A 130653-nucleotide genomic window follows, 5' to 3' on the forward strand; every position below is an offset into this window, starting at 1 on the left:
AATCACATTCTTCTAAATCATTTAGAAGGGAATAAAATAATTTGGGCTTGATTAGCATTTAACTAACCAAGGACAGATTCCAGCCACCTCATGGATTTTGATCTAACTTGTTTACATTCATCAAGGGTGATGGGCAGTTCCAGCCCACAGGAAGCACAATCTTTGCAGACAAAAGGTGGCCCTTCTCATATTTGTCAGGCAATATTTGTCCAACCTGGCCACTCCCAGTTGGCTCCAATGAACTCTTGTTAGCTCACTCCTCGGTCTCTTGTGGACCCAGACTATATCTTACAATAGACCTCAAAGAGGGAGGCAGCTGCGTGCATTCGGTAGAAAATAGAAAAAGGCATGGCCAGGTTGACCACAATTATCCAGGGTTCAAAGCCAAAGACAATCTCCTCCAATCCGTTGTCATACTCAGGTCGACAGCCAAAGGCGGGAGGTATCCAAAGCTGCAAGAGAAGAGAAAATGGCCTGTGATGGGGAGCGGCTTCCAAGCCACCACGGAGGGCCCACTCAAGTCCCAGGCCTCATGGGAGCTGACCATGATGCACAGGGACTGAGTCACCCCTGACAGAACAATAAGGAGACCTCGCAGCATTTCCCATCTCCACAGAAACCACCAAATCCTGGTCTGCCATGATCCTGCTCACTTCCTCACCCACCCTTGCCTGCAATCCATCCCGAATGAGTGCTTTTTCAACCCATCCAACTCTCTCCATCCCTACAGCCCTCACCCACCCTCAGTTTCCTCATGTGAAAGATGGGAATTCTAACACGTGTCTGAGAGGGCTTAGATGAGAATTAAGTTTGCAAAACTGAAAGCAGTGACTTTGTTTGTGTTGCTCACGGAACCTACACACTGTTCCCTGCTTCTCAGGCTCTTTTCTGTCCCAGTTCTCTCCCGCTCTGCCACCCCTTGAGTTGTCAGGCTCCTCACTCCCGCTTCAGGCTGCACACTTCTTCAGCTTCCTCCACTCCCTGGCTGTGGCAGGCAGCCTCTAAGATGACCCTCGATGATCCCCAGCTCCTGCAGTCACCCCCTTGTGGAGTCTCCACCCCTTGAGTGTGAGATGCACCCAACGACTCACTTCCAACTCACAAAATATGGCAAAATACACAGGAAGTCACTTCTGAAATTAGGCTGCAAAAGGACCCGCTGTCCCTCTTGCTCGTCTTCTCCTATAAGACAGGTGGCAGAGCTGCCATGCTGCGAAGCACCCTATGCAGCAAGGGGCCCAGGGAGTACTCCCGTCAACAGCCAGCAAGGAACTCAGACCCTCAGTCCAACAAGCCACAGCTGAATCCTGCCAAGAGTCACATGAGTAGATTTGGAAACAAATCCTCTGCCACCTCTCGCAAAGTCAAGCCTTGAAATGAATGCAGCTCCAGCCAACAGTTTCAGCCTGGGAATGGCCCTGTGCAGAGACACTAAGCTAAAACTGTAGTTGGATTCATGTCAGAGAAACTATGAAATCATAAATGTACACTGCTTTAAGTTGCTGAGCATTGGGGTGGTCTCTTCCATAGCAATAGGTAACTGAGACACATAGCCTTCATTCGCATCCCATACAGAACACTCCCTGGTATATACAGCCGACCTCTGTATCCAGGGACCTGTGTCTGTGGATTGAACCAACCACAGATCAAAAATATTCAAAAAGTAGGCTGGGCACAGTGGCTCACACCTATAATCCCAGAACTTTGGGAGGCCGAGGCAGGTGGATCACCTGAGGTCAGGAGTTCAAGACCAGCCTGGCCAACATGGTGAAACCCCATTTCTACTAAAAATACAAAAAATTAGCCAGGTGTGGCGGCATGTGCCTGTAATCCCAGCTACTCAGGGGGCTGAGGCAGGAGAATCCCTTGAACCCGGGAGGTGAAGCTTGCAGTAAGCCAAGATCATGCCACTGCACTCCAGCCTGGGCAAATAGTGAAGCTCTGTCTCAAAAAATAAAAATAAATAAATTAAAAAAATAAAATGGTTGGTTATGTCTGTACTGAATATGTACAAACTTTCTTCTTGTCATTATTCTCTAAACAATACAGTGTAACAACTATTTACATAGCATTTAAATTGTATTAGGTATTCTAAGTAATGTAGAGATGTCTTAAAGGGTACGGGAGGATGGGTAGGTTACATGCAAATATTACCCCATTTTATATACAGGACTTGGGCATCGGTGCATTTGGTATCCACCACGGGGGCCCTGGAACCAAGACCCCTCTCTTCTACTTTGCTTACTGGCTGCTGTGACTCTTAGGAGCTCTCCTATCTGTTCAGCGGGTCCCTCCCAGTCTCCTTTGCTGTTTCACCCTTTGCTCTGCCTCTTAATGTTAGCCAGCGTCCAGGGCTCACTCCTGGGTCCCTTTCTATTCTCTCTACACATGAGCCCTGGGGCTCTCTCCCAGTCCCTGGTTGTAAATACCAGCTATAGGCCTATGACTTCCCAGTCTCAATCTCCAGCCTGGACCACTTCCAAGAACCCCAGACTCATAGTTTCCAGTGGCAACTTGAGTGTCTAAAACACATCTCAAACTCAACCCACCTTCCCCATTTCTCCATCTGCTCAGCTACATCGTCCTCCCAGGTGGTCCGTCGAGGCTCCAGGTGTCATCCTTATTTCCCTCCTACTCTCACAACCATGCTGCCTCCCATCCAGTCCATCAGCGCATCTCCACTGTGCGCCTCCAAAGCAGTATCTTCAGCCCGCCTGTGGCTCTCTCTCTCCACCTGTCCAGCCAGACTCTCACCTGGGCCACGGCGGTGGCCCCCTGCCTGGTCTCCCAGCTCGAACTAGGGCTCCACTTGGCCACCAGATTTACATTTTATGGAAATCAGATCCTGTCCCTACCTTAATGAAACCCCTAAAGTCTTCCCAAAATATTTAAAATAAAATCTACACTCCCGCATGGGGTGATAAAGCGCTCTGTTGGCTGATTTCTAACCACCCACGCTTCTCCCCACTCACCTCATCCACGTGGCACGCAGCCCTTTTTCCTGTTTCTCAAACCAGACCCACTCACTCCCACCGGGGGTTTTATACCAGCCATTGTTCCCTCTGCCCTGAACACGCGTGGCCAGCCCCTCCTTGTCTCACCTCACCCTTCAGCGAGGCCTTCCCGCTAAGCTGGTCCATCTGATCTACAATGGCCGCCCAGGAGCTATTTCCCACATCCTCCTTTTCCACTTCTCTGCTTAAAACGGGTACACTATAAGGTGTCTTTCTTGCTCAGCTGATGGTTTTGCCTGCTGTTGCCTGGTTTGTAAGCCCCATAAGAGGAAGACCAGAGATCTTGGTCATTGCTGTACCCTCACCATTCATAGCAGTCCCTGGACCTCTGTAGGTACTTAAGGGACACCTTTTAAAGGAAGGGTGAGAGGAAGGGAAAGGGAGACAGGGAGGAAAATGGAGAAGAAAGGAAGGCAGGAAAATGGGACCCTCTTTTCTGAAATCCACATCTTTATATGTGCTGTTTAGTTGGCTGCAAATTCTTGTTACTTATCCTATCGAGAAGTGGCCTATGACCTCTTTCCTTGAATCTAGATGGACTCTGTGACTACATGACTAATAAAATATGGCAGAAATGACATCATGCAGTTTCCAAGCCCAGGCCTTAGGAGACAGGCAGCTTCCAGTTCAATCTTTTGGAGGGTTGGCTCTGGGGCCCTGAGCCACCACATACGGAGTCCAACCACGCTGAGACGTCATGCTGGAGACCCACCTGTGGATGCTCCAGTCAAGAGTCCCGGCTGAGCCCAGCCTCCCAGCCACCCTCACCCAAGGCACCAGACCACGGAGCTTCTGGCCAAGGCTTCACCAACTTCACTTGATGCTGTGAGGAACAGAACTGCCCATCCAAGCCCTGCCAGAATTTCTAACCCACAAAGCCATGAGTCACAATAAATGCCATGAGGCAAAAACAGTCATGCATGTTGCTTTTGTCATACATTGGGGTAGTTCATTGCATGGCAACAGAAAACCAAAATATCTGCCTACTGGGTTCGTCCATGTGGATGCCACGGAGGCACCTGAAACAGAACACGTCCATTACTTAACTCTGGTCCTTCCTTCCACACTGACCTCCACCCACCGGTCCCAAGGTTGCCCCTCTTCCAGAGTCCTCCATCTCCAACCTAGTATCACCATCTCCCCAGGAACTCAAGTGCGAAGGCAGGGGTCATGTTTGGCATCTGTCACCCTTTGCGAGTTGCAACCTGGAGACCCTGGAGGGTGTTATGATGAGTGAAATAACCCAGTCACAAAAGGACTAATACTCCACAAATTCACTTATATGAGGAGTCTAGGAGTCAAATTCCTAGAGACTGAAAGAACGGTGGTTGTCAGGGGCTGGGGAGAATGGGGAGTTCATATTTAATGGGGGCAGAGTTTCAGTTTTGCCAGATGAGAATAACCTGGAAATGGATGGTGTGATGGTTGCACAATGTGAACGTACTTCACTATACACTTGAAAGTGGGTGCAATGGGAAAGTTTATGTGGTGTGTTTTTTACCGCAATTAAAAATATAATAAAATAAGCATGAGTCAGATTCCATCACTCTCAGTGTAGACCCTTCCATGGTTTTCTGTTGTGTTTAGGATCGAGTCTTGGCTCACAGGCCCTGTGCTCCCAGATGCTCCCAGCATGACCCGTGCTCCCAGGTCATGTCCAGTGAGCCCTGCCTTGCCTTGCATCCGTCCCTTCCCCACACCTGCAGCTCTGCCCTGATAGTCTCTCACCCCAGCCCCATCCACACCCTTCCTTAGAAGAGGCCTTCCCTGACCCATCTCCCACAGCACCCTGCCCTTCCCTGTCACCACACCAACCCTCTGTTGTCTCCAGTGCCTTGGCTCCTGGAAATTCAACTAACATTTCCATGTTGTCTCTGGAGTGGAGCCCACTCCACCTGGACATGCACATCAGCACCTGCAGCTGGGGCCTCTGGACTGGCTCCCGATGCTGGAGAAGACAGCTCTTGCTCTCTGCCAGATGCCTTTGGCACCACCTGGGGTCAACCACAAGGTTTCAAAGTGCCACCCCATGAGCCAGCACGGGTATCCTAAGACTCCACCCTGCGATGATTTCCATACTCTTGTTCAATCCCCCAGAACCCAACCAGTGCCTGGGGGCATCATAGGCCAAGCACAGGGAGAGAGACCAAGCCCACCCTTCTCCTTGGACTGCGCCCTGGGTCTGGCTTTTGGGTCCTGACAGACCATCGATTGCCACTTGATTCTGATATTTCAGACAGTGCTATCTTTCTTCAAGTGGGTCCAAAAATGCAAGCCAAGTATTTCACCCAGTGGTCAACCAAAAAGGCAACCAGGGAAAAATAACTTTTCAGAACTTAGTTTTAAAAAGATATATTAGGCCAGGAGCAGTGGCTCACACCTGTAATCCCAGCACTTTGGGAGGCCTAGGCAGGCAGCTCACCTGAGGTCAGGAGTTCGAGACCACCCTGACCAACCTAGTGAAACCCTGTCTCTACTAAAAATAGAAAAATTAGCTGGGCATAGTGGTTGCATGCCTGTAGTCCCACCTCCTCAGGACGCTGAGGCAGGAGAATCACTTGAACCTGGGAGGCGGAGGTTGCAGTGAGCCAAGATTGCGCCATTGCACTACAGCCTGGGCAACAGAGCAAGACTCCATCTCAAAATGTATGTATATTAATATTAATCACAGGATATGTACAAAAAGCATATACTTGAGGAATATTCTAGAACTAGCTCTGACTTTATAAGAATTTGCATTTTAGAATATGCACCTCAAAAAAATGCAGCCGACCAGTATCTATGTCTCTTGTTAACTCTTTCAATTCTTGAGTCACTGCTGTGCCCCTGACATAGTCTCTGGCATACAGCATGTGCTTGGCAAATGTCTGTTAGATGGAGAAGAGGGCCTGCCTGCAGCCAAACTCTTCTGGGCCTTCCCCCTTCAGAGCCCCTCCTCACTGCCTAGCAAACTGAAGGAACCCGGGTGATCCAAGGCTAGGGCGGATCAGGTTTCCTTGGCAGACACACAGCCATTCTGACTTCTGAAGGCACTTTCCCAACTTTGCGTTCTCAGGGCGATATCAAAAGCTGCAGGCCCTGTATGCACCATCTGAAATTCAGGGGAGGAAGCTCAAAAGCCTCTGAGCTGCTGGGGCAACAGGGAGCTGGCTTGATAACGGAGGCTGGTAGCAGAGAGCTGACTTCACCCAGAGTGATGGGCAGGCACCTCTGTGGACTGGGGCACTCCCCTCCAGCCACCAGTCACCATCACTGCAGAGACTCATGTGGTGGCAAAGGCTGCTTCCCCCTCCTTCTCACCAACCCCCACCATCCTTCCTTTATGTATCTTTAAAAAAATCCCAACAGCATACAATGCTTCTTATTCCTTTTTCTTCTCTCCATCTCTCCATCACTGCCCTGGTTCAAGCTCCTCCCCTTCCGCCCTGGGCTGTTGCAGGGCTTTCTCTCCCAGTCTTTCTGCTTCTGGCCCTATCTGTCTCCATCCTTGCTACACACAGCTACTGGGAGGATCATTCCAAAACACAAATCTGAGAGAGTCCTCCCTTGCCCTCAGCATAAAGACCAGACTCCAACCAGGCCTAGGAAGCCCTGCTCAAGCCAGAGTCCACCTAGCTGGGTCCTCTCTCCTATTTCCCATTCTGCTACTCTGCTTAACACACATGGAATTTATGCCAAACTACTTAGTGCTCCCAAAACATGCCATGGTGTCTTTTGCCTCTGTGTGTTCATATATTGTGTGCCTCTGCCTGAAATGCTTTTCCCTGCCTTGATAACCTGGTGAACTTCCAGTCATTCCTTGCTGATGCAGACAGATGGGTGAGTGACTGTACACCTTCCTCTCCCTTGCTACCTTCCATCAGAGAGGATGGAAAGCAAACCATCCACTTCCCCAGCCTCCCTTGCAGCAAGGGGTGCCCACATGAGAGACACTGCCTGGCACCAGCCCTTCCCCGCTGCTTTCTGTCTTGAACCCAGATGTGATGCCTGGTGCAGCTGCAGCCATCTCATGACCATGTGGCAACAAGCACCACACCACCGAAGTGACAAGATGAACAGTGCCGGGATGCCTGATGACATGGTTCAGCTGCCAGGCCAACCCCAAGCAGCCAACCTCTGGAATTCTCATGAGATAATTAAACACTGTTAAGACTGAAGACACTGCGAATCAAATCGCCTATGACTTGCAACCAAAAGCACTCCTGATTGACACTGGGCCTTACCTCAAGCACCCACTACTCACTGAAGTCCTTCTGGATCCCTGCTGCTAGCACACCTTGCACAAGTCCATCTCAGCACTTGTCCTGCTCACTGTATTAGATTTTCTCATTCTCTCCCTCCCCCATTACACTGAGACCTTTTAGAGGAAAGAGACTGAGTCTTTCCACTTTAATCTTTAGTACCCTGCCCAGCCCCTAGCACACAGCAAGTCTTCAGTAGGTAGATTTGTAGAATATAGCTCTGTTTTCTAGCCTTATATTGTAATTTTGTACTTACAGTATTTTTATTACAAGCTGCCTCCATTCCTTATTTTAAAAAGGCAAGAGAAACCTAGATGTCCATCAGTAATGGACTGGATAAAGAAAATGTATTATGGCCGGGTACAGTGGTTCACATCTGTAATCCCAGCACTTTTGGAGGCTGAGGCAGGAGGATTGTTTGAGCCCAGGAGTTCAAGACAAGCCTGGGCAGCACAGTGAGAACCTATCTCTACAAAAAAAAAAAAAAAAAAAAAAAGTTTTGGCCAGGCATGGTGGCTCACACCTGCAATCCTAGCACTTTGGGAGGCCTAGGTAGGTGGATCACTAGAGGTCAGAAGTTCGAAACCAGCCTGGCCAACATGGTGAAACCCCATCTCTACTAAAAATATTTTCAAAAATTAGCCAGGTGTGGTGGCAGGTGCCTGTAATCCCAGCTACTCTGGAGGCTGAGGCAGGAGAATCACTTCAACTCAGGAGGCAGAGGTTGCAGTGAGCCAAGATTGCACCATTGCACTGTAGCCTGGGCAACAAGAGTGAAACTCCATCTCAAAAAAAAAAAAAAAGTTTTTTAAATTAGCCAGGTGTGGTGGCACATGCCTGTGGTCCCAGCAACTCAGGAGGCTGAGATGGGAGGATTGCTTGAGCACAGGAGGTCAAAGCTGCAGTGAGCTGTGATCATGCCACTGCACTCCAGCCTGGGCAACAGGGCACGACCCTGTCTCAAAAAAATAAATAAATAGAAAATGTGGTAGCTCTACACCATGGGATATTATGCAGCCTTAAAAAAGAATGAAATCACATTATTTGCAGCAACCTGGACAGAACTGGAGTCCTTATCCTAAGTGAATTAACACAGGAACAGAAAACCAAATACCACATGTCCTGTCTTATAAGTGGGAGCTAAACATTGGGTACTCATGAACACAAAGATATGAACAATAGACACTACTAGGGACTACTAGGGGGAGAGGTCGGAAGTGGGGTGCAGGGTGAAAAACTACCTATCGGGTACTATGCTCATTACCTGGGTGACGGGATCATTTGTGCACCAAACCTCAGTGACACACAATTTACCCATGTAACAAATCTGCATGTGTACCCCTTGAACCTAAAATGAAAGTTTAAAGCAAAATTAAAAGAATAAGAATAACTTGGTGCAGATTACCGAAATATTGCAGAGGAATAAGAAGGCTGCAATATTCCTCAGGACTTTTCTCTTGGCATTGCCCTGTAAGAAACGAGGAAGGTGGACTGGGCTTGGGCTCCCTCCCCAGCTGTTCTCCTCCTGCTTCTCCTCCTCTTTGTCACAGCTTTCTCTCATGCACACATTTACATTGGCTGCTGGTGGCATGTCCTTGCCCCGGGGAGCCACATCTCCAGCCACACCTCCACTCTTGAGGCAGGAAGAAGCAAGGGGCATGGTGTTGCCATTGCAGACTGTGACCACCCGAAGGGTTTGGATGTCCTCAGAGAGTTCTTCAGGCTCTCGGTGAATCGATTCGAAGATGAAGAGGTTCTGGATGTACTTCTCCACGATCACCAGGATGGAGTAGGGCAGGTTGTACCAGGTGTAGTGGGGGTGGTCCTCAGCACAGAGGATGGCCAAGATTGAGCCCCAGGAGATAAGCCAGGAGCCCGAGGCAGTGCCCACCAAGAGGTCCGAGTCCAGTTTGCGGGCCGGATTTTTGGACTCATCCAGTGATTTCTCATCTATCCTGTAAATCCGGATTCCAGCCAGCGCCGCAGCCCCCATAAGCATCATCAGGGTGATGGCATACAGGTAGAACATGATGAGTGCCGACTCGCTCTTGGTCTTGGAGCGCCCAATATGAATCAGATACACCACCACCACGGCAATGGTGGCAGCCAGAGCGGTCAGGCCCAGGACTGCGCCCATCATGACCCCATCAGACTTGAACTGCATCTTCTGGTGCTGATGGCTGTCAACTTTGCGCCCGATGTTCTTCCATAGGACGTAGAGCATTGTGGAGGCCAGGATCTGATACTCTATGTTGAAGGGGTAGAGGTAGTAGATCCCATGGGAGATGGCAGTGCAGAGAGTTGGGGGCGTGCAGTTACACTGTGGTGTGTGGTCATCTAAAACTAGGGGAGACAGGTAGATCACACAGGAGGGCGATTAGCAGGTGCAAGGGAGAGCAGAAAAGCACAGAAAACCATTTCCACTGTGGATTCAGGCTTGGGTCTTCCCACTGGATTACAAGCTTTATCATGTCATGGCTTATTATCATGTTTAATATCATGGCTAAGTTGATAGCCCTGAGTATCCCCAAAGCATATTCATTACCTAAATCACATTTATTTGGTGGGTTGCCAAAGAGGATAGAGAAGATGACTCTGTTGTTGTAAACAATAGATATGTAGATGATAGATAGGTAGACGGATACACAAACACACAGACAGATGGAAAAAATCCGGAAGGACACAAACTAAAATGTCAACAATGGTTATCTCTGGGTGGAAAAATGACAGATGATTTTTAATCTCTTCTAGATTTTGCTTCCCTGTATTGTCTAAATTTTCTCTGTGAAGATGATTTACATGTGTGATTTTTTAACATTATTTTAAAAAAATACTTTCTGGAGAAAATGCCCCTTTTAATTAGCAAAAGATATGCCTCTTAAGACTCCAGTGCTAGCAAGCATGCAGGAGACAGGCGCTCTCCGATATCAGTGTGGGGAAAGTAAATGGGCACCACCTTCCGGAAGAGAAGCTGGCTGCGGTATGAAGGGACCTTTCATCACAGGAGGGCAGATGCTGCAAGTAAATGATGAAACAGGTCGCCAAAGCCCTAAAGGCAATGCAGTCTCTGACCCATAATTCCATTCTGTTCATTCTACCATTCTACTCAAAGGGACAAATAAAAAAATGTAATCAAAGAGTCAGGTAAGGCCAGGAGTGGTGACTCAGCCCTGTAATCCCAGCACTTTGGGAGGCCAAGGCAGGCGGATCACTTGAGGTCGCGAGTTCAAGACCAGCCTGGCCAACATGGCGAAACCTCATCTCTATTAAAACTACAAAAATTAGCCAGGTGTGATCACAAGCCTGTAATACCTACTCAGGAGGCTGAGGCAGGAGAATCGCTTGAACCTGGGAGGCAGAGGTTGCAGTGAGCTGAGATCGTGCCACTGCACTCCAGCCTAGGTGACAGAGCGAGATTCAGTCTCAAACAAAATTAAAAAAAAAAAAAGTCAGGTAAAATTGTGTGTGTGTGTGTGTGTGTGTGTGTGTGAGAGAGAAGAGAGAGAGAGAGAGAGGAACAGCTCAATGTCCAACAATTTAGAAATTGTTAAGTAAATTTTAGTATATCCCAACAATGAGATAGTAGACAGCCACTGCACATTATAATTAAGATGTGCTTTATGGTTGTGGGTATTTGGCGGGCTTTTTGGTTTTGTTTTTTGTTTGTTTGTTTTGAGACAGAGCCTCCTTCGGTTGCCCAGGCTAGAGTGCTGTGGCACAATCTTGGCTCACTGCAACCTCAGCCTTCTGTGCTCAAGCATCCTCCTACTTCAGCCTGCTGAGTAGCTGGGACCACAGGCCCGTGCCACCACGCCCAGCTAATTTTTATATTTTTTGTAGAGATAGGGTTCTGCCATGTTGGCCAGGTTGGTCTGGAACTCCTGGGCTCACACGATCTGCCCCCCTCAGCCTCCCAAAGTTCTGGGATTAAAGGCATGAGCCACCGCACCCAGCCAGGATGTATTTTAATATTAAGAAAGTAATCTCGTTTCAAGGAAAATGGAAAAAAGTAAGAACAAACTGTATATCTATTTTTTTAATGCAAGTCACAACCCAGTACCAGGCTGTAAAATCAGGTAGCAACCAACTTTTTTGTAGCAGAAATAATTTTCAATGGACTAGAATAGGATAGAATGGAGTGGAATCAACGACGAGAAAATTTAGAAGCGTCTCTGATATAGTAAAATTAAGTGTTGCTTCATCAAGCATACACACATAGGTATGTGCATGTTTGGGTTACAATGTAAAATCTCTCTCTTATTGAAGTTTGCAATAAAAAAAGATCAAATTTATAGTATAAAATCAACTATAAATAAATGGCACACTACAAAAACATAACCAAACGTTCACAGCATTTACTACATTTCTGGGTAAGTGTTGTGAATTTTTTTGCTTCACGCTTTGTCATTGTTTTAGTTTATGATATGTATACATTACTTATAAAATCTGAGAAAAGCAGCTGGGCATGGTGGCTCACGCCTGTAATCCCGGCACTTTGGAAGGCCGAGGGGGGCGGATCACAAGGTCAGGAGATTGAGACCATCCTGGCTAACATGGTGAAACCCTGTCTCTACTAAAAATACAAAAAATTAGCCAGGCATGGTGGCGGGCACCTGTAGTCCCAGCTACTCGGGAGGCTGAGGCAGGAGAATAGTGTGACCCCGGGAGGCAGAGCTTGCAGGAGCCGAGACCATGCCACTGCACTCCAGCCTGGGCGACGAGCGAGACTCTGTCTAAAAAAAAAAAAAAAAAAATCTGAGAAAAACTATATTGTAGCATTAATTTTACTTTCACAGAACACTATGAAATTTTCTTTTTCTTTTTTTTTCTTTTTTATATAGTGTCTCCCTCTGTTGCCCAGGCTGGAGTGCAGTGGCACAAACAGCTCACTGCAGCCTTGACTTCTTGGGCTCAATTGATCCTCCTGCATCAGCCTCCCATGTAGCTATAGCTGGGACCACGAGCCCATGCCACCATGCCTGGATTTTTTTTTTTTTTTTTCAGAGCTGAGGTCTTCCTTTGTTGCCCAGGCTGGTCTCAAATTCCTAGGCTAAAGCAATGCTCCTGTCTTGGGGTTACAAAGTGCTCGGATTACAGGCGTGAGTCACTGCCCCCAGTAATAATCTTCGATTCATATAGGGGTTCCCTAGCACTTAAAATTCAATATGGTGTTATGCAGAAGACGAGGGAAGAAATCAGGAGGAAAAGTTCAGAATAACAGAATGTTAGAGCTGACAGAGTCCTTTTTTAGAAAATTAATCCAACCTCTTCTTTCGCAGAAGGCCTTGAAGCCAGATTGTTGGGATTCAAATCATGGCTTGATCATGTGTTCACTGTGTTACCCTGGGCTAACTTCTCCATGGCTTGGTGGCTTCATCCATATAATGAGGTTAATATTGTCTACCTGAGGCCAGGCACAGTGGCTCACGCCTGTAATCCCAACACTTTGGGAGGCAAAGGCAGGTGGATCACAAGGCCAGGAGTTCAAGACCAGCCTGGCCAACATAGTGAAACCCCGTCTCTACTAAAAATACAAAAATTAGCCAGGCGTGGTGGCACGTGCCTGTAGTCCCAGCTACTCAGGAAGCTGAGGCAGGAGAATCACTTGAACCTGGGAGGCAGAGGTTGCAGTGAGCTGAGGTCGTGCCACTGTACTCCAGCTTAGGCAATAGAGTGAGACTCTGTCTCAAAAAAATAAATAAAATAAAATAAATATATATATATATACACACACATATATAGCCTACCAGAGAGTGTGGGGGTACAAATTAAATGACATGTGTAAATTTCCAAGAACAGTGGCAGGCACTCAGCAAATGCTTAATAAAAATTTACTTGTGTTATTGTTGTCATTGCTGCTACTGATATTGATACCAAGGAGGACATGAGGTCCAAACACCAAGAGTGGCTGCTGGTTGGGGGTGGTGACTTCGTTGTCTCCACCCCACTGATGACGAAACAGGTTCAAAGTGGCTCTCCAGGACAGCCTGGGTTTACACAGCTGGCACAGACTTGCTGCATGTTAAGGCCGGAGGGGATCTTTGCAAGTGCATGATTTGGATATCTTCACTTTACAAATGAGAAAAGGGAGGCTCAGAGAGATTGAATGTCTTCTAAAGGTCACACAGCTTGTACATGATGGGAACTAACCTGAGACACCCAGTTCCCTGCCCCACATTCCCCTCAGCCTGAATGTTCTCATATAGAAGTGACATATTGTAAATGCTAAAGGATTTTAGATGAAAATATAAAGATTAACCCAACAGGCTCTCAAATAGAACAAGGTGGAACAGACATGAGCTAGAATTATAAGCCAACTACAGTTAAATTAAAACTTTAAATGAACTACAGCCTATTAACCACAACCTACCATTAGACTTCTATGAATTTTTAAAAGCCATACTTTTACTAGAAAGAACTGGTAATAGAGGTTTAATTAAAAACACAAGCAGAGGCAACCATCAATCTTCTGTAGTTGAAAACAAAGACATTTATTTCTGCAGCAAACTGGACCGTGAGAAATGGCCATCAGAATTGATCACCGTGGGTCTTACAAGTCCCTGAGTCATGGAAGAAACCTTTAATTATGCTCAGTACACATCACTTATGAGAGATTCAGGTTTTGGAAGATTTTCAACAACAGGGGGCTGTCTGGCTGATGCTGAGTTGGGTGGCCCTGCAGTTCTTTGGAACCTGCACTCCATCTCTGAACACTGTAGACTCTGCAGGTTTCCAAGACATTCCAACATGGCAGAAGGGCCACTCACCTCTCTCACCACTCACCTGTTGTTATGTTCCCAAAGCCCAGGGTGATGAGCCGTTCCTTGTGCTCATTGAGTTGGTGCTTTGACTCATTGAGGACGCTGTTGGCCCACAGAAGCAGGTTGGTGAACACCGAGTGGATCACCCCAAACCTGAAAAACACAAGGACTCAGTTCTCAAGCAGCCCTGGGAGAGCCTCAGGCACCATGGGGTGAGACAGACATGTGCACACAAATACATGGCTCCTTCTTAGCCATGATTCTGGTTTCACCTGGCAGTTCAGGCTCTGGGTGGGCCCCCTGCCTGGCTGGGTGGGGCAGATCCGTGGAACCTTCCAAAACCACAGAACCTTGGCATTCAGCCTTAGTCTTGAACTTGCCAGTACTCAACTCAATGCCTATAGGAGATCAAAGAAGCTGGGTCTTGGAAGCAGAGCTAGAGGGATGAAAATTTACTAAAAGCAGACAACCCACCCCACCACACCCCAAATCTTTTTCCCAGAAAGGAAGAGGAGAGGAGAGGAGAGGAGAAAACAATGAGGGAAAGATGAAAGAGTACCACTGGAAATCTGGAGAGCAGGTCCACCCTTACTGCTGATTGGCCAACCCCAACCATCATCCACCCCCTCTGCCATGCCACCTACTTCTAAGGACACTGAAACAAGCCAGAGACTCCTTGGCAGCTAGAAATGGCCATTCTGGCCAGTGAGATGTGAGCTTTAGTCTACTGGGCACTACAGAAAAGCTTTTGCTTTCCTGACAAAAGAAACAAGAATAAGAAAAGTCTGCTATGGTCCCTTTCTCCTTTTTATCTAGCCTTGAATGTGGACTTGAAGGCTGGAGTTGTGGCGGCCATCTTAAGACCATAAGACTGGCCAGGCGCGGTGGCTCACGCTTGTAATCCCAGCACTTTGGGAGGCCGAGGCGGGCGGATCACGAGGTCAGGAGATCGAGACCATGGTGAAACCCCGTCTCGACTAAAAATACAAAAAAATTAGCCGGGCGTGGTGGCGGGCACCTGTAGTCCCAGCTACTCGGAGAGGCTGAGGCAGGAGAATGGCGTGAACCTTGCACAGCTTGCGGTGAGCCGAGATCGCGCCACTGCACTCCAGCCTGGGCGACAGAGCGAGACTCCGTCTCAAAAAAAAAAAAAAAAAAACCATAAGACAGCCGGCTTGGGCTAAAGCTACAGCCCATTGAGGATGGCAGAGTGGAAATCTAGAAAAAGCCTGCTTGGTAATGACATTGCTGAGCTGTGGGAGATCCAGATAGGCTCAAGAATGAGCCCATGGTCATACAGGGAGTAAGCAGCCACATGGGGGGTTGTGGAGTTGGTAAGCAGCAGAGCTCTTCCCAGTCTGACTCCAGAGCCCTGCCCTTGGCTCTGTGCCATGCTGCCTCCTAAGGCAGAAGATAGAAAAGAGAACTAAGTGGAAGGTAGACCCTGGACTCTGGGTAGCAGGCGAGATATCCATGGGGAATGCGGTCCCCATAGGGTCACTGATTTCTTCAAATACTCCAAAGTCTTCCTACACCTGCAGGCTTAAGATGTATTCACATTGGTAGCTTTCAGGGTACTTAGCAATGTGCCTCGCAGGTAGCAGGTGCAGCAAACACTGGTGATTTGAGAGAGGTATTCTTTAAAAATTTCTGTGGAATTGATCACTCCTAAATTGGAGAGCAGAGGCCCACAGGAAGCATGATTCTGGTTTCACCTGGCAGTTCAGGCTCTGGGTGGGTCCCCTGCCTGGCTGGGAGGAGCAGATCCATGGAACCTTCCAAAACCACAGAATCTTGGCATTCAGCCTTAGTCTTGAACTTGCCAGTACTCAACTCAATGCCTATAGGACATCAAAGAAGCTGGGTCTTGGAAGCAGAGCTAGAGGGATGAAAATCTACTAAAAGCAGACAACCAAAGAGAACCCTCGTCCATTATCTGCCCACGGGAAAAATGGTGCAACCTCATCCTCAACTTTGACCCTGCCTCTCCTCTCAGTTTTAACCTCAGCTGATCTCTCTGGGGCTCTCTCGGGAAACTGCAGGCAAAACCTTGCCTCATTTGAATCCTGGCTTCCTTTGGCATAATGTCCAAGCACAATTGGAGAAGGAAACAGAATCCCAGGGTGTCTGAGTCAGGTGTTTGCCCATCTGTTTGCCCCTTGCGCTTGCGCAGTTGCTGTAGATCATGGCCAGCCTTCCCCGAGGCGTCTGGGAAGCATTATACAGAGACTTTGACAAACACAGACAATGCTGTTTGCCTCATACTGGCTGGCTTTTCTTTTACTCATAATGCACACAGCTCCCCTTTCTTCTCTCATTTTTCCTGGTCCAAATGGCACTGTCCAGTCCCAGGCCCACGGAACTCAAGGAGGTAGCACTGTTGCCACGCATGACTGTAAACTGTTCTGCCACGCAAGCTCCCTGCAAGCTGGCAGCCCCCTGTTGGCTTAATCTGGAAATGATCCACAAACAAAGGGCAGACGTCATTTTCTCATGCCAGGCTGCCTTTCTCATCACTGGATTTGACAATCCCAGACTACAGTAAAGGGAAGGCTCTCATGAGCCATTTCTAATCTCAGTGTATGTTTCCTTCATCTGTGTGTGTGTGTGTGCATGGTGCCTTCTTTCTTTTTTTTTCTTTTTGAGACGGAATCTCACTCTGTTGCCCAGGCTGGAGTGCAGTGGCGCGATCTCAGCTCACTGCAACCTCTGCCTCCTGGGTTCAAGGATTCTTCTGCCTGAGCCTCCGGAGTAGCTGGGACTACAGGCGTGCACCACCACACCCAGCTAATTTTTTTTGTATTTTTAGTAGAGATGGGGTTTCACCATATTGGCCAGGCTGGTCTCAAACTCCTGACCTCGTGATCCGCCCGCCTGGGCCTCCCAAAGTGCTGGGATTACAGGCGTGAGCCACCGCGCCTGGTCCTACATGGTGCTTTCTTACGTGGTAACAACACCTTGCAGTTAGGAGATTCACTCCATTACCCTGTTGATTCTTTCCTTGCATCCTCACCAGCCCCTGGGACAGTGGTGGGTGGACCTAGTAACAGATCCTACACTTGCTGAGTGCCTGTTACAGGGTGCTTTACATCAATTCCTTCATTCAGTCCTTGAGGCAGGCTATGTTATTTCCTCTGAAAGAAACCAATAGATTCTTCTCTACAATACTGAAGATTATCAAGCGGCAGAAGGTTAAAAATGCAGGGGACATTGCCTCTCCCTGTGCCTGCCTGAAGGCAGGATGGCAATTCACAAAAACAAAAGATCTTGCTACCTCCCCTTCCTTTCCTGCATACAGAAAGAGATGTGAGTTTTGTTCTTACTGGGGACAGCTCTGGGCTCTTATCAGCTCAGAAAGGAGGCCAGCAGAGATAAGAGAATCCGGGAGCAAACTTAGCTTTGTTTTGTCCTTATAGGATTTATGGCTCTTTGTTAAAATACTGTCTAAGCAAGGCCCGTAAACCACTGCCTTAAGAGAAATACGTTAGAACTGAGGTCCCTCCCACATGATGGGCACACAGCAAGTGTCAATAAACTCCTGCTAGTTTTTCTCTTGTTAATCTGATCTTTGTTTTCAGGACAGCATCTCAACTGAGAATTTATGAGGGTTAAAAAAAGAAATTACGTTTTCTTCCCTTCATCTCCTCATCTTTATAGATGAGGAAACTGAGGGTCATAAGGGAAAAGTCTCTAAGATGCAGATTCAGATTCAAAGTTCAAGCCCATCCCATGCTACTTCTGGACCTGTCCCATGGAGAAGCCAAAAGCAGCAACCCTCTTCTCTCGGCCAGAAGTGAGAGCTTAGCTTTCAGGACCGAGTGGAGAGTTGGTCTGTTTTTATAACCAAAGCAAGATGGCAGTGATGAGTTTTGATAATTCTAAATGAATGCCAAATTCAACATATAAAGCAATTACCCACAATTTTTACCTTTCCAATGTTTTGAAAGACTGGATAATATCCTTTGCATGCCCCCAGAGAAAATATACCTAGATGGAAATAAAGAAAGAAAAGAAAAATCGGTGAGACACTCATCTTTACACTTGCAAACTTGAGAAGCTATAAAACTCAAAGAAAAGGTATGAGAAAATGCTGGGACATCAGTGACCTCCTACTCCATCTTAGGTGGCAGTGCCACTCCTCATTGGGGACAATGATCCAGGAGTACTGTGCAGAAAAATAAAGTGAGGCCTCTTGGTTCAGGAAGAAATGGTGCTGCAATCGATTAAGGATGTCTTCTGTGATATGGGGTGATGGAGGATGTCTGCTGTGGGACAGGGTATGGAAGTAGTAGCCTGCTTGACGTTAATCCTATAACTAGTTTATATCACATGTTAGTTTTCATCCAAGAAATATTCACTGTACAGTTACTCTGTGCTAGTGGCCAGAAAGGAAATGTTGAGAGCTTTAAATAAATAATGAAATTGATTTGGGCTGGTCTTTTATTTCACTCTGACATATGCTAGGCAGTCCCCTGGCTATGCAGTCACTAGCAGCATACAGGGAAGGGATTGAAATCATGGATGCTATATAGTATCAGACCCGTGAAAATCCTGACTTCCTCACCGAATAGCCCATGGCCTTGGGCAAGTCAGGGAACCTTGCTGAATCTGTTTTCCCATCGGAACTTACCCTAGAGGGTGTTGTGAGCAATTAAATGAAATGATCCATGTCAATCACTTAGACTAGCACCTGAAGAAGCCTGTGTGTTTTCAATAAATATTCTCCACTGTTAACTCACTAATTCACTGAAATTGTCTGAGCTCCTCCTATATAACAGGCATTATTTGGGCTTCTAAAATGTTTTGGGCTTCATTTTAGAGATAAACACATATTGAGCACCTACTGCAAGCCAAACACTGCTAGGCATTTTATAAATTTGTCTTATTTAATCTTTATTCTCTAGTTAAGAGTTATAAAAATAAAATCAGACAGTACAAAATAAAATACACTTACACATATCACCTCTTTCACATTCTTTTACCTAAGATTTACTGTCTTACTCAGGAATACACATTCAGGGCATTAACTGTCTTGAAACATCCAATAATAAAAACAGACAGCAGTGACTCCTTGTTAAAGCATTCAGCCCAATAATAGGGAAACAGTTAAGTAAATTAGCAATTATCAATGATTTGAAACTAGGCAGCCATTTAATTGATGCTTTTTATAAAAACTACCTACCAACATTGAAAACTTTTTTTAGTGAAAAACTTGTAATGGAAAATTCTATACCCACAAACTTTGAGAAGACTGTACACTTTAAGTACAAGGAATGGAGGAAATACATAAAAACAATAGCAAATGCTGGTTTCAGTTGATTTCCTTACAGGTGCATTTTTATTATCTTTCCCATTTTTTCTCAGTAATGTTACATTATATTTTTTAAAGAAATGCTTTTTGCTTTTTTTTTTTTTTAGAATTACCATACGGTCCAGCAATACCACTTCTGTGTATATATATATATATATATATATACACACACACACACATATATATATATATATATCCAAAAGAAGTGAAAGCAAGTTCTCACAAAGATATTTGTCCACCCATGTTCATAGCAGCATTATTCTCAATAGCCAAGCGGTGGAAGCAACTGAAGTGCCCACTGATGGATGAGTGGATGATCAAAATGCAATATAAACCAAAAAGTACCTGAGACAGGTCTCAATCAATTTAGAAGTTTATTTTGCCAAGATTAAGGACACACATCTGGGAGACAGGTCTGTGCCTTTCCTTACAGATGATTTTGAGGGCTTCAGTATTTTAAAAAGAAAGGGCAAATACTGGGAAACAAGGAAGAAATTTTTTTATAAAGGTGTGGGTAGATAAGAGGTAAATGGTTGCATTCTTTTGAGTCTTTGATCAGCCGTTCACATGTGAGAGAGGGTAGAGGAACAGTTGCTTATGCATCCGTCTAGCTCAGTGAACCTGCATTTCTACTAAGATAAAACAAATGTCGGGCACAGGAAGCCATCAGGTATGCATTTGTCTCAGGTGAGCAGAGGGATGACTTTGAGCTCTGTCCTTTATCCTGTGCCTATGAAGAGCGGCTATCCATTTACGTTGTGAGGGTGAAATTTAACACAGCTGTTTTAGGGTAAAGATCTTGGAGCCCACGAGGAATTTCCTAGTGGACAAATTGTGAGGGAGGTTTGTAGCTTTTTAAAATCTTTAAAATCTTTGTAGCAATCTTTTTTAGGAATAGTATGGGAGGCAGGTTTGCCTGACGCAGTTCCCAGCTTGACTTTTCCCTTCGGCTTAGTGATTTTGGGGCCCCAAGATTTATTTTCCTTTCACAGTGGTATAGACATACAATGGAATTTTACTCAACCTTAAAAAGGAAGAAAATTCTGATACATGCTACATCATGGATGACCCTTGAGAACATTATGCTGTGAGAAATAAGCCAGACACAAGAAGACCAATACTGTATGATTCAATTTGTATGAGGCATCTAGAATATTCAAACTCATAAAGACAGAAAGTAGAACAGAGTTTGCCAAAAGCCGGAGGAGGAGGAAATAGAGAGTTGTTTAGTGGGCTCAGAGTTTTTTTGCAAGATGAAAAAGGTCTGCAGATTGGTTGTACAACAAGTGAATGTACTTAACATTAACGAACCATACGCTTAAGATGACTAAGATGGTAAATGTTATGTGATTGTCAACCTGAAAAAAAAAAGACACTAGAGAAAATTATCACTAAATATGTTGGATTTACTTGGAAATAGAAATAGGAATTACGATCCAGAATGCATGGAATGGCAAGCCATCAGCGCATTTGGTGAGGGAAGGGTAAGGAGGAGCTGTTATTAGCAAACAGAGATTTACATAATCCACTGAGAAAAAGAGTTCATCGTTTCTAGAGGCTCAAAGCCAGAGTTGTCACCAGTTCATTGGTGGAGATGCCAGTGCTGGGAAGCGTTCTTTCAAGAGCATCTTATCTGCTTTACTGCAGTCCTAAAGGATGTCTAGTGATGTCCAGCCTCTTCAAAGCAGGAGATGCATAAAGGGTTTTTAGAAAGTCCTTGGAAACACTTTGTATCTCAGACACGTAGGCAGGAGTCCCCCTCTCCTTGGTGCTTTCCCAGGCCTATTTTGCCTGGGTCTGACAAAAGCGATTTCATCCTGATATCTACAGGTTTTTCAGTATTTGCCACAATTTTAAAATAAATACTCTGTTTTTTAGAACAGCGCCTAATTGTTATATATGTATATATATGTGTGTGTGTATATATGCATATATATGTGTATATATCTGTATATATATGTGTGTGTATATATATATATACTTTTTTCCATTCTCCAGTCATCTAATGTAGCAAAAGCACGTGGTTAAGTGTCCAACAGGTATAGAATGATTAATTCATTGACTTGCCTGGCCAATAAAATGCCTTAAATTAGAAAGCTAGGATCTCCAACCCACCAACTAAGAGGGATATTTTGAAAATTCACATCTATCCCGGTCATTCTTCTGCCTAAAGCCTTCAGTGGCTCCCCACTGCCCTCAAGGTGAAGCCCAAGCCCCTAGGTGGTGGTCAGCCTTGACCAAGAATTTGCTGCACACCTAGCCCTGTGCCAAGTGCTTTTCATACATCTGTGCTTTTAATCTCTACAACGAGCCCATGAAATAGGTACTGTGATTGTCCCCACCTTGCAAGTAAGACCCATGAGGCCCAGAGAAGTTAAGAAATTTGCGTGAAGTCACACAGCTGTGGTCAGAGCCAGAGTCATGCAATCTGACCAGAGTGCAAGCTTACAAGCCCTACACCAAACAGGGATCCAGCCTGTGCCCACACATCACCCCCCTACCCTACCCCACTGTGAGGAAAGACTGCACATCCCAAAGACACCCTCTTCCAGTGGCCTCTGACCCACTACCTCTGTGCTCCTCCCTCTCTCACAAACGGTTCTGGGACCTTCCCTGGCAGAAATCGACCCTCACCCCAAGCTGCCGAAATGCCCTCCTTTGTGCTCCCTCATTGCTCTGAGACACTCTGGTCAAAGCACTGAGCCCAGTGTTGTCAGTGTTTTGGGGACTGTCTCTCACCTAACTGACACCCCTATGGTGTGTGCCACAGACCACGGCTTTGCACCCTTGTATTCCCCATGCTGAGAACAATGTTCATCCAGTACTTAAAGATGAACTGCATGAAAAATGAATGAATGAACGAACGCAGTTCGTTCTGGCCTCATTAAAGCTTTCCACATTGTCACTGTATCACTATAGGGCTCTGTCTTCATGGGATTTGGCTCCCCTGGAATGAGCAGCCAATTATCTTTGATCAGCTTGGGCTGCCATAACAAAGGACCACAGACAATCAGCTTCAACAACAGGAATTTCTCTTCTCAGCGTCCTGGGGCTAGAAATCCAAGATCAAGGTGTTGCTTCCTTTTGAGGCCTCTCTCTTTGGCTTGCAGATGGTCAATTTCCTCCAGTGTCTTTACATAGCTGTCTCTTTATGTGTGTCTGTGTCCTTCTCTCCTCTTCTTATAAAGACACCAGGCCAGGCGCGGTCCCTCACGCCTGTAATCCCAATACTTTGGGAGGCCAAGGCAGGTGGATTGCCTGAGGTCAGGAGTTCGAGACCAGCCTGGCCAACATGGTGAAACCTCATCTCTACTAAAAATACAAAAATTAGCTGGGCCTGGTGGCAGGTGACTGTCATCGGAGCTACTTGGGAGACTGAGGCAAGAGAATTGCTTCAACCCAGGAGATCAAGTTGCAGTGAGCTGAGATTATGCCATTGCACTGCAGCCTGGGCAACAAGCAAAATTCCGTCTCAAAAAAACAAAAAATAAAGACACCAGGCATATTGAATTTGGGCCACCCTAATGATCTTATTTAACCTCAATTTCCTCTAAACGACCCTATCTCCAAATACGGTCACATGCTCAGGTACTGAGAATGAGGGTTTCAGCATATGAATTTCCCAGGGGATACAACTCAGTCCATGACAGCTTTCAAGTGCAAGGGAGCCCCTCCAAATGAGCCCCTCGGCAAGCTCAGTGATCCCACCATGCCACCGTGGAGCTAAACTGTTTCCAGGCTCACTGGGCATGTTCTGTCTGTTAGCTTCACTATTTGGGAATGTGTTTGATCTAGAGAAACACTCCAAGGCCATCCAGTGCTGTCTGGTAAGTCAGCTGGGGGTACAAGCTGAAGGTCACTTTGGATAAAAGACGAAGCTTTAAAAATGTCATCCCTGGTTTTCTAGAGGTAGAAAACTTTCCAAAGAACCTTCTCAATATCCAAAAATATTTCCAGCAATGGCAGTATCACTAGAACAAGTTCATGGTCTTCCAGGGTGACTTGTCAGGAAGAAAATAATCATTGTGTCTCCGCAGTGACTTTGAGCAAGTCACTTGTCTTCTCTGAGCTCCAACTTCTTCGTTAGAAAAAAATAAGAGCAGAGCCTGCCATTTGCAACAACACGGGCAAATCGGGAGGACATTGTGCTCAGTGGAGTAAGGCAGACACAGAAAGAAAACTACTGCATAATCTCACTTATATGTGGTATCGAGAAAAACGTTTTAATTGAATGCATAAAAACAGATGGCAGAAGCTGGGCATAGTGGTGTGGGCCTGTAGTCCTAGCTACTAGGGAGACTGAGGCAGGAGGATCACTTGAGCTGAATTCAAGGCTGCAGTGATCCGTGATGGCACCCTGCACTCCACCCTGGGCAACAGAGCAAGACCCTGTCTCTAAAATTAAATTAAATTAATAAATAAAAACAAAATAACCTAAAGAGTAGAATGGTGGTTGGAGGGGAAAAATCAGAAGATTTTGGTCAAAGGATACAAAGTTGCAAATACGTAAGATGAATAATTCTAGAGATGTAATGGACAACGTGAAGACTATAGTTAATAATATTGTATTGTATACTGGAAATTTGCTAAGAGAATAGATTTTAGGTGCTCTTACCATACCCCAAAAAAGAAAGGTAATTATGTGAGATGACAGACATAAATATGCTTGACTGTAGTAATCACTTCACTATGGATAGGAATAACAAAGAATCATGTTGTATACCTTAAACATATACAATAAAAAAGAAAAAAAAATGAGGCTGACAATTCAATAGTTCAGATCCTGACTCTGATAACATTACCACGGATTTCTGCCAAGGGCGAACACTACCCTGAAAGCCCATCTAACATTCTTTTCAACCATGAGATTTTTCTGACCCTAAGCTATGTATTTAAATTATATTTATCAAATCCTTACTTCTGAGTCACACCAAGTTTACCAGTGCTGTGGGAAAAAAATCCTCATATATTTCTAAAAGATTTTAATCCCCAAACGAGAAAATAAAAGTGTTTCCATGACCCAGAGGAGGCACTGCAATGGCAAAAGGTTTCCATGTAGGAAGAATATTAAATTTTTTAAAAATATAAAACTGATTTTGGCAATAACAGGTTTAGTCTGTTCGTAGAGTTGCATAACTCTACGAACAGACTAAACCATTGAATTGCACAGGTTACATGGATGAATTATATGCCATGTGAATTCTCTCAATAAAGCTGTTACATACCCAGAAAATAAAATTCCCTCAAGCCTTTATGGTAGACTCTGGCTTGGTAGAATTTCCTGACGCTTCATCATTAGAAGTTCTGCCTCATAGGATCCCTGCAACAATGGCCATGGGGACACAGAGTTTTATTTTGCAATGGAGGCAGCTGAAGAACTAAGCCTCAGAGACAGACTTCAGTTCACCTCAGTTCACTTCCGTTCACAGTTGCTCACACTGGCTCCACTTGCCGCACATCTTGATGTTACAAGTTTCTACACAACCTGGGATACACTTCACAGGAATGAGACAACATAAATAAACATCAGTGGTTTACCTGCAACAAAGTGTGCACTGAATGGGTGACAGGGAAAACTCCTTCAGTGGCTGATAAACATTCTGAAAATCCAATGAAGTATCCAATTTTAAGGCATCCCAGGATGATGGTAATGACTGCAAACAATGTGATACTACCTAAATGTGGCATGAAGGGGGAAGTGGAAACACACACATTCCATTAATATACATTGATGTCATTTCAAAATAAATTATATTATGTATTAAACCCTTATGTATATGGTCAAATGATTTTCCACAAGAGTGCCGAGACTATTCAATGGGAAAAGGGCAGTCTTTTCAACAAATGTGGTGGGAAAACCGGATGTCCACATGCAAACGAATGAAGTTGGACCCTCACCTTTCACCATATACAAAAATTAACTCAAAACAGATAAAAGATCTAAATATAAAAGTACAAACCTTTTAAAAGAAGACATGGGGGAAAGCTCCATGACATTGGCTTTGGCAATAATTTCTTGGCTATGACATCAAAAATGCAAGCAACAAAAATTAAAATAAATAAGCTGAACTACATGAAAATGAAAAATTTTTGCACATCACAGGATGCTACCAACAAAGTGGAAAGACAGCCCACAGAACTGGAGAAAACAATAGCAAATTATATATCTAATAAGTCATTAATATCCACAATATACAGATTTGTTTACATTAAATGCCTCATATAATGAAATCCTACAGTACTGTCCTTTGGTGGTTGAGTTTGTTTTACTTAGCATAATGTCCTCATGGCTCATCCATACTGTATCGTGTGTCAGAATTTCCTTCCTTTTTAAGCGGAATAATATTTTGTTGTATGTCTATACCTCATTGCGTTTATCCATCTATCTGTTGATGGATGCTGGGTCGCTTCCACCTTTTGGATACTGAAAATAATGCTGCTTTGAGAGAATTTATAGAGAATTCTTATATATTAACAACAATGGGATGGGCACAGTGGCTTGCACCTGTAATCCCAGCACTTTGGGAGGCCGAGGAGGGTGAATAACTTGAGGTCAGAAGTTGGAGAACAGCCCGGCCAACGTGGTGAAACCCATCTCTACTAATAATACAAAAATTAGCCTGGTATGGTGGTGCATGCCTATAATCCCAGCTACTTGGGATGCTGAGACAGGAGAATCCCTTGAACCAGGGAGGCAGAGGTTGCAGTGAGCCGAGATCATGCCATCGCACTGCAGCCTGGGCAACAAGAGCAAAACTCTGTCTCCAAAAATCGATCAATCAACAATGACAAAAGCCAATTTAAAAATTGGCAAAGGACTTGAATAAACATATCTCCAAAGAAGACATAAAGATGGCCAGCAAATACATGAAAAGATGCTCACCATCACTAATTATTAGAGAGATGCAAATCAAAACTACAAAATACCATCACACTATCAGGATGGCTACTATGAAAAAAAAGAAAATATTAGAAAATAACAAGCATTGGTGAGGATATAGAGAAATAGTGCTCTGTTGGTAGGAATGTAAAATGGTACAGCTACTATTGAAAACAGTAGGGAGGGCCTTCAAAAATTCAAAATACTATTACGGCATGATCTGGCATTTTCACTTCTGAGTATACACCCAAAAGAATTGAAAGCAGGGACCCGAGGGGGTGTCTGTATTCTCCTGTTCATAGCAGCATTATTTTCAGTATCCAAAAGGTGGAAGCAACCCAGCATCCATCAACAGATGGATGGATAAACACAATGAGGTATAGACATACAACAAAATATTATTCGGCTTAAAAAGGAAGGAAATTCTGACACACGATACAGTATGGATGAGCCATGAGGACATTATGCTAAGTAAAACAAACTCAACCACAAAAGGACAATACTGTAGGATTTCATTATATGAGGTATCAAATGTAAGCAAATTCATAGACAGAAGTAGAATGGTGGTTGCCAGGTGCTCGAGGGAGGGAAGAATGAGGAGTTAGTGTTTAATGAGGACAGAGTTTCAGTTTTGCAAGATGAAAAAGTTCCGGAGGTTGGTTGCACAACAGTGTATATGTACTTAATACCACTGAGCTGTACAATTAAAAACTGGTAAGTTGGTAAATTTTATATATATAAATGCATGTTTTACCACAATTAAAAATATATTAATAAAATAAATTCTAGCTCAGGCATGGTGGCTCATGCCTGTAATCCCAGCACTTTGGGAGGCCAAGGTGGGAGGATCACTTGAGGCCAAGGGCCTAAGCAACCCCATCTCTACCCAAAAATAACATAATAGTTATTTCTAAATAAATAAATAAATTCTACTGTTGAGCTGCGAAGGTAAAACTAGAAGGCAGGTGCTGTGTCCTGTTCATCATTGTACCCACCCCATAGCCCAGAGTCTGACAAATGATACACAATCAACAAAGCCTGGTCCAATCAACAGAAGGCTTTTAGAAGCTTTTTCAAAAAGGAGCAATCTAAGAATGTCACTGCTCTACTCAAAAATCTCAGTTCTCTAATCCTAAAATCCTGTTCTCTAAAGAATAAGAGTGCAGCTGGCCGGGTGCAGTGGCTCACACCTGTAATCCCAGCACTTTGGGAGGCCGAGGCGGGTGGATCACCTGAGGTTGGGAGTTCGAGACCAACCTGACCAACATTGAGAAACCCCATCTCTGCTAAAAAATACAAAATTAGCAGGCATGGTGGTGCATGCCTGTAATCCTGCTACACAGGAGGTTGAGGCAGGAGAATCACCTGAACCCAGGAGATGGAGGCTGCAGTGAGCAAAGATCGCATGATTGCACTCCAGCCAGGGCAACAAGAGTGAAACTCTGTCTCAAAAAATATATATATTAATAAGAAATAAGAGTGCAGAGTGTGCAGGTCATACAGGTATATAGGAATTCTCTGAACTGTCTTTGCAACTTTTCCATAAATCTAAAGCTTTTCTAAAATAGAAAGTTTATTTATTTATTTATTGGAGACAGGGTCTTGTTCTGTCACCCACGCTGGAGTGCAGTGGCACGATCTTGGCTCACTGCAACCTCCACCTCCCAGGTTCAAGTGATTCTTGTACCTCAACCTCAATCTCAAGTACCTGGGATTACAGGCGTGCACCACCATGCCCAGCTAATTTTTTGTATTTTTAGTAGAGATAGGTTTTTGCTATGCTGGCCAGACTGGTCTTAAACTCCTGGCCTCAAGTGGTCTGCCTGCCTCAGCCTCCCAAAGTGCTGGGATTACATGCATGAGTCACTGAGCCCGGCTGAAAATATATTAAAAAAAAAAAAATAGATGGGTTAAGGGCTCTATAGCAGTAGCTGAGGAAGGGCCTGTGCTGGGTGTACTGAAGAAAGGAAGCAATCTTTGATAATATAATGAGCATGGTTTTGCCCAAAACATAAAAACAAACTAATAAAAAATTTGCATATAAAAAAGACTGGAAAGGAATATACAAAATACATTAAAAAGACACTTGGTGACAAACGAAGAAATGAGTGAGAAAAATGCAGGGATCATGAGCACCTGATCAAGTCAGAGTTCCTCATCTCTCTCCTGGGCTAGCATTGACCACCATTTACACATTTGCTCCTACCAAAGGGAGGAAACTGGACCATGTATGACATGCATTAAGGCACTGAGCAAAGAGGAGGGCATGAGCCGTAACACTGGGCTATAACGTTACAGTCCCAGCCTGAGAAGCCTCCTCTGAAAAGTAATACAATCGCCTGGCACTTTTCCACTGCTCAAAGCCTTATAGAAACAACTCTAACTCACATTGATTTTTTAATCCTGGAAACACCCCAATGAAATCAGAAACTCTGTAAGAGTGGAGATTCGATCCCAGTGCTTTGAAATGTTTTGACAAATACGTGGTTGGTTTTAATTACAAAAAAACATAGCAAGATGAGGCAAGGCAGCGTGGTTGAGTGGCAAGACTACAGGCCTGAAAGTACAGAGACCTGGACACTCACAGAATACATGAGTCACTTCCTGCTCCCAGCCTCAGGATTCCCATACAAGAAATGAGGATGGTCTACAGCAGTGGTTCTCAAACTGGAGACTGCATCAGAATCACCTGCAGGGCTTGTTAAAACACAAACTCCCGGGCTCCGCCTCCAGAGTTTCTGATTCGGTAGGTCTGGGTGGGGCCCCAAAATTTGCATCTCTAACAAGTTTTCAAGTGGGGCTGCCACTGTTGATCTAGGCCCCACTTTGAAAACTACTGGTCTAGACCATCTCTGTGGTTGACATGTCAAGGGTTCAGTAATAAATACTTTACATATTTTCTTATACTCTTTAAGTCCTCCCTTTCTTCCTGTGTTCATCCATTCATCCATGGATTCATTCACCCAGTTACTTATACAACAAATACCCTGGGGACTCCTACTGTGCATGAGACATTGTGCCAAGGGCTCAAAGACAGACATACGAGATTGCTGTAGAAACAAAAATATACAAGTATAATATTGCATAAATTGGGGTGTGCACAAAATATCAGAGAGATGAGCTGGCAACAGACTTTCTCTGTGCAGCCTGGGAAACCAGAAGACAGTGGAGGAATGTGCCGCAAGGAAAGGACTCCTCCTCAAAAACCTTATTCCCAGCTAAGATGTCGCCCATGTGTCAGGGCAAAAGGCAGAATGATGTTTGAAGTATACAAAATGTAATTTTTTCAACAACTATTTATTGAGCAGCAACCATGGGCCAGGCATTGTCCCAGGCGCTGAAGATATAAAGGTCAATAAAATAGAGTATCTGCCCTTGAGGAGTTTCACATCTAGTGGGGAAGGCAAAAAATAAACCAGTAAATAGTAAACATATAAAGAATGTCAGGAAGTGCTAAGTGCATGAAGAAAAGTAAAGCAGAAAAGGGGACTGAGGTTGAAGGTACATGGGCAGGAAAGGAGGTGATTGTTGAACAGAGAACAGAGGGTGAGAGAAAACTGTCATCCACATAACTTGTCTGACAAAGGACTTTAACCAAGCAGCTTGTGAACTGGAAGAGAGTCCCCAAAAGAGGGGAAGATGAGGAGAAGAGCAAATTATAGTGACCAATCAACTTTGTGGAAGGCTAGAGGAGGGTGGAGGTAAAATGGATGGAGAGACAGACGGAGATAGATAATTAGATTAATAGGAGAGAAAAGAAGAACTTAAATTCAAATGGATAAACTGCCTGAGATGTGTAATTTGCATGCCCTATAAAGACTTGTCATACAGAATAGACATCTTGAGGTGAAATTCTATCAACTATCTCTACAAAACCCATAAGTTCGGCCAAGCACAGTGGCTCACACCTGTAATCCCAGCGCTTTGGGAGGCCGAGGGCAGATGGATCACCTTAGGTCAGGAGTTTGAGATGAGCCTGGCCAACATGCTGAAACCCCGTCTTTACTAAAAATACAAAAATTAGTCTGGCATGGTAGCAAGCATCTGTAGTCCCAGCTACTTGGGAGGCTGGGGCAGGAGAATGGTGTGAACCCAGGAGGCAGAGAGGTTGCAGTCAACCGAGATTGCGCCATTGCACTCCAGCATGGGCGACAGAGCGAGACTCCATCTCAAAAAAAAACAACCACAACAACAACAACAACAAAACCTAAGTTGGAAGAGGACTGGATAGGGAACAAAGAAAAACCTTTGAAAGCCCTCATGGTAAATAAATGGAAAACGAGAGGGAAGAAGGGAAAGGAATAGGGAGGCAAACGTATCCTAAAGGTCTCATCCCATTAGGTAGAGAGGAAGTGGGAGCAGCCAACATCTTGGAGTGGGACACAGTGTGGCTTGCTGAGGGAAATGTTCAATATTTTGTTTTCAAATAAGAATGAAGTAACAGGCAGCCGGGCACGGTGTCTCACACCTATAATCCCAGCACTTTGAGAGGCCAAGATGGGCAGAACATTTGAGGTCAGGAGTTCGAGACCATCCGGGCCAAGATGGTGAAACCCCGTCTCTACCAAAAACACAAAAAATTAGCCCAGTGTGGTGATGGGCACCTGTAGTCCCAGCTACTTAGGAGGCTGAGGCAGGAGAATCGCTTGAACCTGGGAGAACGACGTTGCAATGAGCCGAGATCGTGCCACTGCACTCCAGCCTGGGCAACAAAGTGAGACTCCAGCTCAAAAAAAAAGAATGAAGTAATATGCATCTGATTATGAGAGTGAGGGAAGAAAAAAATGGCCATGAATGGAATAAAAAATCACAATAAATTTTTCAAATGCTCAAAAAAGACAAACGTGGAAGAGGAAAAGGAAGAAATAGGAATGTAAAATATATCATCATAAACATCGAAAAGAAAAATGGAAACAAAAAAGTCAACTATATAAATTATTACTATAAATTAGAATGATCTAAATCCTCCCACTAAGTAGTAAGCAAGAATAGGAAGATTGAATTAAAAACAAAACCTGGTTACATGATCTTTACACAAATTGCACCTTTAACAAAGTAATAAAGGTTTAAAATAAAGTAGTGGACAAAGAGGAATCAGGCAATGCAAACAAAAAGAAAGTTGGAATGGCAACATTAGTATCAGACCATACAGGATTCAAAGTTAATGTAATAAGTAGGATAAAGAATCCTTCCTCTTTTATCACTACATATGATAAAAGACAGACTGTCCGGCATGGTGGCTTATGCCTGTAATCCCAGCACTTTGGGAGGCCGAGGTGGGCGGATCACGAGGTCAGGAGATCGAGACCATCCTGGCTAACACGGTGAAACCCTGTCTCTACTAAAAATACAAAAAATTAGCCGGGCGTGGTGGTGGGTGCCTGTAGTCCCAGCTACTTGGGAGTATGGGCACTGAAGCAGGAGAATGGCATGAATCCAGGAGGCAGAGCTTAAGGTGAGCCAAGATTACACCACTGGACTCCAGCCTGGGAGACAGAGCAAGACTCTGTCTCAAAAAAAAAAAAAAAAAGACAGACTGTATGAGGAAGCTATAACAGCCACACGTGTGCCCAAATAAAACAGGTTTGGCTTTATATATACACATGTATATATGTATAAATATATATACATGCATATATATATACACATACACATGTATAAGTTTATATACACGTATATATGTATATGTACGTGCATATATGTATATACGTGTATATATCCATATACATATATACATGTACACATACATATATACATGTATAAATATATACATGTATGTATGTATGTATATATACATACATGTATGTATATACGTATATATACATATATGTATATACGTATATATACATATATGTATATATGTATATATACATATATGTATATATGTATATACATACATGTATAAATATATACATATATACATGTATACATATATACACATATAAATATATATGTGTATATGTACATATACACATATATAAATATATGTGTGTGTATGTATATATACACATATATAAATATATGTGTGTGTATGTATATATACACATATATATATATGTATAAATATATTTTTTTTTTTGATGGAGTTTCGCTCTTGTCAGCCAGACTGGAGTGCAATGGCGCAAGCTCTGCCCACTGCAACTTCCGCCTTCCAGATTCAAGGGATTCTCCTGCCTCAGCCTCCCTGCTTTATATATTTAACTGTTGGTAATAAAAAAACAGAATGGAAAATTTCAGAACTAGATAGATCAAGTAGACAAAATATAAGACATAGAAGAATTGAATCATATAATCAATGAACTTGCTTTTTTATGTATGTAAAATCTTGCATACCTCAAAACAGAGTATACAATGTTGGATGTCCATGGAATATTGACAGAAATTATGCTCTAAAAGACTTCAGAACATAGAGTGGCAGAGGCCAGCTGCCCATTTCCTACCACTTATTAGTTGATGACCTTGGGCAATTACTTAACTTACCTTTGCCTCAGTTTCCCCATCTCTAAGATGTAATGACAGTAATAACACCTATCTCATAGGGGTGCTGAGGAGATTAAGTGAGTCATTACATGGAAGTCACCTGGAACAGTGTTCTTTACCTAGAAAGTTCTATAAGCGGGATGTTATTATCATCACTCAATCGCCAAGAAAATGTTGATGCATTAGAACCAATTAGAAAGTTTACCAGCTGCAGTACTTGAGAATAATCCAAAGACTACCTAGGGTACCCATTTAGTGATAGCAGAGGGAACCCCCTCCTCTTTGTTAGGCACCCAAGTCCCTCCTAGGAGTCTAGAATCTTGAACCCCCATCTTACAGGCGGAAAGTCCCACAGAGTTAGTCTACATTCTATCCCATGCAAGAATGCTTTCCAATGCATCATGACCAGCAGCCATCTGATCTCTACTTGGACAAGCCCAGGGCTGGGAGGCTCAACAACTCTCAAAGCGCACCCTTCCATCACCAGCTGGTACTTTTTTATTTTATTTTATTTTATTTGTTTTATTTTATTTTATTTTATTGAGATGGAGTCTCACTCTGTTGTCCAGGCTGGAGTGCGGTGGCATGATCTTGGCTCACTGCAAACTCTGCCTCCTGGGTTCAAGCAATTCTCCTGCCTCAGCCTCCCGAGTAGCTGGGATTACAGGCACCCCACATAGCGAGACCCCTGTCTCTACAAAAATCAATTTTAACAAAATGAGCCAGGCATGGTAGCACACAGCTGTAGTTCCAGCTATTCGGGAGGCTGAGGTGGGAGGAGCACTTGGGCCCCAGAGTTCGAGGCTGTAGTGAGCTATAATCACACCACTTCATTCCAGCCTGGGAGACATAGGAAGACCCTGTCCTTATTAAAAGATAAAAATGAAATAAATAAAGAAAGAAGACTGTGCAGGTGTTGCCTCCTCCCTGGACCTCTCAGCCTTCCTGCAGACCTGGGCTCCTCCCAGCCCCTGGTTGTAGCCCTGCTCAAGGGTGCTGTGCTGCTTACTCTGTCCCCACCTCCAAGCTCCTAGAAGTTGAGGGCTAAGTCTCACAGGTCATGCTCCCCAGCTTCCCAGTCAAGGCTCATTAGCTGTTTGTTTATTGCTGTTTCTCTACCTGAACATCAGCTCCACCTGAACAGAGCCTTTCATAGCTGAAACCCCAGCACCTAGAACAGAGACCAGCAAATGATTCATAACTTACTGTGTCCCACTACGCCCAGCTTTTTGTATTTTTAGTAGAGGCGGGGTTTCACCATTTTAGCCAGGCTGGTCTCAAACTCCTGACCTCAGGTGATCTGCCCACCTCAGCCTCCCAAAGTGCTGGGATTAGAGGTGTGAGCCACCACGCATGGCGTGGTGCTTACTTTAGAATGCTTTTCTTCATATTGAAGTGCTGTTGACTTCCCAGAACCATCATCCTCTTCCCTGGAGCTCTTATCATCATTCACTTATTCATCCACCCATCTAGTCATCCATCCATCTGTCCAATCATTCAATCATTCAATTATTCAGTAGATAAGAATTGGCATTTACTACATGTTAGGCACTGTGCCAGGAGCTCGGGATACAATGGTAAGCACATTCAGACAGGGTCTCTGCCTTTAGGGGCTCAGTCTGGCTACCCCAACAGTCACTGAATAATACAATCTCCTGCTTGATTAGTGCTAGAAAGCAAATGAAGAGTGCTATGACACCATACAACCTGCAGGCTGCCCCTGGTCTGAAACTATCGGGAGAGGCTTCCCAGAGGAAATGACTCTTACTTGCTGAAAGACAGAGAATAGCCTGGAGCTGACAGGTGCAAGGCAGCAGCACTTTCTACCCTGTGACCTCTGCATCCTTCTCTCTTCTGGACTGACCCTCGTTTTGCTCCTCCTGCCGCCACTCCTTCCAGGGGCCTGTGAAATGCTCAAGGAGGATGAGACCCTCCACACACAGTCTGATTTCCTTTCCAATGAAAGCCAAGCCTGCATCTGATTTTTTGGCAGCCACATTCGCTTGTTTGTTTTGAAATCGTGACACTATGTCTATATTTTCCATTGGACCAGAAATATCATCTAAGAAAACAAATATGTGAGAAAACACATGCAGTTAAGCAAGACCTTCATAGTGGCCCCAGAGTGGGTCTTGAGGATCACTGCTCTTTTTCCCGAGAGACTTGCCCTCTGCCTTTTGATCTAAGATTGTCACCAACACCAGGGCAGAGCTGAGTTCCTGGGTCAAACCTGTCTTTTCAGCTAGAATTCCAGAGGAAACCCCAGTCCCTGTTGGGGCTGAAGGTGCTTCCTTTTGGCATCAGGGCCTCCCGACACTAATAATTAGCTTCTTGCTTCTTTGAGGAACCCACAGGAATGGCCAGGGCTTTGCAAACTGCTTCTCTCAACATCCCCCAGCTTCTCCCAGAGAGGGGACTGGGATTCTTATCTTACTGATGAGGAAAGCAGAACTCAGAAAGGTGAAGGTGATAGAGCTGAGACCTCAAGCCAAGCCTTCCAGAGCCAACACCATTTCCATGATACACACACCTCACTTGAATTACATTATTATGGGGTAACTCACTGAATGTCTAAACAGCTACCACCTACTGAACACCTATCACGTGCTCTCTCTACCTTGCCCATTTATTCCCTCTCTATTTAGTGTCCCAAAGACACCTCAAATGTAGCATGTCCATAAGAGAAATGTAACATGTCATTGGTTTTGTGTCCCACCCTGCTCTTCCCTTTGGCTTCCCAATCTTGGGAAATGGTGCAACCATTCACCCATAGACTCAGGGGCCAATGCTTGGAGTCAACCTGAAAGGAGGCAGAGAGAGAGGAAGAACAAAAAACACGGATGGATGGATGGATGGATGGATGGATGATGAATAAGTGTGGATGGGTGGATGGATGGATGGATGGTGGATGAATAAGTGAATGATGATAGAAGCTCCAGGGAAGAGGATGATGGTTCTGGGAAGTTAACTGCACTTCAATATAAAGAAGAGCATTCCTTCGATAAGCACAGACTGAGTAGAAAAAAGAAGAAGAAGAGGAAGAAGAAGAAGGAGGAGGAGGAGGAGGAGGAGGGGAGAAGGAGAGGAGGAGGAGAAGGAGAAGGAGGAACATTCTAAATGCACCAGGCCGGGCATGGTGGCTCACGCCTGTAATCCCAGCACTTTGGGAGGCAAAGACAGGCGGATAACCTGAGCTCAGGAATTTGAGACCAACTGGGCCAACATGGTGAAACACTGTCTCTACTAAAAAATACAAAAATTAGCCGGGTGTTGTGGCATGTGCACCTGTAGTCCCAGCTACTCAGGAGGCTGAGGCAGGAGAATCACTTGAACCCAGGAAGTGAAGGTTGCAGTGACCCATGATCTAGCCACTGCACTCCAGCCTTGGCAACAGACTCAGATTCCATTTTAAAAAAAACAAAAACAAAAACAGCAGGGGAGAGAAGAAGAGAGGAAGGAAGAGAAAGAGAGGAGAGAGGGAAGAGGGATAGTGGAGAGAGAAGGCTAGAGGAAGGAAGAGAGGAAGGAAGGACGAAGGAGGAGAAGAGAGAAAGAAAATGAGGAAAAAAATAAGGAGAGGGAGGCCGGGCATGATGGCTCACACCTGTAATCCCATCACTTTGGGAGGCTGAGGCAGGCAGATCACGAGGTCAGGAGTTCAAGACCAGCCTGGCCAACACGATGAAACCCCGTCTCTACTAAAAATACAAAAAATAGCTGGGCATGGTTGCAGGCACCTATAATCCCAGCTACTTGGGAGGCTGAGGCAGGAGAATCGTTTGAACCCGGGAGGCGGAGGTTGCAGTGAGCCGAGATCGCACCATTGCACTCCAGCCTGGGCGACAGGGCAAGACTCCATCTCAAAAAAAAAAAAAAAAAAAAAGGAAGGAAAGGGAGAGAGGAGGGAAGGGGAGGGAATAGGGAGGGAGGGAGGAGGAAGAAAGGAAAGGAGAAGGAGGGAAGGAAGAAGGGAGAAAAAAGGATGGAGGAGAAAAAGAAGTGAAGAAGTGAGGAACAAAAAGCGGGGCTTTGACTGTAGGAAAACACAGGTAAAGGCTCATGTGTATAATACTTTTTAGCCTGCATAAGTCAATATCCTAAAATAACACTTTATGCCTTGTTTTAAATAGCACCAGATTCACTGTCATTCACAGAGTCACAAAACCATTAACTTCCCTAAAACAACCATTTTCAGAACAGGAATTTGGGCCACTCTGCAATGGTGTCAAATTTCCCCAAAAGCAAGATGATCTAGATCCAGTCCCTGAGCCTAAGAAGTCTAAAATCTCTTCTGGATGATAAGGCTAATATCCAACAGTCATAATACAAGGCAGAAACGAACAAGGACCAAAAGAGCTTTACAGAAGGATGGCCATGGTGGCCCATGGAAGTGAGGAGTAATTCCTGCCAGGCGTTTGTAAAGAAGGTGGCATCTGGCGAGGACCTTTGAAAGAAATGTGGAAAGGAGGCCTAGTGTGTGCTGGGCAGCCACCTCATCAGTCACTGGATCCTATCCAGTGTGGGATCTCCATTCTACAGATGCTGAAACTAGGGTTCAGTGTAAGGAAGGCAATCAAGTAACTTGCCCGAGGTCATGCATGCAAGGAACACGGAAGCCCCACTCTAATGGAGATTTAAATTCAGGTCTAATATGAGAATCCAAGTGGCAACGTGTGATGTGTCTGGACCACGTGGTGTGAAATGTACTCGGCCTCTCCTGGGAAGGTTACTCAGACAGAAGCTTTCTTCACAAGCATGTTCCCACGGCCTCCTGTCTTTCACCTGCATCATGTCTGTCTCCCATTCAAGACTGGCAGCCCCAGCCAGGCACCGTGGTTCATGCCTGTGATCCCAGCATTTTGGGAGGCCAAGGCAGGAGGATCCCTTGAGGCCAGGAGTTTGAGAACAGGAGACAACACAATGAGGCTCTATCTGTACAAAATATAACAAAACTTAGCCGGGCAAGGCCATGTGTGCCTATAGTTCCAGCTTTTCAGGAGGCTGAAGTGGGAGGATTGCTTGAGCCCAGGAGGAAGAGGCTGTAGTGAGCTGTGACTGTGCCACTGCACTCCAGCCTGGGAGATAGAGCAACACTGTCTCAAAAAAAAAAAAATGTGGCAGCCCCTTGAGGACGGAAAAGCTCCTATCTTGACAATTTCAGCCAATGCCTGTGAGTACCAGCAGGAGCCTCTACCCTTCTCTGCCCCGCTCTGCATCCACGCATTCATTACTTCATTCATCCCCCCTCATTTTCTCAACACCCACTTCGTGCCAGGCCCTGAGGTGGCTCTAGGACCGAGAGACAGGGATCACAGAGCTCCCCAGTGGAGTGGAGGGTACAGACATGTCGACAAGAACACTGGAGCCCAGTGCGGGCTGGGGGCGTGCGGTCAGACCTGCAAAGCGGGGAGGAGAAGGGGGTTGGAGAAGCTTCGCGGGGAGAATGGGGTGAGGCCTGAGCCCTGTCTCGGAAAGCAGAGGAGCAGGTGGGAGAGTGGAAAAGACATTCCTGGAGGAGGGAACCAAAGGTGCCGAAGAGATCCTGCGACAGCAGAGAAAGTCCGCGAGAATGACCCCAGCACAGGATGAGAACAAAGGAGGGGATCAAAGGAAACGGGCCCTCGGGGGGCGGGTGCTAGAAAGCTCTGAGTGTCAGGAGAGGGAGCTGTGGCCTCCATCATGGGGTCAGTAGGGCCACTGCATGGCTTTAAGCCAGGGAAGGACAGGAGAGGTTTCTGTAACTGTGGCTGTAATGATGGAAGCGTCTGGAGGCGGAGAGGAGGCTCCTGCGGCGACCCAGGCTTCAGAGAGAGAGAGAGAGGAAAGAAGGAAGGGCAGACAGGAAAGCTAGGAAAGATGCACAGAGAGACCAACGCAGAAAAGGCTGAAGGGAAGACGGCAGCGGTAGGAAGGGCGCAGAGTAGCCTCAGGATGCAGCCAGCGGGCGAGGAGGCCGAGACCCGCTCGCCCGGCGCCTGGACTCACCGCGCAGCCAGCCGGCGCCGGCGTGCGTGTCCTTGAGGCGGAAGAGGCGGCGGTGCGCGGAGCTGCGGCCCACGTACCACAGCATCCACAGCAGCTGCAGCAGCATGAGCGCCGTCAGGAAGCACAGCAGGTCGCTCTTGCTCACGCCCGCGGCGTGCACGGCCCAGGCCAGCAGCAGCAGCAGCCCCGCCACGAACACGATCAGCCCATACTGGCTGCTCAGCATCTCGGCCAGCTTCTGTGGAACGCTGGCGCGCACACCGCCCCGCCGGGGTGCCGGGGACTCCGGGGACCTCGGGGCCGAGGGCGAGGGAGGCGGGCAGGCCGCAAGCCCCGACGACCCCGCGACTGAGGCGCCCGCAGCTCCCCGGGGCGAGGCGGGCAACCCCAGGCCCTCGAGCATCTTCGAGACACCCGCGCCAAGTCTGGCCCCAGGGGTGGCTGCCGTCGGGCCCCGCCTGCGCTCCTGGCTCCTGTCCTTGACCCGACGCCTCTGCCAACCAGCACCCCCCTTTTCAACTCCCCTCCGATTCCTACCCCACGCCCCTGACAACCTGCCCCCTCTCCTGTCACCTCCCGACGCCCGCCCTCCCCTCTTCTGCCCCTTCGTCCTCCGTCAAGGTACCACCCTGTCCACTTACCCAGCGCCCCACCCCGCTGACCCGGGATTCTACGAGCTCCCTTGCCCACTGCCCCTCACTGGGCAACGCCCGGGGCAGCCATCTGCCCCCTCCGGGACCCCCGCGGACAGCTCCCCGCTCCTGATCCCTGGGACACTGGCCAGCCTTGCCGCGACACTAGCGCGTCCTCCCACACCTCCGCCCGCGCGCCCGGCCCCCGCCCGCCGTCTGCAGCCCTCACCCCTGCGCCGACGCCCGCCCACCCAGCCCCTGTCCGGGTGCCCCGGAAACGCTGGGTGACGAGAGATGCCTCCCGGGGTCCCGGGGTTGCGGGACTGGGGAGAGGGGGTCTCCCGGAGCCAGCCCGAGGTGGGGTGTGCACGGGGGGCGTGGCTGCTGCCAAGTGGGGCGCACGGGGCTCCACAGGGGCGTGCGATGCTCCGGGCCTTCCCCGAGGGTCTCCGTTGGGGAACCCAGAGGTCCAGGTGATCCTGCCTGGGTCCGTGTCCGAGCGTCCCACGGTCTGTCCTCGTCCCTGCGTATTTCTGTATTGTCTTCTCTGTGCCGGTCACTCTGTGTCTGGCCGTCTGTTTTCGGGTGTGTCTGGTTAGGGGTGGAGGAGCGCCCGTCACTGGCTCTCTGAATTGGGGGAGGGGCCGCCTTCTGTGGGTTTTTCTGTTTGTCCGTCTGGTGTGCCTGTGTGTCGGCTGCGAGATGCCCAGGCGCAGAATAAGACCTGAGACACTTTCTAAGAAAAGAGACCATCCTGCACCCTCCCCCAAAGGAGCGGCAGCCGTTCTGGACCCAGAGGAGCTGGAATGAGGGAGGCCCCGGGGTCTGCCCTGGGGCTACCGGCGCCCAAGCGTCTCCACCAGCCCCTTCCAAAGCCCCGGTGCCCGCCTGGCACCCGCCTGCTCCCGGAAGGGGACTGCGTGTGCCAGGGCGCCCCGCTCGGGTGCCCTTAAGTGGAGGTCTGGGAAGTTTCCGCAGAAGAGCGTTCTACGGGTCGGGCGTGGCTGACAGGAGGTGCTGGACCCCAGCCCCCCAGCCGCAGGTTGGAGAGGGGAGTTGGGAGTGAGCCTGGGGCGAGCCCCCATCCCACCATGCAGCAGCCCAGGGCTGGGCCCCGGAAGACACTCTCTCCCTCTTGGTTTAAGGCTTTTGCCGTCTTGAAATTCTTAATTTTTGAACAAGAGGGCCCACGTTTTTGTTTTGCGCTAAGTGCAGCAAATTGCAATAGCAGGTCCTGACTAGTAAAGGAAGGGTGGGGAGTCCTGGGCCAGCAGGAAGTCAACCTGGGGGACCTTGCCTTGCCGCCATCATTCTTCCAATTCATGCATTCATTCATTTGATCAACACGTATGTATGTGTTGACCTATGAATCATTTGCTGGTCTCTGTTCTAGGCTTTAGGGTTTCAGCTATGAAAGGCTCTGTTCAGGTGGAGCTGATGTTCAGGTAGAGAAACAGCAATAAACAAACAGCTAATGAGCCTTGACTGGGAAGCTGGGGAGCATGACCTGTGAGACTTAGCCCTCGACTTCTAGGAGCTTGGGAGTGGGGACAGAGTAAGCAGCACAGCACCATTGAGCCGGGCTACAACCAGGGGCTGGGAGGAGCCCAGGTCTGCAGGAAGGCTGAGAGGTCCAGGGAGGAGGCAACACCTGCACAGTCTTCTTTCTTTCTTTATTTCATTTTTATCTTTTAATAAGGACAGGGTCTCCCTATGTCTCCCAGGCTGGAATGAAGTGGTGTGATTATAGCTCACTACAGCCTCGAAATCTGGGGCTCAAGTGCTCCTCCCACCTCAGCCTCCCGAATAGCTGGAACTGCAGGTGTGTGCTACCATGCCTGGCTCATTTTTTTTAGATTGTTTTTTGTAGAGACGGGGGTCTCGCTATGTTGCTCAGGTTGATCTCAAACTCCTGGGCTAAAGCCATCCTCCTACCTCAGCCTCCCAAAGCACTGGGATTACAGGCTCCAGCTACCACATTCAGCCTCCTGCACATTCTTTAGGCTTAGGAGTGGATGGCCAGGCGGAAGGGAGCAGGGGGTCTGGAAAGGCAGTCCAGAGAGAGGATCCAGCAAACCTACTAGGGACCCTCCACCTTCTCCCTTCCTCTTCCTACCAACAGCCAGAGCAACCTGGGAGCCTGAGCTGAAGATGGAAGAGCCTGTCTGCATGTCTCCCCAGTGACTGGTGAGGCAGCTTTTCCTCCCGAAGCTGGACCTTACATGAGTGAGAAATAAACTTCCATTGTGCTAAGCCACCAAAGTCTGAAATGCTACAGCAGCTAGCAGTACCTTAACCCGTTGAGTACAAAGATAAATAACACTCAGTCACCATCTGAAAATCAAGTGGAATGCCTGTCTCTGGGCTACTTGCACTTTTTTTTCTTTGAGATGGAGTCTCACTCTGTTACCCAGGCTGGAGTGCAGTGGCACAATCATCTCAGCTCACTGCAACCTCTGCCTCCTGAGTTCAAGCGATTCTCCTGCCTCAGCCTCCCGAGTAGCTGGGCTTATAGGCGCCTGCCACCATGCCCGGCTAATTTCTGTATTTTTAGTAGAGATGGGGTTTCACCATGCTGGCTAGGCTGGTCTCAACTCCTGACCTCGTGATCCACCCCTTGGCCTCCCAAAGTGCTAGGATTACAGGCATGAGCCACCGCACCTGGCCTGCATTTTTTAAAGAAGCAATGAAATGAAAGTTTCTGGAGGCTAAAGTCAGCCCCCTTTATTGTAATCTCAAGACAATGTTAAAACTCACTGGGAGCCTGTAATCCCAGCACTTTGGGAGGTCAAGGCAGATCACTTGAGGTCAGGAGTTCGAGACTAGCCTGGCCAACATGGTGAAACCCCGTCTCTACTAAAAATACAAAAATTAGCCAGCCTGGTGGTGCGCACCTGTAATCCCAGCTACTTGGGAGGCTGAGGCAGGAGAATCTCTTGAACCCAGGAGGCAGAGGTTGCAGTGAGCCAAGATTGTGCCACCGGACTCCAGCCTGGATGACAGAGTGAGACTCCATCTCAATAAATAAACAAATAAAATAAAACTGAGAGATTTACCCACACTGTGTTCTGCCTTCCACTGGTGAGATTTTTTTCAAAAGTCTGAGCCACACGGGGCCCCCAATTTCTTACGACTGACCCCTGCTCCGTGATGGGCAGATACTAGGGGTCAGAGATGATGCTCTGGTGGCGCCCAGGCCTGCTGTTTTCACCACATTTGGTGCATCTTACCCCTGCCCACACTGTGTCCTGAGAACTGTGTGGCATGGCTCAATCAGTGGAAAGGCTGGAAACGTCCTGACCAGGCAGCTGCCTCCCAGTGATGATTCAGTACCACGCAGATGGACGGGGAGGCATGCTGCCCTCGGACACGGGCCCCCTTCCTTTTTTTCTTTTTTTTTTTAATACTTTTAAGTTCTAGGGTACATGTGCACAACGTGCAGGTTTGTTACATATGTATACATGTGCCATGTTGGTGTGCTGCATCCATTAACTCGTCATCTACATTAGGTATTTCTCTTTTTTTTATTTTTTATTTTTATTTTTTTTTGAGACCGAGTCTCGCTCTGTCGCCCAGGCTGGACTGCAGTGGCCAGATCTCGGCTCACTGCAAGCTCCGCCTCCCGGGTTCACGCCATTCTCCTGCCTCAGCCTCTCCGAGTAGCTGGGACTACAGGCGCCCACCACCACGCCCGGCTAATTTTTTGTATTTTTAATCGAGACGGGGTTTCACCGTGGTCTCGATCTCCTGACCTCGTGATCCGCCCGCCTCAGCCTCCCAAAGTGCTGGGATTACAAGCGTGAGCCACCGCACCCGGCCAGGTATTTCTCTTAATGCTATCCCTCCCCCCTCCCCTCACCCCATGAGAGGCCCCAGTGTGTGATGTTCCCCGCCCTGTGTCCATGTGTTCTCATTGTTCAATTCCCACCTATGAGTGAGAACATGCAGTGTTTGGTTTTCTGTCCTTGCGATAGTTTGCTCAGAATGATGGTTTCCAGTTTCATCCATGTCCCTGCAAAGGACATGAACTCATCCTTTTTATGGCTGCATAGTATTCCATGGTGTATATGTGCCATATTTTCTTAATCCAGTCTATCACTGATGGACATTTGGGTTGGTTCCAAGTCTTTGCTATTGTGAATAGTGCCGCCATATTCATACATGTGTATGTGTCTTTATAGTAGAAGGATTTATAGTCCTTTGGGTATATACTCAGTAATGGGATCGCTGGGTCAAACGGTATTTCTAGTTCTAGATCCTTGAGGAATCGCCACACGGTCTTCCACAATGGTTGAACTAGTTTACACTCCCACCAACAGCGTAAAAGCGTTCCTATTTCTCCACATCCTATCCAGCACCTGTTGTTTCCTTTTTAATGATCACATGAGCTCCCTTCCTCCAGTGAAGATGACGGGATTTCACAAGGCCAGAGGCCCACTGGCACACTCAACTACCGGAGATAATAGAAGGTCCCAAGGGGCAATTAGCACATTTTACCCCCAGTCACCTTTGGTGGTAGCTATGTGATCCCAGTATTTTTAAGAACAAAAGAGTTAGTGTATTCATTTCTTTTTTTTTTCTTTTTTTTTTTTTTTTTTTGAGACAGAGTCTTACTCTATCGCCCAGGCTGGAGTGCAGTGGTGTGATCTTGGCTCACTGCAACCTCTGCCTCCTGGGTTCCAGTGATTCTCCTGACTCAGTCTCCCGAGTAGCTGGGATTACAGACACACACCACCATGCCTGGCTAATTTTTTGTATTGTTAATAGAGATGGGGTTTCACCATGCCTGGCCAGGCTGGTCTCGAACTCCTGACCTCGTGATCCACCCACCTTGGCCTCCCAAAGTGCTGGGATTACAGGCATGAGCCACCGCGCACAGCCAAGTGGATGGGTGTAACAAAGTGCCACTAACTGGGTGGCTTCAAAACAATGAAAATTTATTCTCTCACAGTTTGGGAGGCCAGAAGTCCAAAATCTAGATGTCAGAAGAGCCAAGTTCCCTCTGAAGGCTCCAACGGGGGGTCCTCGCCAGCCTCTTCCAGTTTCTGCTGGTTGCTGGCAACCCTTAGCATTCCTTGGCTTGTGGCTGTATCACTCCAATCTTTGCCTCTGTTGTCACTTGACCATCTTTCCTTTGTATCTGTGTCTCTTTTCCTCTTCTTTTTTTTTTTTTTGAGACGGAGTCTCACTCTGTCGCCCAGGCTGGAGTGCAGTGGCGCAATCTCGGCTCACTGCAAGCTCCACCTCCTGGGTTCACGCCATTCTCCTGCCTCAGCCTTTCCAAGTAGCTGGGACTACAGGCGCCCGCCACCACGCCTGGCTAATTTTTTTTTGTATTTTTAGTACAGACGGGGTTTCACCGTGGTCTCGATCTCCTGACCTCGTGATCCGCCCGCCTCGGCCTCCCAAAGTGCTGGGATTACAAGCGTGAGCCACCGCACCCGGCCTCTTTTCCTCTTCTTATAAAGATACCAGTCATAATGGGTTAAGGGCCCAACCTACTCCAGTATGACTTCATTGTAATTTACATCTTAATTAAATCTACAAAGACTCCATTTCCAAATAGGGCCACAATCAGAGGTACCAGGGGTTAAGATTTCAACAGATCTTCTGGTGAGCAAAAATTAAATCTATAACACACAAATGATAGTCAAGATATGGAATTAACCTATGCATCCATCAATGGATGAATGGACAAAGAAAATGTGTGTATGTATACGCATTGTATACATACACAACAGAGTACTATTCAGCCTTAAAAAGAAAGAAATGGCCAGGCACAATGGCTCATGCTTGTAAATCCAACACTTTGGGAGGCCATGGTGGGTGGACCACTTGGGCCCAGGGGTTCAAGACCAGCTGGGCAATATGGCAAAACCTCAACTCCACAAAAAAAAAAAAAAAAAAAAAAAAAGGCTGAGCGCAGTGGCTCACGCCTGTAATCCCAGCACTTTGGGAGGCTGAGGCGGGTGGATCACCTGAGGTCGGGAATTTGAGACCAGCCTGACCAACATGGAGAAACCCCGTCTCTACTAAAAATGCCTGTAATCCCAACTACTCAGGAGACTGGGGCAGGATAATCACTTGAACCCAGGAGGCAGAGGTTGCGGGTGAGCCAAGATCATGCCATTGCACTCCAGCCTGGGCAACAAGAGTGAAACTCTGTCTCAAAAAAAAAAAAAAAAAAATTAGCCACACCCAGTGGTGTGCACCTGTAGTCCTAGCTACTTGGGAGGCTGAGGTAGGAGGATCATTTGAGCCTGGGCGGTCCAGGTTTCAGTGAGCTGAGATTGTGCCACTGCACTCCAGCCTCGGTGACAGAGCCAGACCCTGTCTCAAAAAAGAAAAAAAAAAGGAAATCCTGACATTTGCAACAGTATGGATATGAACCTGGAAGACACTATGTTAAGTGACATAAGCCAAGCACAGAAAGACAAATGCCACATGATCTCATTTATACGTAGATCTAAAAAAGCTGAGGTCATATAGGTAGAGAGCAGAATAGTGGCTACCAGGGGCTGGGCAGCAGGCGGAATTGGGGGGTTGGGAGATGTTGGTCAAAGGGTACAAAATTTCAGTTAAGTAAGAAGAGTAAGTTCAAGAGATCTATTGTACAGCATAGTAACTATAGTTAATAACAATTTATAGCATTTTAAAAATTGTGAAGAGTAGATTTTAAGAAATCTCACCACAAAAAATAAGTATGCAAAGTAATGCATATGTTAATGAACTCAATCTAGCCATTCCACATGTACCCTTGGACTTCAAAACTTGGAAAAAATGAATTGAAAATATAAACTTTATGTCTCAACATAAGCTCCACCAAGTTCAAGACACTTCTATAAGTCATGCTACAGCCATTTAGCCCATCCCTACGGAATTGAAGGTCCTGAGAATTTAACCATATCAATGCAGTCTTTTACACATTAACTGAAGATAAAAGGGTACCCTTTACAGATTAAGATTATGAAACAAAAAGAAGTTAGGAGGAGCCAAATCAGGACTGTAATGATTTCCTATCAAAATTCTCCCAAAATTGCCCTTGATGACAGGAATAACCAGAAGCATTGTCATGGTGGAGGAGGACTCTGCTGAAGTTTTCCCAAGAATTTTCTGCTAAAGCTTTGGCTTTCTCAAAACCCTCTCATAATAAGCAGATGTTACCATTCTTTGGTCCTCCTGAAAGTCAACAAGCAAAGTGCCTTGAGCCCCAAAATACTGTTGCTATGACTTGTGCTCTTGACTGGTCTGCTTTTGCTTTGACTGACCCACTTCCACTTCTTGGTAGCCATTGCTTTGATCGTGCTTTGTCTTCAGGATAGTACTACGAAATCCATGTTTCATATCCTGTTGCAACTTTTTGAACAAATGCTTCAGGATCTTGATCCCACTGTTTAAATTTCCACTGAAAGCTGTGCTGTTGTTTGCAACTGATCTGGGCCCAACAGTTTTGGCGCCCATCAAGTGGAAAGTTTGCTTTCAGTCAGAATTGTGTAACCTGAACCAATTGAGACGTCTATGACACTGTCTATTGTTTCTGCTACTGTTAACTGCTGTTAATCATCAGTCCTCTTTGATTAGGGCATAAACAAGATGAATTTTTTCCTCAAAGATTCGTGTGTAGGGTCTCTCACTGACGGCTTCCTCTTCAACATCATCTCATACCTTCTCAAAACAAGTTATTCATTTGTAAGCTATGGATTTCTTTGGGGCATTGTTCCCATAAACTTTTCATGAAGCATTAGTGATTTCACCATTTTTTTCACCCAAGCTTCACAATTAATTGATGTTTGTTCTTGCTTCGATTTTAGCAGAATTCATGTTGCACTGATGTGGTCTCTTTTCAAACTGATGTCTTATCCTTCTTAGTGTCTCAAACTAGATCCTGTTCAGACATGTTATGACAAGTTAAAGACTGTCTCAAAAAGTCTTTAAGTAATAGGACAATCTTCATACCATCCTAATTGGCCAGTTATTAGCTCTTGGGAAACTGGGTTTTAACTAATTGTTTTAAACACATGCCAGCCTTAGATTTCTATCCATGTTGTAAACATACTCTTCAAGAAAAAAAAAATATATATATATAAAATGTGTGAAGGCTGACACTGGGGCACTCTCCACCCAAGCTCCCTCCAGGGAGTGTGATCCAAATGCCCAACCTTCCAGGGCTGCAGCCTCAGTTGTGCCAGACCCTCACATCACTGCCTGATTCATCACTGCCTGACTCGGCTGCCTGATTGTGGCCTTTGCCTGGCCTTACTCCCTATTTTAAATGACACTCTCGCCACACCTTCACATACCCATGACCACAAACTGGGTTTGCTTCTGTCTACTCATCATGCCTGACTTTCCCCTATGCAAACATCATGACTGGATGTGATATTCCTGATCCTAGATTCTGCTTTCCCTTTCTTTCCCTCTCCATTACCATTTATTGAGTGGACACCTACTGTGTGTCAGGCACTGTAATTGGTGTTTTACAAACATTGTTACTATTACCCACAACCCTACAAGACAGATATTGTTCCCACTTTACAGCTGAAAAAAGATTACAGGCTGACTACCCCTTCTCTGAAATGCTTGGGACCAGAAGTGTTTTGGATTTTGGAATATTTGCATTGTATTCCAAAACCCGAAATGCTCCAGTGAGCATTTCCTTTGAGTGTCACGTTAGACTTCGAAATTAGGGATACTAAACCTGTACTACTGAAGGTCTTGCAGCTAGTAAATGGCAGGGTATGATCTGAACCAGACACAAGTGGTGATTAAGTCAGATCATTATTAGAAGTCACCTTACAGAGAAAACAATCAACATGAGGTACATTCTGTCACAATGCTTATGCTGTTTAGATTTAATGTAGACATATTTGCATTTGAAAGTGCAAATACTGTCTTTATAAAGTCTTTGAAGAACAGTTAGACCTTGTTATTTCTATAGTTAATTCAAAGTGCTAATAGCTAAAAACCAGAAGTTATTCCAAAGTTTGCATGAACAAAACTCACAAGTTATAAAAATATTTTATTTAAATGCTACAGAAAAAAATATGTATACTTAAAAATGATTAAAACTTCACATTAGGAAATGCTAAAAACCCAGTAATTTACACAATGATAAAATCTAAAGTGATGGGAAAACATAAAATATTTTCATTTGGTCCTGTCACCTAACAAAACTATCAGAAATATGAGATTATAGTAATTACTAAAGCTGGTTAAAGGCACATGACAACATAATTCCTTTACACACATCCAGTCATTTTATACAAGGAACTGCTATCCCTTAAATGAAAGAGTGAACTATTTGTTTAAAATATTAAGAGTGCATCATGTACCTATAATGAAACCACTTTCTCCAAAGACTCAAACAGATTAACATTGCAAAATAGTATTTCTGTATCACTGACTTCTGAAAATTTTAATAATTTAAGAATATGCAAGTGAAATATAATTTATTCTGGTTTCAACAATAGTTATACAAAGCCACAATTTTCCCCAGGAAACCATTCACTTCATAGTTGCAAAAACACACTGTAGCTTTTCTGTTAGGGTATGCCATGCTTTCAGCTAGCTGGATGTTTAACTATTCACTTCAAATTGACGTGTCCAGCCAGGCTCGGTGGTGTGGGCCTGTAGTCCCAACTACTTTGAAGGCTGAGGCAGGAGGATCCCTTGATCCCAGGAGTTCAAAGCCAGCCTGAGTACATAGAAGACCCTATCTCTTAAAAAAAAAAAAAAAGTATATGTCCTTAAATCTGAAAGAAAACCGGCATTTATGTACCAAGTAAAACATTCTATCTTAAGCTATTGCATTTAACACTAAAAAGCATCGTTCACTCTGTGATCTACAACATTGTCTGAGTCTCCATTACAATTATAAATTCATGTCAGAGTAGGAGCTCCCAAACATCAAAATTCAAGACTCAAAGAAGGGGCTGAGCACATGAGAAGGGGAGAGATGGGTGACAGGGTCAGGTGAGGAAGTGTTCTGAGATGTGTAGGATTCCTCTGGGCCCAAAGCCGCTTGTGGCACCACATGTGTGCAGGAATGAAGGGTCTCCTGTGAGGGCTCCCAGGGGTTCCAAGACACAGCAAGGTGCCTGAAGGAGGCTGGAGACATTGGCGTGGGCATGGAGGTGCTAGCAACTACTTTCAGACTGCTAACAATGAGACTATGTCCATTTCTTCTTTATACAGTTACCATTGACCTTCCTTTAAAATCCCACAGGGAGAACATGCTGTTTTTAGCAGAAATGTCCGTTTTCATTAACTCCTTGAAAATTTAGTGTATTAACTTTTATTTCCATGAGCTTCAGTTTCCACACCTGTCAACTGCTGTATAAAGCAGGTTTCCTGCAAGTTCTGATATAAGTGACCTGACAGGAGGCACTATCTTTGTCCTTCTCACCATGCCCCTAAGCATCTGGAGTGAGTATTCTCACTATACACTTATTTAATAACAGAGTTATCTGACACTCAGAATAACAGCCTCCACTGTGTAATGCAGCAGATCTCAGGATGGGGTGATCTCTAGGGAGGCAGAAATTCTATAAATAATACCAAACAAAAGCTGATTGTGTCATCCAACACATTTTTATGAGGAAGTCAGAATAATTAGAAGATGGCAGAACTTTTTTTCCCAATTGGGTAAAATTGTCCATTCTTCCTGTATTCCCATTTCTTAAGAATGATCTAGCCAACAGTCATTGAATATAAGCTGACACAAATTAATATAATTTCAACATAAAATGGTCTAATGTGTGAATTTAACTATATTGGAAGGTACAAATCCTGTCTTTATGAGGTCTTTGAAAGGCAGGGTACCTTCTCTAAAAAGTAGTCACTTAGAACCAACTTTTACAAAACAAAGAGTCTCAGCCCCCAACTCCCGCCAGCCTGGGCAACATAAGCAGACTCTGTTTCTACAAAAAATTTTTTAAAAATTAGCCAAGCATGGTAGCACATGTTTGTAATACCAGCTACTTGGGAAGCTAAGGTGGGAGGATCGCTTGAGCCCCCAGGTGGTCAAGGCTGCAGTGAGCTGTGATCATGCCACTGTACTCCAGCTTGGACAACAGAGTGAGACGTTGTCTCAAAAAAAAAAAAAGGAGTCTATCTCAGAGTTCAACGAATGGATAATTCTAGTGTGGACAACTCTGGTGTAAACATGACTGAAAATAATTCACAAATAGCCTGTTACAGCTCCACCCACTGAAAATTGTCGTAAAAGACATTTTTCAAACGAGTTCATTTTTAGAAAAACCATTCCAGATATCTTACCTTCGGAAATCATCCAAGGAGTGTGATAAACATTACAACCCCCATAAACTGGGTAAACAACAACAATGGAGTGAAAAACGACCACACATGCCATAAAGCAATGTTGAAGCTGAAAAGAACAAGACATAAACAGTTGACAACTCCAATATGCATCAATATATTTTATTCTAGAATCTAGATTTAAAGATTTCAATGTAGAAAAGTTCATCCAGTCAGCAACTTTCTCTATGTATCCTATTTCTCAGCTATGTGACTTAGCCGATGCTGGAAAGGAACTCTAGATATACTTACCCAAGTATCACAATTTCTTCAAGAAGGCCCTGGAACTGGAACCACTAAAGGTCTCCTAATAGGAGTTGACATGGCTTAATAGAAACTGAAGTCTCTTAGTTTCTGCACTTGAACAAGAATTTAAATGGCTACAGCCCATTTTTATGACATCACACACTAAACTATTATGGTAAAAAAGACCAAAGTATTTTCTCTTAAAAACAAAATGAAAACAATTATCACTTATAAGCTGCTATTATATCTTTGAGAAAAACACTATTCCTGTCATCAAAGTAAAATTAAAACACTTTCTAAGTATAAAGATTTTTAATGACTGAAATTTCTAAGAACAGAATAGGGAAAACTATATTCAAATAAGTTCAGATGGTTATTGGTTTTAATATATAATATTTTGATAAGTATGGGTATTAAATAACTATAATCACACTGTCTAAAAAATTAATATTTCTGGAGATGATCTTGGTCTATGGGAAAAAGTAAAACAACATATCTGCATGTCCCCACATACAGGTTAACAATAACCACATCACACTGTCAAACAACCTTGAACTTCAACTACAGAAAATAAGTCATAGAAAGAATATGTATAAAGGTATATGGTTCTTCCAAAATAAAAATTCAATTAGGCCGGGGGTGGTGGTGCACGCCTGTAATCCAGCACTTTGGGAGGCCAACACAAGCAGATGACTTGAGGCCAGGAGTTTGAGACCTGCCTGAGCAGCATGGCGAAACCCCATCTCTACAAAAAATACAAAAAATAGCCAGATGTGGTGGCACATGCCTGTGGTCCCAACTACCCGGGAGGCTGAGTGAGGTAGGAGGATCACTTAAGCCTGGGAATTCGAGGCTGCAGTGAGCTGTGATCATGCCACTGCACTCCAGCCTGGGTGACACAGTGAGACCCTGTCTCCAAAAGAAAAAAAAAATCCAATTGATATAAAGAAAGAAAAAACTAGAGAGCTACACACAACATAGGAAAAGTAGTTTTCTTTCTGGTTGGATCATAGGATATATTTCCTTTGTGTTTTTCTGTAATTTACAGATTTTTTTTTTCCTCAGTGAGCAAGTATTACTTTCATAAACCCAAAAAACCCTGTATTTTTCATTGAGTATTTAATTAACTTATGAAGAAGGTTACTCGTTGTGGCATTGTTTGAGTATAAATATAACAAAGTCCAACAACAGAAGACAGGTTAAATAAATCATGTTATGTCCATGCTGTGAAAACTATGCAACTGTTTAAAAAAATGAGACATATCTATATGTACCATTATGGAAGAATCCCAAACTATAAGGATCCACTGAAAAACAAAAGGAAAAAAAGACGAACAACCACTGTGGAAAGCAGTTTGGCATGATTTGCTGAAGTCAAAGGTATGTACATCCAACAATTTTACCCCTTGGGATATATATATATATATATATATACATACATCTCTACACCCAACAGAAATGTGTTCACTGTGCTACGAGAGCCATGTACAAGAATGCTCTTTATAGCATCCTTCATAGTAACCCCAAACTGAAAAAAATCTAAATACAATCAACAATGGAAAAGAAAACTGGGATTCAATTAAACAATGGAATGCTAGGCCGGGCGCGGTGGCTCACGCTTGTAATCCCAGCACTTTGGGAGGCCGAGGCGGGCGGATCACGAGGTCAGGAGATCGAGACCACGGTGAAACCCCGTCTCTACTAAAAATATAAAAAAAATCAGCCGGGCGTGGTGGCGGGCGCCTGTAGTCCCAGCTACTCGGAGAGGCTGAGGCAGGAGAATGGCGTGAACCCGGGAGGCGGAGCTTGCAGTGAGCCGAGATCGCGCCACTGCACTCCAGCCTGGGCAGCAGAGCGAGACTCCGCCTCAAAAAAAAAAAAAAACAATGGAATGCTAAAGAGCAATGAAGATGAGTCAGTGTTCCTGGCGACAACATGAAAGAACTGCACACAATGCTGCACACAGCCAGCTCAATGTGAAGGAATACACCCTGTACGAATCCATTTCTATAAAGTTCAAAAGCATAGCTGAAACAAAAATAGAATATCTAATGGAAGCAAAGCAAGTAGTTACCATGAAGGTCAGGGCAGTATTTACCTGTGGCAGGAAGGAAGGTGTATAACTGGGAGGGAGAATGAAGGGGGTTCCCAGTGTGCTGGCTCAGTTTACACCAATGCTCACTTCATGAGAATTCATTCTTTAATTCATTCATTTCAGTTTTTTCTACTTTTCTACATGTATTGTATGTCATAATAAAATAGATTTAAAAAGCAAAATGCAGGATATGTACAGAATGTCACCATCTGTGCTTTAAATAATTAGATCCATAAATAGAAGGAGAAAGAGACACTAATGAAAAGGGAACCAGAGAGCATGAATGACCAGGAGACTATTTTTCTGTTTTAACTTTTTTTCTTTCGAAGTTTGGACCAAGTTTATCACTATCTGATCAAATAAAAATTTGTTGTTCATTCCTGTTAGTCATTTCAAAGTTAACTTACCAAATTCCTGCTGCAATAAAGGAGGCAGTGGTAATGGGTATCAAGGCTGGATACTTGACATCATATTCTCCAATTCCACAATACCATTCCAGGTAGACTATGCAGTAAAATGCAATTGATAAACTGACAAGCAACAAGGCACTGCCACAGAGAAACCAGCTGTGGAGATAAAAACAGTAAGAGGTCTGACACCACTTAATGTATCATCAGATTTCTTAAAAGTTTTTACTAATAGCTTAAAAATCTGCTTCTAAGAATATTAAGTGTTGCAGAGGGAGCCATACTTAAACAATCCACGCTTTCAGAAAGTCTCAATCTATGGGAGATGGGGGTGAGAAAAAGAGATACACAACTCAGGAAAGAATGAAAAGTACGACTTGAAATACATGCATTTATATATACACTCTCATCAGCCAACCAAGGGAAAATTCTGGTCATGACAATGCATTTTCTTTAAAAATATAAGGAAGAGGCCGGACGCAGTGGCTCACGCCTGTAATCCCAACACTTTGGGAGGCCGAGGCAGGTGGATCACCTAAGGTCAGGAGTTCAAGACCAGCCTGACCAACACGGAGAAACCCCGTCTCTACTAAAAATACAAAATTAGCCAGGTGTGGTGGCACATGCCTGTAATCCCATCTTCTTGGGAGGATGAGGCAGGAGAATCCCCTGAACCCGGGAGGCAGAGGTTGCAGTGAGCTGAGATGGCGCCATTGCACTCCAGCCTGGAGTGCCTGGGCAACAAGAGTGAAACTCTGTCTCAAAAAATAAAATAAATAAAAATAAAAATACAAGGAAGATAGTGGCTTTCTGGTTGTTTCTGAAGTTTTGAGTGTGACAGGACTAAAGAAGTTTATCAGTGGGAAACTTCATTCCTCCAAGTTAAGTGGATTTTCTTGGAATACTGAAAGACAATTAGGAAGATCAATAATTCAAATTTTCTCTCATAAAAGATTTCTAAATGAAATCCTCCCATTTTCAAAATATCTTCTACTCAGCACCTCACCCTCAATGCCAATGCCTTTTTACTCCCTTCCAATTCCACCTGTGACCTGATTCAGCCAGTGTGAGGCAACCTGGACAACCCCTTCCCTCCACCCCAGCTGGACTTGGGGACTGATCCCAGCTCAATCCAATACCCCATCATCATCTGCTGCTCTATGGGAAAAGCCTGACAGTCCATGTGGAAGAGAGAGGGAGAACAGATGGCTACAACAGTTAAGTTACAAAGGCACAAAGTGAACTTCCAATAATGGCAAGGTTCCGGATTCCATCAAGTCTTTTTACGATGATGCAATTCTGAGATTCGGCGTTACGAGAGGCAGTAGAGCGAAGGGGTTAAGTCTGTATGGGTTTGAATCTTAACTTGAGCAAGACTAGTTTTGTGACTCTAGGCAAATTACCTAACCTCCGTGTGTTTCAGAAATATTGACAGTACTTAACTCAGAATAGCTGTGAGAATTAAATCAAGTGGTCAGCAAAGTGCTCACTCTCAATCATAATCATTATTATTCCACTCATGCTATTTTTATTTTCATTTATTTATTTTTGAGACAGAGTCTCGCTCTGTCGCCCAGGCTGGAGTGCAGTACCGCTATCTCGGCTCACTGCAACCTCCATGCCTCGGGTTCACCAATTCTCCTGCCTCAGCCTCCTGAGTAGCTGGAATTACAGGCACTGGCCACTACGCCCAGCTAATTTTTGTATTTTTAGTAGAGATGGGGTTTCATCATGTCCATGTTGGCCAGGCTGATCTCGAACTCCTGACCTCAAGTGATCCACCTGTCTCAGCCTTCCAAAGTGCTGGTATTACAGGCGTCAGCCACCGTGCCCAGCCATCACTCAAGTTATATCTATGAGGAAAAAATTTCCATGTTCATCTTTAGGAGTCTCAAAGACCTCTCTTCTGCTAGAGCACGTAATCTCACTGGGGAGAGTATCACCCCCAAAGTGAAGAAAAAAATCTGGCTCTAATTGTATGTATAAAGCATAGATATGCATGCAGTATATAAGTGAATATATAGTCTATCTAATTCCACATTCCACAGGGATGATTAGGAAAAAAATGTCTAAAAAGACTCCTTAAGGGTAATGATAAAAGGCTGAAAAGCACATGTTGGTAACGGATATAAGAAAAAAAAAATTTTTTTTTTTTTTTTTTTGAGACGGAGTTTGCTGTTGTCACCCAGACTGGAGTGCAATGGCACGATCTTGGCTCACTGCAACCTCTACCTCCCAACCCATCCTCCGGCCTCAGCCTCCTGAGTAGCTGAGATTACAGGCACCCACCACCACGCCCAGCTAATTTTTGTATTTTTAGTAGAGATGGGGGTCTCACCATGTTGGCCAGGATGGTCTTCAACTCCTGACCTCAGGTGATTCACCCACCTCAGCCTCCCAAAGTGCTGGGATTACAGGCATGAACCACCGTGCCCAGCCTAAGAAAATTTTTTAAACTGCCTGAACAAAATATAATACTATCAGTCAGTGGTCCTTGGCCCTGGCTTTATATCACAGTCACCTTGTACCTTTCTAAAAGAAACTACATAGTCCCCAGTTTCCAAAATTCTGGGCCTGAGCATCTGAGATTTTAATTTTACCTTCTGCCTTTAACTCCACTGTTGATTTTGATGCACATAAGCAGAGTATTTTAAACTGTGATTTCTAAAGCATCACAGTGTTGTTTTGTTTTTAATATGGACCTGCTCTCCCATCTTTGAACAATATAAAGAACCTTAAGGCCTCAGGCTTCTAAACTTAGGCTAGAGCCAGAGGAAAAAGAAATCACCTCAAGCGTTAGAAGAATGAGCCATTTTAGCCATTTTCCAAAAGCAGAACTCAGCCGGCACTGTCTTTTGTGCAGCCCTCTCATTTCATGGCTGTTCAATACCCCCCAACCCCAGTTAATGAGTCCTTCCCAAGAAAACAATGCAACTCAAAATCCTCAGCCTTTGAGAACGCATTTATGCCTTTCTCTCTCTAAGATGACACCTTGTTGAGGACAGATCTACGACTTCTACTTTCTTTCCAACCCCCACAGCCCTGGTCCCAGTGTCTGCATCCCGGCTTTGCCACACAGCAGCTGTGTGGTCCTGGGCACTCCACTTCACTGCAGTTGCCCCCCAAATATCTTGTGTGTGATCATTTCTTACTCTGCCATTTCTTTAAACTACTAAAAATACCCAATCTAAGGACACAAATAGAGAAGTTCTCTCACATCTCCTAAAACCTCAAAAAGGTCTCAGTCCTGAGGCTGACCTGGACTAGGTACCCCTCCTGGATGCTCCCATAATACCCTGTGCCTACACTTACAGAGCACATACCACCAGGCCTGGTAACTTGTCTGCTGCAGCCTAGAATGAGCTGTTGGAGAGCTAGAAATGCACCTTCCATGTGTTTGGCACCGACAGCCGAACACATCTCAGGCTCCATAAAGTATTTGATGAAGGAAAGAGCAGCTGCTATTGGTGGTGGTTAAAGTACCCATCCCCTCCAGCCAGGTGCAGTGGCTCACACCTGTAATCCCCGTACTTTAGGAAGTCAAGGTGGGAGGATCACTTGAGCCCAAAAGTTTGAGACCAGCCTAGGCAACATGAAGAGACCTCGACTCTACAAAAAATAAACCAAATTAGCCAGGCATGGTGGTGTGCGCCTATAGTCCTAGCTACTTGGGAGGCTCAGGTGGGAGGATCACTTGAGCCTGGGAAGTCAAGGCAGTAAGCCATGATCGCACCACTACACTCCAGCCTGGGTGACAGAGTGCAGGGAGACCCTGTCTCAAAATAAAAATAAAAATAAGTATTCATCCCTCTTTTCCCAGCCCAAGTTCTAAGAGAGATGACTGAGTCAAGCTGATGAAGATTAAATGTCTGTTATACTGATGCAGCTATGGGAAGAATATGGCTTTTTTGAGTGGTGACAAAGCACTTCCTAATACTGGGTCTCTGACACCCAGAAACAGACAGGCTTACCCACTGGGTTCCAGGTCAAAATGAAAACCTAGAGACCTTTTCCTATGGGGGCTGCCCCGTGAAATGACACCATGGGAAGGCAGACCAGACTCTGCGCTTCCTACGGGCAGCCGACTTGCAGGAGAAGAAGGTGCTGAGCTACCTTCGTCCAGTTCTTCATCACATGTTCAATCAGTCACGCGACCTCCCACAAAGGAGTGAGTAACATGGAAGGGCAGAAGATGGGAGCGTTTAGGGAAAGTTTCTCCCCTAGAAAGTAGAGGACAGTTTACATAAACTTCCCTCTGCCTACTTTCCCCTGAGGGCTTGTTCCTTGTGGTTCGACAGTCTCCTCTGCCAGAAGTCACTGCTCCTCCTGAAGGCCCTTGAGGAGAAATCATGTGTCCTGCCATGAAACCAGGGGACCATGGTCCTGTCTGCATCTTCCTATCCCCACTGGTACTTCCAAATTATTACTCTTGACCCTAAGCACACCAGCCTTCCCAATGCCAGCTCTGATGCTCACCAACATACCTCTCCCTTGCGTTTATTATCCGAGGGTCTCCACATCACTCGCCAATGTGCAGTAAGGACCCTAGGATGTGATTCCAACCCTCTCCTCCATGTCAACTCTGGAGACTATACTGAAAGGATCTCAGTCCCTGTGAATGAGGAACTATTGGACATCTGGCCTGGCCACAAAGCTCTCACTCCTCCCACTGCAGACCTTCACCTCCACTCTAACGCAGTCACACCCTGTAGTTACCTTGTCAGCTGTAACTACCCTCTGAAACCAATCCTGAGACCCAATTCTCACTGGCCACAGTTCTCGACCCTTCCTCCCTGTACTCTTGTACCTGGTCTTCATGAAGACCTTCACTCAGTCTTTCTCCCTCCTTTTTTCCCCAAATGGATTAGGTTCTTCTTAAATTTACTACCTTCCTCATCCTACAACACATTTATTTGCACACAAATAATTTCCAGTTCTCTTCCACTCTACTGTGTATGCCCAGAGCACACACCCTCTCATTGGTTTTATTTTTTCCAGCTTTACTGAAGTATAATTGACAAATTAAAATTTTATATATTCAAGGTATACAATGTGATGACTTGATATATATATATACACACACATATATACACACATGTGTATATATATGTGTGTATATATTCGCATATATTCATATTTATGAATATATACATACATTCACATTCATATATATTCATATTTATGAATATATATACATATATATAAATATATATACGTGTATACATACACACACAGACTCACACATTGTGAAATGATTACCACAATCAAGTTAATTATCACACTCATCACCTCACATAGTTACCACTGGTGGGGGAATAGGGGGAGGACACAAGATCTACTCTTAGAAAATTTCAAGTATACAATACAGCATTATTAACTATAGTCACCATACTGTATGTACATTAGATCCCCAGACCTTATTCATCTTCTAACTAAAAATATGTACCCTTTGACCCCCATCTCATATTCATCTTCGTATCACCAGCACCTCCAACACAGGGCCTGGCAGAGAGTAGGTGCTTACTGTTTGAAGAATTCAACTAACAAAATAAAACACGAAAAATCAGACATGGGTTTAATTTACGAAGCAATAACGTTTTCTTACCTGCTAGTGTGGAAGTTTTCTTTAAGGGTTTTAAAGAAGTCAACATAATAGGTCACAACAATGGATGCCAAAATCCAGAATCCAGAATGGATATTAAGTCTTGGAAGAGGTTGCTCCTTTTTCTCAACAGCTGTGGAGGTTTCTGCAAATAAGGGAGATTTCAACTTATTAAGTTACCACAATTTTGCTAGGAAAAATTACACTTAATTTAAGCCAAATAAAATCATGTCCTAGACCTAAGAACCAGAGTCTCTCCCATGATAACAAACCCTTCTGTAAAACCCTTGAGATAGGTTTATATTTACAAAAAATAAGAGCCCACTATAAAATACGGTCAATACAGTCAATTTATTTCCTCTAAATATATTTTGAAATCAAATTTACACTTTTATCGTCTTTCGGAAATAACAATGTCACCTGGAAATATAAGAATTTTAATATTATGTTTCACATTTCTTCTAGGAAAGTAATTAGTCCTGTTAATTAGGAAAAATGCCAAAGGCAAATGTTAGCGCATGAACTGGACTTGTGGTCTTCCAAGAACACTTTTATAACTAAATTTTATTTTTTTTTTGAGTTGGAGTCTTCCTCTGTCGCCCAGGCTGGAATGGAATGGCTCGATCTCGGCTCACTGCAACCACCGCCTCCCGGGTTCAAGCAGCCTCTTGCCTCACCCTCCCGAGTAGCTGGGATTACAGGTGCCCGCCACCACGCCGGGCTAATTTTTGTATTTTTAGTACAGACGGGGTTTCACCATCTTGGCCAGGCTGGTCTATTTGGCCGGGCTGGTCTCGAACTCCTGACCTCGTGAACAGCCCACCTCAGCCTCTCAAAGTGCTGGGATTACAGGCGTGAGCCACCGTGCCCAGCCTATAACTAAATATTTTAGTTACTTTAAACACAGCTCAAAAGTGGAAACGGCACACCAGAGCTCTAGCTCCAGCACAGCACTGTCTAGACAGGTGATGAACAAGTCATTTTTCCTGTCTGGAACGCAACCTGAAAGAATGGGTGGATGGGGGATGGGTCAGATGGATGATTTCTAGAAAGTTTGCCGGGGATCCTGACATGCCCTCTCTCTATGTTCATTGATGAACATAGATACGTGACCATTGATACGTGAGAATCAATGGTCCACATCTGAGGTTCTGGGCCTTTAGATGACCATCGGAAACCCTAGGAAGCATGTTCATAATATTCTGGGATACCCTCAAAATGTATACATCGTCATGCCTGGGCATGATGTTATTCGTGTTCATTTTGAAAAGGTAATGGACACGGTTTTAAAACATATGAGATAAAAAATATCCAAAATGAAGTATCTGTCTCCCATCCTTAACCTCAGATCTAATCCCCAGAAGCAACCACCACTTACAATTTCTACTGAATTCTTCCATACCCTATGCATCTACAGGTGAACATACATCACAAGTTACCTGTTTTGTACCCAAACGGCGGCATACCATAGTGTTCCGCACTTCCCTTTGAAAATCATCCCCATTGGTACATACAAGTCGATCTGGCGTGTCATGTATACATATATCCAAATTTACTTAACCAGCTTTCTGCTGACGGGCAAGACAGATATTTCTAGTCATTCGCTATTACAAGCAATCCTGAAGTGAAACACTGCGCACATTGTTGTACACTGCGGTACAGGCATGTTTCTGGTAAATTCTTAAGACTTAGAACCGGTAGGTATTTTTAATTTTAATCGCTATTTCCAAACAGGTGTCAAATCAGCTCTCCAGAGAATTCTGAAGCGCAGCTGAGATGACGATGCACAGCACTACGCAATTCTAAGGATCTTCCCTGACATTAAATATTCGACTTGCAAAGCCGAAACTCGGTCCCTCCAGACTGGGCCAGGGCTGCCGGAGGCCGGCCGTTTTCCGGCGCCTCGCCTCTGAGAACCTCGGGGCGGCCTGGTGCGCGCCTCACCCGGCCCGGCGTCACCCTCGCGGTCCAGCTGGGCCTCGGCGTCCGGCAGGAGGAGGAATCGCCGCCGGAGCTGCTGCCGGGCCCGCGAAGAGTCCATCTTGGTACCGCCCCGAAATGCGACGGAAGTGACGTCAGACACAGCGCTTCCGGCGTCGGCTCCGGGTCTGGGCCTCCTGGCGTTTGGATTGGAGACTGTGTTCTCTTCGCTGTTTAGTTAGCGAGCAGCTAGGGTGGAGTCGGCCTCGAGGGTTCCGCTCTCCTGTCGGCAAGTGTGATTTGAATTTTAAAACACTGAGCTTTCCTGGTCGAAAAGTTCCCAAGTTTATTCCGACCTACGGAAGCGCAGGAGGACCATGATTACCGCTGCCGCTGGATGCGTCCAGGGCCGGGATGCGCGACCGTGAAACGCTGCGCTTCCGAAGCCCTCGCAGGCTCCCGGGTGCTAGAGCAGGAGACATACCCTCTGTCCAGCCCTCCACTCTCAGCCCCCAGTTTTTTTCCTACTTTTGCTTTTCAGGAGTCGCCCAGCAAGACTTGAAAGGAGGAGAAAGGCCTGCTGGACAGGATGCTAGAGCCTAGCAGTGACCACTTGGGGGCCCCTGGGCATTAAATAAACTTCTTGGGGCCCGTTTCCTTATTACACTTGGCTCTAGATTTGTTGTGCGTTTCAGTGAGAAGCACCTGTATGTGGTTCATGTGAGCCTCCTCCTCGCCACTTGTGAAAAATCCTCCCAGCCTGAACCGAGGGAACTAAATTACTTTCCCAGCAAACTGCCGTTTTCCACACTGCTCACACCCACCAACTCTGTGTTACGAGTTCACAACTTTTTCTCCGTCAATAATCCCGCGTATTACTTCCCCAGGCCTTTCCTACCGAGTCATGTGCTGAGAAATGGTGGGCATAGCCACGCAAACGTTTATTGAGCATCTACTATCTGCTAGGAGCTGTTAGGCACCATGCTAGCAGTGGAGATAAAGATGAGTAAGACATGGCCTTGCACGTGAGGAGCTCCTGGTCCAAAGAAAACTACAGAGGTATATTACAAGATAACTTTGTATTTATAAATGTATGAAAGCATTTCATCAATGCAGCCCACATTTTCTGAGCAGTTGTATGTGATAAAATTGTGAGGACAGAAGAATCTAGTAGAGGAAGCAGCTTCAATACAGTGCCATAATAAAAAACACTGTACATGGGGCATAATAGAAACACTGTACATGTAAAGGTCAGTTTATTCTGCTGGAGTGTGGGAGAGCAGGGAGAGTGGTTTCAGGTGAGTTGAATACAGGGGTGGAGAGCCAGTGAGCTACATAAGAAGTAAAATTGGAATTAGTAGGCACTATTTAATATCTTCGATGTGTTGGGGTGTTTGTAAAAGGAATGTAATAAGAAATATTCCAGAAAAGAGTGCCAGCTGCGCGCGGTGGCTCACGCCTGTAATCCCAACACTTTGGGAGGCCGAGGCGGGCGGATCACAAGGTCAGGCGTTCGAGACCAGCTTGGCCAACATGGCGAAACCCCGTCTCTACTAAAAATACAAAAGTTAGCCGGGAGTGGTGGCCCGCACCTGTAATCCCAGCTACTCTGGAGGCTGAGGCAAGAGAATCACTTGAACCCGGGAGAAGGAGGCTGCAGTGATCCTGCCACTGCACTCCAGCTTGGGCAACAGAGTGAGATTCCATCTCAAAAATAAAAATAAAAATAAATTTAAAAAAAAGAGAGACAGAGAAATACCAAATCTCTATTGATTTATCATTTCTTCAGCCTTTCTTCACCCTTCGGAGCACAGGATTTAACAGCTGGGTGGATCATATGGCCTTTCTAAACAATACCTCCTTTTTCCTTTTTTTTTTTTCTTTTTTTTTCTTTTCTTTCAAGACTCCTAAAGAACTGGATTCATTTATTCAAAGCCAACTGAAGTCTTTGCCCTCTCTTCTTCTCTCTCGTACAGGGTTAGAAGCCTTGTTAACAGGAAGTGAATTTGTCCCATCAAATACAATCTTCTGTTAGATTGTCTCCTCGAAAAAGGGTAAGTGCAGGGCCTCCCTGGTAACTGAATACTCCCAAGAGCATCGCTGCTATCCCAGGTTCCCATACATGGTATGTTCAGGTCAGATCAGGTTTCTCCTTTTGTGGTTTCGGGGCCTTTGAATTTGGATCTGAAATCCTTCCAGAGTTTTTTTCTCTGCAATTTTAAATGGCACTACTTGCACACCATATTGATGATACTTAAAAGCAGGTTGGAAAAATTCCAGTATTTAATGACCACATCTTCATTTCTGAGGTCCATTAAAGAAGCCCTTTGGGCAGGTGCAGTGGCTCATGCCTGTAATCCCAGCACTTTGGGAGGCTGAGGCAGGTGGATCACCTCAGGTCAGGAGTTTGAGACCAGCCTGGCCAACATGGTGAAACCCCGTCTCTACTAAAAATACAAAAAAAAAAAAAAAAATTAGCTGGGCATGGTAGCAAGCGCCTGTAATCCCAGCTGCCTGGGAGGCTGAGGCAGGAGAATGGCTTGAACCCGGGAGGTGGAGGTTGCAGTGAGCCAGGACCACCCATTGCACTCCAGCCTGGGCAGCAAGAGTGAAACTCTGTCTCAAAAAAAAAAAAGAAAGAAAAGAAAAGAAACCCTTCAATGTGTGTACTGTGGCACCCTAATTATAGATAGATATGTGATACCAGATTTGCTACCAATTAAGAAATTTTCATTTTCAATGTGGATTACTTGTGGGGAACAAATGAATTTCATTGTGACCTTTACTGACCCCCTGCTTAGCAACATAGTTAAATCCAAAGTGTGTATAGACTGTTGAATCCTGCCTCCATCACTGTGGGTCCTTAGGCAAGTTATTTTATTGTTCTAAGTATCAGTTTGCGCATCTGTGCAACATCGGGTGTTGGAGTGAAGATACATGTATACAGATTGTTTAGCTTAGTGCCTGGCATATATAGTTTGCCTCCAAACAGCAGTAGTTACTATTCTTAGTAATTTGGCTTGCCAGGCCTTCAAGATCCGGCACCTGTTCACCCCTTGATCAGTGTTCCCTTGTCCCTGGGTTCCAGTGACTCTTTATTCATGTCTCTCTTCCAAGAATTACCAAGCTTTATTGTTATTTTCCTTTTGCCTGTGTTTCCCCCAGTCGATTGGGAGAAACAACCATGTCTTGGTATCCCCCAGTACCTTGCAAACACCGAGCACACAGCAGGAACTCCATTACCCGTGCTAACTCTGGTCCTTGAGCACAGCTAACTGGTCTTCAATAAGGACATACATGTGTCTGCCCACCTCTGAGAAACCACTGCTGCTTTCTATAGTGGTCCTGCTCAGTTCCCAGAGACTGATCCCATCCTAGGGGAGGGCACAAGACCCAAAACAGACCTCTCATCCTCCAGGTCTTAGGCTGGGAAGTTGTTCACGGTTGGTTTGATATGGTGAGCTGTGAGGTCAGTTTGGGCTTAGGGCTGCTGTTCTGGAAATGGGAGCCCACGTGGGAAGGAAGCACTGAGAGGCAAGCTAAGAGGTCTTGGTAGCATTGTGCCGCCTCCCAGATCTAGCCAAGCTTTAGTTAACCCTGTTAAGGAACTGAGCTCTGGAGCTAGCTACCTGCCTGGCTGTCATTACCAGTCCTGTCCTTACTGACTCTTTGAACCTTGAGAAAGCATCTTATCCACTCTTTGCCTTAGTTTCCTCACTTGCAAAAGGGGGTTAAGAATAATTCCCACCTCACAGGATTGGGTAAAGATTAAAAGTATTAATACATGCAAAGTCCTTAGAGCAGCCCATAGAAAACTCAATAAATCTTAGCTGTTATTATCCATTGCTGAGACTTTACAGATGGTTAAATTTTCCCATTTTTTCAAATTAATTTTAATTTCAGTTGTTTTCTGTTACTTGCAACTCTGAGGCCAGACCAGTATCACCCTGTTCTCTCATTGTGCTGTGTAGCTGCCCCCTTGGTCCCCAGGTATTCTGTGAGTGCCTCCAGGAAGGAGAATACATTAGAAAAGCACCTGGCATATGGAAAGTGCTCAGTAAATATTAATATCTGTCATTTGGGATACTGTTCTTCATTCCAAGAAGAAAGCTAGTTTTAAAAGTTTTAAAAAGATACATGCACACATATGTTCACTGCAGCACTATTCAAAATAGCAAAGACATGGAACCAACCCAAATACCCATCAATGATAGACTGGATAAAGAAAATGTGGTACATATACACCATGGAATACTATGCAGCCATCAAAAGGAACAAAGAATGTCCTTTGCAGGAACATGGATGAAGCTGAAAGCCATTATCCTCAGCAAACTAATGCAGAAACAGAAAACCAAACACCACATGTTCTCACTTATAAGTGGGAGCTGAACAATGAGAACACATGGACACAGAGAGGGGAACAACACACACTGGGGCCTATTGGAGGGTGGTGGCGGGGTGGGGGAGAACATTAGGGAAAGGAGCTAATGCATGCTGGGCTTCATACTTAGGTGATGGGATGATCTGTGCAGCAAACCACATGGCACATGTTTACCTGTGTAACAAACCTGCACATCCTGCACATGTACCCCAGAACTTATAAAAAAAATTAAAAAAAGAAAATCACAAACGTCAATGTACAAACATATGTTTGAACACAGCGTATGAGGAAATCCCTCTGCCAACCTTAGAAAAATCAAAGTGTTGCCAGGAGCAATGGCTCACGCTTGTAATCCCAGCACTTTGGGAGGCCAAGGCAGGTGGATCACCTGAGGTCAGGAGTTTGAGACCAGACTGACAAACATGGAGAACCCCATCCCTACTAAAAATATAAAATTAGCCAGTCATGGTGGTGCATGCCTGTAATCCCTGCTACTCAGGAGTCTGAGGCAGAAGAACCACTTGAACCCGGGAGGCAGGGGTTGTGGCGAGCCGAGACCGCGTCATTGCACTCCAGCCTGGGCAACAAGAGCAAAACTCTTTCTCAAAAAAAAAAAAAAAAAAAAGAAAAAAAACAAAAGAAAAGACAAAGGAGAGAAACTGTCAGCCTTTCAAGACTGGCAACAGTGAGCAGAGTGCCCAGCTGTGAGGGAAAGGACAACCATATCTAGAATCCCAGCCTGGGTGCTGTGATGCAGCAAGAAGCAGACCTGACATTCAGGAACCAACACAGCACCTGGCACAAAGAGCCCCCAAGATACAGTAGCTAGGCCGGGCACGGTGACTTACGCCTGTAATCCCAGCAATTTGGGAGGCCGAGGCAGGCAGATCACCTGAGGTCAGGAGTTCAAGACCAGCCTGGCCAACATGGCAAAACCCCGTCTCTACAAAACATACAAAAATTAGCTGGGCGTGGTGCTGTGCCCCTGTAGTCCCAGCTACTCGGGAGTCTGAGTCACAAGAATCACTTGAACCTGGGAGGCAGAGGTTGCAGTGAGCTGATATCGTGCCACTGTACTCCAGCCTGGGCAACAGTGAGACTCTGTCTCAAAAAAAAAAAAAAAAAAAAAGATACAGTAGCTGCCATCATTATAATTGTCTTGCAGTTACTGCCTCTCCCTATAGACCCACAACTCTCAAACTCATTCACACAGTAGAGTGCCAGGCACACTTGTAAAACATCATGAAATCTGGATAAATTAAGCAAAAAATAGCCAAGTGCTATAAATGTTTATGCCAGCTCTCCTAGCATCTAAATTAGAATCTCATGGCCACAAATGCCAAAAGGCTTAAGAGGTGTTACGCAGGGACACTAAAACCGAGAAATTCTATGACCTTAACTTTTTTCTGAAACCTGCAAGAGAGACTGCCGTTTCAAGTTCAGCTGTATAATACCTCCCCGTTCAGTATAAAATCAGTCTAAGCGGGGCTATCCTATGACATTACTACTATAGTATCCCGATTCAAACTTGATGCCAAATCCCCAAAGCCATGCTGTTAGCAACTGCTCAGTGGAACTGAATCTTTACCTACCTTTGATCTACAATGGACAGAAGTCGGCCTGAGGTCACCGGGAAGGGAGGAGGGCAGCAAAGGTGGTATTTCAGCAGCTCACAATACCCGCTCTGTGGCCAAAGGCCTGACCTCCCGAGCGATGTCTGACCTTTAAACTCTGACAAACATATGTATTTACTCAGCAATTACTACCCAAGGGGCGGTTTAATCACTTGTATCAAAGGGAATAAATTAAAGCTTCCCTAGATCCCATAACAGCAACAACAAGAAACGAAAGTAGCATTTGCACTCAAAAGAAAACAAAGAAGCTTCTCTTTTCACCACTACATACCATTTTCCTTTTTCTCAGAAATGGTCTGTGTTGTAACCGAGACAGACAGTGAGAAGCAGGGTCCAACCCCAAATTACAGAAGCTGTTAAATCTAATGATAAGTGAGCCGAGAGCGAGATCTCAAGTTTCTTAAATGTGAAAAGGATGGAGGAAGGCAGATGCTATTCTTTAAGCTGGAGGAAATTGCTATTGCATTTTATTTTTAACATCATCCAAGACTGAAATCTGCTGGGAAAATGGAGTCACCATTTTCCACAGTTTTATAATCTAGTGGTAACCAGTGACTTTGCTTGACAGCATTCAATAACAGAGCTATTTTGAAAAGATAAACACAGAGATGGAAATTTGAGTAATACTACATTTCGGTGCATTTTTGGGCAAAATAAATGCATATACCCTCAAATACTGAGGGTGGCAGTGTGAACTGCTAAAAAGCCCTCTCAAAACTGGCCACATCTGTTAAAGCTGAAATATACCCTATGACTTAGTCATGCCATCTGCGGGTATATACCCAGCAGCAATGAGAAAGTGTACGCACCAGGGGATGCGGAGAAAATGTCATCGGTTTCGTTAGAAACCTAGCCACCCTGAAACAGCTGAACATTTTGTTTATTTGTTTATTTACTTATTGATTGAGACCGAGTCTTGCTCTGTCGCCCAGGCTGGAGTACAGTGGCGGGATCTCCACTCACTGCAACCTTCGCCTCACAGATTCAAGCAATTCTCTGGCCTCGGCCTCACAGGTAGCTGAGATTACAGGCATGTGCCACCACGCCCAGCTAATTTTTGTAATTTTAGTAGAGATAGGGTTTCTCTATGTTCACCAGGCTGGTCTTGAATTCCTGACCTCAAGTGATCCGCCCACCTCAGCCTTCCAAAGTGCTGGGATTACAGGCGTGAGCCACTGAGTCCGGCCTTTATTTTTATTTTTTGAGACAGGGTCTCACTCTCTTGTTTAGGCTGGAATGCAGTGGCATGATTAATGCTCACTGCAACCTCTAACTCCTGGGCTGAAACAATCCTCCTGCCTCAGCCTCTGGAGTAGCTGGGACTACAGGTGCTTACAGGCATGTGCCACCACACCTGGCTAATTTTTTTATTTTTTATTTTTTATAGAGATGGGTTCTCGCTATGTTGCCCAGGTTGCTTTTGAACTCCTGGGCTCAAGTGATTCTCCCGCCTCTGCCTCCCATAGCACTGGGATTACAGGCATGGGCCACCACACCAGGCTGTACAATCGAACATTTCATCAAGAGATGAATCTCATGGAATGTTGGGTGAAAGAAGCAAGACACAAACAGATACATGCTGTGCGGTTTCATTTACATCAAGTTCAAAACCAGGCAAAACCAACCCATGCAGACAGAAGTAAGGTGGGCCGAATAGTCTGTTTCTTGATTTAGGTGCGGGCACTCTGTGAAACTCACGAAACAGTACATTTACATTTTATATGTTTCAATATGTATGTCATACTTCAATAGAAATCTACATTAAAATATTAACTCATATAGGTTTGGCAGTCGTAGGATTGTGTCTTTGTTCAGAAAAATTTTTACACATTAACTGTAAACTAGAGTGTTACTTTAAAAATTGAAGTAGATTTGTTCATTTAAATGCCGTATGGTTTGGCCACACTGATTCTTCTTTGCTGCAGTCCAGTCACTTGGAGAGCTTTGTGCATGAAAAAGCAAGGCGTCAGAGCCTCTCTGTTGGGCCAGTGCCTCAGACAACCAATGGTAGACACTGCTGGGTCTGTGTACTTCCTGTACTTTAAGAGGAGATATTTTCAGACACCTACTATGTGCTACTTTGTGTGCAGTGTATCAATTTCACTCTATCTACCATAGAAAGTTGGTGTAAGAGAAAAACCCCTGAGGTTTAGAGATGCTAAGTAACCTGCCCACGCAGGGACCTTTGGCGAGTAAGACACAAAGCTCAGATTCAACCTCGAGTCTCATTCTGGCACATGGACCCTGTTTAGAGCATGTCACCTCATACAGCCTGGGTGAAAATAAGAGTGGCAGGAATATGGAAAAAGTGTCTTAAAACATCAAGCAGGTAATAGATAACCATTTACCTTCCAAGAATCAATCCAGGGGCCTTTAATAACCTGGTGCCCTCCATCCCCACCCAGGCAAAATTAACCAGTCCTTCTCAGGCCCACTTTCTAACCAGCACACCTCATAACATTCCTTGTGTTGGCCTCAATATTGTCTCTTCCTTCCTGAAGACCTCAGTGCCCGAGTACCCAGCCTAGATCTCAGCCTGGGTGGGCAATCTGGAATGATTTTATTAGTCCTTGTGACTTAGAATGGGTTCAATGACACAAGGGCTTGGTGCAGAATTGCAGGCACCAAGGGTACTAGAGGACTGAGGTCTCGACATGTTTGTGAGGGAAGCAAAACTCAAGACACGTAAGGCAACTTCCCAACACAATTCTTTATTTTCTTTATTTATTTTATTTTATTTTTTGAGACAGAATCTCACTCTGCTGCCCAGGCTGGAGTGCAGTGGCATGATCTTGGGTCACTGCAGCCTCTGCCTCCCAGGCTCAAGTGATGCTCCCAAGTAGCTGGGAGGACTACAGTCATAAGCCACCACACCAGGCAGATTTTTGTATTTTTTTTTGTAGAGTCGGGGTCTTGCTACATTGCTCAGGCTGGTCTTGAAGTCCTGGGCTCAAGCGATCCACCTGCCTCAGCCTTCCAAAATGTTGAGATTATAGTAATAGGTGTGGGCCACTGCCAGCCTACCATGTGAAATCCCACCACGTGCTTATGACCAGTACTTCCTCTTATGAAATTGAAAAGGCCAGCTGGGCGCAGTGGCTCACACCTGTAATCCCAGCACTTTGGGAGGCCGAGGCTGGTGGATCACAAGGTCAGGAGATTGAGACCATCCTGGCTAACACGGTGAAACCCCGTCTCTACTAAAAATACAAAAAAAATTAGTCGGACGTGGTGGCGAGCACCTGTAGTCTCAGCTACTCGGGAGGGTGAGGCAGGAGAACGGCGTGAACCCGGGAGGCGGAGCTTGCAGTGAGCTGAGATCGTGCCACTGCACTCCAGCCTGCATGACAGAGCGAGACTCCATCTCAGAAACAAACAAACAAAAAGAAAGAAAGAAATTGAAAAGGATGAGCTTTCTCCTACCTTCCAACTCTTGCTAAAATCCAGTTTACTGGAATGAGAACAAGGATTAACTACGCAAACAACCTCCCGCCCACATGTAATTCAGGAATCACTATAAAGTAACACTTTCTGTACTTAGTAAATGAGAAACATAATATGCTCCCTGAGTGGAAAAGAAATTCAGAAGGCCTATTTTAGCCATTTCTTGAAAGCTTAATTTGGAGAAGGGATAAAATTCTGAGATCAACCACAAAGAACGGGTAAATATATAGGATATGCCTTTCTCTTATCTTGGATGAGGATAATAATTGATCTCCAATTTTCTTCCACAAGGGAAGGAGTTACAATCTTGAGTGCTATGGTGTTATGGTTCTATATCCAGGCAAAAGTCAACAACATACAATTATCTGCTTTATGCTGGAGTCCCGGTTCATCATTGAGCCAAAAAAAGAATGACACCACTTAGGAGGATCAGTTTTCAATGGTGGAATAAAGAACTGCGATATGCTCTCAGTTGCTTTCACTAATGGAGATGAATTGGATAAAACCACTTGATCTCTTAAAACTTTCTTTATTCGACTGCAAAAGTGCTCTCTAAAAGGCAGCAATCTATACCAAAGACTGCTTTTTTAAAAAACAATGTTTTATTCCTAAAAATCTCTTTTGGACAAGAGAGGCAATTTGAGGGTAGTGAGGTTACCAAAGTATATTGCTTAAGAGGACCTGGTCAGCTCAAGTTTTAACTTTTTCTTTTCTTTTCTTTTCTTTTCTCCTTTCCTTTCCTTTCCCTTCCCTTCCCTTCCTCTTCCTCTTCCTTCCTTCCTTTTCTTTTTTTTTTTGAGACAGAGTTTCGCTCTTGTTGCCCAGACTGGAGTGCAATGGTGCAATCTTGGCTCAGCACAACCTTCGCCTCCCAGGTTCAAGAGATACTTCTGCCTCAGCCTCCCAAGTAGCTGGGATTACAGGCATGCACCACCAAGCCCAGCTAATTTTGTATTTTTAGTAGAGACGGGGTTTCTCCATGTTGGTCAGGCTGGTCTTGAACTCCCAACCTCAGGTGATCTGCCCACCTCGGCCTCCCAAAGTGTTGGGATTACAGGCGTGAGCCACCACACCCAGCCTGTTTTAACTTTCAAAGAAAATTTAGATGCTTAGAAGGATAATGTGAGAGCTTTTCACAGATATTCACAAAAACCTACAGACCTGTAAAAATGCTGTTGATTAATCTTGACTTTTATTTTTTCATTGTTCACCTAACCACCCTGAGGTAGGTTTAAACAGAGAACTAGAAATGGGGTTCTGGAAAAGCCTCAGTTCCTCAGAGCAGAGGGGTCATCTTACTTCACTAAGGGAAAACTTGAGTGATTTTGCAATTTTTAAGCCTTCTGCGTATAAATGCCTCTCTGCCATCAACCCATTTTTTTTTTTTTTTTTTTTTTTAGACAGTCTCACTGTGTCACCCAGGCTGAAGTGCAGTGGTGCGATCTCGCTCACTGCAACCTCCGCCTCCTGGGCTCAAGTGATTCTCTTGCCTCAGCCTCCCAAGTAGCTGGGATTACAGGCGCGCACTACCATGCATGGCTAATGTTTGTATTTTTAATAGAGATGGGGTTTCACCATGTTGGCCAGGCTGGTCACAAACTCCTGACTTCAAGTGATCCAACATCCTCAGTTTCCCAAAGTGCTGGGATTACAGGTGTGAGCCATCACACACAGCCTCATTTGCGTTCTTTTGACTTCTTCTGCATCAGTCTGGGTCTAGCTGCCTCCTCCAGATGCAAAAAGAAGGGAAACCTTGGTTCACTTCCTGGCTTCCCAGTCGTTCTGAGCCTGTTTCCTTGCTGGAGTGCTAAGCACCTACTGTGTCCCAGATTAAGGGCATGCAACAGTCCCACATTTTAAGTTTTGGGAGGTTAACAGAGTCCATCTTCTCCCAAATTCTGCTTGTTCAGCAGCATCACAGGAAATGGCCGGTACACACAGTTGACAAACGCCAGGAATCCCCAGAAAATAGAACATCAAGGTAAGACAACCCACAGTATGTCAAAATGCATGCCTGGCGGGCTTGGAGATACCCAAGTGTCAGGCTCATCAGACCAGCCTGAGGACAGGCAGAACATGGTAGAATTCAACCATACACCCAACTTAGACAAAATGAAGCTGAAAAGCCTTACAGGAATATCATTAGATCACTTTCTAAAGTCCCTAGGAACTTCAATATCATGTGTGTTTTGAGTCCAAGTCAGGCAGGCAGCTGCCCAAACTGAAAAGGGTGGTCTCTGCAAGGACATTGGGAATGACCCCTGGACCATGCTTTGCAGCCAGACCCCTGGAGCAACTGCACTTAGAGCTAGTCCTTCCTGCCCCTGACTGCAGACCCTTCCATGACACAGACCATCAGAGTCACCATCATTAGCTTTGCTTCTTTGTCCTTGTAGAGTTGAGGGAGCTAAGGCCACCTCCAGCCCCCATGGGATGGATGCTCTGCTGGAATTCCTGAACAGCACAGCTAGCCCCAGAAGTTCTAACTCTCAAGAACCTTGGGTAATGAATGGCAAGAACAGAAATGAAGACTCTGCTGCAGTGCTAAGGACACCTTTTAACTTCATCACATTTGCCAAACTTTGCCTTAAATGTATCGCGGTAACTGACAGTTTTGACTGAAAAATAAACAGATATGGTTTGGCTGTGTCCCCACCCAAATCTCATCTTGAATTGTAGCTCCCACAATTCTCACGTGTTGTGGGAGGGACCTGGTGGGAGGTAATTGAATCATGGGTACAGGTCTTTCCTGTGCTGTTCTTGTGATAGTGAATAGGTCTCACAAGACCTGATGGTTTTATAAAGGGGAGTTTCCCTGCACAAATTCTCTCGTCTCTTGTCTGCCGCCGTGGAAGACATGCCTTTTGCCTTCCACCATGATTGTGAGGCCTCCCCCGCCATGTGGAACTGTGAGTCCATTAAACTTCTTTTTCTTTATAAATTACCCCATCTCAGGTACATCTTTATCAGCAGAGTGAAAACAAACTAATACAATCACAAACTGAGATACCATGGTGCTTGTAGAGCATCATGTGACTCTCACGGGGTGGCCCTGCATCTCCCCTGTGCCCAGGTGATAAATGCAGAGCACACCTCCCTCTGCAACCTGGAGCGCTGGCATAGGAAGACTTCTGGACTGGACTGGGGAGTCACAGCTCTGTTCTGCTTTTGTCCCTGATTAGGTATGTGGTCTGGGTTGTTTCACTTTCTCAGTTTTCTTTTGCTTTCTATACTGTCTAAAGCTTCTCATGGCCCAAAAATTGTTACTGGTAACAGTAACACTGGTGACAGCACCCACTGAGAGGATCTATTGTGTTTAATGTGTTGTTTCCTTTACATAAATTAGTTCATTCACCCATAACCTTTACTATCCCCATTGTCCAGCTGAGAAAAGTGAGGTTCAGAGGTTAGCCAGTAAGGGACAGAGTCAGGACTTGACTCTGGGCCTGATTCTGAAGCCTGCATCCTACCCATTCTGACAGTGCCACTCAATGCCATCACTACACTTATACGTGGCACATCCCCTAATAAGCACTGAACTCAAGATGCTGCTTGGTTTGGCTGGCAAGCCCCAGAGCAAAACTGCTCCATGGGCTTCTGGGCACTCAGAGGCTCAGACAGGGCCTCTGTCCTCCCTCTCACCCCTCCTCTCCATCCTAACCCTTTAAACCACTTGTTCTATGTCCCAGACTTGCTTTTGTGGGGAATTGATGAGATATTAACGAAATTGGCTAAGGGGTGATCTGTACCAGAGCACCAGCTTTTAAGGGTCTTGTGGGCAAAACCTACTGAACCATCCAAGAGGTGGCAAAAAGGCTGTCCTACAGCACAATCAACCAGGACTTCAAACACTGTTTCTGAAAGCATTCAGTCCAATCAGAGCACTGGAGCAGCCACATAGCTGCACAACAGACTCAGTCTCCGATGAGCTATTTCCCTGTGCCTCTCGCTTCTAGTCACAGCCCACGCCCCTGAATCCAGCCACTGACAAACTCGTCTCTGGCTGAAGGTAGATGGGGCCAGTGTGGATGGGTGAACCTGTTACAGAGAAGCCTCCTCTACAGCACCAAACTTCTGGCTACAGAAGGATTAACACATACAAGACTCTTGTCATCACCATTCCCGCAGCTCACATACACATTCTAACAACACAAAAAACAAACGCACAAAACATCTCTAATCAAAAATGTGTAGAAAGAGCTGGGCACAGTGGCTCATGCCTGTAATCCCAGAACTTTGGGTGGCCGAGGCGGGCAGATCACTTGAGGTCAGTTTGGGACTAGCCTGGCCAACATGGTGAAACCCTGGCTCTACTAAAAATATAAAAATTAGCCAGGTGTGGTGGCGGGTGCCTGTAATCTCAGCTACTCAGGAGGCTGAGGCAGGAGAATTGCTTGAACCTGGGAGGCAGAGGTTGCAGTGAGCTGAGATTGTGCCTCTGCACTCCAGGCTGGGTGACAGAGACCCTTTCTCAAACAACAACAACAACAAAGTGTAGAAATGATATGTTTAAAATGAGTACTTTTTAGTCTGATCAAAAGAGGAATTACTTTTTTACTTGTTGCTGTACTACATTGAAAAAAATTTTCACACAAAACTATTTTGTAAAGTTCAATAATTTTTGCCACAACAAATTTAGAAGTTTGGACAAGAATATATTTTTTCTCATAAAAGTTATACCAAAAATATATTTTTTCTTAACTTAAAAATACAGCTTCAAAAAGCAAAATTTGAGTTGTTAGAATTCATTACACATTTTACAAACAGCAGTGAAAGAAGTAGTCAGCAGAATGGATTCAATTTTTAAATACAGAAATGTTCATTTCACAAGCTTGACTTTGTCCTTTAATAACTTAAAGGTAGGGTTCTTGGTGATTTTCTTGTTAAAGATGACCAGGAGTTCCTCTTCGGATCTGTGATGCTCATCTGTCACTGTGTAGTACTGAGCTAAAACCTTCACAAAGAAAAACATCAAATGAGTGTATTTGACCTGGAAAATTATCTTAAAATGTTCTGTCTTTAACCCAGAAATAGAACAACAGAAAAAAAAGAAACCCAGGAGCAAGTGACACCGGCGTGCTCCGCTTGGAAAACCCAGGCAGCAGCCACGTGCGGGGGCTTGACCGTGTGTGAGTCATCCTGAGATACAAAGTGAAATAAAGGAGAAGAAACCACTGCTCTAGGATAGGCAAAAGAGAGCAAATATCTAGAACAATAATTTCCAAACAATAAAAATTAAATAAATGGAGCCGCTCTTCAAAGTCTTATAAACAAGCCCCAAATCTAGGCACCACCCTGGCTGAGGCTGTGTGAGGGGCTTTGGAGCAGCTTGAAAAATCACTGACACACACACACACACACACACACACACACACACACACACACACACACAGATTTTCAGTGTTTTAGGTGAAAAAAGAAAAAAAACAATTTAAAAATCAATCAGTTCTCCCCAGCTGTTAGACACGTGGGTTTGTTCATATGCCATACCTTTTTCCTTAGCTTTTTGATTGTTATTTCATTGTCTGGGGCCTGTTTCAGAATTGCTTTAATAGTTCCCTTCCAGTTGAATTTACCTACAATATAAATAATAATATTTAAGACATTTCATTTTGTTGTGCTACGAGAAGGGTAAAGAAACAACTTCTGCAACACCTATTTGCTTCCCAGGAAATGAGCTAACCAATGAACAGGACTCCATAGCACTAACCATCTGTTCAATTCCAGTGTCCTAGAAGCACTCACTACCCTTCAAAGGACTGGCTCTTAGAGTGAGCAGGTGCCCATGTGCCATCGGCACGATAAACTCCTAGAGATGTATTTAATGAACTCAACACAGATTTCCTAAGCATCCACTAAGATCACGGGGCACAGTAGCGAGGACAAAGATGAGCAAAAGCAGCTTGACCTGGAATGAGAGAGAGGACAACCACAAACTATTATAGAGGGACTAAAAATACTCATCTAGGGGACTTCTGCTTCTGGGAAGATGGAGTGGACACACTTTCCCCATTCCTTCTGCCCACTACAACTGAGAACCCTGAAACTACATATGCAAGAAACATAAGAAGACTCTGAAAGGTAGAGACCAGCTGAGACCTCGGGGCCTGCAGAGCAACACGGGGTGAGCATCTTGCCGCCTGTACCCCAGATCTGGAGCTGAAGAAGCCAGCAACCTGAACACCAACAGCACAGACAAAACAGTCCCAACAGAAGCCCGCTGTCTCGGCAAAGGACCAGGAAAGGGCAGCCTAGCAAGACAGAAAACTTTTGTACAATAACCACCCTACCGCAGCCACACATCACAGAAAAAACGGTGGCTCCACCCCCACCCGCACCAGCAAAAGCCAAGTGGGGAGCCTGAGCTCTCTACCCTCACAAGGCTGCAATGAGGGACGGTGTCGCAGAAGGCCAAGCAGGAATTCAGGGTTCTCATCCACGCAGGCCAGTCATGAGGCTGCCCCTGCTGTGATGTCAGCAGAGCCTGCACCAGGAGCCCTGCCCGGCAGGAGCAAGAAGTGGCCATCCTCAGGTGCTGATGGAGGCTGAGTGGAGAGCCTGGACTTCCGCCCCCACCTGACAGCAACAAGGCCATGCCCCTCTACAACCACCAAAGTCGTCTGAGAGAAAGACAGGTAAAACAGAAAGTGTAAACCGGATCTTACACCTTACAAAAACAACTAACTCAAAATGGATCATGGACTTCAATATAAACTGTAAGACTAGGAGGCATTTAACATAGACCTGAAATTTGCTGAGAGGATGTATCTTAAGTGTTCTCAACACACACATACACACACACACAGGTAAACCACACACAGGTAAACTATGTGAGGTGATAAATGTGATAATTAGCTTCATTGTAGTGACTATTTCACAATGTACATGTATAATAAAACATTAAGTTGAGCTGGGCATGGTGGCTCATGCTTGTAATCCAGGCACTTTAGGAGGCTGAGGCAGAAGGATTGCTTGAGCCCAGGAGTTCAAGACCAGCCCGGGCAACACTGCAAGACCTGCGTCCTCACAAAAATTTAAAAATTCGCTGGGTGTGGTGGTGTGTACCTGTAGTCCTAACTACTCAGGAAGATTGCTTGAGCTCAGGAAGTTGAGGCTGCAGTGAGCCATGATCACACCAATACACTCCACCCTGGGCAACAGTGAGACCCTGTCTCAAAAAATAAAAAAATAAAAAAAGTTACCCAATAGGATAATTTAGAAAACAAAAAAATCTTTAGGCTCTAGGGCTAGGTAAAGAGTTGTTAGCACAATCCGTAAGATAAACTGATAAATTGAACTTTATCAAAATAAACACCATTTGCCCTAAAAAAGACTCTGTTATGAAAAAACAAGCAACAGACTGAAAAAAATTCACAAACCATATGTCCCACAAAGGAGTAATATTTAGAATAAAAAAACTCAAATCTCAACAGTTAAAAAAAAAAAAACCCCACAAAAACAACCACAACCAAAAAAACCCCAAACAACTCAAATTAGAAACTAGGGGAAAAAAATTTTAAAAAGAGAGCAGATATTTCAACAAAGATATACAGATAGCAAATATGCACAGAAAAAGATGTTCAACAACATTAGCCATTAGGGATACACAAATTCAAACCACAATGAGCTGTTACCACACATCTATCAGAATGGCAAAAATACAAAACAGTGGCAACGCCTAATATTGACCATGATGTAGAGAAACTGGATCCCTTACACTGCTACTGGGAATATAAAATGTGTACAGCCACTCCTGAAACAGCTGGCAGTTTTTTCCTTTTTAAATTTTTGTGGGTACATAGTAGGTGTACATAGGGTACATGAGATATTTTCATACAGACATGCAATATGTAATATATCAGAGTAAATGGGGTATCCATTATCTCAAGCATTTATCCTTTTGTGTTACAAACAATCCAATTATACTCTTTAGTTATTTTAAAATGTACAATTAAATTATTATTGACTTGAGCCACCCTGTTGTGCTATCAAATACTAGGTCTTATTCATTCTTTCTATTTTCTTGATACCCATTAACCATCCCCACCTCTCCCACAGCCTCCCACCACCCTTTCCAGTCTCTGGTAACCATACTTTTACTCTCTATCTCCATGAGTTGGCAACAGTTTTGATTTTTAGATCCCACAAATAAGTGAAAACATGCTATGCTTGTCTTCCTGTGCTTGGCTTATTTCACTTAGCATAATGACTTCCAGTTCCATCCAGGTTGCTGCAAACGACAGGATCTCATTCTTTTTATGGCTGAGTAGTACTCCGTTGTGTACATGCACCACATTTTCCTTACCCACTCATCTGCTGCTGGACACATAGGTTGCTCCAATCTTGGTTATTGTAAATAGTGCTGCAACAAACACAGGAGTGCAGGTATCTCTTCAACACAGGGATTTCCTTTCTTCTGAATATGCACCCAAACAGTGAGACTGCTGGATCATACGGGAGCTCTATTTTTAGGTTTCTGAGGAACCTCCAAGCAGTTCTCCATAGTGGTTGTACTAATTTACATTCCCACCAACAGTGCACCAGAGTTGCTTTTTCTCCACATCCTCGCCAGCATTAGTTATTGAGCTGGCGGTTTTTTAAAAAGAATATGCAACTACTGTATGACACAGGATTGAACATTCACTTCAGAAAAACCGACTTAGTTCACACAGAAACCTGCACATCAATGTTTACGGCAGCTTTATTCATTAATAACCAGAGATTAGAAACCACCCAGGTGTCCCTCAACAGGTGAATGATGAAAGAACTGTGATGCATGCATAGCATGGGATACTCCTCACCAATAAAATGAATACTGATCAGTTCAGCAACCTGGGTGAATCTCCAGAGAAAAATGCTGAGTGAAGAGTCAATCTCAAAAGGTTACATACTGTATGATTCCATTCACAGAACATTGTGAGATTACAGAAATGAAGAACAGATTAATGATTGCCAGAGGCTAAGGAGGGGGTAGGGGTGAGAGGGAAGTGGCTGTGGCTACAAGAGGGCAGCAGGAGGCAGCTTTGCGCGATGGCAATGGAAATGGAAGCGTATCAGTGTCAACATCCCAGCTGAGATGCTGTACTACAGTTGTGTAAAGTGTTATCCTGGGTGGCAACAAGGTAAAGGGTACACGGATACCTAAGGATGCCCGAGTCTTCATTATTTCTTACAACTGCATGTGAGTCTACAAGGATCTCAAAACAAAAAATGTAACAACAACAACAAAAATAACCATTCCAGTTGTCCCCCTTGATCTGCAGGGGACAGTTCCCAGACCCCCAGTGGATGCCTGAAATCATGATGGTACTAAACCCTATATATGCTGTCTTTTCCTAAATATTCATGCATGCCTATGACAATGCTCCACTTATAAATTAGGCACAGTAAAAGATTAACAATAACTAATAATAAAACAGAACAATTTTACAATATACTATAATAAAAGTTATGTGAATGTGGTCTCTGTCTCTCTAAATACCTTACTATTCCTCACCCTTCTTATGGTGAAGAAGGCACAGAGCAGGACAGCAAGAGATCTCGCCATGCTGCTCAGAACAGCACGCAATGGAAAACTTAACAATTGTTTATTTCTGGAATTTTCCATTCCACAGATAGGGGGCACTACTGTTTACAAAGTTGAGAAGGGGGTTTTAAGCTTAGAGATCTAACCCAATGCTGGCAGTCACTGAACTCTGCTAATAAAGCTGCAGGCCCATTTGAGTCATTGAACCTATTCTGAACTGCAAGATCCTGGGGGTTGGGGGAGGTGGCAGAGAGATGACGACTTGCCACCTCCTGACAGGTGTGAGTGCTTCAGGCCTGAAGAAGCAGGAGAGAAGCTTTGTGTAAGAGGCAGCATTTCAGAGGGCCCGTGAAGGCCAGGGACTGGATTCTGAGGTTGAGGATACAAGCAAGGAGACCCCAGAAACAGGCCCAGAGATGGGCAGGGGCACAGCTCAGGGGACTTCTAAGAGAACAATGAAAGGCAGGGGCAAGAGAGTTGGGGAGGAGCGAAAGGGAATAGGGTCTCAGAAAGCTATATTGGGCTTATTTAAATTTCAGAGATAACACACATTTCCAAACCAGACTGCTTTACTTTTCTCCTTAAAGACAGTGGGTCAGAGGCACTGTAAAACTGACTCACACACCCTAGAGAATTGATTTTACTTTCAAATTCTTATACATGCCTCTGGAGGGTAAGACTCTACCAGAAGTGCCCGGGTTACACCTTCCTTCCCCAGAAGGGGGCATCTCTCGGCCCCTCTCCCCGCCTACAAGGGACCGTGTATTTCTTTCTTTTCTTTTCTCTCTCTTTTTGAAAGTAGTACACCGTGGCTCACTACAGCCTCAAACTCCTGGGCTCAAGTGACCCTCCTGCCCCTGCCTCTCAAGTAGCTGGGACTATCAGCAAGAGCCGCTATGCCCAGCTGTGCTCTTCGAATGACAGCAGTGATATATACCTTTTGCAGGCGCCTCATGGTCTTCTGGTTCTCCGCCCTCAGGATGCTCTGGGAGCTTCATCTTTTTCTTCTTAGAATCTGTTTCAACTAAGTATTTGGAAATTTTTTTTTTTTAAAGAAGATTTTGCATTTATGCTAGCAGCTACCATTTAATGAGATCTTATGCAAGCTAGGCACACTCCACGTATCATCTCATTTCTTCTCCAGGCTTCCCAGCCCCAGTTTATAAAACCCCAGGAGGGTTTTATCCTCCTCCATGCTGGAGATGGGATGAAGGGAGTTGAGAAGTGAGGTCATTTGCCTGGGCAGGGCCCAGCTCTGCCTGGCCACAAAGCTTATGCTCATTCCCTTACTTGGTTCAAAACACAAGGTCTAGCTGGGTGTGGTAGCTCATGCCTGTAATCCCAGCACTTTGGGAGGCTGAGGGGGGTGGATCACCAGAGATCAGGAGTTCGAGACCAGCGAGGCTAACGTGGCGAAACCCCAACTCTACTAAAAATACAAAAATTAGCTGGGCCTGGTGACACACGCCTGTAGTCTCAGCTACTCAGGAAGCTGAGACAGAAGAATCGCTTGAACCTGGAAGGTGGAGGTTGCAGTGAGCCGAGATCATGCCACTGCACTCCAGTCTGGGTGACACAGCGAGACTCCATCTCAAAAAAAAAAAAAACAAAACCACACAGACACACATGCACACAAAACACTAGGTCTAACAGGCTTAAATATCCCACATTCACAGCTTTCTCAGTTTTTAGACGAATCCTAGAGCGTGAGCTAGCCACTTACCTTCCGAGTGCCTCCGCTTCCTCTTCCCTGCACCCACATGTGCCTCTTCCTCGCTGACGCTGTCCTTGCGCTGCTTTTTCTTCTTGCTCCTCTTCCTTGCAGAGCCGTTGGCCTCGGGGACTTCCTCCCCACCAGCCTCAAGGTCAGCCTCCTGTCCCTTTTTGCGCTTCTTAGGCTTCGGATTCCTTGAGTTTTCCTGGTGGTTTTCTAATTTTAGTTCTTTCTTTTCTCTTTTCCTTTTCTTCTGCCGTTCTTCCTTTCTTTCTCTTTTATGCTTCTTCACCTCCCCTTGCTGTTGCACGGCATCTTTCACTTTGGAGGCTGGAACCTTGGTGGAGATTTCTGCATGTGGATTTGCCATTGGGTGAAGTGGCTGTTGATCCTGTTCCTTATTGACTGGTTCCTTATCATTAAGCAAAAGCAAGAAACACATATTCATTTTAAATGTGTAAATAGAGTTGTCACGTTATTGCCTGGGCCTACTACATAAACTGTTCAAGAAAAATGGTTGGTAAAATCCCTTACCGTTTTATAACTGTGACCCCCACCAACAGCTAAAATGGAGCAGTAAATATACAAAATGGGAAACCACTTCCCCCAGTCCACACCCCTCTGTCTGCACGGAACAGACATCATTTTCATTCCACTGGAAAAGTGAAGAATCCTTATGTCGCTGAAGATGAGACCTTTCATTTCGGCTCACTATTCACGTTTTAGATAAGAGAAGAGTACTTAGGGGTGGTAGAAACCACTGGATGTTATGTGTCTGCAGACCTGGGTTCAAGTTCCAGTTCTGTTAATTCCTAGTCAGGTGACTAAGGGCAAGTTATTTATCTGTTTCAAGCCTATTTCCTTATCTGTAAAATGAAAGGTAGTAATACCTACCTTACACACGGACGGATGAGACGAGGAAAGATCCGTCATGTGCCTATTAGCATAGTGATGCCCAATAAACCAGCCCATTGTGTGTGAAGAGTTTTGTAAATTATCAGCCTTAGAAAATGGTACTGTTATTATCATCATTATTCAGACTGGGAAGTTACCATTAGAAGAATGGTCACCATTCTCATCATTCTTCTTCTTCTTTTTTTTTTTTTTTTTTAATGGAGACAGGGGTCTTGCTCTGTTCTGTTGCACAGGCTGAAATGTAGTGACACAATCTCAGCTCACTGCAACCTCTGATACCCAGACTCAAGCAACACTCCTGCCTCAGACTCCCAAGTAGCTGGGACCACAGGCGCAAGCTACCATAACCGGAAAATTTTTCTGTTTTCTGTAGAAACGGGGTCACCATTCTTTACGTATGGAGGTGTCTCTCTTATGGTTACCCCTGTTAAATGCATTACCTTATTTATGTATATTTTTGAGACAAGAGTCTCACTCTGTCGCCCAGGCTGGAGTACAGTGGTGCAATCTTAGCTCACTGCAACCTCCACCTCCCAGATTCAAGTGATTCTCCTGTCTCAGCCTTCTGAGTAGCTGCGATTACAGGCATGCGCTACCACACCTGGCTAATTTTTGTATTTTTAGTAGAGACGGGGTTTCACTATGTTGGCCAGGCTTGTCTTGAACTCCCAACCTCAGGTGATCCGCCCGACCTGGCCTCCCAAAGTGGTGGGATTACAGGTGTGTGCCACAGCACCTGGCCTTGCATTACCTTATTAAAATCAGCACATAGAGCCTACTTTGAACAATGACATCAGCAAGTTCAGTCCTATTCCTTCCTCAATTCCCTGAGCTCCTTTCTCAAGAGATGACCTGGAGCAATTTATTGAACGCTCCATGTTCCCTGATGCCTCTGGAGAGAAAGGGAGTGGCCAGTGGCTGCTTCCAGGTGTGAGAAACCACTGAGCTGATGCACCTGCAGGCAGGGGTTCAAATTCCATCTCTGTTAGTCTAGCCAAAGGACAGGGTAAGTTACCTACAGTCTTCCTCCTTTAGGTAGCAAGGACTATGTCCTCAAAACTGGACCAAATAAAAAAGAACAAGCTTTCACTACAGTGCAAGGACTCAGGACTCAGGACTCAGACCTTAAGGCTCGATCCTTGGCTATAAGAGCAGCATTAGAAAATGGATACTGGGGAGGCTGAGGCAGGAGAATCACTTGAACCCGGAAGGCGGAGGTTGCAGTGAGCCAAGATCACAACATTGCACTCCAGCCTGGGTGACAATAATGAAACTCTGTCTCAAAAAAAAAAAGAAAACAGATACTGTAGGCCGGGCATGGTGGCTCATGCTTGTAATCCCAGCACTTTGGGAGGCCGAGGTAGGGAGATCACCTGAGGTCAGGAGTTTGAGACCAGCCTGGCCAACATGGTGAAACCCTGTCTCTACTAAAAATACAACAATTAGCTGGGCGTGGTGGCGAGCGCCTGTAATCCTAGCTACTCGGGGGGCTGGGACAGGAGAATCGCTTGAACCTGGGAGGCAGAGGTTGCTGTGAGCCGAGATCATGCCACTGTACTCCAGCTTGGGTGATAAAGTGAGACTCTGTCTCAAAAGAAAAGAAAAAAAGAAAATGGATACTGATCTAACAACTGAAGTTTTCTCAGTAGCAGTGGTTTAGCAGCATCAAGTTGTTAAGGCTCATGGGGTAAAGGGCAGAGGATGATTTCAGAGATAGACTTAGGAAGAAGGGGACAAAGAAATTTCACATCTGTCCTACAATTCCGTCGACATCTTCTAGTAAAATATTATTATTATTATTATTATTATTATTATTATTATTATTTGAGACTGAGTCTCGCTCTATCACCCAGACTGGAATGCAGTGGCACAATATCAGCTCACTGCAACCTCCGCCTCCCAGGTTCAAATGATTCTTGTGCCTCAGCCTCCCGAGTAGCTGGGATTACAGGCGCCTGCCATCACACCCAGCTAATTTTTGTATTTTTTGTAAAGACAGGATTTCACCAAGTTGGTCAGGCTGGTCTTGAACTCCTGACCTCAACTGATCTGCCTGCCTCAGCCTCCCGAAATGCTGGGATTATAGGCATGAGCCACCGTGCCCGCCATAAAATATTATTTTAACCACTGAGAGCCTGAGACCCTAGCCTCCCTTCTACACAATCCAGACCAGATTTTCAGCTAGTGCCTTGCCTCTTTGTCTAAACCAACTCCTCAGCCACCGGGAGAGAGGGAGGGAGGCACACATTTACCCATCTGGCAGCTGCTCAATAAACAGGTGAACCAATTCTTCTCCAACTTTTTTACCTCATTACACACTCTCCTCAAATGTGGTCTCCTCTGTGATGCCCTGACTCTTTCCTAACCGAGCACCTCCTTCAGTTCTGGCCTCCCAATGCCTCTGGCTTCTTCCCAGTGCTGATCAGGACCTGACATTACACCATGGACCCGTATGTGGTGTCTATCTCCCCCACTAGAACATAGCTCCAAGCAGCCAGGACCTTGGCTTAATTACAGTTGCATCCACAGTGATCAGGTGAACTGTGATGGGGTAGAGGACAGAAAAGCATCTGACCTGACATCTGGCAGAGTTACAGGAGGAAAAACAACCAAGGTACGGAGGACAAGGCCTCAGGACCCTCTGCTCTGCACTACAAACACGGGGTATGCTGGGAGGGCCGCGGTGCAAAGGCAGAGGTAAGGGATGACAAGCTGCGTTTTGCAGAGCTCAGGGTTTACCAGGGGCTGTTTACTCCTTACTTTATTTAATATTTAATATGTTCATACTTCAAAAGGGAAACTGGAAAAAACTTTCTAAAACCCTGCAGTTGAAGCAATTTCAAATCTTTGATTCTTAGTTAAAACAGAAATAACCTTAAAAAATAGGTGCCACATAAAGGCCAATCTAATGATCTGTTATACGGTTTCAGAGGGCCAATTTGTATATTCTGAAAGAGACAAACGCTAGGTGTACTACCAAGATAAATTTTCATTTTGGTGCCCACTTGCTGCCAAAAGTATTCTCTCTACAAGTGAATCAACTCCCGATAATTTGACAAGAATGACAGACCAGTGGGGTTCTGACCCCACTGTTTTTTGAAACTGATATTTACACAAAAATAAACAATGTAATCAACAATGTGGCTAAAAGATACCAAACCAAGGTTTTCTACAATATAGTCCACATTCAGGGTCTCTATTAAACCATTTTGACTAACAGGTGGCTGACTTAATTACTCGAAGGGAACTCTCCTTCTACCAGAAGGAAGGCGCTTCAAGCAGACTGCTCATCTACCTTAACTGCAACCTTCAGAGGCCGCTGTGATCCCCTCACCCCTTATCCACAGAAATACCTCGTCACTATGTCCTCACCCTGTTTTATTTTTCCTCATGCACCACCACCTGGGATACTTTAGATTTTTTTGTTCAGGGCCTGGCACAGATCAGGCACTCAGTTAAGTATTAAATAAATGAATGAATATTACTATCCACATTTTTTTTAGATAAGGAGACTGAGGCTCAGAGGCTAAATAATGTGCCTAAGATCAAACGTCAGGCAAACTGCACAGCAGGGATTTGAACCAGGTCTGTCAGAAATCCAAAGCTCCTGTTCTTTCCCATGTATCTATCTCCCTGCCTGATTACTAAGCAAACCATTACATGCTGGGCTGGCACCAGTTTCAAACACTGGGACAAAACACCTTGCTCTTCACAATAAGGAAGTCTCTGCAGTGCATTCAGTTTCTTCCTTTCCATAAATGAAGGCACTAATAAGAGGTTCTCTAAAAAAGAAGGCTGGGCCAGGTGCGGTGGCTCATGCCTGTAATTCCAGCACTTTGGGAGGCCAAGGGAGGCAGGTCACCTGAGGTCAAGAGTTCGAGACCAGCCTGCTTAAAACAGCGAAACTCTGTCTCTGCTAAAAAAAGAAAAATGCAAAAAATTAGCTGGGCATGATGGCTCATGCCTGTAGTCCCAGCTACTTGGGAGGCTGAGACACGAGAACTGCTTGAACCCGGAGGCGGAGGTTGCAGTGAGCCACGATCGCACCACTGCACTGCAGCCTGGGCAACAGAGTGAGACTCTGTCTCAAAAAAATAAAAATAAAAAAGAAGGCTGCCTTGACTTCCAAAAATAAGAAATTCCCATTTCATTATTACCAATTATTTTTTGCCACACTGCAAATCTAAAATCAGATCTGACTTACACTGTTGGAAGCTTCAGAAAAGATATTCCACACCTGGTCCAGAATGAATTCATTATGAACTTTTAAACTGTTCTTCATCCAATTCTGTAAGAAACAAAAAGAAAAAGAACTATTGATTCCACTTAGACAGGTACACACAAGCTCAGTCACTGATGGGCCACACAGCCCCCTCCATTCAAGAAAGTCAATTCATACCTGAAATTTCGCCTTTTTCCTGGGAACGTTGTCGAAAGCACTAATTTGCTCTAACAGTTCTCTTACTTTGGGGCTGACATTGGGTCTCTTTATTAATTCACTAATTTTCTACAAAAAAAGAAGAAAAAAGAAAAACAATAAACAACCAACATGAGTTTCATGAAAGCCAATTGAAAAAGTCCTTGCCATGGCTAAAGGGTTCACGTTTTAAGCCCAGATTCTGTATTTATGTCTATGCTCAAAAATATATAGATTAACTTCTATTAACGTAGTACTGGAGTCCTAGCCCGAGCAGTTAGGCAAGAAAACAAAATAAAAGGCATCCTAATTGCAAAGCATGAAGTAAAATTATCTCTGTTCACAGATGATGTGGTCTTACATGTCAAAGGCCCTAAAGAGTCTACACAAAAATTGTTAGAACTAATAAACAAATCCAGCAAAGTTGCGGGATACAAAATCCACGTTGAAAAATCAAGTTGCATTTTACATAATAACAAGAAACAACCAGAAAGAGAAATTAAGAAAACAATTTCATTTGCAACAGCATCAAAAAGAATAATCAGGAATAAACTTAACTGAAGAGGCAAAAGACTTGTTTACTGAAAACCAAAAAATACTGCTGAAAGAAATTAAAGCAGACACAAATAAATGAAAAACATTCCGTACTCATGGACTGGGAGACTTAAAGTTGTTAAGATGTTAATACTACCCAAGCAATCTACAGATTCAATACAATTCCTATCAAAATCCAATGTGTGTGTATATATACGTTTTTGCAGAAACAGAAAAATCCATCTGAAAACTCACATGGAATCTCAAAAGATACCAAATAGCCAAAACAATCTTGAAAAGAAGAAGAAAAATGCAGATCTCATATTTTCTGATTTCAAAACTTATTACAAGGCTGTAATAAGTTTCTGTAGTTTGCTGACCCCTGCTTCAGAGGATTTCATTGGTGTGACAACAGCACAGACGGAACTCACAGACCCACGCACCTCAACCTTAGGGTCTAGGAATGTCATCTGGTTTTTAGAGAATTGCAGAGAGTGCCCAAAAGTGTGGCTGCTGGTTACCAGCGCAAACAGGATTTCATTAGCTTCTTAATCTGCTCTTGTAAGTCCTTTGTGAACAGAAATACCCTCCCAGTAGCATCCTCATTCAGTAAGCTAGTTAATGTCTGAAAAATTCACTTTTCAACTCTATTATCAAATGGAGCGATTACTTTTTACTGGTTTTTAGAAAAACACAGAATTTTCCATAGATGACATCTGTCTTTTCATTATCCCACCTTCCTTTCTGAATCCTTCCTCCTGCTACCTATTCTGTAAATGATCAGCAGCATTCTGAGAGTTGTACTTCCCAGTGAATTAGGGAGCCAATGCTTCTACCATTTCTATTGTGCATGTTTTCATGCTATTTAAGTAGAAAATTCTCTACATTGATGAAAGATCTTTATTTTGCCTAATTCTAATGACTGGCAGACATGACAGATTAACATGGCTTGAGTTATAAAAGCTGCATTATCACTAGAAGCAAGGAGAGATTAGAAGCTTCCACTTAGTTTTACAGCCAAGGGAAAGCTAATGAGAATTCTAAAATTTTTTTTCAAGAAATTAACAAAACACATGGATTAAAGGTATAATGCACTGCAACTGTTTTAACAGCTAGAAGAATAAAGAGCTTTCTTTCTTTTCTTTTCTTTTTTTTTTTTTGAGATGGAGTCTCACTCTGTCACCTGGTGCAATCTCGGCTAACTGCAACCTCTGCCTCCTGGGTTCAAGCAATTCTCCTGTCTCAGCCTCCTGAGTAGCTGGGATTACAGTCACCCACCACTATGCCCAGCTAATTTTCTGTATTTTTAGTAGAGATGGGGTTTCACCACGTTGGCTAGGCTGGTCTTGAACTCCTGACCTCATGCCTTGCCTGCCTCGGCCTCCCAAAGTGCTGGGACTACAGGTGTGAGCCACCACACCCAGCCAAAGAATTCTTTTTCAAGAGGTTTTAGTTCAACCTGTCTATCCTAGGACATGAGGTTCCCAGGGCTTGTCTGCAGGGATGACATATTTACTCTTAGTCTCTTGGGCTTCCAAAGAAAGCGGAAGCTGTCAGAGGAAGCTACTCAATGAGTTAGAAAGACGTTACCTGAATCCACGCCTGCTGTTTAATGTCGCCTTTGTGAGTTTTACCTTCATAGCCTTTGCCACCATACTTCTGATCTTCACTTATGCATTTCACATGGTTTTTATAGTCATCGCCCCTTTAAAGTGATCAAAAGTTCTGCTATTAGACTGATACCCAAGTTGGAGGCGCTAATACCAGCATGCTGCCACTACCTTCTGTGGTCTATACTGTATATTTTCACATGTGTCTACCACACAAGCACCCCATCTATTTCACTTATTATGTTTACAGCTTCCTGGTCAGAACCACATCCCCCTTCCTCCAAAGTCTTCAATATGAAACCCATCACCAAACTTTCCCCCCATTTTTATAAACACCGTAAGCTAAATTGATAGGCAGTATTTTTTTTTAAGTCATAAGTGTATATATACTGAATAAACAAGAAAATAGTTCTATGCAATAGAGTAGTTTTTTTAAATTACAAAAATCTCAATGTCTAATAGACAGTCAATAATTAGTTGTAGAATAAATCAAAAACAGATATAAAATGGCAGCATGAGGTTACCAACAGTTCTGGATCCCTTAGCGTCCCGGGAAAAAAGAAAACTAAATTCTCTCTCATATAATCTTTGTAAAGCTCTATGGGGTTCTTCAGGGAAATGTTGGGGACAAGGCCCAGAACAAAGTCCCCTAATGAAAACTCAATTTTAACCTACTTTATATAAAAGCTTCCTCCTAGGATTACATCTGAACGGAGGTTAGCAGTTTCCAAAAAATCACTGCTCTAGAATGAATTAAAAGAGAGTATTAGCCAGTACCATCTGAATGCCTCAGAGGACACTGGGGCAGATGCAGCCAGAAGCCAGCTTCTTGCCTGGACCTTCTGAGGCTGAAGGGGAATCAACATCAAATTCATGAGGGGAGCCCTCTGCAAATGACCCACCTGAAGAAACGGTGTCTAAGGCAGGATCTGTCCTGTCCCTCCCCGCTAACTCCTCACATTCACAGAGGCCTCCTCAGTGGAAGTGTCTCCTGACACACCCGTGGGGCCAGGAAGAGCCTCACTTCTACCAGCACCTCTGATTTTCTAGGGAGGACATAGTTTCCTCTGCTACCAGCCATCTCCCCCACTGTGAGCTCATAAATTCACTTTCTGGTTCATAAGTCCATCTCTCCACTGTGATGGGCACACGATACCCATGGTCTAACGAAACTGGCTGTAAACCCCTGGAGCCATCTTCCATGCAGTTAGTTCCCTGGGTCTGATAACAGTGGCAATGCAGCAGCCACCAGTGTCACCAACTGACTGAACGCTCTAATCATAACTCCCCTTTCCTTAGTCTTCTCTTTAACATATCCTCAAAAGCAAATTGTTTAGTAAAGCACATTTTCCGCCCCCCCCCCGAGATGGGGTTACTTGCTCTGTCACCCAGGCTGGAGTGCAGTGGTGAAATCTCGGCTCACCACAACCTCTGCCTCCCGGGTTCAAGCGATTCTCCTGCCTCAGCCTCCCGAGTAGCTGGGATTACAGGCACCCACCACCACGCCTGGCTAATTTTTGTATTTTTAGTAGAGACAGGGTTTCACCATGTTGGCCAGGCTGGTCTTGAACTCCTGACCTCATGATCTGCCCACCTTGGCCTCCCAAAGTGCTGGGATTACAGGCCTGAGCCACTGTGCCCAGCCTAGTAAAGCACATTTTAAAGAATCACACCAGTTTTAATCAATGGACCATACCAGTTTTTTGTCTTAATTTCGTTCTTCAAATTTGCCACTATTTTTCCAAGCTTTGTGGGGCCAAGGCTTCCAAAACTGATCTGCATTTACTATGGATCTACATGAATTCTGTGAAGCTTACCAGAAATCTTTACCGCAGTCAATGCAAGAAAGGCATTCACAGTTTCTGCAAACAGAGACATGCTTTTCCACTTGTATTTTCTTCACTGATTCACCACATGCATTGCATGTAAAAAATACCATTTTTAGGTAAATGGCTAAATACTCTCTATTCAAGACAGGTTTTAAGTCTTGTCCTAAGGAAAAAAAGACAATTATCATTATAAACTGAAACTTCTCATTTCAATAAATGGCTCATGCAGCTAACTTTTCAACCATAATTTCACATGAAAAAACAGAGTCAAAGCTGATTAGCAATCTACATAAAATTCCACCATTCATATAAGTAAAACTAACATTAACAATGAGAATGGCTAACATTTATTGTGTCCTTAACATGTGCCAGGCACTATGCTAGAGGCTTTACATGTATTCACTTATTCAATCCCCACAGTAACCCTATGAGGGAAGGACTATTATTGTTCAGAATTTATATGAGGTAACCGAGACACAGAGATTACATAACTTGCCCAAGGATGCACACTTAACAGAACCAGGATTTAAACCTGGCAGATTGGCTCTCGAGATGAAGAGCTTTGAGGGTGTTAAATCTTACTTTCCGTAATACCTTAAACTCTCTCTGTGTATATGAAACTTATAGAAGGCATTGCAATTTAGGTGTACACTACAAACTATTTCAGGTCCTCAAATATACTAAGAACACAGCAAGAGGAAAACTGAGTGAAGTTTAGAAAGTGAAGAAGAGGCAATTCTATGGGCACAATTTCTATGGCACTAAAAGCATTCACGTCAATATTACTATATATCTACAAAGGTTAAAATGAGGACATGCGCCTCAGCTGTAATGGACTGGGGCCTCCTTCATGTGGCAGCTTGTCAGACATGTCAGAAAGAAATGGAACCACGTCCAGGTGTCCCAACTGCTGGCTGCTGAATTACTGGAGTTCACAAACCCAGATGTCCTGAGCACTGCCCCAACAAGAAGTATGTCTGAGCCGGGCGCGGTGGCTCACGCTTGTAATCCCAGCACTTTGGGAGGCCGAGGTGGGCGGATCACGAGGTCAGGAGATCGAGACCACGGTGAAACCCCATCTCTACTAAAAATACAAAAAAAATTAGCCGGTGTGGTGGCAGGCGCCTGTAGTCCCAGCTACTCGGAGAGGCTGAGGCAGGAGAATGGCGTGAACCTGGGAGGCGGAGCTTGCAGTGAGCCGAGATTGCGCCACTGCACTCCAGCCTGGGCGAAAAAGCGAGACTCTGTGTCAAAAAAAAAAAAAAAAGAAGTATGTCTGCACACGCACATAAACATCATTGTAAAATTTCACAGAAATGCTACTGTGCTCAGGAAAACACAAATTCATCTAGAAGTATTAGAGAAGTCACAGTAATTTTCCATACTTACATAATTTTTAATCACTAGATTTTAAAACAGCATTGTTGTTTTACATTGTAAGTTTTACAGCAAAAATACTGAGAACTGTTTAACCCAGAGCTTTCTTTCTCATTATGAAAATAAAGGTGAGGGTCAAGTAAACCAATGCAACTTACTTCAGGGTAGGACTTCATCCAACAAGCTTTCAGTACAAACGATCTACCCTTGGTTTGCAGAGAATTCCCATGCATGAAATCACCGTTGCTCCTCCACCAGCATGTTTTGGATCACTGCCAGTGAGGCCACACCCAAACAACGACCAGGGTTATTCATGTCCATTCAGCCTTGAATGGAAATGTACATCCTGGCTGCATCTCCAGGGTTCACAAAGGCCCAGCTGGTCTCTTGTGGAGGCCTCTTGCCCTGTGGGACACTATCAGACACCAGCTCAGCTTCTATGCTACATACAAACCACAGACCCCTGACTCCGCGGTCCCAGGCCCCTCCTCAGCTCACTATCAGTGTATGTTAGTAAGCGGACAGCATGTGGTCAGCTACAACCTAGCATCAAATCCTCAGGAAGGAAAACATGACTACCCTCGATGTGCTGCAGCAACTGTCATCTTCTCACCTGGTTACTGTAAAGATGTGTGATACTGTCAGGCTCCTGGGAGCTGGAATCACGTTTCCCATGACCCAGCTCCCTCAAAGCTTACCATTCTAAAAAAGGCAGAGGGATGATCAACCTGTCAGGCAACAAGAGCAGCTATCCTGCCTGACAAGGGAGAACAAAGGCTGGAGCAAGAGCCAACATCACATCCTCAAAGAGCGTGGAGGTGCACTTTGGTGTAAGAGCAGGAATAACTTATTAGTCACCAAGAAATAGATTGTCATCACAGGCACAAGGTGAAAGCAGCCATGATATGCCAAATTATCTGCTGAAAAACTTTAAAGCACTTTTCTAATAAGATACAACAACAAAAAACAGTCTCTGAAACTTAGATATGGCTTAGAGCTTGCCAACCTCTGTTGCTGAGGACAATTCTATTTCTTGATGGAGTGGGAGATGGGAGGAAGAAAGGTTTTGACAAGGCTTAAGAGTCAATTGAGAGATTCCTGTCCCAGCAGGTCAGAAATTTAAGACCTAGGAAGGAAGCTGGAAACAAAATATATTGACTGGAAGAAGCAGTGAAAGCAGTGATGTTGACAAAAAGATACTCAAGAGTAACTGTGCAAAACATTCTATCTCTCTGGAGATCGGCTACACACTACAGTGTAATTAAATATCAATTCAGAAGGTGATTAGAATCTGATTACATGTCCAGCTAAAAAATAACTCTCACATCATTTTCATTTGGTCTTTACTTGTTTAAGGCCGAATGGGTGGATTGCACAGGAAGTCAGAACTGTCTCTCCCTGCCTTCCTCCGGATTTTTACACTTGCCTTGAAATGGGAACAGCTCTGTGTCCACTTGCTTGGCTAATGAGCTAATGTCTGTAAGGAGCCTACCTCTCCCTTATTCAGACCCTGGAGGACAGTCCAGCACCCTGATTACACCTCAAACCCACCCTAGCCCCAGGCAAAAATACCTGTAATTTATGCCATAAACACTTGCTTGGGCTTCAAAGAAAAGCTCAAAACCATCAGAAGCTTCAAAGTCAGCCTAACTGCACAGCAGACAGGGTGTCCCAGGTCTTAGTGCAGGCTTAATATTCGTAAGTGTAAATGCTACAAACTTACAAAAAGCCGTCCTGTGGAAATTCAGTCACTCTGATGGAAGACAGCAAACATTGCCTAAAGCAAAAAAGTAAAACGGTATTGTTCAAATTCCACAAGACTAGATAAGCATGAAGAAAATTTAATTAAACTTTTAAATGATGTTTTGGCAAGTTCGGAACATTTATGCTTCTGAAATTATGAAAACTTAAAACTGCAATAAGATTTTGAGGACACCCAGTCTGCCGGGCTCAGATGTGACAGATTTCAACATTTAGCCCTAAGAGTAAAAAGATGGCAGTTTTTTTATGGGGCTGGATCTAAATAGAGTCCTCTTTTCCTTCCCTGGCTCCCCAACTCCCTCTGCCCAATGTCCAGTCCCAGTGCAGCCAGACGGATTCTACATGCTTTCCCCCTGGCCATATGCGCATGTTAAAAGAGAAACGCAGGCACAAGGCAGTGTTCTTGGACTGGTTGAGAGCACACTTCGGTTCTTGCTCAGTCACTTTAACTCAATTCGGCAGAATGCTGATGCTATCCTATCCACCCAGATACACCCGGGGCCCTCACGCAGGTCCTCTGCGTGTGCTCCTGGCTGTGTCTTCGTCTGTCTGTATGGTCAGTTTACTGAGCTCTCATCACATGCCATACCCACAAAAAAGATGACAGGGTGTGCACCATAGAACACATGATCATTAGCTCTCTACAAAGCCATGTCCCATTTATGAACACAACTGCACCCAACACAACTAAGACTGCTATGATCATACTACCTCCATCTGGAGAGAAAACCTAAGGCTCAGGAGTGTAAGTGAACTGCCCGAAGTCACAGTAAGTGGCAGAGGTGGCCTGAAAGACCAGGCAGCAAGCCCAGGCTCCCACCCTGCCTCCATCTTGACCTGCCATGTCCTAGCCGTTTGCTTGGTGGTTACTCAGCACCTGGGACCTTGAGGTCCTCAACCAAAGAGAAAAAAAATTAAAGTACAAGATGACTTTCCATGTGTAAATATTAGAACCCTAAGTCTTCATTATAAAACCTCTGTGCAGTGCGCAAGGAGACCACCCATGTCACAGAAGAGGCTGTCAGGGGCTGGACAGCAAAGCTAGCTGAGGGGCAACAGCCAGTGGTCAGTAAGGGGCTGGCAACTTGTTAGTCTTCTCTTAACAAGATGGTTGCCAGCTTTTGTTGGACAGGGCCCTGACTCAGGGGTAGAGGATCTGAGCTGGAGCCTACATCTGCTAATGTCAAAAAAGTCATTAAAAACTAAATGACCTTAAGGCACCTTAACTTCCCAGAATCTGTTTATCTGTAAAATAGATCTAATACCTAACTCAAAGCACTGGGTGGAAAGTTAAATAAGACACCAGATATGAAAGCTTCATCCCTGCCCAATTGTAGAAAGGTTTCTCTGTGACCTACCAATTTGCACATCAATGCTATTACACCCAGCCCCCTCCTAAACCCATGCTCCTTTAAATATGACCATCAACCCACCCATTTATGTTCATAAATTCACTCCAACCTTCTCTGGCTCCTCACCCCATGGGTGCCTACTCTACCAAGTTCCCTGATAACATGCCCTTAGGTTTGGTTCTGAGATTGGAATGATTTTTTTTAATCTTCCTCCCTCTATATTTTTGTATTACTTATTAAATTTTTTTTCTTTTTTTTCTTTTTTGAGACAGAGTCTCGTTCTGTCACCCAGACTGGAGTACAATGGCGCGATCTCGGCTCACTGCAACCTTTGCCTCCCAGGTTAAAGCAATTCTCTGGCCTCAGCCTCCCCAGTAGCTGGGATTACAGGCACACGCCACCACGCCCGGCTAATTTTTGTATTTTTAGTAGAGACGGAGTTTCACCATGTTGGCCAGGCTGGTTGTGAACTCTTCACCTCAGGTGATCTACCCTCCTCGGCCTCCCAAAGTGCTGGGTGACAGGCATGGGCCACTGCACTTGGCCTTGACTATCCTTAAAATATTCTTGCATGCACATACAAATGCTGACCTACACATCATTACCACGACTACCACTGAATCAGCCCACCTGAGGGGCCTGGCTGGCAACCCCAGGACATCCCCCACTGAACACTGTGACCCTGAGCATGCCACTGCCTCTTTAAACTTCAAGTTCTCTCATCTGTGAAACAAGAAGTCAGGCCAACTTGACAAGACTCAAGCCCCTTCCACGGGTAGCATTCTGAGAAACCATGGCTATGGTGCAAGAGAAGGGCAGACAAACATGCTCCGTCCACCATCCTGCCTAAATCTTTGTGTGTGAGGCTGACAAGGGTTACAATGGGTGACATTCAGAAGGAGAGAATCTCTCCCTTGTTCCTTGCAAAAGCCCTGGGAAGTAGGTGCACCTATCTCCACTAAACAGATGAGCAAACTGAGGCACAGAAGCCATGTCTCTGCCTCCTACCTCACCCACGGCATCACCAGCACTGTTTTAAACACCATCCCTTCACTCAAGTAACTACCATGTGTCAGGCACTGTGCTAGACCCTGGGAGCCTGGGGCACAGTGTGAATAAGTCCCAAGTGGGCCCTCTCTGCTAGAAATCAGGGTTGCAAATACAGGCCCCACCTCATCCCCCTCCCTCTCTCCTCAGAGGTAGGTGCTGCAGAGAATCCTAATTCATGGAGCACCCAAGCCCTCTCATAGGAGGTTAACACATTTATACTCATGTAATCCTCATCACAGTCCTCCGAGTTAGGTTCTGTATGTTATGACAGATGAGAAAACTGAGGCGCAAAGAGGTTAAAAAACTTACACCAGGTCATCCCACATCCAGGTAGTGGCAACCCAGATTCACACACAGTAGTTACTCCGGTCCTAAGTATGTGCTCTGGACCGCTACATCCTAAGGCCTCCTCTTTAGGGACTGATCTCCCAAGGCTCAGAGAAGAGCCCTGTCTTCAACATGCAGCAAGCCTGAAGCCCAGTCGGGCGGTGACCAACCGTCCTGGTTTGGCCAGGCCCAAGGGAGTCCCCAGTACGCGGGACTTTAAGTTTTAAAACTAAAACGAGTTGGTCACCCTAAGTCCAGGACTCCTGCCACTTCCCCAGAGCAGGAATGAGATCTGAATGGAACTCCTTCCTCCATGCGTAACCCAGAGGGGCTGACGGTGGAAATCCCGCCCCTCCCCTACTCACTCTCTGAGCCCCAGCCTCCTAGGTCGGACCTGTGGGCCACCGCCCCTCACCTCTCAGCCAGCGCCCGCCAACGGTTTCAACCGGCCGCGGGGAGCACGTGGACTAGCCACCGCCAGCCCAGCGCTGCAGCTACCCGCCTCTCAGGCTTCGCGGTGCAGAATTCACTTCCGAACCACCCAGCGCGCCTGCGCACCGCGGCCACACCCCCCCCCAGCGGAAGTGACGCCAACGGAAGCAGGAGGGAGGTTCCAGCAAGCCAAGGGGGCGTTGTCGGGATGGTTCCGCCGCCGGCGGATCGCTGCGAGTGGCCTTGAGGGCGGCTGCTGCAGGTGAAGAGCAGGCGGCGGGGCAGACAGCGGCCTCCGAGGGTAAGGTGGCCGGCCTTGCGACGGCGTGCGGGGCTGGCGCGGGTGGGAATGGCCCGGAAGGGAAGGGAGGCCGGGCGCCCGAAGGCGGCCCAGGAGGGCATGGACCCACCGCTCCTTCCCATCTCTGGGCACTCGAGGATACCCCGGGGATTGGCGGCTCCTGCGAGAGTCAGCGAGCATCTGCTCTGTGCCGGGCATCACAGGGGACGCGGACTGAGACCCAGAAGGCCAGGTTCCGGGCCTGGGAGCTGGGCCTTCTGTCTGGTGCAGCTCCCTCGGCCTGGAAACCCCACCCGCGCCCTCTCATCTCCAGGCTTTGCCCGCTGGAAGCCAGCCTGGCCCGCCCCTGGCCCGCCTCCGCCCCGCGCTACCCATCTCTCGGCTTCTGTTTCCTTCCACGCTGTAGTTGAGAGTAGCGCTTAAGACGACAAAGCCCACAGCCTAGCTCAGTTTCATTACGGTGTGGCCTCTTCGTGCCTCAGCCCCGCATCTGTAAAGCGGGTGTCATAGCGGCACCTGCGTCGCTGGAACCTTGTCGTATTTCATGAGTTGGTGCATGTAAATCGCTTAGACTAGTGGCTGCCACTTAGTAAGTACTCAATAAACGTCAGCTGTTCTCAGCCCTTAAAACAGGGTCTAGCATACAGTGGTGGTCACTAGGTGTTTGTTGCTTAAATGAATGAATGAAAGTTGAATGGAGGATGCACAGAGTATTGTGAGAAACCTTCACTCCCAAGATGTGTGTATGTGGGTGATAAGGTTTCACTCTGAAAGTGAGCAGTGTTGGGCCTGGAATAGAAGGTGTATTAGTTTGCTAGGACTGCAAACAAAATACTGGGTGGCTTAAACAACAGAAATTTATTATTTTCTCACAGTTCTGGAGGTTAGAAGTCCAAGATCAAAGTGTCTTCAGGTTTGGTTTCTTCTGAGACGTTTCTCCTTGGCTTGCACGTGGCTGCTTTCTTGCTGTGTCCTCGCATGGTCTTTCCTCTGTGTTTTCACATCTCTGGTGTCTCTCTTTGTATCCAAATTTCCTCTTTATAAGAACATCAGTCAGGTTGTATTAGGGCCCACCTTAATGGCCTCATTTTAACTTAATTACCTTCTTACAAGCCTGATCTCCAAATACAATCACATTCTGGGGTGCTGGGGGAACAGTTTACCCATAACAAAAGGAATTCACAGAAATGGACAAGGAGGGAAATATTTTCCAACAGAAGTGACAGAATGGCCAGGAGGCTTAAAAGCAGGGTGCTCAAGATGTTTTCTGTGTTCAGGGCACATATGTGTACTTCAGTCTTGTTTGTGCTCTCCTACTGTTTTTGGGTTTTGTTGTTGTTTGTTTGTTTGTTTGTCCTCCTGAAAACTCAAAGAAAGTGAGCCCTCCCATTTTTTTAGTCTGGCAAACTTAACTCACATTTCAGTCCCTGACCCTCCCTCCCAAATTAATTTCTGCTTCCTCCATTTAATAACTGGCACAGGGCTGGGTGCCGTGGCTCACGCCTGTAATCCCAGCCCTTTGGGAGGCCGAGGCAGGCAGATCATGAGGCCAAGAGATCGAGACCAGCCTGGCCAACATGGTGAAACCCCGTAAACCCCATCTCTACTAAGAATACAAAAATCAGGTGGGTGTGGTGGCGCATGCCTGTAATCCCAGCACTTTGGGAGGCTGAGGTGGGTGGATCATTTGAGGTCAGGGGTTTGACACCAGCCTGGCCAACATAGTGAGACCCCCAGCCCTCGTCCCTACTAAAAATACAAAAATTAGCTGGGTGTGGTGGTGCATGCCTGTAATCCTAGCTACTTGGGAGGCTGAGGCAGAAGAATCACTTGAACCCAGGAGGTGGAGGTTGCAGTGAGCTGAAAGCACACCACTCCACTCCTGCCTGGTCGACTGAGCAAGACTGCGTCTCAGAAAAAAATAAAAAATAACTCTGGACAGTGCGACGATACTTGTTTTTCCCACTAGACTGATGCTTCATGAGGACATGGATGACCATATCTGATGTGTTTGCTATCGTACCTTCAGTGCCTAGCGCATAATGGGCACTCTGTAAAGTTAAGTGAATGTTGGAAAACTGAGACACAGAGCCTGTGGAGGGCAGGGAACACATCTGTTCCGTTTGTCAGCATTCCATCCTCGCGACAATCTGTTGCACATGTTAGGCACACAGTATCTGTTTAGCTGAATTGGCCTTCCCTGTATGATAAGTGTCAGCATAAAGCTAAGACAAGATTCCAGGTTTGTTTGCTTCAAGCCAGTGCTTTTATAAGTAGGGTGGAGGTGAGGAGCTACGAGTAAGCCATTTGGAAAGTATGATGATGGGCAGACTCACTAGGAGCCCTCTGTGGTTAGCTTGATATTAAGGTGCGTGAACTGTGGGCCCTTGGAGAAGTAATCTATTAATGGCTCTGCTGAGAAAACATCCACAAATTCTATCCAGTAGTATTTGACCTGTTGGTAGAATTGAGGGGCCTTTGCTCTAGGAGTCCTCTCTGCAGGTTGAAATTCCATTCTGGCTCTAGTTTTCTTTAGAAGCGTTTCTTCATTCACATTGATCTAAACTTTTTTTTGTTTCTTTTCCCCCATATTTTCATTTTTTGATGCCATTCATACCATCTTTCCACCATCACATTCCTTGTATAGATTTGTAGCTTTTAGAACAAGAAAAAACCTCTAAAAGAGATCACCTAGTCCAATAGGGGACTTCTCCATTTTTATAGATGAAAAACTGAGGCCCAGAGTCTCATCCATCCAGAAATATGTATTGAGTGCCTACTATGTTGAAGGCACTCTGCGAGGTACCAGAGATACATTGTTCAGTAAGACAGATGGAGTCCATGTCTTCACCACAGAAAATTTTTGACTGCTTGTCATCAGGTGAGTTAGTCGCAAAGATGGAAGAGAACCTTCTGCTCCTTCTGTCACACTGCAACACCTTGTGTAGCACATCTTAGTCCTGAATTGTGCAGTTCCTTAATGCAAAGCTTGTCTGGGATTACCTGGACAATCAGGCATAGGCAGTAGACTGAAGAGGCAGCTGATTCTGATCAAAGGAAACAGTGGTTATGAATGCAGCTTTGGCGTCAGATTCCCTGGCTCTGAATCCCACCTCTGTCCCTTATTGCTTACCTGTTTGTAGTTGTGTGACCATCTTCTCTGTACATAGTCAGGTTTTCTGTTGCTGTGTAACACACTACCCCCAAATTTAGTGACTTAAAAACTATTTTATCTCATAATTCTGCAGGTTAGGTCTTCAGGCAGGTGTCAGCTGAGAAATTCTTCAATTCTATGTGGTGTCAACTGCGATCACTCAGTGGCTTTCAGCTGGAGGAGGGGCCAGCCTGGAGAGGTCAGGATGGCTTTTCTGGGAGCCAGCTGAACCCTTCTGTGTCTCCATGTGTTCTCTCTTGCTGGGCATCTTACAGGTGGCTCAGGCCTTCCATAGCCACTGTTCTGAAAGATGGGAAGTGTAAGCTGTTAGCTCTTAAGGCCTGGGCCTGGGAAATGAGCACAGCTTTGTAAGCACAGAATCTGATTAAGGCAGAGCCTGCACAGGAGGGAAGGAGACCTAGACTCCACTACCCCATGGGAGAATCATCAGAGAATTTGTGGCCATCTTAAATCTGCCAAATTCCTCATTGTCCTCACCTGTAAATGTGGATAATAGTAGCACCTATCTTATAGTAAATGAGTTAATAAGTGTAAAGGGCTTAGAATAGTGCCTGGCATCTAGGAAACATAAGTATTTGTCATAATCATTACTATTATTAGGTATAAGATACATTTTTGTATCTTTAGCGGTGGCTCATGCCTTTTATCCCAGCACTTTGGGAGGCTGAGGTAGGCAGATTGCTTAAGCCCAGGAGTTCAAGGCCAGCCTGGGCAACATAGCAAAACCCCATCTCTGCAAAAAATTTTTTAAATTAGCCAGGTATGGTGGCACATGCCTGTAGTCACAGCTGCGGCGGGAGGATCGCCTGAGCCCAGGAGGTTAAGACTGCAGTGGGCTCTAATCGCACCACTGCACTGTAGCCTGGGTGGCAGAGCTAGATCCTGTCTCAAAAAAAAAAAAAGAATGGTGGGAAAGTAGTAGGCGACAGCTCAGCTGAACCCTGATCTGGAAGGTGGGAGGGTCAGGTATGAGTAAAGTATTCCCAGGACAGAACCAAAGACTTTCAGAGGAGAGCACAGGCAGAGATCTGCAGTCCACCTGCTCAGAATCACCAGAATACCTGTGATGCAGTCACCAGGCTCCACTGTAGACTGACAGAACAAAACCCTGGGATGTACCCAGGAATCTGCATTTTTAACAAGCTCCCCAGGTGATCCTTACGGATTATTACAGAATCCTTCCATATGCCAGATAATAGTCTAAATGTTCACACAGGTAACCGCAATAACCTGTGAGATAGGGTGAAGACAGTGGGTCACAGAAAAGTCATTTGCCCAAAGTCATATAGCCAGTGAGTGGTGGAACTAGGTCTCCAACCCACCGACCGGCCAAGAACATAGCTGGTTTGGGGAGCTACCAGTAGTTCATTTTGGCTGCCACATACTTGGAGTAATGGGAGATAAGTCTAAGTGAGAAGTAATCTAACTAAGAAGCTTAGATTTGGGCTTAGTGATGTAGTGACTTTTTCAGCAATGCTTAAGTACTGAGAATGAAGGCAAAGAAAGCAGATGATGCCTTTTTAGATTTTTAGTACCATACTGCCTTTTTTTTTTTTTTTTTTTTTTTTGAGATGGGGTCTCTCTCTGTCACCCAGGCTGGAGGGCAGTGGTGCAATCATGGCTCACTACAGCCTCAACCTCCTGGGCTCAAGCAGCCCTCCTACCTCAGCCTCTCAAGTAGCTGGGACTACAGGCATGTGCCACCATGCCCAGCTAATTTTTGTTTTTATTTTTCATAGAGACAGGGTCTCACTATGTTGTTGCCAGACTGATCTCGAACTCCTGGACTCAAGTGATCCTGCTGCCTCAACCTCCCAAAGTGTTAGGATTACAGGTGTGAACCATCACGCCTACTGCAGACTGCCTAACCTTCATAGTCTTGTCCCAATCTGGTTCCATTTCTTCCAACTATTTCTCTTCTATAAATCATCCCCTACTAGACTGCGTCCCTAGACGTCCAAGACCATGGCTTACTGGCCTGTGTATTCTAGCGTCTAGCTCTTACCTGTTTTGTTTAGTCGTGCATCATGCACTTCATGTGTGTGTTTCCCTCACTAGAATTTCAGCTGCATGAGAGTGGCGACCTGACGTGTTTTGTTCATTGTTGTGACCCTACAGCCTGGCACACAGTAGTCAGTTGGTGAACAGAGGCTGAAGGATGAAACTTGCAGTGTCTACACAATGGCTTCCCATCTCATTTGGAATCAGAGTCAGGGTTCGTAACAGGGCCCGCAGGCCTGGGCATGATCTGACCCTCTGTCCCCTCTAGGATGTCATCTCCTGCCACTCACTCAGCCACACCTGAGCCCAGCAAGCTCCTGCCTCAGAGACTTGGTGCTTGCTGTTCTTTCTGGCCCAGGTACCTGCACAGCTCCTTCCCTTCCTTCAGGCATCTGCCCAAGTAGCCTCTTAGACAGGCACAAAGGCACGAGTAAGGGGACCTGCTGCTTTGCGATGTCTCTTATATCATTGTCTGGTGATGTTAGATATTTTGACCTGTACCTTATCTCCCAGAATAGGCCCCTAATTTCCCCAACTTCTAATTCAGTGACCTGCGTACAGGTGTTCGATAAATATGGATTTGATCTTAGCCAGCTGGCTTTTCTTTCACCTTATACGTCTTTATATATGTGTATATTATTTTATTTTTCATTTGACATATTCCTAAGTAGACACAGAGAAATACATACAGTATTAACATGGTCATATTCTAGATTTGTACTGTTTAAATTCTGTGGCTTTTAAAATATAAATTACAATTTCAATCCCTCAGCCACATTTCAAGTGCTCAGTGACTATGTGTGGCCAGTGGCTACTGTATTGAGCAGTGCAGATAGCATTTCCATCATGACAGATAGTTCTGTTGAACAGCAGTGGTCTAGATGCCTCAGAAACAGTTGTGTGTGTGTGTGTGTGTGTGTGTGTGTGTGTGTGTGTGTGAGAGAGAGAGAGAGAGAGAGAGAGAGAAACTGATGGGAGAGTGAAGCACAGATCAATCAGTAAATTTCAATCCCATTTAGTTTCCAGTGAGGTCCTTAAGAATATCTGTTGTATCTGTGATTTTTTGCTGTAGGTCACTTGAATGGTTGAGCATGGACCCTGTTGCCACCCACAGCTGCCATCTCCTCCAGCAACTGCATGAGCAGCGGATCCAAGGCCTGCTTTGTGACTGTATGTTGGTGGTAAAAGGAGTCTGCTTTAAAGCGCATAAGAATGTCCTGGCAGCATTCAGCCAGTATTTTAGGTAGGTATTTTAGACTTAATTCTCCTAGCTGTGAATTGAGGGGAAAGCTCTTTTAGTATGGAAGTATTCATATTTTGTTCTCCTTGGATTTCACTATCTTTATCTTTTTATAGCACATTGGATTTTGTAGGAGTTGTTTTAATTTTTAAGTTTGTTAATCATTTTTATTATTTTTGCTTTTGTGTTTAGGGTAACCTGAAAAGAAAAGACGCTCTTAAGTAAAATGAATTTGGGATGATTGAAAGTATTTTGGTTCTTTGTCTTTCATTTTAATAATTCTGGCTAATGTCAATCTTCTACATATATTTCTTATCCTTTCAAGATAAAATGATGGAGGAATTAAGTTCCTGGTCAGAATTTTTCTGTGATAAGAAATCAGAGGGGAAAACATATTCTGTGTGTTGGATTTTTCTTTTCTGTTTTTCTTAATTAAAGCATTTTAGTTTTTGTTTCTCATTTGAATATTCTAAGAAAACTTACAATCATTTTGGCTTATATGAAATATTTATTTATAAATAATGAATAATACCAGGACGTTGTGTTTCAGCTTATTTAAACATTATTCTGCATTCCCAGTTACTTAGGAGGCTGAGGTGGAAGGATCCCTTGAGCATAGGAGGTGGAGGCTGCAGTGAGCCGTGATCATGCCACTGTACTCCAGCCTGAGCAACAGAGCGAGACTCTGTCTCTCAGAAAAAAAAAAAAAAAAATCATTAGAGTTAAGTGATTCTGCGTAAATTCATTTTGTCGTTAGCAGGTTTATCTCTCTTTAAATACAGTACTCTTTCTTTTTAAAGTACTTTTTGTTTCCAAAATGCATACCATTTTACTGCTCTAGTAGACAACGTGGGACATGATTTGCTCTTTCTTTGATAATCCTGAATCATCAAATTGAGTCTCAGTTATTGTATAGGCCACATTACACATTGTAATGAATCAGCTTCTTAAGGTAGGTAGCAGGTGTTGTTCCTGTGAAAAATGGTCGCAGACTCTTGGGTTTGCTATCACCTGTTTTTTTCTGTCTTCCCAGGACAATTAAATTTTGATACTGTGATACACAGGCTGATTTGCACTTAAAAACAGAACTGAAGGCTGTTTGGGGGAAATAGGTGACTGCATTTGACAAAATGTCTTCAACTTACTTACCTGAGCTTATTATTTCATACATAATAGAAATTTGTTCACCTGTGACCTTGGCTTGTACCCAGAATAAAGTGCCTGGGCTTTAGAGTGCCTTTTGGTCTTCACTAACTCTTAGGGTTTTTCTCACTATTGGTTTTTGAACTGCTGGGTGGCTGAAAAACCTAACAGCCAAATAAATTACTGGTTACAAAGGAATGGTGTGGAGGGTTGGTTTATTCTAGCTATTTTTATTTTAAGTTTTCTAGGCACTTAGATGTGGAAATATTTGTGTATATGGTTATGGCCTAAAATATAATACTTGTGAGACTAAATATGAAATATTGAAAAGTGTATATTCTTTAATTTTGTATACTCTATTAGTATGTATTTAATATATATGGATAATTACCTTTTGAAAAAATATTTAGAGCAATCTTTTATTTCTTAGATCATATTGGGAATTATCTTAGAATCTTCTTGATTTGTGGTTTATCAGTCATATTACTGTATGTAATTTTTTAATGTGTAAATTTGAGTATATTTCAAAAATTTACTTTGAGATATATTTTGAAGTCTGCATACCCAATCTACTACTTTAATTCATCTGAATTATTTAGTTGGATGGTTTGCCAGATTGTTTTAAAGGATTAAAACATACTTATGTTAAAAGTCTTGACATTCACAGAAGGATAGTATTTTTTAATATTAATATATGAATGTTATAAGAAAAAGACAGTGTGGATTTTTGACACTGTAAACAGATACTCTTTCTTTTACCAGGAGCCTCTTTCAGAATTCTTCAAGCCAGAAGAATGATGTTTTTCACTTGGATGTTAAAAATGTCAGTGGCATAGGGCAGATCTTGGACTTCATGTACACTTCTCATCTAGATCTTAACCAGGACAATATACAAGTAATGCTGGACACAGCACAGTGTTTGCAAGTTCAAAATGTTCTGAGTCTGTGTCACACATTTTTAAAATCAGCCACTGCAGTACAGCCACCTGGCATGCCTTGTAATAGTACATTGTCTCTGCAAAGCACCCTGACCCCAGATGCTACTTGTGTTATCAGTGAAAACAACTACCCCCCTCATTTACTGCAGGAATGTTCAGCAGATGCACAGCAGAATAAAACGTTGGATGAATCACATCCACGTGCTTCGCCATCAGTTAATCGTCATCACTCCGCGGGTGAAATCTCAAAACAAGCCCCTGATACTTCAGACGGCAGCTGCACAGAACTGCCTTTCAAACAGCCAAATTACTATTACAAACTCAGAAACTTTTACAGTAAGCAGTACCATAAACACGCAGCTGGTCCCAGTCAGGAGAGAGTCGTTGAGCAGCCTTTTACTTTCAGCACCTCTACAGACCTTACCACGGTAGAGAGCCAGCCTTGTGCTGTCAGTCATTCCGAATGCATCCTGGAGTCTCCCGAGCACTTACCTTCCAACTTCCTGGCCCAGCCTGTGAATGACTCTGCCCCACACCCTGAGTCAGACGCCACATGCCAACAACCTGCCAAGCAGATGAGGCTCAAAAAGGCCATTCATCTGAAGAAACTCAATTTCCTGAAGTCACAGAAATCTGCAGAGCAAATATCTGAACCCAAGTCGGATGATGGTTTGACAAAGAGGATAGAATCTTCTAGTGAAAATACCCTAGAGAAAGCTAGCAGCCAAAGTGCTGAAGAAAAAGAAAGTGAAGAAGTCGTCAGTTGTGAGAATTTTAATTGCATTAGTGAGATGGAGAGGCCTGAAGACCCAGCTGCCCTGGAAGACCAGTCCCAGACACTTCAGTCCCAGAGACAATACGCGTGTGAATTATGCGGGAAACCTTTTAAACACCCAAGCAACTTGGAGCTTCACAAACGGTCTCATACAGGTAACTGATTCGGTACCCACAGGCAGAAGGGAAGGACGTAATACAGATGCTCAGACACCACTGGCTCTTCTTGTTTTTGTAAGAAGTTTTGCTATTGTTTGATGTCATTGATGATTTTAAACAAAATAAGGGGGATTAGCTACTTTTTATTGTATATTTTTGGTGATGCATCTGACTTAAAGTTTTGTAAATGGTTTTATAAAGCCACTTTAAAAAGGTGCATACTTTCAATTTTTATTTCAACTTTATTTTTATATGACAAGCCATCCGTCTCTAAAGAAGTATAGTAATTTTGGTGCACTCAGAATTTCAAATTAATTCTAAAATGGATAAGCTATATTTAGTTGTCTTTTTAGAATTAGATTAAGCTTATTTTTTGAAAGCATCATATAGGTTAATTTAGACTAACAATTTAGTTTGAATAATTCTACAAGTTCTCTTGGGAGGAATTTGAGTATCTAATTTTTAAAATTCTAATTTGGGAATCAGGAAGTAAACTTTTTAATAAGAATCAGCTTTAACCATTTGATATTCTCAAAAGAAAATTCTTTCAATTTAAACATTGAATTTTCAAAGTTTTGTTATCTTAATTTATGCCTCTTTCTCTTTCCCAAAAGATTTTTTAAGGTATTTTCTCTCTCTCTGTCTCTCTATACACACACACACACACACACACACACACACACACACACATTGTGTTATACAATACATATATATTACTTTTCTTCCTATAATTAAACATGAGTTTAATAGCATATTACAGATGAACAACAATTACCTTGTAGGCATGAGAAGTAACATGCAACAGGACACTTCCACAACAGCTGCTTTTAAGGTGTTTGTATAATTGCGTTTGTTGATGTGACCTTCTGTTATCACTATGGATTCCCAGTTTGCATTTTACTACCTTGTATTATTGGGAGATTTCTTTGATAATTGTGAAAGCCCTTTATACATTTTAGTGGATTTGAATATAAAGTACTGTTATTATCACTAGTAGTTCAAAATTATTCCACGTGAAGGCAATATCACAGACTTAGTTTTGCCCTGACAAAACTTTAGATCATTCTGTTTGCCTAAATCTCCTACAGCCTAATGATTACTGCAATTTTTTTTTTTTTTTTTTTTGAGACGGAGTTTTGCTCTGTTGCCCAGGTTGGAGTGCAGTGGCATGATCTCGGCTGACTGCAACCTCTGCCTCCTGGGTTCAAGTGATTCTCCTGCCTCAGCCTCCCGAGTAGCTGGGACTACAGGCATGCGCCACCTATTTTTTGTATTTTTAGTAGAGACAGGGTTTCACCATGTTGGTCAGGCTGCTCTCGAACTCCTAACCTCAAGTGATCTGCCCACCTTGACCTCCCAAAGTGATGGGATTACAGGCGTAAGCCACAACGCTTGGCCTGATGGCTGTAATTTTTTATTTGTGAAACTTACCTGCTTAGCTTTTAAAGGAATCAAAAATTGTTTATTCTGGGAGAACCTCTTTGAATGACAGATACAGTCACGGCAAAGGTGCTTACTGGCACATAAATATTCTACCGAGAAGGGCAGCAATTCTCAAAGTATGGTCTGGGGAACCCTTTTTGGGGGTCTGTGAGGCCAACACTATTTTCAAAATCGTCTAAGATATTACTTGTTTTATCTTCCTCTCATGAGTGTACAGTTAGTCTGCCCAAAGCTACATGATGCTTGATGAAGTCCTCACCCTGGTGGCCTGTGAAGTGTGTATTTACCTGTTCTAAAGATCACTCTGTTTTCATTTCTAATATGGTAGATATCAATAGCTATAGCCCATATTAACAAAAGCTCTTTAGGACCTCAATTTTAAGAGTGTGAAGGGGTCCTGAGGCCTACTGGAGTAGGATTGTTAACCTTGGTCATTTATTAGTCTTAGTAACTGGTGACCTCTCTCTCTTTTCAAATTCTTATATTTCTTATGGGGGCTTTAACTTATTATCTGTCACCCCCAATAATTTCAGACATAAATGCAGTTTCATTTATTGCAATAAAGAATTAATGTAATTATTAATTTATTATTAATTAATATAAATATAATTATTCAGGGTGAAGAAAGCCATTAGACATTTTCAGGATAAAATAAAATAAAAATATCCTAGAATGAGCCCAGAAAGCTAGTAAGCTGCTTTCTTCAAGGTAGCAAACCCCAACAATATAGTAGGAAGGGAAAACATTATTGTTACTTTTTAAAGAAGATCTTAATGAAACCATTTGATTTCAGGGAAATGGAGAAAATGAGAGGTTCTTAGTGTTCAAAGTCTATTCATTAGTGTTATATAGATTAAAGGCAGTACCATGGAGTGTGCTTTTAAATTCAGATCATGTTCTATAGGCCACATTTCAGAACAGCTGTGGTTTTTTTGTAGTAGAGTACCATCCTTACAATCTGTTCTATCCCCAAGTGCAGTTACTTAGTTATTGAAATTAGAGGTGATAAAGAAGTCCGCAGAGGAGCACATCTCCCGAAATGAAATCTTACTTTCTCCCGTGAGCAACCAAGGCAGGAAGACTGTGCCGAGGGGCTCTTTCCCTTTCACACTCATGCTTCAGGAGGTCCTACTGTGTTTGGGGCTCTCTGTGCTGATACCTTTTGTGGTGTGAACAAGTGACCCTGTTTCTGTTAGGATTGGTGGTTGGGTGGCATCAGGCTGAAGAATAGGTGAGCAGGATCGTACTGTTCAGCAGGAAAACTCAATCACAGGAAAAGACCACTTCCAGAATGTGGGTCTGCTCTGGATGCAAATAAAAACATTGATTTTAACATAGGTTTTGTTGGAGAACAGTTTAATTTTTTAGAGGAAAATATTACTTTTATCATCTCTGTGTAGACATAAAGGCAAGAGAGAAGTATAAGGAAGTAGACACTCCCTATTTTCATACCGTTAGGATGCAGAATGTAATGCCATTTTGAAAGTACATAGGAGGTCATTTAAACAAAAAATCATTGAACAAATACTAGTAATGATTTTACAAGTTGTTGTTTTGTTTTGTTTTAGGTGAGAAACCTTTTGAATGTAACATTTGTGGGAAACATTTCTCTCAGGTGGGAATACTCTTATTTATTGTTAATAATTGGAAACCTGCAACACAGTGTTTTTTTATTGGAAATAAGACATACTTTTGTACTTGTGAGAGAAGCCTCTAATGATATCTATAACTTAAAGACTTCAGAATAAATCAGGCGAAATCCTTTTCAAGAAAACAGATTTCTAGTTCTTTGAAAGAAAAATAGCATTTTCATGTGTGAATTCTTACAATACTTTTTTCCCCTTGCTAAGGATGAGTCCAAACTTAGCATATGTCTTCCGTTTCGTGAATGAAGTTCACAGTAAACCACCTTGAGCTTGGTGTACCTGGAGGCTGCACATTGTGCTGGGATAGGCTGAAGACAAGTAGTCTCCTTATTCTTGTTGGGACTGTAGATTGTAGGATGCTGGAAAAAAGATGAAACAAGTTTTGTTCCCTGTTTTGACTGCTACCTTTAGCTGACCTCCATTAAGGTCATTTGGACACATAGTCATGCAGTCCTTGAGGAAACATTTGTTTTACCCTCCCATGGGCCAGGGGCTGTGCTGGGCGTGGGACACAAAGAAACCTAGAGACCTAATGTTTTCTAGAAAGTGGCTCGTGGGAACCTACTCTCTCTGAAACAGAAGGGAACTATTCACCGCCATGTGCAGTGCCCTGGGCTTCCAGAGGTAGATCATACGGAAGCTGCTGCAGGGCGTGAGGGCGCAGCTCTTCAGGGCATAGTCACTGGCACGACTGTCTCACACACAGCATGGTAGATCCTGTGGCAGCAGTGCGTGCCTCTGGAGCTGGGAGGCAGGCCCTGCAGAGCTTGGAAATGGCAAGCACCGTGTTTGCTCGCATTCCCCCTAGAGCAGATTCTTCCAGTTTCTCTTCATCTGTTGAGGGTGTCAGTTCCATTTGCTCACACACCCAAACCCGCCATCTTAATGACTCTTCACCCTCCTACTCTCTGACTCCCTGCCTGCTGGGATTCACCAAGTCCTTGCAGTCTCTCATCGCATACTCAGTTGGGTCACGTCTTCATGGGCGGTTAGTTTCTCTGGGCCTGGGGCCATGTCTTCTCTCCCATCCAGGAGAACGCCCGGCAGCCAGCAGGTGTTCAGGAAGGATTTGATAAGCTGAGCTGAGTGCTTGTCCCTCCAGCCGCCATTCTTGATGAGCCCCCGCTTGTTCCTGCCAGCCTGGCCTGGGGTTCAGAGCTTGGCCTCTGGGGCTGGACAGTCTAGAACTGAGCTCTGCCTCTGTCAGGGCTTCACTACCCTGTGACTTTGGGCAAGCTCACCTTTTGCCCCTTCAGTTTCCTTATCTGTGAAACACGGATAACAAGATTAGTTAACCCCATAGAGTGTGAGGAGTAAATGACGTAATAATGGAAAGTCCTTAGAGCAGGGCCTGGCACATAGTAAGCACTCAAGAAACGCCAGCATTCCCTACCTTGTTGCCATCCACTTTCTCCTGTCCTGTCCATCCTCATGACCCCCAGATGCCGGTCTTTCTGAGGCACCTCCCCTTCCCCACCATTTTCATCTCAGCAGCTGTGGTTTGATGGGAAAAGCATGAGACTTGGACTAATGACCATGAATAATTAGCAATTGCGACTTCTCTGGGCCTCATTTTTCTAATTCTTAAAATACGGATAATACTACTTCATGGAACTAGTGGGAAAACGAAATGAAAAACTAGAGCTGAAAGCCCTTTATACATTTAAATTATGATTAGAGTAGAAGTTCCATCCTTCTCATGCCTTCTCTGACTCTCCATAGCTGACCATATGAATTAAAACCAGACATTCAGTCAGGCTGCAGTCCACCTCCACTCCTCTCTCCTGGCACGGATCCCTGGTGCCCACATCAGAGATTCTGATTCTGTGATTTGGAGTGGGGCTCAGGTATTGGTGTTTTTTTTTTTTTTTTTTTTTGGTGGAGTCTCGCTCTGTCGTCCAGGCTGGAGTACAGTGGCGCAATCTGGGCTCACTGCAACCTCCGCCTCCCAGGTTCAAATGATTGTCTTGCCTCAGCCTCCCAAGTAGCTGGGACTACAGGTGCATGCCACCACGCCCGGCTCATTTTTTATATTTTTAGTAGAGACGGGGTTTCACCATGTTGACCAGGATGGTCTCAAACTCCAGACTTCGTGATCCACCTGCCTCAGCCTCCCAAAGTGCTGGGATTACAGCCGTGAGCCACTGCGCCCAGCCAGGTATCAGTATTTTTAAAAATTCAGCAATTTTGGTGTGCAGTCAAGGTTGAGAACCACCGCTGTAGCCCTTGACCTGCACTTGCTCTCTCAAATCCTACCAAGGGTAGCCCTGCCCGATCCAGAAACCGTTCCCTTCTGTATTCTTCTGTGTACTTTTGTTAGGTTTCTATGACTGTAGAGTCATACATAGTGATAGTTTTCAGATGTGGATTGCTGCTTTATTTTCATAGTAAAGTATGAATTTTGGTGAACAAGGAACTGTTTTAATGTTTTTTGCAAGCCTACAGTGTCCATGTGCTGTCCATGAGCTCTGCTGTGTGCTGGGAGGGGGGACAGAAATGGCCATGGCCTCCAGGAGCTTATTGTTTAGAGGAAGCAACAAACGTGTAAATGATCGAGTACAGTGAAATGTTGGAACTGCTGACAGATATCTACGGGAACAGTGTGGGCAAAGAAAAGACAGTAGTCCTTTCTACCTGAAAGGTGTGTTTGGGACAGCACGAGGCCATGAAATGCTTGAGAGATTGCTTAGGTGAGCCCTGCAGACAAGCAGGCACTGGGCAAGCCTGGCATCCCTGGCATGCTGGGGCAAGAAAGCAGTCAGATTGTCTGCATAGGGATGCGTGGTAAAGAATGCCCACTGGCCCATCCTCCACCGTATGCCTAACATTATTTTCTTGTAATGAACTAGAATAAATGTTTGTGGTTACATGGAATTGGAATGCTGTTGTATAAAAACATTTACAAATAAGAATCTCTCATCCTGCTTGCTGAGAATTCAGTATTTAGTGGGTTAGTCTTTTTAAAATAGTTAACCGCAGCCTGCATTATGAGTATGGCATGCCAGCATAAGGAAGTTAGCATCATCTTAGAGTGACCACAGAAGCTGCATCTGTGCGTGTGACTGGACACCGTATATGTCCAGATCTCTGCAAGGAAGAGTCGTGTCATACTTTAAAGGAAGAGTCATATCATACTTTAGAGTATGACTGAGTCACACTCAGAGGGAAGTGTTTCCTCTGTGGCGTAGAACATGGACTGTTTGGAGGGCACTGGAGAGAACCAAAAGAGTGACAAGTTTTGAGCGCTTGTCATTTGAGAAATGGGAAAGAAAATGTGGCGTAATTACCTGTCTTTGGGAGAGGAGTAGGATTGCTTTTGTTCCTCCAAGTAGGCAGAAACAGAAACACTGGGCAGCTGGTACAGAGAGACGGGTTTGAGAGGCAGTACTCTCCCAGCAGCGCTGTCTGGCCAGCTGTCTGCCTGAGTCCGGGGGTGCTAGTGCCTTCTGCAGGATTACCCTTTAGGAGGCATTTCCAGGGTGCTGATGTGGACTCATGCCAGAGGTGACAGTGTCAGCCATCCATGGTGGAAACACAAAAATAAGGACACTTAATGAGCTTTGCCCAAGCTATTACATTTTCATCTCTGAGGTTATATTTCCCACACCTTTACCGTTAAATGTCCTTTTATCAAAATAGTAGTCATTGTTTAAGTGATATCTCTATGTTAAACCTTACATTTTTTTTATTTTAATTTTATTGCTGTGTGAAATCCTAAAGTCTTGAAACTCCTGAGCTAGCTGACTTTTAAGATCTGGGATCTCTTTTATCTCTAAATGATTACGATTCCTGACTTTTTTTGATATAAACACTCAACTGCCATGAAGAATGCTTATGATAGGGAATAGATGCTGAGTTTGTTCATGTTTAAATACTGAGGTTCAAGTACCTGTCAGAAGGAGTTTATTATAAAAATTGCTCAAGGCAGATGTTAATTCTTCTCTACAGCATAGTTTTTCTGTTAAAAACTCTGACTCCATCTGAAGTTAAAATGTTATTAGAAAGGATCAAAGTTCTTTTACTGCTAACATCTTTAACATAGGTTTAACAGTCCAAACTTTGGAGTCACTAGGCAAACCTGAATTTGTGAATTCAGTCCCCATTTTATGACCCAAGGCTGGTTACTTACCTCTCAGAGCCTCTGTTGACTTCTCTGTAAAACATGGATAATACTGCGTTACAAGACATTGCGATGACTAAGTTAAATACTCTTCGCAACGGTTTAGCAAAGAGCTTCATTCATAGTCAGTTCTTAATAAATGAAAGCTATTATTACCACTTGCTAGAATTTTTTTTTTTTTTTTGAGACGGAGTCTTGCTCTGTCGCCCAGGCTGGAGTGCAGTGGCATGATCTCCGCTCACCGCAAGCTCCGCCTCCTGGGTTCATGCCATTCTCCTGCCTCAGCCTCCTGAGTAGCTGGGACTACAGGTGCCCGACACCACGCCCGGCTATTTTTTTTTTTTTTTTTTTTTTGTATTTTTAGTAGAGACGGGGTTTCACTGTGTTAGCCAGGATGGTCTCGATCTCCTGACCTCGTGATCCACCGGCCTCAGCCTCCCAAAATGCTGGGATTACGGGCATGAGCCACTGCGCCCGGCCTACTTGCTAGAATTTTTATGGACACAACTATAGGTGATTTCTAAGACACGGTCTGTGCACCTAAGATATCCTTAGTACTAGAATATATCAAAAGTTTACCAAAAATAAAAATACTGACTAAAGCTCTAATAATCTGGACCTGAGTTTGCTATGTAACCTGGAATAAATTACCTGAATATACTATTGGATTTTTTGCATGGCCCATTCCATTAGTTTTATTTAATCTGCTTTTATATTATTTATCAGAAATATGCATTCCTGTATCAGGGAGAAAGATTATTTTCATTATCTATTTCTAGTACAAAATAGGTAAAGAACACTTTAAAGATTTTTCTACCACTTAAAATATTAAATGGAAGATCGTTTGATTATATTTCTTTTGAAAACAAGTAATTGTTAAGCCATTTTTAAAAAGGAAAAATGCAACATCGCTAAGAATTAACCCAGAATGCATTTCATTCAGAATACATAGTTTACAAAATAACCGAAGAAAGAGGGCTCTAATTTAACAGTTCAGCAGATGGTGCTATTCCGATTATTATGTAACTGATCAGCTTTTCTGAACTTTGCAAGTGACTAATTTAAAACACTGGTGTATTATTTTTAACTCTCCAGTATGTGTTTCCTGAGTGGCAAAGTTACTGTCATATTGAATATTCAAAACACACTATTTCATTCATAGAAACTCGTGCTTCCTCAAGGTTTCCCCAGAAGTAGAGGAGTTTAGATTCATACCAACCAGTATTAATTTCTGGCCCCACCATGTAACTGAGACAACTACTTTATTTATCTGAATACAATGGTAATTGTACAGTTTATCTGAATACAGTGTTAGTTGTACTATTATCTCAAGAAAATAGATGGTAATTTGATAATGCATGTGAAGGCGTAATTTGAAGTTCAGCAAATGTATATCGCTGTTGATATTTGTTTTATTGTTATTAGTAGCCATTCTATTAAAAGCTGGACATTTTCCAAAGTTTTGTCGAACTCTTTCTCTTTGGTTATTGAAAATAAACCTGAGTTTTTTCGAAGCCACATTTATCATATTCTTAAATGTAATGTCTAACTCTGTTTCCCAGAATTTGATAGACATGATGAATCTTTCACGTTATATAGTCCACAGATGGCATTTTTTAATACTTGTGAATCCTAGTTTTCATTCACAAGTCGATATCAAACTCATCTTCAAATCTTAACCATAAATCTTAATCTTTGCATTTTATTTAAAATACAATTTGCAAATTAAGAAAAGCCCTGTGTGTTAGTTGGCTAGTATTCATTCTTGTTTTTTGCTTATCTTGTGTATGACAGCTGCTCATTTTTACCACTGGGTATATTACCTCATTTCAGTAGGTTTTCCTTTTTTTTCTTTTTCTTTTTTTTGCAACAGAACACTGTACAAAATTAAAATGGGGAAAATAACAGGTTGAGACTATTAACTTAATTACAGCAATGGAAGATTTTCCAAACCTAATCTGAAACATTAGCAATTAGCTTTTTAAATATCTGAGGCATTTGCAGTTTTAATTTCGCTGTACTTTAGGTAATTTAATATTGATTTCCTGTTGATTAGTACATAGAAATCCATCTGATGATCTCCGTTTCAGTGCTATTCTTCGCAAAGCCTTGCTAGTTTCAGAAATTAGGAACACAATGGCCCTGCACTTGAGAGGTTGCTGTGATTCTCCTGATTTGCCCTTTTGCACAAAGGTAAAATTGAGAAACCTGTCAGAAAGAACCAAGTGTACTTGCCAGAGGAAGTACTTTTTGGAAATGTCTTCCCTTCTTTATGAACAGAAGTATGTTTTTTAGAAAGAAACAATACTGAAATAAGGACATATGGTGCTTTTGTTTATTTTAAATACATGGCCCAAATAAAATACGTCAAGGCCTGTTTAAAGTCCAGGCTTGGCGACCACCAAAGCAGCCTCCACAGGGTGCTGTTTAAGAGGGAAGCACTGCATAGTGCGTGCCTGAGCTAGGACACAGCCAAGGGCTCACATGGAGGACGGGGTGGAGACACATCCCGTGTGCAGCAGGTGGCCAGCCACTCTGGCTGCTCTTCATGCTCTTGCCCATGGCTTCTTTTGAGTTGTGTGTAGCTCATCTTCATCTGGAATTTGAATTGGAACCTGGCGAAATGTGTCAGTTTTCCTTTTGAATTTATATAATTTAAAAAACCAAAAACTTTCATTATTGGCGTGTTTTTCTTTTCCTCTTTTTGCAGGCAGGTAACTTGCAGACTCACTTACGACGGCATTCTGGTGAAAAACCATACATCTGCGAGATCTGTGGAAAGAGGTCAGTGCTGGGCGTGTTCTTCCGTGTGGAAGGGAGCATGTCTAGTCTCAGTGTCTTTGGCAGTCAGTGTCCTCTGAAGTGGTGGCTCGCAGATGAGCCACATGTGGGCTTACCCTGCCCCTGCAGAACACAGGTAAATTCAAACCTTCTGGCTTTGCACGTGACACACGAGAGAATAATAAAAAGAAAAGTTAATTCAAAGAAAGAAAATCTGGGACAGGAGTCCCAAAAAGGAAATGGGGTTTTAAATGCGACAAAATTATTTTATACTAATATTTTCATTCATTCTAAAACTGTCTCTGAAAATATAATAGATTAATGCCCCCAAGGAGGTGACTGTCTAGTAGGGGAAATGGGACTTGCCAGCCGAGTGACTAGATTTCAGGAGAGAAGGAGGTGGTGGAAGGTGCCACAAGCCGTGGGTCTGTAACAGCCTGTGAGAGCTCTGCCCCAGGGAGGAGGAAACTAAGTCTTGATGGCTGGGTAGGATTTTGACCTGGCAAAAGAGAATCTGACTCTTGAGGTGGAATAAAGTGTGTGGCAGTTCGATTCCTCTGCAACGTGGTATAAATGAGGAGCTCTTCCCCTGCTGTGTGTGCAGGCTGGCACCCTCGACCCTCCTTCCTGTCCTTGGGCTGTACGTCCATCAGGCCATGTACTCCATCATCTGGTGGTTGTGCCAGAACAACAGGCATCAGCCAGGACTATACCAATCACGAAGCTCTGTACGCACCTTGGTTACGTAGCTTTTATATTCATCTATTTAATCATTCATTGATTCAACATTTTTTAGACACCTGCTGTATGCCAAGTGCTGTATGGGTCCATAAAAATAAACAGTACAGAGTCTCTGCCTGTCACAGATTCATACCGAAGCATCTTGAGACAAGAGATAGTCATGGGGTCAATTAGAAGTCAGTGTCCTCATATTCAGTCTCAGCACATGCTGGGGAAAGCCGAGGAGGAAGCGACTCTCGATTCAGTTTCAGGAAAACCATTTCTCTGCCAATGGTAGAAAACAAACGAAAGCTGCGGCGGGCAGCGCGTCTCCCTTTCTGCTGTAGCTACCTGAATGCTGAAAGCCAAGTTCAGGGCCCGGTATCATCTGTCGCTCCTTCCAGATGCCTGGGAGCATAGACCTCTTGCCGCCTCTGATGACATCACTTCACTGTTGGCCCCTGCATGTCTTGTTTTGCGTGGTGTTTGAAATCTGAACCTTCTGAATTCCATTTCAAAGTGAGGCATGTGTTTATTTTTTATTTATTTTTTTGAGACAGAGTTTTTGCTCTTTTGCCCAGGCTGTAGTGAAGTGGCTCAGTCTTGGCTCACTGCAACCTCCACCCCCTGGGTTCAAGTGATTCTCCTGCCTCTGCCTCCCAAGTAGCTGGGATTGTAGGCACGTGCCACCATACTCGGCTAATTTTTGTATTTTTAGTAGAGACGGGGTTTCGCCATGCTGGCCAGGCCCGTCTCGAACTCCTGACCTCAGGTGATCCACCCGCCTCTGCCTCCCAAAGTGCTAAGACTACAGACATGAGCCACCGTGCCCAGCCAAGGCATGTGTTTGAAACCAGATCTACATGCAGCATCTTCCTCAGAATATAACATACTCTGCTATCAAGCGTAGTGGAAAGGAAAGAACATAGATTTCCATATCTGAGGGCCTGGGTTGGAATTACTGTCTAAGGCAAGTTAGTAACCACCTCTAAACTTGGTTTTCCCATCTGGAAAGTGGGGGTGAAAATGCCTGCCTGGCAGTGTTGTGGAATGACTAGATGGGATAATGGTTGTTAAACATGCAGCCGATCACCTGCACACAGCATCTGCTCAGTGAATGCTGGTTCCCTTCCTTCCTTTGTTCCCTTGTTCTCAATGTTAGGACTGATAGGTATAAGTCTCTTGTGCCTCAGAAAGAGGAGAGCTTATTCTCTGGGGATATTCACAATGGAGGGTGACAGCCATACCTCTTGGTCCCTGAGACTCTGAGCTCCTGTTTGCATTTTACTTTATAGTGAAAAGAGCGGGAGTCGCACCTGGCTAGACCAGGGCAGAACTCACTGTGGGCTCTCTCAAGGTCATCCTCCTTGGGTTGGCACCACCCAGCTAGGGTCTCTCCCATGAGACCCCAGGAACCTTGGCAGGACTGCAAGGGTGGAAGGGGCATTTGGCTGTGAACTGGGGACACTCCTTTTTCACTCTCTTTGTGGCCCCTAAGGTAGTGATGCTGAACCGTACAGTATCTGATCTTGTGCTCTGTAAAACTGAGGAAGAAAGTGTGGTGAAATCAGGTAGAAAAAATGCTTTAAAAACAAGACACTTGCATCATGTTCTGCTTTCCTTAAAAAAATAGAAAAGAATTTTTTCCATGCACGTTTCAGATGAAACCAGTCCAGTTCACGTTCCTTTCTGCAGCAGTGTCAGGAGCAGGTATCTCCTCCCTCAGCGAGTTGCAGTTATAAAGACCCACAGTAATGTGGAAAGGCTCTTAATTGAATTTTCAAATTACATTCTAGGTTTGCAGCCTCTGGCGACGTCCAGCGTCACATTATTATTCACTCAGGAGAAAAACCACACTTGTGTGACATCTGTGGTCGAGGTACAGCTGAGTGTTTTCCTATTCTTCTTGAAGATTTCTGATTAAAATGTTCTCTGTCCTTCAGCTTAACACCTGTTATGGTCTCTCTAGGGTTTAGTAACTTCAGTAATTTGAAGGAGCACAAAAAGACACACACGGCTGATAAAGTCTTCACCTGTGATGAGTGTGGAAAGTCTTTTAATATGCAAAGGAAGTTAGTAAAGCACAGAATTCGGCACACGGGGGAGCGGCCTTACAGCTGCTCTGCCTGCGGTGAGTTTGGTTTTCTGGCTGTCCCCTAGTCATCTGTGTGTGGGAAGGGCTTTGTCCCCCAGCCCTCATTAGCTGATTGCGTGTCTGGGATGAGCCCTTTGTTTTCTCCTGTTTTTTTTACTGCCTCACATGATCTCTCGTTTATTCCTGCGTTTGTGTGTCAGGCATTTGCTGCTTGTCTTTGAGGTATTAGGAACTGTCCTAAATGCTCCCAATACAAAGATGACTAAGACAGAGTCCCAGGTGCTGAGGGCTCTTGGTCCAGATGGGAAGAGGGAGGGTGGCTGGGAAAGTAGGGGACAGCAGGACGTGTGGCCGCACATGAAGGAGAGTGGCGGTCCGGCCAGAGCATTAGGAGCACATGCTGGGGTCAGAGGGTCGGCTTCTATAGGTCACAGACTTACAGAGCAGATGTTATTCTCGTGGGCACTTGATGCTTCGTTTGAGAGCGGAGAGCTGGCAGCCCTCGGTTTCAGGGCACCTGACTGCTCCGATGAGGACACAGAGGCTCAGGGTCAGGTAGCTCATGACCTGTGATCACAGCATTGGAGCCAGTATTCCTATACACATGGCCTCTAAAGAGGGAGCATGTGTACCCATGACAAGTAATTGAGATGCTTATTGAATCATGGGCAAAACTATGTGTGACAGCAACTTTTATGAACTATTTAGACCAAATAAGAAATGCGCAGAGTCCAGCTGTAGGGAGCCTGGATTCAGGGCACCATTCAGAGGGGCACATTCTAATTGTAAGTGGAATCCGAAACCGGCAGGACTTCTGCATATAACCAGAGGAAACTTGGTTTTTGTCCCTGCATTTAAACTGTACACAGATCTTCTGGATACAGATTTAGGCAACTCCATGACCATTCTGATCACTCTTAGAAAGTGAAGTTTCATCGCTTTAAATCACTAACGTAGGAGCCTACTGTGGTGGCGTGTGCCTGTAATCTTAGCTACTTGGGAGGTTGAAGCTGGAGGATCTCTTGAGCCCAGGAGGCCGAGGCTGCAGTGAGCTGAGATCGCACCACTGCCTGGGTGACAGCGAGAGCTTCATCTCAAAGCATCAGTAATGTAGTCTTAAATCACTAATTTAAAATGTCAGTTCTAAATAATTATCGTAACTGTGAATTTGATTTAAAGGTAAATTTTGTCCTCCTTCCCCAGCTAGGACTTGCTGCTGCTCAGACCCTGCAGTGGAGGAAGTGGGGCCTTCCGTCCCCTCCACCCCGCTCAGGGTTCTGACCTTTGCCGGCCTCACTAACACTGGTTTCCCACCCTGATGAGGTCAGCTTCTGGGGGATGGGGGAGAGCTGAAGAGAGGAGGAATGGTATGTGACAGGGTCAATTTTTTAACAGCTTTGAGACAATATTCCTATACCATAAAAGTTACCAATTTAAAGTGAACAATTCAGTGGTTTTTAGTAGATCACACAGTTGTATAACTCTTAACACAGTCTAATTTTAGAACATTTTCATCACCCCAGAAGGAAGCCTTATACATTAGCAACCCCATTCCCAGCCCTGGCCCCTGGCTGCCACTCATCTAGGTTCTGTCTCTGTGGACTTGCCCATCCTAGACACTTCCTATGCATGGACTCATACAACATGGGGTATTTTGTAGTCGACTTCTTGCACTAAGCAAATCAGCTATGAACATCCGTGTACAAAGGCTTGTGTGAGGGTGTGTTTCCATTTTCTTGGATATATAGACAGTTCTCTTTTAAGAGGGTTTCACATGCTGAGCTTCTCGGTGTTTCAAACTGCTCACAGGCTCGTGCGCTCTCGCTGTCTCGTGCGTGTTGGGCTTCGTAGTTCTCAAGTCTGCCTTCCCTGTCTTCCCCCAGCATTTCACTGTACTTTCCCAGATGCAGGCCTGCACTACACAGCCATGCATTTCCGTCCAGCTGGCGTCTTTCCTGGCTCCCTGGGTTTAGTGGCAGCTTACTATAGGGAGGCTTCGTTGGGGTTTCAGTGCCCTCTGGGCAGCCTCCCCTACTGATTGAGAGCAGCTCCGGTATGCCTCTTGTCCAGTGGGTGGCAGCCCTCAGGCCTGTATTCAGGGGCCTGCAGGCCCACAGCAGTGTGGCGCCCACCCGCCTGTCCCCTACTAGACCTACTGTGCAGGAGGTGGGTGCCGTTCCCCTGTGCCCTCCTCGTGACAGGACACAGGTGGACCCAAGCTCCTCTCGACTTGAAAGATGAAGGGGAGACACCCATACTCCTCTTTCTTGGTGGAAACTCTGTCATGACTAAACATTTTACATATTAAGGATGCTAAAAGTGGTTGTCCCATCTTGTTCAGCAATACAACTATTGAGAATTTATCTTGAAGAAACAATGTAAAGAAAGATAAAAACTTGGCCAGGTGTGGTGGCTCACGCCGAGGCCGAGGCAGGTGGATCACTTGACGTCAGGAGTTTGAGACCAGCCTGGCCAACATGGCGAAACCCCATCTCTACTAAAAATACAAAAATTAGCTGGGCATGATGGTGTGTTCCAGCTACTCAGGAAGCTGAGGCACAAGAATTAACTTGAACCCGGCAGACGGAGGTTGCAGTGAGCCAAGATCATGCCACTGCATTCCAGCCTGGGCGACAGAGTGAGACTCCGTCTCAAAAACAAAACCAAACCAAAAAAAGATAAAAACTTTATGCTAGAGGAGCAAACAGTTGGAAGCAGCCAGCATGTGCAGCAGTGAAGCTTCTAATTCACAAAATTCCGCATGTCTGAGTAAAGTGTGTGTTATAGGGACAATGCAGAAACTAAATATGCTTTCACTCTAGTGTTTTGTGAAGGAGCCTGAGCCTTACATTGTGGGCAAAACACAGACATGAAAGCAGAAAGGCAAAGGTCACTGTGATGTGTTGTTGCAGTGTTTTGGTTTTTGGTTTTTTAAATCTTTTTTTTTCTTTTTTTTTGAGATGGGTTCTTTGTTGCTCATGCTGGAGTGCAGTGGTGCGATCACAGCTCACTGCAGCCTTGACCTCCTGGGCACAGGCGATCCTCCCACCTCAGTCTTCCGAATACTAGGACCACAAGTATGCACCACCACAGCCAGCTAATTTTTATTTTTATTTTTTGTAGAGACAGGGTTTCACTGTGTTGCCTAGGCTGGTCTTGAACTCCTGAGCTCAAGCAATCCTCCCTCCTCAGACTCCCAAAGTGCTGGAACTACAGGTGTGAGCCACCTCACCTGGCCTACAGTATTTTTTATATGGAAAATGTGCCCAAAGTTTAGGCATGTAAGCTCACATCCAGTTTGATTATTCAAAGGCTTTAAAAAAAAAAAATAGCCTACCCATTGCCTGACTGGAGCTAGATAGTTGATAATTCAGATGTAATGTGAAAAGTTCTAAATATTTGTCCATGTGATGAGTTGTGCAGCTCATTCTTGGCTAATCTGTGGCCTTTGTAAGGTTATGTGCTGAGTTCCTTCTCATCTTACCTATTCCAATGGTGGAGCTAGATCCCTTACCTTTACCATATTCACAGAGAAAGGAAATAGAACCTGGACAGGAATGCATAAAATTTTGTTAAAAGCTGAATACAGGGCCAGGCGCCATGGCTCATGCCTGTAACCCCAGCACTTTGGGAGGCTGAGATGAGCCGATCACTTAAGGCCAGGCGTTCAAGACCAGCCAGGCCAACATGGCAAAACCTCATCCCTACAAAAAACATAAAAATTAGCCTGGTGTGTTGGCACACGCTTGTAATCCCAGCTACTCGGGAGGCTGTGACATGAGAATTGCTTGAACCCAGGAGGTGGAGGTTGCTGTGAGCCGAGATTGCACCTCACTCCAGCCTGGGCGCCTCATTCCCAGCACTTTGGGAGGCTGAGGTGGGCAGATCACTTGAGGTCAGGAGTTCAAGACCAGCCTGGCCAACATGGTGAAATGCCATTTCTACTAAAAATATTAATACAAAATTAGCCAGGCATGGTGTCAGGCATCTGTAATCCCAGCTACTCAGGAGGCTGAGGCAGGAGAATCGCTTGAACCTCGGAGGCAGAGGTTGCAGTGAGCCAAGACTGTGCCACTTCACTCTAGCCTGGGCGATTTTTTTTTTTTCGAGACAAACACCCGAATACACAAACACCTTTAGAAAAGATGTTTCTAAATTATAGATTGGCTGTGTTAGATTTATGAACATGTAGTGAAACTGACAAGAGCTGTGGTTTCTCAGCATGGGCTTGGCGGGTGCCCATGGCACCCATGTGCAGGGAGAATCAGTGAGAATCGAAGGGCTGACGCTGAGATACTCAAAACCCAAAGGCCGTCTGCTGGAGGGGTCCGCAGCTGGAGAAGCACCTCCCACAGGAATGGAAAGCCTTCCAGAGTGAGCAGGAGCTGTGAGGTGACCCCCTCTCCTCAGATCAGGGTTGTTCAGTGTCTTGGGAGGGGAGGGGAGAATCCTTCCAGAATGGCCACCGTAAAAGCATCTTTTTCCAGCCTGGGTATCATAGCAAGACCCTGTCTCTACAAAATGTATATGTATATTAGCCAGGTGTGGTGTCATGCACCTGTCGTCCCAGCTACTTGAGAGGCTGAGGAAGGAGGATTGTTTGAGGCTAGGAGTTCAAGACCAGCCTGGGCCACATAGTGAGACCCTGTTTAAGTAAATAAATAACTGTTTTTCTTTTTCCAGGGAAATGTTTTGGGGGATCAGGTGACCTCCGCAGGCATGTCCGCACTCACACTGGGGAGAAGCCGTACACGTGTGAGATCTGTACCAAGTGCTTTACCCGCTCCGCAGTGCTCCGGCGGCACAAGAAGATGCACTGCAAAGCTGGTGACGAGAGCCCAGACGTGCTGGAGGAGCTCAACCAAGCCATCGACACCTCCGACCTGGAGAAATCTCAGAGCTCAGACTCTTTCTCCCAAGACACGTCCGTGACGCTGATGCCAGTGTCGGTTAAACTCCCCGTCCACCCAGTGGAAAATTCTGTGGCAGAATTTGATAGCCACTCTGGCGGCCCCTATTGTAAGTTACGTTCCATGATCCAACCTCATGGAGTTAGTGACCAGGAGAAGCTGAGTTTGGATCCTGGTAAACTTGCCAAGCCCCAGATGCAGCAGACACAGCCTCAGGCCTATGCTTACTCAGATGTGGACACCCCAGCCGGCGGCGAACCACTGCAGGCTGATGGCATGGCCATGATCCGTTCCTCTCTGGCTGCTTTGGACAACCACGGCGGTGACCCCCTGGGCAGTCGAGCGTCTTCCACCACTTATAGGAACTCAGAGGGCCAGTTTTTCTCCAGCATGACTCTCTGGGGGCTAGCGATGAAGACGCTGCAGAATGAAAATGAGTTAGACCAGTGACGTACCACGCTTCTCCACGGTAGAGGCTTGTTCTCAGTTTGGCAGGCTGGTGTCAAGGCTGTAGGAGGACCCAGTTTCCCCGTGACGGTTCCTTCTAACTAGCCAGAGAATAGGCAGCTTCCCTCCTGATGATGGCTCATAATCTGAAGCATCTTGAGCTGGGGGTTTGAGGGGAAGGGCCTGCTGGCTCACCGTGAGGCAGGGAGGGAGGGAGCGCTGACGTCACAGAAGCAAAGGCTTGATGCTGTCTCCGCAGCTTCAGCTGTCGGGGGGAAGCGCATGTGCATTTTGTCAGCTGCTGTACATGTTGGTCATGTTAAAGGAATTATATATATATAGTATTACAAGTGTTTTCGCATTTTTACAAGATTGAAATTTGTAGCATTTTGTATTTACACAGAATTTATTTGTATATGAAACATACCATAATTTAATTTGAATAAATGAAACTTTTCTATATATTGTATGTTTCCTCTAGCATTTTTATTAATCTAAAGATTATAGGGGTATAAAAATAAATAGCAGCGAGGACTCACTCTGCAAGGATAAGAACCTCATCGGTCAGTCTCCTTCCTGGTACAGCGGGTTTCTGAGTGGTCAGAACCACCTGACTCCTGGCTGCCACTTACTGGCAATGTCATGGGTGAGCTATTCATCCTCTCAGGATCTTCTCTGGGGTTTCTTTTTTGCAGTATGAGAGGAACATCTTCCAGCATTTTTACAAGGCTTGACTGATCTGAGCACCTACTTGAAAATACCTGCCCAGCACCTGGCCCTTGACAGGGCTTTCTAAATATTTACTTCCCCTTCCCAGCGGGCTTGACAGCCTCTGCGGGAAGGAGATGTGCCCGTGGCGCTGTCGCTAGAATATCAAGGTGAGACTGTGGATGTGGCACGTCACAGGTGATCTGCTTATAGCACCCTCGAATACTCATGAGCAGCTCTAACTCAGAATTACAAGATACCCAACGAGAGACTAGTGAGGAAGAGAGGATTTTCATAGAAAAACAGCACAGTTGCAGAGTAGGGCATCAGCTCTGAAGTCCATTACAGGTGCATTTCCTGGTTTCCCAACCATCAGCTGCACTGTGCTCCTGCGAGGCTGGCTCAGCGAGCATCTGTTGTCCCAGTTGCACACACGGAGTGAACTTGGAACACAATAGCCGCACGTGAATGCAGATCTTCCTCCTTCCTCCCCGTGTCCTCTCCTCTCATGGCCTCCTCTGGCTCCTCCCTCCTCCCAACTCCTGTAGCTCTTCAGCCTCCCAGCACCTACAGTGCATCCATCCCCTTGGCTGTCCCTGTGGACCCTCCTCGGCCATGGTTCACCCACCAACCCCTTTATCCATTCCACCTGGTGAACCTCCAGCACTACACACAGGGAGCCCAGCCAGGCTGGTGAGAAACAGCCATTCTCCAGTTGCTACAGCTCTCCTGAGCCCCCGCCCTATCCTACAATCCCCTCTCCTTGATCCAGGCCACGTGCTGCTTAGGCACTTGTGTGTATCTTCTCAGACCTCTGCAGCTCGTCTGTCCTCTTGCTTATGGCCTTGCTTCCTATTTCTCTCAGAACCTAGGAACGAATAGGGGCCAGGCGTGGTGGCTCATGCCTGTAATCCCAACACGTTGGGAGGCTGAGGCAGGCGGGTCACTTGAGGTCAGGAGTTCGAGACCAGCCTGGCAACATGGTGAAACCTCATCTCTACTAAAAATACAAAAATTAGGTATAGTGCCACACGCCTATAGGAGGCTGAGGCACGAGAATTGCTTGAACCTGGAAAGCGGAGGTTGCAATGAGATCGCACCCCTGCACTCCAGCCTGGGCAACCGAGCAAGGCTGTCTCAAAAAAAAAAAAAAAAAAAAAGGAAAAGAAGAAAGAAACAAATAGGAAAGAACGTTCCTCAAGCTCCCATAACACCTCCCTACCTCCCCACATCTGTGCCCGTGGACTCTGCACTTTCCCATCTAAAACCAACCTGCCCCCAACCCCTTGATTTCCCACCTCTGCTTTTTCTCACTAAGTCTTATTATCACCATCTGACCTACTATATAATCTTCTCCATTACGATGTAAGCTCTTTTTTTTTTTTTTTTTTAATAGAGACAGAGTCTCACTATGTTGCCCAGGCTGGTGTCAAACTCCTGAGCTCAAGTAATCCTCTCGCCTAGGCCTCCCAAAGTGCTAGGATTAACGGGCATGAGCCACCAAGCCTGGCCAGGATGTAAACTCTTTGTGTCTCTCTTGTTCACTGCTTTATCCTCAGTACCCAGAACAGTGCCTGACCGTAAATGCTCAGTAACAAATTGTCAAATGTCTTTGGAATACTTTTTAGTCAAAATGTTGGACCTCCTAGATTGATTGATTTTTTTCTCCTGAACCTTGTTCATCAGACTCCACTGAAATAGTTTTTGCCCAGGTGGCCCACGACCTCCCCATTGCTAAACTGAGTGAGAATTCTCAGTCCCCATCCTAATGACTCTGAGGCAGTATATGACACTTCAGCAGCGAGTGCATTCCTTTTTTCTTCTTGAAACAAGAACCAAGAGGACCACTCCTGCTAGGTTTCCCCTTCATGCACCGGTGGCTCTGACTTGGACTCCTTCCCTTACCCCAACACACATCTTAAAGTTGGGGTGCCCTGAATTTAAGAGCACAGGCCCTGGACCTCCTCTCTGGCCTTGACTCTGTCTCTAGGCCATCTCCTCAATGACAAAGCAGGAGCACCGTCATCTTGGACAAACAACTCCAAAATTCCAGCTCCCTTTCTAACCTCATGCATTTCAAGGAAATCACTTCTCTTCTAACAACAAGCAGCCAGGAAGAGCAGACAATGAAACACAGATAAGATAGCTTGAGCACAGAGGGAGGAGGGAAAGTCTCTTCGTAACCACCAAACTTCACCCTCATACAATGGGCCCCAGTAAAACAGTGGTCCCTAATAAGCACATTCCTTTCCTTTTAGGCACACTGAGATAGGGAAGCTAAAAGCAAACTTGGGTGTTACGCCTGCAGCTGCAGGAAGACGTGTGGGAACAGACCCCAAAACTCTCCCTCCCAGATAAGCAAGACAGAGACACAGAAACATTCCAAGCCTGTGATAAGCTCTCCCACCCTGAACCCTTAAATACTCTTAGTTTGTAAGAGAGAGGGCCTCTGACCTAACTCGGCCAGAAGCCCCTCTCAGGTTTATTCTCCAAAATAACCTATCTTTGACTGTCGAGTGGCTTTTCGTGTTTCTTTCCTCTTTATTTAACACTTACACTCACATCTCATGACCTTAAGTACTGTCTGCCCGTGACTCCTCCCAAAACTCTGGATTCCTGTCCTGAGCTGCCTACCAGTGTCTTCACAGATACCCCAGACCAAGAGCTTTTAAGACCAAGCTCCTTGTCTTCTCCTCAATTCATGGCCACCTTATTAAATGGCAATCCTGTTCCTCCAGGATTTTATTGAGTAGAAATCCTGAGGGTTTTACTCAGACTAAAAACCTTAAGAGTTATCTTGCTTCATCAGTATAAGTATGGAGTTGCCTCCTGTATGCCAGGCGCTGGATTTGCCAAAGGCTCAGACAACAAGACACATAGGCCAAGTCACATCTTCGAATAAATCTGCTTGATGAGGACAATAATTTGCTCTTGCAGAATAAAACTTTAGGGAATAGCATTAAAACCAAAGCTCTCAGCTGGGCTCAATGGCTCATGCCTGTAATTCCAGCACTTTGGGAGGCTGAGGTAGGTAGATGTCAAGAGTTCAAGACCAGCCTGGCCAACATGGTGAAACCCCATCTCTACTAAAAATACAAAAATCAGCCGGGTGTGGTGGCGGGCACCTGTGATCCCAGCTACTCAGGAGGCTGAGACAGGAGAATCGCTTGAACAAGGAGGCGGAGGTTGCAGTGAGCTAAGATCATGCCACTTCACCCCAGCCTGGGCAATAGAATGAGACTCTGTCTCCAAAAACAAACAAACCAAAACCCCAAAGCTCTCTTCATTCACTTTCCTGTCTCTTCCTTTTCTCTTCTTGTTACCCTGGCTCCAAAGCCTTATCCTAAAGAAGGAAAATCTCAGAAGAAGTGAAAAGGCTTGGATATGCGTGAATGCAAACTCAGACAGCAAATTATCTGACAGCAGACCAGACCTTGACCTTGTGCTGTACACACAGCATGGGCCATCCACAGCAAGAATAACGGGGTGTGTGTGTGTGTTCCCACATGTGCACACACCTTTTATCCCAGTGAGGACACCAGGACTGTGTTCTTGGCGCCATCACTAGCTGACTGTGTGACAAATGCCCTCTTCTCACTGGTCTTCAGTGTCCTGACTGTGCAATGGCTACAGAATTTCCATTTTAGAGCTCTATGATTTTCTAAGAATGGCCCATGGCTAGGTTTTGGTAGAACCTTCCAGTGTCAAGACCTGGCTTCCATTACCAAGTTGGAAGCAGAGGCCAAGAGGCTGGGCAGGTCATCAGAAAACCCCCAGCATCTTAAAATGTCTGAGCGAAAAGGGATCTTAGCAATTGTATCCTATTCCATGGGCTTCAACCTTTCGTGACTCAGCTGGAAGACTTGTTGACAATGCAGATGTTTGGAAATGATTGTATAGGTTGGGGCAAGGCCTAGGAATCTGCATTTAACTGGTTTTCTAGCTGATTCTCAGGCAGGGAGTGCAAGGACAGTACTTGAAAGCACGCTGATCTAGTGTGAATCCTGCATTGTACAGACACCCTGAAATGTGAAGTGACTTGCTGGATAATAACAGTAGCAAGGACATATTGTGTCTATCATGTGCCAGCACAATGGTAAACGCTCTGCAAGTCAACTCAAGCTTCATAAGAACCCTGTAAGGTGTATCTCATAATTGCCCCAAGGACAGTTGGGGAAAGTGACTCCCTGAGAGGTCAAGGAACTTGCCGAATACCACCGAGCCAGGAAAGTTGGGTCCCAAAGTTCCAGGATGACCTGGTGGCAAAGCCCCAAGCCAGGATCAGATGCAGCCTGGAACAGAGCACAGGGCTCACCTGCTGGGTTGTGATGGATCTGGAGAGACACCTACTGCTATTGGTTTCACGATACTCATCACCCAGCCTGCTCCAGGAGTGTCTTGCATTCTTCCCCATTATTTTAACTACTTTTTGAGACAGGGTCTCACTTCGTTGCCCAGGCTGGAGTGCAGTGGTGATCACGGCTCATGGCAGCCTCAGCCTCCCATGCTCATGTGATCTTCCCACCTCAGCCTCCCAAATAGTCTGGGACCACAGGCGAGTACCACCACGCCTGGCTAAATGTTTTTTTTAACTTTTTGTAGAGATGGAGTCTCACTGTGTTGCCCAGGCTGGTCTGGAACTCCTGGCCTCAAGCGATCCTCCCACCTCAATCACTCGAGTAGCTGGGACCACAGGCATGCACCACCACGCCTGGCTTATTTTTAAATTTTTTTTTTATAGAGACGGGGTCTCACTATGTTGCCCAGGCTGATCTCAAACTCCTCAACTCAAGAAATCCTCACACCTCAGCCTCCCAAAGTGCTGGGATTACAGGCGTGAGCCACTGTGCCCAGCCACT

General features: G+C 44.8%; 4 protein-coding genes across 5 annotated transcripts; 1 reads left to right on the plus strand and 3 right to left on the minus strand.

Moving 5' to 3' along the window:
* Positions 1-204: 204 nt before the first annotated feature.
* On the minus strand, positions 205-39099 carry OTOP1 (otopetrin 1). Its single transcript, XM_003258485.2, has 6 exons — positions 38673-39099; positions 24866-25002; positions 17945-18003; positions 14039-14169; positions 8661-9598; positions 205-452 (listed from the first exon to the last, which is right to left on the minus strand). The coding sequence occupies exons 1-6, from the start codon at positions 39073-39075 to the stop codon at positions 282-284; spliced, it is 1839 nt and encodes a 612-aa protein (XP_003258533.1). The 5' UTR covers positions 39076-39099; the 3' UTR covers positions 205-281.
* Positions 39100-48307: 9208 nt separating this feature from the next.
* On the minus strand, positions 48308-61051 carry TMEM128 (transmembrane protein 128). Of its 2 annotated transcripts, none has more exons than XM_012499637.2 (5): positions 60410-61051; positions 58974-59115; positions 53369-53527; positions 50582-50690; positions 48308-49022 (listed from the first exon to the last, which is right to left on the minus strand). In XM_012499637.2, exons 1-4 carry the CDS (start codon positions 60432-60434, stop codon positions 50591-50593), a joined length of 426 nt encoding a protein of 141 aa, XP_012355091.1. In that variant the 5' UTR covers positions 60435-61051; the 3' UTR covers positions 48308-49022; positions 50582-50590. The 2 variants fall into 2 exon arrangements, with proteins under 2 accessions (XP_012355091.1, XP_003258530.1); XM_003258482.4 differs by having other exon boundaries at positions 60915-61045.
* Positions 61052-74983: 13932 nt separating this feature from the next.
* LYAR (Ly1 antibody reactive) lies at positions 74984-97310 on the minus strand. Its single transcript, XM_030801283.1, has 10 exons — positions 97177-97310; positions 93995-94048; positions 90883-91057; positions 89046-89160; positions 86904-87011; positions 86709-86792; positions 81599-82001; positions 80813-80899; positions 75840-75925; positions 74984-75303 (listed from the first exon to the last, which is right to left on the minus strand). Exons 3-10 carry the CDS (start codon positions 91002-91004, stop codon positions 75169-75171), a joined length of 1140 nt encoding a protein of 379 aa, XP_030657143.1. The 5' UTR covers positions 91005-91057; positions 93995-94048; positions 97177-97310; the 3' UTR covers positions 74984-75168.
* Positions 97311-97338: 28 nt separating this feature from the next.
* ZBTB49 (zinc finger and BTB domain containing 49) lies at positions 97339-125552 on the plus strand. Its single transcript, XM_003258481.2, has 8 exons — positions 97339-97494; positions 103743-103913; positions 105816-106921; positions 109936-109982; positions 116844-116917; positions 119431-119513; positions 119604-119765; positions 124413-125552. The coding sequence occupies exons 2-8, from the start codon at positions 103762-103764 to the stop codon at positions 125087-125089; spliced, it is 2301 nt and encodes a 766-aa protein (XP_003258529.2). The 5' UTR covers positions 97339-97494; positions 103743-103761; the 3' UTR covers positions 125090-125552.
* The last annotated feature ends 5101 nt before the right edge of the window (positions 125553-130653 follow it).

This window comes from Nomascus leucogenys, chromosome 20, assembly GCF_006542625.1.
Source record: "Nomascus leucogenys isolate Asia chromosome 20, Asia_NLE_v1, whole genome shotgun sequence".
In the NCBI taxonomy this organism is placed as follows: Eukaryota; Metazoa; Chordata; class Mammalia; order Primates; family Hylobatidae; genus Nomascus; species Nomascus leucogenys.

What these genes read in the sequence shown, in the direction of transcription:
- TMEM128 (XM_003258482.4), bottom strand. Translation starts at nt 61,011, where the DNA reads ATGGACTCTTCGCGGGCCCGGCAGCAGCTCCGGCGGCGATTCCTCCTC. An exon ending in CGAGGGTGACGCCGGGCCGG is followed by an intron (nt 59,116 to 60,914) that starts GTGAGGCGCGCA and finishes CCTTATTTGCAG; the next exon opens with AAACCTCCACAGCTGTTGAG. An exon ending in GAAAACTTCCACACTAGCAG is followed by an intron (nt 53,528 to 58,973) that starts GTAAGAAAACGT and finishes TTATCTCCACAG; the next exon opens with CTGGTTTCTCTGTGGCAGTG.
- ZBTB49 (XM_003258481.2), top strand. Translation starts at nt 103,762, where the DNA reads ATGGACCCTGTTGCCACCCACAGCTGCCATCTCCTCCAGCAACTGCAT. An exon ending in GCATTCAGCCAGTATTTTAG is followed by an intron (nt 103,914 to 105,815) that starts GTAGGTATTTTA and finishes TTCTTTTACCAG; the next exon opens with GAGCCTCTTTCAGAATTCTT. An exon ending in TCACAAACGGTCTCATACAG is followed by an intron (nt 106,922 to 109,935) that starts GTAACTGATTCG and finishes GTTTTGTTTTAG; the next exon opens with GTGAGAAACCTTTTGAATGT.
- OTOP1 (XM_003258485.2), bottom strand. Translation starts at nt 39,075, where the DNA reads ATGCTCGAGGGCCTGGGGTTGCCCGCCTCGCCCCGGGGAGCTGCGGGC. An exon ending in TCTTTCAAAACATTGGAAAG is followed by an intron (nt 14,170 to 17,944) that starts GTAAAAATTGTG and finishes TGTGTTTTTCAG; the next exon opens with GTTTGGGGTGATCCACTCGG. An exon ending in TATTCCTCTGCAATATTTCG is followed by an intron (nt 453 to 8,660) that starts GTAATCTGCACC and finishes CTTCTCTTGCAG; the next exon opens with CTTTGGATACCTCCCGCCTT.
- LYAR (XM_030801283.1), bottom strand. Translation starts at nt 91,004, where the DNA reads ATGGTATTTTTTACATGCAATGCATGTGGTGAATCAGTGAAGAAAATA. An exon ending in GACTGCGGTAAAGATTTCTG is followed by an intron (nt 89,161 to 90,882) that starts GTAAGCTTCACA and finishes ATCACTTTAAAG; the next exon opens with GGGCGATGACTATAAAAACC. An exon ending in GAAGCGGAGGCACTCGGAAG is followed by an intron (nt 80,900 to 81,598) that starts GTAAGTGGCTAG and finishes CCAAATACTTAG; the next exon opens with TTGAAACAGATTCTAAGAAG.